This window comes from Microtus pennsylvanicus, chromosome 10 (genome assembly GCF_037038515.1).
Source record: "Microtus pennsylvanicus isolate mMicPen1 chromosome 10, mMicPen1.hap1, whole genome shotgun sequence".
Classification (NCBI taxonomy): Eukaryota; Metazoa; Chordata; class Mammalia; order Rodentia; family Cricetidae; genus Microtus; species Microtus pennsylvanicus.
In genome coordinates, this window is record NC_134588.1 from 34588545 (window position 1) to 34732723 (window position 144179).

General features: G+C 38.4%; 3 protein-coding genes across 6 annotated transcripts; all 3 read left to right on the top strand.

The window, feature by feature from the left end:
* Positions 1–12503: 12503 nt before the first annotated feature.
* Positions 12504–39989, top strand: Zbtb41 (zinc finger and BTB domain containing 41). 3 transcript variants are annotated; one of them, XM_075988146.1, is made up of 11 exons: positions 12504–12608; positions 13310–14544; positions 21193–21400; positions 22287–22356; positions 24582–24729; positions 30087–30216; positions 31250–31345; positions 32619–32725; positions 34064–34169; positions 35072–35160; positions 37571–39989. In XM_075988146.1, the coding sequence occupies exons 2-11, from the start codon at positions 13428–13430 to the stop codon at positions 38227–38229; spliced, it is 2730 nt and encodes a 909-aa protein (XP_075844261.1). In that variant the 5' UTR covers positions 12504–12608; positions 13310–13427; the 3' UTR covers positions 38230–39989. The 3 variants fall into 3 exon arrangements, with proteins under 3 accessions (XP_075844261.1, XP_075844263.1, XP_075844262.1); XM_075988148.1 differs by having other exon boundaries at positions 12537–12599; XM_075988147.1 differs by lacking the exon at positions 12504–12608 and adding an exon at positions 12622–12710.
* Positions 39990–44288: 4299 nt separating this feature from the next.
* On the top strand, positions 44289–90377 carry Aspm (assembly factor for spindle microtubules). Its single transcript, XM_075988145.1, has 27 exons — positions 44289–45762; positions 47265–47408; positions 47553–48990; positions 52209–52313; positions 52569–52715; positions 54287–54532; positions 55567–55634; positions 57582–57723; positions 58240–58370; positions 58898–59073; positions 60009–60154; positions 60242–60327; positions 61424–61645; positions 63532–63739; positions 63828–63970; positions 64216–64344; positions 67976–68170; positions 74542–78435; positions 79701–79867; positions 81181–81274; positions 83998–84147; positions 84927–85118; positions 85240–85432; positions 85565–85719; positions 87038–87214; positions 88300–88469; positions 90144–90377. The coding sequence occupies exons 1-27, from the start codon at positions 45490–45492 to the stop codon at positions 90244–90246; spliced, it is 9294 nt and encodes a 3097-aa protein (XP_075844260.1). The 5' UTR covers positions 44289–45489; the 3' UTR covers positions 90247–90377.
* A 15129-nt stretch (positions 90378–105506) lies between these two features.
* F13b (coagulation factor XIII B chain) lies at positions 105507–124997 on the top strand. Of its 2 annotated transcripts, XM_075987427.1 has the most exons (11): positions 105507–105703; positions 107795–107980; positions 108608–108784; positions 109122–109298; positions 111402–111581; positions 111802–111987; positions 113364–113546; positions 116333–116533; positions 117175–117357; positions 123616–123829; positions 124615–124997. In XM_075987427.1, exons 1-10 carry the CDS (start codon positions 105583–105585, stop codon positions 123825–123827), a joined length of 1806 nt encoding a protein of 601 aa, XP_075843542.1. In that variant the 5' UTR covers positions 105507–105582; the 3' UTR covers positions 123828–123829; positions 124615–124997. The 2 variants fall into 2 exon arrangements, with proteins under 2 accessions (XP_075843542.1, XP_075843543.1); XM_075987428.1 differs by lacking the exon at positions 108608–108784.
* Positions 124998–144179: the final 19182 nt, after the last annotated feature.

Sequence of the window (144179 nt, forward strand, 5' to 3'; positions counted from 1 at the left end):
CAGGCAGTGCTCTTAACCGCTGAGCCATCTCTCCAGCCCCCCTTCCTCAATCTTAAATCTTCTACCTCTTCCCGCCTAGAGCAATGGAGCCTTCCTATAATATATGGAGGTGATCCTAATGAAGTCTCCCAATAATGAGGGAGATGGAACCCCAACATGCTATCTCATGTCAACAAATGAATATTTTAGTACTGGGATGGCTTTTATCCAATTCAGTTGTTTACTGAAAGGGTCCCATGAAAATCCCCAAATAACCCAGGATATTGTCATAACAATAGGTTGCTCTCCACAAATGGACAGCAAGTTCCCATTGCTAAAGACAAACCCCACACAATTCATTGAACATGCAGAGGTCAAGCTGGTGCCTATGTAGAACATTCACCCCAATAATCTAGTGCCTATAACATACAAAGGTACTCTGTAGGCTACCAAAAGAGAAATGTAAACACCAACCTAACCAGAAAACCTTTCATTTACAGTGCTGCCCTGCCTGAAAAATATGCTAAGACAATGGTGGCACAGAGCTAGTGGAAGAATCCAGTCAATGTATGATTGCCCTAAGCCCCACTCCATGAGATGAAAACCATACCCGACACTGCTTGGGTGACCAAGAACCAGAGACCAGATGGCTCAGAATCCTAGGGTAAAACAAATGCTACTGGTCAAAAAAAAATAATAAAGTAACGCTTACAAGTATTCTGCTATACTCACAGACGTGTACCTTATTCAGTCATTGCAAAGATGCTTCCTCTGTAGCAGATGGAAACAGATACAGAAACCCACAGATAAACATTGCACAGGGAGAGATCTTTGAACACACAGTTATCTCCCCAGACTAAGAAAGACAAACATGGTATGTACTCAGTCATAATTGGATATTAGACATAAAACAAAAGATAACCAGCCTACAGTTCACAACCCCAGAGAAGCCAGGAAACAAGCAAGATCCTAAAAGAGACATACAAGGATCCCTTTGGGGAGGGGAAATAGACAAGCTCTGAGGAGCAGATTGGGAGTTGGGGGGAGGGGGAGGGGGAAAGGGGAGTTGGGAGGGGAGGAAGGGAGAGGGAAGAGTACAAGAGGGATTGGGGAAGGATTGAGAGGGAGAGAAAGGAAAGAGATATCTTGATAGAGGGAGCCATTATGGGGCTAGTGAGAAACATGGCACTGGAGAAATTCCCAGGAATTCACAAAGATGACTCCAGCTAAGACCCTAAGCAATAGTAGGGGGTACCTTAACTGTCCTTACCCTGTAATCAGATTGATGACTACCTTCATTGTCATCATAGAATCTTCATCCAGTAACTGATGGAAGCAGGCACAGAAATCCACAGCTAAGCTCTGGGACAAGCTACCAGATTCCAGTTGTAAAGAGGGAGGAGCAGTAATATGAGTAAAGGGGTGAAGACCATGATGGGGAAACCCAAATAAACAGCTGACCTGACCTGGTGGGAGCTCACTGACTCTAAACTGACAGCTTGGAAACCTGCATAGGCCTAAACTAGGCCTTCTGAATGTAGATGAAAGTTGTTTGGCTTGGGCAGTTTGTGGTGTTACCTGCTGTGGAATCAGTATTTATCCCTAGTGCATGAACTGGCTTTTTGAGGCCTAGTCCCCATGGAGTGATACCTTGCTCAGTCTAGATACAAGGAGGAGGTCCTGGCTGAAGTGACTGACAGACTTTGTTGACTCGGCCTCATCCACTCTAAGAAATGGATAGGGAGTGGGGTGGGGAGAAAGTGGGAGGAGTGGGGGAAAGTTGAGAGGAGTGGGAGGAGAGGAGGGAGTGGGAATTGGAATTGGTATGTAAAATAAAAAGATTGTTTTAATTAAGAAAGGAAAGAATATAAAATGGGTTATCTCCATCAAATCCCTTCCCTCAGAGATCAGGGAACTCCATGGAAGAGAAGGCAGAAAGAATGTAAGAGCCAGATAGGACAGAGTACGCCAGGAGAGCAAGGTACTCTAAATAGACTGGCCAAGGCTCTCATGAACTCATCAACAGTGAAGTAGAAAGCTCCATGGTTCTGCATCAGATCTCATGCATATATTAATGTAGTATGATTAATAAAAACCCAGAGACAGATACTGGGTTTCAACCTGAAGACCAGAAAAGAAAAGCAGCCATCCACTGGCTTTTGCCAATTTGTCCAAAATTGGTGATCCTACCTCTGGAAATCCCTAGAATGAGACTCAGAGTAGGTGGGGTGACCAGACTAGGAGAATTCTGGAAAGACAAAAGGCAGGAAATCAGTCACAAGCAAGACACAGAGAAAGCAAGATGAGAATGCCTTACTGAGGAAAGGTACCAAGTCACATGGTAAACACAGACAAGAATTATGGGTGAATTTAAGTCATAAGTACTAATTAGCAATAATAATAATCCTAAAGGATAGGCCAAATGGTTTATAGATAGTATAAGCTTTTTTGTGTTTAGTTGGGACTGAATGGCTGCAGGATTGGGTGGGATAGAAACTTTTTTTCTATAAATGGCATCCAGTGTTCAGCAACTACATCCACATAAAACCAGAGAGAGATTGGGAAGGGATTCTAGACACAAAAGAACAGAGTCAAGCTTGGCTTCTTGGTAGGAGCATTTTCTTGGGTGGGCTCTGTTTGCAGCTCTGATGGAGGAAGGTCATTGGTTAAATTAAAAGAAACTGCTTGGCTCTCATTGGTTAGGAGATAGGTGGGAGGAGTAAACAGATATGATATAGACATGAATAATTTGCATTAGTATAGATTTTGCTTTATTGGTAGAGATTTACGGTCAATTTTGTTATATGTATAAATGTTTCTGATGTAACTTTTACTTGATAACTGTTTTGTTATATGTAATTTTGCTATGTTAAAGTTAAAGCCTTTTATTTTTTTGTTTAAACTGAAAAAGGGGAAATGATGGAGGAAGGTCATTGGTTAAATTAAAAGAAGCTGCTTGGCTCTCATTGGTTAGGAGATAGGTGGGAGGAGTAAACAGAACAAAACGCTGGGAGGAAGAGGAAGTGAGGTCAGACTCGACAGCTCTCCGCTGGGGAGCAGACGCTTCAGAGAGAGACGCCATGCTACCTGCTCCAGGGAAGACGCACGCTATGAAGCTCCAACCCAGGATGGACTTAGGCTAGGATCTTCCCGGTAAGACCGGTGCTATACAGATGATAAGAAATGGGCTAGTCCAGGTGGGAGAATTAGCCTAGAAGATGCTAGGTAGAAATGAGCCAAGCAGTGTTTAAATGAATACAGTGTCCGTGTAATTATTTCGGGGCATAAGCTAGCCGAGCCGGGCAGGTGGCTGGGGTGTTGGGGATGCAGCCCCGCCACCGCCCTTATTACTACACAGCTCCTTTACGAGAGGCTTCCTTCTGGGCAGTGGTGGCAGAGGCCTTTAATCCCAGCACTTGGGAGGCAAAGGCAGGCAGATCTTCAAGAGTTCAAAGCTAGTCTGGTCTACAAGAGCTAGCTCCAGGACAAGCTCCAAAGCCACAGAGAAACCCTCTCTCCAAAAACCAAAAACCAAAACCAAGCAAGCAAGCAAAAACAAACAAAAACAAAAAATCCAAAACAAAACAAACAAACAAAGAAACCCAAAAGAGGCTTCCTTACTCAGTGTTAGTGGCAAAAACCACATTGCTCTTTTAAGCTTAAACAGTGTTTATGAGCAGCTGGCAGCATGCTCCTCGGTGGTGGCATGGACCTAGAAGCTCCAGAGAGTTGTGGCAATAAACATGGCTATTTTCAGTACCTCCACCATGAAACTAGACTCTCAGGAAGACAAGGAATGAGGTGGAGACAGCCTCCAAAGCTGCAGCTTTAATCCTAGCCACATCATTTAGCAGATTAAAGACTTACGTTCTCAGAAAAAGATAGATATATACAATAAAGACAGATTTAGACAGAAAAAAACTCTCAGTGGTTTACAATGTGTTTAAAAATATATGTAGGCTTGGAAGTGAAAAGAAAAAGAATAGAGGAAGTCCTTTAAAAAGAAATAGAGTAGCTGGGAGTGGTGGTATATGCCTTTAATCACAGCACTTGGGAGGCAGAGACAGGTAGATCTTTGTGAGTTGAAGGTTAGCCTGGTTTACAAAGTGAAGTTCAGGACATCCCAAGATACATAGAGAAACCCTGTTTCATAAAACCAAAAATTAAAATTAAAAATAAAAGAAATAGAGTTAAACAAAAAAGGCACATGAGGATGGAAAACACAGAAAATCTGGATACTGTATGTTTATTGTGTTGTCTTTGAATTGCTTCACTGCTGTGGAAGGAGCAACAGCTGCTAAAAGACATTTGATTATAAATGCTGCTGGATTAACCCAACCTATATATTTTGAAAATGACTTGACTTCAAAATATAAGTCAAAGACATGTTGTTTGGAGAAGAAGTTTTGATTTTGTTTCCACAGAAAATGAGAGGCTGTGGATTCATTCTGGGTTAAGAAAAATCAGGTTTGATTGAGGAAACCCCCCCTGAAAATCTCTGATAGGAGCAGATGGCTCAGATGATCCAAAATCTCTGAGTGCCTCTGTTGCAGTTTCCTCTGAGTTTACGTCCAGAATAGCTTCAAGGTAAATGGTTGAGGTGATCCAGCCTCATAGAATACTCCAGTCAGGATTTTATCATAATCCTAAATTTTCTCAGGGTCCTCCAAAGATCACCAGTACCCCCAATCAGCAAGAGGTAGCCTAAAAAACTAAGCCCATACTCCCAAAACATAGATTGTGGATGTTTGTTTTTGTTTAGCATGTTGATTACTAGTTGTTATGAATAATGGTCAAGAAAAATGTTAAACAAGGGAGATTAGATTTAGGGTTCTTGTTCTGAAAAGAAAAAAAGGAAAATGCTGTGGGATAATGTTCTTGTACACTGTAAATATTTGTCACTTGTATTGATTTAATAAAATGCTAACTGGCCAATACCAGGCAGGAAGTATAGGCAGGGAAAACAGACCAGGAGAATTCTGGGAAGAGGAAATGCAGAGTCAGCCATCAGCAAGACACAGAGGAAGCAAGATGAGAAGGCCCTACTGAGAAAAGGTACCAAGCCACGTGGCTAAATATAGACAAGAATTATGGGTGAATTTAAGTCATACGAGCTAGTTAGTAATAAGTCTGAGCAATACACCAAACAGTTTATAACTAATATAAGCCTCTGTGTGTTTATTTGGGACCGAATGACTGAGGGACTGGGTGGGTAAGAAACTTCTTTCTACATATTATAGCTTTCAGCTTAGTACTTTTTATGGGACTTCTGAGTATGTGAACAAGTGGGTCTCTGATTCTTGAATGTGCTTTTAAGGATCCTTTCCTTTAGCTGCCTTGCCTTGTACAGCCCTGACATGATGGATTTTTTTAAATCTTATTATGCTTGATTTTACCCAAAAAAAGAATAAATAAAAACACATTTAAATAGGAAAAGAAGTTCAAGTAGATTATTTATTTCAATTTACTTACTGATTGCTGACATCTAGAAATTCTACTAGTTATTAAAATAGAATAGTGTAAGAGATTAATACAGGTTTTCCTAAACAATTTTTGTCTGATAGGTGAGCTAGATAAGCAACCATACAATATCTTGTATTAGTTTATCTTTTGGTGCTATGCTATGATAAAATGCCTGGTTTAAGTGGCTTAGCGAGGAAAAGGTTTATATTGGTTTTATAGTTTCAAAAGGAGAACATCCATCATGGTTTCGAAAAGATGACAACAATTAGGAAGGCTTGGCATATGCAGCAGGAAGATTGTTGATAACATTGCATCCACACTCATAAAGCAGAGAGAACAGAAAGTGGAGTCAGGCAATAAAACCTTCAAGCCCTCCCTTAATGGTGTACATCCTCCAACAAGGCTTCATGTCCTAAAGGTATATACCATTTCCAAAACTAGAAATTATATGTATTCCCTGCTAAAATCTCTACCTGAATAATGAACAAATATTGTCTCATGATCTTTTTAAATCTTTTCTTTCCCCATACCAACTCAAACAGCATAATGACCATCTTTCAAACACTTATAATGTGATATTTGACCATATAGAAATAAATAGTGTTTGAAATTTACTTATTGAGACTCATTTATACATTTATCATTAGTCTCTTATTTTAATATTTTAATAGTAGTACTTACTATGTGAATATGTGATATACTTATTTATTCATCTGTTTTTGTACCCAATGAGTGTCTTCCTGTTTGTGGTTATTTAAAATAAAATGAAAATAAATTTTCATATATGAGGTTGTGAGGACATATTCTCTTGTTTCTTCTCCATTAGGTTGGAATAGTTATCTGGTACAAGATTTTTGATGTCTATGTGCTGTGGGACAGTGGTCTTATACCCTGTAAAGATTTGTCACTTGTATTGGTTTAATAAAATGCTCATTGGCCAGTAGTTGGGCAGGAAGTATAGATGGGATGACCAAAACAGGAGAATTCTGGGAAGAGGAAAGGCTCAGTCTGCAGTCATCACCCAGACACAGAGGAAGCAAGATGAGAATGCCTCACTGATAAAAGGTACCAAGCCACATGGCTAACACAGACAAGAATTATGGGTTACTTTAAGATGTAAGAGTTAATAAGAAGCCTGTGCTAAGAGGCCAACCAGTTTATAATTAATGCAGACCTCTGTGTGTTTCTTTTGGGACTGAATGGCTACGGGATTGGGCAGGACAGAAACCTCTGTCAACATTGATGTGCAGAAATTACTCAGCTATTATCCATAGCATTTATACTATTTTACATCCTCACAGAGAGTGTTTGGGATTCTTAGTTGACCCATATACTCACTTAGATGGTTTTATTGAGACTGCCCCCCATGGGTTCATATCTGAGAACCTGGTCCCTAGTAGATTGAACTATTTTGGAAAGGTTGGCAACTGTGGCCTTATTTGGAGGATGTGTGTGTTGCTGAGTGTGAACTTTGTTCCCTCTTCCTGTCTTCTTCTTTGGATCAACGTGTAAGCTCTCAGTTATTTCTCCTATCATGACTTTGCTTTGCCATCATGGACTGACCCTGGCCCTCAGAAACTGGAAGTCTAAATGAGACACTTTCTTTGATAACTTGCCTTGGTCATGGTGTCATACCACAACTGAAAATTAACTAATGCAGTCACTGTCTTAGTTAGGTTCCTGTTGCTGTGCTAAGATTCCAGAAGCAACTGAGCCCCATCCTAGCAACCTGTGGAGGAAATGATTTATTCCATTTTCACTTTCATGTCACAGTCTATCCTCAAAGAAGTCAGGGCAAGAACTCAAGACTGGAACCTGGAAGTAGAACTGAAGCAGATGCCATGGAGGAATGCTGCTTCCTGGTTTTATTCTTGTGATTTGTTCAACCTGATTTGCTATAGCACATGGTGGCACTGTCTACAATGAGTTGAACCCTATCACATTAACCAGTAATCATGAAAATGTCCTATGGGCTTGCCTGCAGACTGATTTTAGGAACACATTTTCTCAATTGAATGTCTGTCTTATAAAATGACTCTAATTTATCAATTTGACATAAAAAAACCAACCATCACACTTACCAACACTTGATATAGTATCTGTGTATATTCTATTATTATAATATAATGTCCGTGTATATTCTATTATTATAACAAAATTAAACAAAATGTAAAGATCTATGTGCTTATCTTCTAATGAAGTGCCGTTTCAAACGTCTTCTTACATATATTCTATGGTGCTACATATTTTATCATTTTATTAGCTTTTCTTAAAATATTCTAGACGTAGGTTCTATGTCAGTTACATTTTCATTAACTGCCCCCTCCTTTTGAAACCTTATGTGTTGTAATATGAGCAGCGGGGCTGCGTCCCCAGCACCCCGGCCGCCTGCTAGCTTATGCCCGAAATAACAACACACAAACTGTATTCATTTAAACACTGCTTGGCCCATTCTGCTTGGCCCATTAGCTCTAGCCCTTACAGGCTAATTCTGATATCCCGATCAACCCATCTCTAATAAACTGTGTAGCTCCGGTCTTACCGGGAAAGATTCAGCATGTCTGACCTGGCGGCTTGCTTCATCGTGTGTGTCTGCCTGGGAGAGCAGAGCATGGCATCTCTCAGCTCACTTCCTCTTCCTCTCAGCATTCTGTTCTGTTTACTCCTCCCACCTATGTTTTAACCTATCAGGGCCAAGCAGTTTCTTTATTATAATTAACCAATGACCTTCCTCCATCACTTATGTTGTCTTTTGGGAAAAAAGTTAAAACTACTGATGGTCTAGGATGGAAAACAGGCTAAGAGCACTTACTGTTCTTGCAGAAGAACATCCAGTTTGCACGTGGACCACTTCAAACTCTCTATACCTACAGCTCTGAAGCAATCCAGTGCCCTCTTCTGGTCTCCACATGCAGCAACATTCATAAGCACATATCCACACAGACACATAGGCACACCTATAAACAACAAAAGAATGTTGATGAACATCTAGGCTGTTTTCACATATTGATACTAATAATAGTTCTTTACATAACAGTGATGTGCAAGAGTCTATATGACATATTGATTTGGGTTCTTTGAGTAAATACTCTGGCATAAAATAGCTGAGGTATATGGTAGATCTAATTTTAGCATTTTGAGGAATCACCATACTGAATCCCAAACTGGTTGACTAGTTTACATTCCCAGCATCATTATATAAAGCTATCTAATATATAAAGGAACATGCCATCTGTAGGAAGGTGCATGAAAGTGGGTAATAAGTCAGGCTCAGACACATATTGTATGTCTTCTCTCATTTGTGGTCCCTAGATTGCAAATATGTTTATAAAGTCATCAATGTACACATGACACGAGAGTAGACAAAGGCAGTAATAGGAAGAGGGATGCATGGATTATACTCATTACTGATTAAGTCTGAGTCACCCATGCATCAGTGTCACATTAAGGAAAGATATGAGATCACTTCCCCTTGGAGTCATTTAACCAAGAGTGAGTCCAGATTTGAATTCTCAATCTCATGTTCTCTGTTCAGTGTGTGAGCCTGACTCTGGGGACTTTAGGCCCCCTTGTGACTGTTTGTCCTTTTGTGTCTGTCTTGTGTGTGTCTGTATGTGCTATGTGCCTGTCCCTAACAAGAGTTTTTGCTCTGTTTTTATTGAACAGCATAGGAAGCATCACATAAGGGAAGGAACAGGGTACGTTACAGAAACCTTTAACAGAGTTTTACAGGGGATTAACTCGCTGGTTTCAGTAGATCTCAAATGACTCAGAAAGCAAACATCATTGTTTATCAAGCAATATCCATAAATGATTGCTTTCATCCTTTCTGGTAAAGAGATGTTTCAGTTTCTGTATTTGCTGCTTTCAGCAATCGATGTACATGTATTATTCTGGGTCAGGGGCACAGAGGAGTAAGATTATGGCTATACATTAGCTTAGGTTGTAAAAGTTGATTACATGGGAAAGACAAGGCAAGTAAGGTTAGTTTTTACTTTGTTCTCTTAACAAAAGGTGTAACAAATAGTTTGAGTATTCAGTATGCTAGCAATTTTAAGTGAGTTCAAGATGTATTGACTCTGGCTGTGAGGGCCAGCAAAAGTTCCAGTCTCTTAGAATGTAAATTCTACTTTCAGAATATTGTACTGCCACAGGGGAAGGAAGGGGAGAGCACAGAAGTGCTAGACGGAGTGTGCTCCAAGTTCGTTATATATTTTATTAACATGTTTACCAGTACCATATACAATGTATATATACTAATGGGGAGGAGTAGTTCAATATGCAATCTAACTTACTTATGTATCTGAATCTATAGTAATTTGAAGACAGCTTTGCAATACTGATTCTTCATTTTGCGATTATGGTGAATGCCCCACCTTTTCTGCATGCACGAAAACTTAATCTCCAGAATAGAGACTGGCATGAGAGCTCTGCCTTCACGAATGAACATGACTTAAAAGGTTTGAGTGGAACTATTTTAGGACTTTTACAAAACCGTTCTGTCACTTATCACAAGAGATATCTCTTCCTCTGTGTAAGAATGGGGGATGGGAATGGGCCCTTACAGGACACTGAATGCCAACACTTCCATTTTGGTTTTTTCACACTCTAGAAATGTGAGAAATAAAATTATATAGTTAATAAATTATCCAGTATGGAGAGCCTCGTTATCCATAGCAGAGGGTCTAGGAGAGCAATCTTCAATTATTTGGTTATTTTTCTGAGTCTGTCTGAGATGTCAGAGAACAATTACTGTTGAGTAAAATCTAACCAATGTTTGGCCTTTGTGTAGTATGGTATAAAAGAATGTTTACATCTTAAGCTTTTAAAAATGCAGAAAAGGTGAAAATACAAATGATTAATAACTGGCCTTAGAAATTTTCTTAGCCTGATTGAAGAGAATTTGCATACAAGTTGACCATGATTGAAATTCATTTATATCTTCATGTTATTGAAAATTATGTTTATTAAAGTAGAAATGTCACATTCTGGTCGCAATACAATGTTCCATAGATATTTAATTGAATCAATGCATAAATCTCTTTTCATTTTTAGAAGCAAACCCATGAAACACTTTGCAAGGGTGTGAAGATCAGGACATATCAGCAACACAAAGTCACTGGGAATTTGGGGAAAGATCTTTCCTTCTCGGCTCTATTCTTATTGCCCCTTCTCAGTGGTATATGACTTAGAAAATTGTCAATATATTCTTCTTAACTTTTATCACTTGTGAGTTAGTCAGTGTTTTCCAGAGAAACACAAATGATAGGGTGGAGAAGTAAGTTTCATGACATTTAATTCCTGGAATTAGGCCATGGAGTTGTTGTTAGGTCTCAAATTAGGGACAGATGGTAAGTAACTGAGGCACCTGTTCTCAGCATCACAACCACCCAAGTCCAGTTATCTTCACTGACATATCCCTTCCCCCTACCCTAAATCTCTTCAGCTCCTGAGCTTCCCTTCCTTTCGCCTAGCTTCTCTGACGCCTATAGAACCAGATGTTTTGGCTACTTTAGCCGTTTGGTCGTCTGGCCTGCTCATGGCCTCTTGGTCTGCAGCTCCTCTCTTAGCTACCACTCCGGCACCCAGCCCCGTGCCCCCCATGGCCCTGTCTGCAGGCCTGTGTAGTGCACCACGTCCATCTGTGCTCTATGCGCAACCATACAGTTCGTGAACTGGGCAAGGGGCTGGAGGTTAAAACACACAAAGACTCACAGACAGAGACACAGGTCATCCTTGAAGTCCCCAAGAATGCCCCCCTTGTTGTGTCCATGGGCAGCTTAACTTATAGCCACGCCGCAGCCAAACCCACCAGAAACCACTCCCCTGCCATAAGAACTCTCGAGGGCCTCATGCTTAGAGCAGCTGCAAGCATTACAAGTTGTTTACCAGAAATTCTGAACTTGGGGGGTTCACAGCTCCCAACAGGCCTGGTTCAGTCTGGACACTTCCAGACACTTCTGGCTGTTCTTTCCTCTCACATCTAAAATAAACCTTATCCTCAACCGTCATGTCTTCATTTTTTTTTTCATTCAGTTGTGGGGACTGGCAAGTGTAAAATCCACAAGACAGTCAAATAAGCTTGAAATTTAGGCAAGAGGTGACGATCCAATTTTCACGTTGCATTGTTCTGGGGTGAAAACACAGGCGGGGCTTCCCTTTGAAACCTTAGGGAGGAACTGCTTATTTTGGATGATGCCAGTCTTTGGCAGCTGATAGGGCAGGGGGCAGTACACTACTAGGGAATTATCCACATCAGTCTGTTCAGCACATCCACAAGGCACCTCCATTGCAATGCCTACCCATACTAGGGGAAACAAAGTCGAGGCATTCTACTATGCGCTCTCCCTGGGTGTTTCCTCGCCTCGTGGCTTCTAATGAGAGGCTAGCCTTTTCCAGATGCCCAGTGACGTGTGAGTTATGAAGAGGGCGGTGTTACAGGTGGAGAGGGGATGTCCATTTCCTTTGGCCATGGCCTTTGTGCCATTCTTCTTAGGTCTGTACAAACAAGATCTAGAACCTTCATCGCCAGATGGGCAACATCCGTTCCCTGGGCATTCATTTTGTTGAAGAGGCAACACGTTAGTTAGGCACCGGGTCTGAGACTCTTTAGAGGTTTGGCTGTCCTTTTTATCAGCTTCATACCTCCATTTCCTGGTCACAGTAAGTTAATTAAAAACAAACTGCACAATTTCAGGTGCGCTTCCATTTTAGGTGTATTGTCAGTACGAAAGTCGCACAGCGACTTCTAGCCCGCACTTGGGGGTTTGCCCCCACGGACTGAGCAAGCTCCCGGCGGTGGCTCTTTGGTGACAAACTGGAAACAAACCGGTTGTCACCGTGCCAATTCCTTCTAACTCCTCATCAGAGGCAATCTTCGCTTCCCTTCCTGCAATTCAGTTTTTCTGGTTCAATCAACGAAGGACCCGAAGTCACCACTAACACTGGGTATAACGGACTTAGGACCTTGATAGGGCACCAAAGGCAGCAGAAGGAGCTGACGGAGCGCATGCGCGGGGGCTGGAAAGGCGCGCGCATGCGCTCTGGCGGCTGCCCGGGCTCGCCGGCCTCTCGCCGCGGCTAGGCGGCTGCGCGCGGCTGACGTGCCAGGCGGGCGGCGGCGGCGGGACTCCGCGAGGAGAAGGAGCGCCGCTGAGGTGGATGAGGTGGGGGGCCGGACCCGGAAGTGGGTGGGCGCGGGCGCGAGCGCGCGGGGATCGGAGCTGGCTGCCCCGAGCCGGCGCGGCGCGGGAGCCCGGGGTTTCCCGGTAATGGGCCTGTGGGGCGCTCGCCCGGACAGCCTGGGAGGGAAGGGTCACGGGTGAGCGCGGCGCCGCCGTCCCGGGCCTGGGCAGGCTGCGCTGCTTGCAGTGGTCGCCCGTGCCGACCCCGCTCCCGGCGCCCCTCCTAGGGCCGCACTGCTCTGCCCTGTGGCTTTCGGAAGGTCTGTCGCTGCGGAGCTGTGCCGCGCTCGCCCGGGGAAAGCATGCTAATGGAGAGTTGCTTTCCGTGGCCGCGCTGGTCTTATTGTCAGTGTCCCAGCACCCAGACCGGGACTGCAGCCCCGGCGTGTCTGCACGGTCCGCAGCCTCGGCCGGATCGGTCTCTCTGTGTTCTCTTCTTTCCACCGTAGTGGTGAATCAGGCCTGGAAGGTGTGCTGTGCCTTCACTTAACACTATTCTTTTGTTGGTTGTCTTCCCTAAACCCAGCCCTCCTCCTTCTCCGCCCTCAAAATCTTAGCTGCTGGTGAATGTGCCGTTGACTTTGTGATTAAGTTACAATTTAGAAAAGATTAATCGACAGCACCTTTGCTTATTTCAGATTGCTTTGCTGTGGAGTCCTTACGTGCTTCTCACTGTTTTGCAGACCATGAAACGGTGGGGCACGCCCCTTCAGAAGCTGTTGTTCAAGACAATCTAATTTTTGTTTCAAAAACCTCGTAAGTCACTTATGAAGTTTCCTGTTCAAAAATTGCAGTACTGCAATGAAGAAAAGGAGAAGGGTTACTTCAAATCTTGACGAGAAGATCCATCTGGGCTATCACAAAGATTCTTCAGAAGAAAATGCTGGTGTGGAGTGCGGCCAAGTGACCTATACTCAGTCGACAGACAGACCAACCCCAGAGGCTCTTCAGTGTTACCAAGACCTTCCTCCCTCTCCAGATCAGAGAAAGCTTTTGAGTTCTTTGCAGTATAATAAGAATTTGCTGAAGTATTTGAACGATGACAGGCAGAAGCAGCCGTCTTTCTGCGACTTACTTATCATAGTAGAAGGAAAAGAATTTAGTGCTCATAAAGTGGTCGTAGCAGTTGGTAGTAGTTATTTTCATGCGTGTTTGAGCAAAAACCCCAGCACTGATGTCGTCACCCTGGATCACGTAACACATTCGGTTTTTCAGCATTTGCTTGAGTTTCTTTACACGTCAGAATTTTTTGTGTACAAATATGAAATACCTCTTGTTTTAGAGGCCGCGAAATTTCTGGACATTATCGATGCAGTGAAGCTGCTGAATAACGAAAACGTTGCTACTTTTCAGGCAGAGCTAACTGAGAAGTCATCTCCCGACGAAACACTAAATGAATTAACTGGAAGACTATCAAGTAATCATCAGTGCAAATTTTGTAGTAGACATTTCTGCTATAAAAAGTCCTTAGAGAATCATTTAGCTAAAACTCACAGGTCCCTGTTATTGGGGAAAAAACATGGGTTAAAAATGCTGGAGAGAAGTTTTTCTTCCCGAAGGTCTAAAAGGAATAGGAAGTGTCCTGTTAAGTTTGAGGACACTAGTGACGATGAACAGGAAAGTGGGGGTGGGTCAGACAATTTGAATCAAGAAAGTTTTGACAAGGAGAAGTCAGATAGGAATGATTCTGAGGATCCTGGAAGTGAGTATAATGCTGAAGACGACGAGCTAGAGGAGGAAATGTCAGATGAGGACTCTGACACTGAGCAGAGTGATAAAGATAACGATGCGGAAGAGGAACCCGAGGCTGGCGATTCTGCAGGGAGCATCCACGAAGGGTTAGCTCCCGTCATCATTCAGAACAGTAATAAGAAAATCCTGCAGTGCCCCAAATGTGATAAGACATTTGACCGAATAGGTAAGGAGAGTCTGTTTTCTCGCTCTAATTAAACATATACTCTGTGACTGTTTTAGAGGTAATCATTAAAAACTAAACTTCGAAAGGGACTTGTACGAAGAGTTCTATAGTAGGGAAGACCTCTGATTTTCAGCACATCGTTTATCTTGTTAGTTTAAATTGGTCGTGCATCAGAAATCCGGTATTTACTCTTTCAATTTTTTGTCATGGTGTCTCTACAGGTTATAGGTTCTATATTTGGGAGAAAGACTCCAGAAAAGCAGCAGTTATTGTATATAGCTTTTGGCCACCAGTTTCATTTTAGAAGTGCTAGTTTTGAGTTACATGTACATTGATTATAAAATTGTTAGGTACATTCTGCACATAAAATGATTAAAGCAGTTTAAGTAATCTGATCTTGTAAAAGAAACTATGCAGTTCTTTCCATACATAACTGTTTTGTCCTAGGTTACGTATGCTGTTTGCATAGATCAAAATTTGGTTCATAAGGTATTTGTAATCATTTGCTATCAAAATAGGTTAGCATATACACTTGTTTTACAGTGGAAATTTTTCTTTTTTGCTTTTACAGTATTTTTTGAATGTATTTCTAAGGATACTCTTCTCAGTTTAGTTTTTAATGATTATTAATTTTACTCTGTTTCATACACAGAAGTAACTGAACAGCTTAGTCAGTTGGAAGAGCTTATGTGTACAAGAAACTTGTTAGTCCTGGCAGTAAATGTCACTGTAGCTCTATCAATGTGAGTATGTACAGAGAGCAGCTTTTTGGAGCTGAGGTACCTGGTAACATTTTATCTTAGAATATTTTATTTTTCCTACACATCTTAGACTTTGTACTCCCTGCTTATGGTATTCTACAAACTTTAATTAGCCTAATTTGACTTGGAAATCAGTGAGCAAGGGTCAGTTCACTACGGGCATTATAGGTCCAGCATGTGGGTCTCAAACTGTTCTCTTGAGTCTGTGAGGTACTTTGTTGAGGGAGGACTTTCAGTTCCACTAGGTTTGGGAATACACAGTCACTTTTAACTTGATGCAGTTCTGTAATAATACTAGAAAATATGTCTGTTAATTTTGCTTAGCCTAACTTTTCTTCAAGTTACTTTATAAATATGGTATCATATGAGTGCTCTTCTTAATGTCCCTAGGAAACTAGAGTTTTATGCACATGAACTCAGAAAACGGTGCCTAAGATTGAAGCTGAAAAACCAAGAAGTTTGCAAAATGTCTTTTAACAAAGTCATTCCATATATTATGAGAATCAGTAGATTACCGTGTACAGTTATTTCCAACATACTTTTCAGAATGAATTTTACATTACAGTCTTTCCCTTCTGTTGCTTGACTACCTTGGGCTTGCTTAGTGTTCACTCATTCTTCTATGGCCAAGTATCTCTGTCTCTACGTGTGTCTATCTAGTACTTGTTTAACTCTACATGCTGATTTAAAAGCTTAAGCTGGTGAAGGGTCATACTGCTAGGTTTTTAAATCTAGGCCTTGTGTGAGTTGTTTAACCTGTGGAGTTTTCCCCCTTCATAAGTGAAATGAGCTGATGCTGATGTGTTGTTATTATATGAATGGTTATGGTGAGAATTAAATGGGATGGTTCTGCAGAACCACTTAAGTACTGCACAGAATGCAGGTATACAAGAATATTAGCTGCTTCTGGTATTTATTAATTTAACACTGGATGCCTTTCAAGCCCTCTTAAACAGATAGGAAATGATTCTCTGTCCAAGTATTTGAGTACATGCAAAAATTATCATAGTATAATAAAGTTAATGTTATCAGGAGGATCAGGGAAATGATGAGTGAGTTCTCGGAACTAGTAATACTGAACCTGAAACTTACAGAATAGGGTGACATTTACAAGATAGAAGGGTCAGTGTGTAAAGGTATTGAGGTATGGTATGTTCTAGAAATTGCTAAGGTGTGGTTGTCTTTCAAGTAAGTAAAGAGGCATAGAAAAAATGACAGGCTCTAAGAGTAGGCAAGTAAAGGAGAGCCAGCTTTGGGATGGCTTCAGTGCTATACAGAGGAGTATGTTTTATCTGATGAACCTACTGGGGAGGGGAAGCTTAAAAAGAGAACAATAGCCAATGAGTTATAGCCAGATCATACTGTCTTCAGTGTGAAGAAGGAAATTGGGTAAGGAAAAGAGAAAACCAAAGAGGCAAGAAGGAGCATATAACACAGGGGCAGAAGCGTAATGCTGCTTGGATTGGGAAGTTGAGTGACACTGGCAGTGAACAGTGGGATGAGGATAGAGCGGTGTTTCTGGTGAATGTCTTCAGAGCAATTGGTGACAGCTAGGATGAAGAGTGTTAGAAGATACACTGTAAATGTTTTGTCTGCTAATGGCAAAGCAACTTTATAGCTGTATTCTGTCATTTTTCATCTCATGCTTATTCCTTTTACAGGATTTAAAAAAATCCTTCTCAAATTTTTGATTATCATTTTGCTAGTCTAACTAAATTGAAGCTGAAACTTATATTCTTTGTGCTTGCTTAGTGTGCTTTGCATATTTCAGGTCATTAACATTTGCCAGCAAGCACTTACAGGCTTGAAATAAGTTTAAAGGGTGTTATCTGGATTTCCATTGGCTTGGACAGACCCTGTTAGGTTTTTTTTATTATCTCCTTGTTTGGCTGCCTTAAAGAGGTAACACTCTGAGATTTCTGCTGGAACCATTAGCTGTATAATACATGACCAAAAAAAATCTATTCCATTATTTGGATCTTTTATTCTTTCTGGTGCTGCAAGTAACACTTGATCTAGTTAAGTCTTTCCAGAGACTACCAGCTGTCCGTTTCTCATCCAATTCTCATGTAAATAAGAGTCCTTTGACCTTGCTGCCCCTTATACCAAAAACCTACTGGGTAAAAAGCAAAATAAAGAGATGACAGATGGGGTAAGAGAGAAAATTTGGATAATTTATATTTTTTTGTTTCCACAGAACTAAAATCTTTGTTTGAAGTAAATCACAATCTCCTCTAGAGACAAAAAAACATTTTATGTCCCCTCTCCCTCTTTACACATGAGTTTATATGGTCTGTTGGGATAGGACCCTCCTTGGTTCTTAGTGCATTGTGACAATGGTGTAATTCTCTGCAGAATACTTTATGTGCTCTTTAAGGTGTGTTATATGAGTAAGTGCACTTGAGAGTAGCAGTATCCGATATGAAATATGGTAGGGCCATTCAGTGGTGCTTCTCACAAAAACTGCATGTGAAATTGAAAATAATAACCTGAGCCATCTGAAGGAGTAAATCTTGAAATACATCAAGACAAATTTATTCATGTGAAAATGTCTTTGGTTTGAGATTCTAACTTTGACATAATTCATATTGAGATTTGGTTCAGAAGATGACTGCACAGTTTTCCACTATATGCTGTTTTCTATTTTTTAAATAGACTGTTAAGTTTGAAAAGAACATGCTGATTTTATACATTGATATGGGAACCTCTTCACACAGAAATGAAGAAATGAATGTAGATTGTAGATATTGTTTCTACCGAGGAGTGTCCCTTTCATACCCCATACTCCTGCCAGTTGCTTTAAGCATGAGATTTATTGGGGGATTACATTTTGTTTTTCTTCATAAATCTCTGGAGACACACTTGGATCTTCTGAGCCAAGCTTTCCCTCAAGCTTGTCTGTTGTTCTTGTTTAGAATTTCAAGTTCCTGGAGACAATGGGCTATGCAATATGGATGTGCATAAACTTTTGAATTTGTAACTTAAGGTTTTTCATTTCTGTGATTCATTATGCTATAGGAATTTATCTCAGTATCTTGGCATTATTATATTTTATCTTTCCTTTGTAAGTTATTTAAATTTTGTTATAAAAATCTTGCAAATTAAAAAAATCACATTTACTATATATACTTTGAAAGATTTTTTTTTAAAAAAAACCTTTATGTTTGGGGATTGGGGAAGTAGCTCTACAGATCTGAAGCCCTGAGGACCTCAGTTGAGTCCCACATAAAACGTTGAGAATGGCTGCATGTGTCTATACGTCTCAGATTGAGAAGTGGAGACGGGTGGGTTCCTGGATTTGGCTGGCTAGAAGATAAGCTGATGGGCAAGCTTACTGTACATTGAGCCACCTGTCTCTAGACTACAAGGTGGAGGGCCTTGAGGAGAACACCCAGTCACCCAGTGCTTTGCTCTGGTCTCTGGCTCTATGTGCATGAGCAGCCCCCACCAACACACACACACACACACACACACACACACACACACACACACACACACACACGTACGCACGCGCTCACACATACATACTCATGCATGTATGCATGCATATATATAGGTATGTATGCATGCACACACAAGTGCTTTGAGCTATTTAAGTTTAATTTTTTTCTATTAATCTTTTTAAGACTACTGATCTAAGAAGGTGAGGTTTAATTTTTAAAAATTAACTGTCTATTCTATGATTTTAATATTCAGTATATATCTCAAATTTTATTCCTAGTAGAAAAAAGTCTTGATTGCAAATGTAATAAAAACGCTACTAAATACTAGTATAAGATCTTTATAACTGTAATATGTTTATAGAAAGTAAGCAACTGGTCCAAAATTTTTCTTATACCTTATATTTTTAGGTTCCATTTGGAACCAAAACTAAAATTCGTGCATTAGAGAGTTGATATGTTGTTTCCAGTTCTGAGACTCTGTACTAAAGCTGCTGATGGTAATAATGACTAACATTTATTAGTGTTTACTAGTGTAGTAATATGAGCGGGCGGCAGGGCTGCGTCCCCCAACACCCCCAGCCGCCTGGCTCGGCCCGGCTAGCTTATGCCCCAAATAATTACACGGACACTGTATTCTTTTAAACACTGCTCTGGCCCATTTCTAATCATCTGTGTAGCGCCCCTAGGTGCGCTTACCGGGAAGATTCTAGCCTAAGTCCATCCTGGGTCGGAGCTGGGGCATGGTGTGCGTCTTCTCTGGAGCAGGTAGCATGGCGTCTCTCTTGCGTCTGCTCCTCAGAGGAGAGCTGCGGAGTCTGACCAGGAGCCGGGAGCATGGCGGATGTCTGCTCCCAAGAGGAGAGCTGTGGAGTCTGACCTCACTTCCTCTTCCTCCCGGCATTCTGTTCTGTCTACTCCTCCCACCTATCTTCTAACCAATGAAATGGGCCGAGGCAGTTCCTTTATTGCTTAGCCAATGAAATCAACAGATTGATATATGACACTCCCACATCATACTAGGTACTCGAATGCTTTAAGTATCATTTATGTATTAATTCATTTATTATATACAAACCCATAAAGTTTTACTAACTCAGGTCCTGAGAGGCTAAATTTTTAGCTTGATTAGGACACAGCTAACTGAGGAGGTGGCGGATAACAGTCTTTGTTTTCTGGACAAATGTTTGTAAAAAGAGGATACAGACTGTTTTGCAGAAAATTTTATGCATATTTTGTTGTTTGGGTGAGGAAGAGTTGAAACTGTGAAGTTGTTTGTCCCAAGTCATACATTCTACAATTTAAGGAGACAGGATTTGTGTCTTGGTACAAAGATCCAACGTGACCTGGATTTACTTGTGATTTTTTTTTTTTGCCTCAGAAACATAGACATTTATATTTTACATAATGATATAAAGAACTTTATGCTAAATAAGAATGGAAATAAATTAAAGCACTTGTATGCATCTATTTGCTTTCTTTTTCACTGTCCTTTTCCTGTTTTCTTTTGTTGTTGTCTGTGTTACAGCTTCCTGGGTATTTCTATTAGGATACCTGTATTGTCCATTCTGAGTAGATGAAGATCTTAGGCACGTGTTCCACATGTATGACTGGTTGCCTTTTATGCCTGTTCATCTTTTCTTGCTTTCTCAGATTTTATCTGCATGTGCTGGATTTAGCATTTCATTCACACAGCCATACTTTATTTTCTTGTATCTTAAGGAGTTCTTATATAAACGGGTTGTATTGTTAATTATTTGTTAACCCTTCTAGCTTTGTTGCATTCTTTCCAGAATGCCTCCTGTGAAATGAAAAATAACAAAATAAGTAAACATTTTTTGTAATATTTGAATAAGATCTCCCAATTTTGAACACTGAGTTTGTGGGTGTACATAGGAAAAGTAAATTATGATATAATAAATGTTAAATGAGTAGATATTTTTCTAAATGTTAGTTTTGCATTTAAAAAGTACAATCAATATTCAGAAATTGTCAACACTTTTTCAGGAAAATTTCAGACATTAAGATCTATTTTATTATTTTTGTTTTTTCAAAACAGGATTTCTCTGTGTAGCTCTGGCTGCCCTGGAAATCACTTTATAGACTAGGCTGCCCTTGAATTCAGAGATTTGCCTGTCTTTGCCTCTTGAGTGCTGGGATTAAAGTCGTGCACCACCACAGCCTGGAGCATTAAGATTTTTAAAATACGTGAACAATTAAATGTTTTATTACTGAAGCTTTTGAGGGAAAATATACTTTAAGTAGTAAGCTTGAAGCACCAAATCTTGAGGTTCATTTGAGTTAGAAATTTAGGTAAATATTTTTCTTTTTAGTTTTCTATGTGAATTTGGGTGTATATATTATTAAACCGCGTGTTTTTATCCCACTCTGAAATTTCAGTCACAACATAGCAGATTTGTTAAACTTAATTTTCTTCTTCATTGTAGGGAAATACGAGAGTCATACCCGTGTGCACACAGGTGAGAAGCCTTTTGAGTGTGATATTTGTCACCAGCGTTATTCGACAAAGTCTAACTTAACTGTTCACAGAAAGAAGCACAGTAATGAAGTAGAGTTTCACAAGAAGGAGCACAAGTGCCCTTACTGTAATAAGCTTCATGCGAGCAAGAAGACACTAGCCAAGCACGTCAAGAGGCAAGTATTGTCTTGCTTCCATTGTGTCATTGTGCCTTCTAATGGAAACACAAGTACACTGGAAATGTCTGCAAGGTGCTTATTTCCAATGCTGTCACTGCTTTATGGTTTTGCAGAGTTTACAAATCAACAAAACAACAGCCAGGGATAGTTTGTTGATATAGTTCATAGTTTGTTCTATTGTTGAGTTGAAGCCTTTTGGTCACACAACAAGAATATGGCCTCTAATGTACAGTTTATGATGCAGTTTGAGTATCCTTTTTTTTTTAAATTTGGTTTTGACAAGTAAGTCTTCATAAATATGTGGTGTTGAAACTCTTAGGAAATTTATTTTTCACATTCACCTTTAGTGTGGAAAAGTTTGTAAATCATACAGTGTTGAATATTAACTCTAAAAACTGAAGTCTGCACACATGCAGATTTTGTTTAAGAATACATTTACATATACTTTTCTTAATTTCTTTGTAACTTAGATATATGCATAAAATCCTTAAAATGGTGAAACCTATGTTCTTACTAAATGTACCTATGATTCTAAGAAAAATTGAGACCTAAGGTGGGTCAGGTTGCTGATGACTGTAATCCCAGCACCTGTGGGGCTAAGGCCGATAGATTGCTCTAAGTTTAAGGCCAGTTTGGGCTATAGAATGAGACCCAAAAATGAACAAATCATGCCTCATTCTTTGTGTTTTGAAGCAGAGTTTTGATTTGTAGCCTAGGCTGGCCACCAGTACTAGCTCTGCCTGCTTCGGCTTCCTGAATGTAAGGTTCTAGGAGGCGTGTACCACACTGGGCTAGTATCTGATTCTTGAGATCACTGTTGACAAATTCATATGAATTATAGACTTAATTAGCATATTTTCCTAATATTTTCTCTTTTTCATAGATTTCATCCTGAAAATGCACAAGAGTTTATTTCCATCAAGAAGACTAAAAGTGAAAGTTGGAAGTGTGAAGTAAGAATTTGTAATTTCTCTTAGAAAATCAAAGCAAATGTAATGTTGTCTTTGGGGAAACAAAGGTAATTGGGTTTAAAGTAATGGAACTTATCTCACTTTTAGAATTTTTTAAATCAAGTTATTTGAATTTTTTTTTTAATTTCTCCTAAAAATGTAGTTTCCAGATAGTAAGTCTCAGAAATGGAGATTCTGTTTTGGTTTTTATTATTCCCTGATCTTGTCCCTGCATACAATCAGCAAAATCACTATGCTTTGTATTGAGAGTTCTGTATAATGATGTCTAACATTACTATGGCAGAATATAGACATTAAAATTAAACTCTCCATTTTTGGTTATCCTTTGCTGTATAATAAACCATGTTGAAGTTCAAGGGTTCTTAAACTGCTTTTTACTGTTTCTCATCTTTTTGTGGGTCAGGAATCCAAACTGAAGACAGGGCTTTGCTAGGTATTTCTTTGATTCTGTGCTATGTTAATCAAAGGGGTTGTTATAAAGTATTGGATGATTTTTTTTTTCCGGTTTTGGAGCCCTTTCACAGTGACTTACTAATATAGCGGTCAACTTGGTGATGCCTGATGACTGGGGTTAGTAAGGATGGATCAGGGAAAAAGAGATTCCCTTCTTGCTCTTCTTGAAGCTGCTTGGGCTTCCTCCACCCTTCTAGTAGAGTAGCTAGGTTGAGAGAGAGACAGACAGAGAAAGACAAGAGAGACAGGGAGCGGGCATACTGATAGAGACAGATGGGGGAGGTGTGTGTGTGTGCTTTTGTGTGTATGTGTGTGTATGTGTGCATACATGTGCATGCCAAGAAGCCTAGTCAAGGCCTCAGAGGTCCCAGATCATAACTTCTACCACATGCTATTGGTTAAATGGTCAGTTCTAGAACAAAGTGGATGGGAGAAGAATTCAGTGGGAGTAGTAGCAAAAGAAATCTGTTTAATCTGTCACGCCCCTAAGGATTTTTTTGTAGTATTTAGTTGTATATAGTTTAATGTTTAATATTGCTTATCATTTACATTGCTAATCTAAAGATTAACACATCTATCTGTCTGTCTGTCTGTCTGTCTGTCTAGATATATATATATATATATATATATATATATATATATATATATATATATCGCACACTTCCAGAGTTGTTCCTTCTCTGATTGCAGTTTCAAAACACTGGAGTTAATTTCTTTGACTCTACACAAGATAATGTCTTCTTTACTTTAAAGTTTTATCATCCTCAACTCTAAAAATGATATTGATAGTTATGTCTGCTCTGTAGCATTTTTTGAGCATTAAATAAAATATCTTGGAATTGTGCCTAGTTGATACTGCTATCTGTTGATACAGCAGCTTCACTCTTTTTAAATCCCCGACTTAGATAACTTTTTGTTTGTTTGTTTTTTAAGATGGGGATTCTTTGTGTAGACCTGGCTGCCCTGGAACTCACTCTGTAGACCAGACTGGCCTTACTCAGAGGACCTCCTGCCTCTGTCTCCCGAGTCCTGGGATTAAAGGTGTGCACCATCACCATTTGGCCATATATCATATTTTTATATACAGTGTTTTCTTATTTCTGAAAACTGAGATAAAAGTTGAGGGGTTTACTGTGATATAATTATTGATAATCCTAATTAACTATATGGTAATAATGATAAAGAAATCTTTTTATTTCTGATATAAATTTGGTTTTATTTTGTGGATTAAAAAAATTGATATCCATGGGTGGAGAGGTGGCTCACCTGTTTAAAGAACATTGGCTGTTCTTGCAAAGGACCCAGATTCTGTTCCCACTGAAAACCATCGGCTCCAGGGGACTCAGTGCCTTCTTCTGACATCCATGGGCATCAGACCTGCATGTGATGCACATACACATATGTGTTCAAACACTGACATGAATAAATTAAAAATAAATCTTTTTTTAAAAAAAGAAATTGCTATCTAGAATTAAGATACTAAGAGTATGTTATAGTCATGTTAACTATAGAATGATTCAAAGTTCATTTAACTTTAGGGTTAATTTAATAATTCTGAACTATAATTCTTCTAGTGTTTCTTATCCCCCACCCCCTTTTTAGCATAGTCAGAAGATTGATAATACTTTGGTAAGTTTTCTGTTGGAAGATGTTTATCTTTACTTGAACTTGTATGTTTTATCTTTATTATGAGCTTTGTATTTTAATTCAGGCTCAAATTAAGGTAACTACATTTTATATACACTCTCATCTAGATTTGTAAGAAATCTTTTACTCGAAGACCACACTTAGAGGAACACATGATTCTGCATTCACAAGATAAACCTTTTAAGTGTACCTATTGTGAAGAGCATTTCAAATCCCGATTTGCACGGTTAAAGCATCAGGAGAAGTTCCATCTGGGTGAGTTGTGTTTTCATAAAGCAATCATCGAGTTTCTGATTATCTGAATCTAGAAGAGCTTACCTCTGTTAAACTGTACTTTTTCCTCTAAAATCTCCATTGTTTGGAGATTGTAAAGAGAAGGGGGAAATGAAGTAATTATATTATGATCTTTAAAAAAAAGTCTCCTTTAAAAGAGTAGTTTTAAGTAAATGAAAAATTGAGAAGGTGCAGGTAGTTATTGTATTACCAACCTCTGTATATAAAGGGTGACCCCACATCAGCCTCTGTCCACACATAGCATCCCCACCACATGGTACCTTTTAAAAAGCAATGAATGTCCAAGTGTTGTTGATTGATTATAAAATGACTGCAGTTATCTGTTTATAAGTCTTGTTGTGTATATAAATTTTTAGTTTGCTTGGATAAAAACCTAAGAACATGAAGAAAAGGTCTATTGGATTTTTAGAATACATTGTTTGTTAGAAATTGCCATCTTTTAATAAGCTTAGCTGTTGAAATAGGAGCGGCAGGGCTGCGTCCCCAGCACCCGGCCGCCCCCACGGCTAGCTTTACCCGAAATAATTACACGGAAACTGTATTCTTTTAAACACCGCTTGGCCCATTTCTATCTAGCCTCTTCTAGGCTAGCTCTCGCACCTGGATTAGCCCATTTCTAATAATCTGCTGTAGCCCATGAGCTGGCTTACCAGGAATGATCTTAACCTGCATCTGCCTGGAGTGGGAGAACCATGGCGACTTCCTGACTCAGCTTCTTTCTCCCAGCATTCCGTTCTGTTTACTCCGCCTACCTAAGGGTTGGCCTATCAAATGGGTCTAGGCAGTTTCTTTATTAATAAGAAATCACTCCCACATCACTTAGCATGTCCTTAATTCAGTTTTCTTCAAATAAATTTGTTCATTAAAATTTCAAAAAAAAAAAGAAATTGCCATCTTGTCTTCCAAAATGATTATGCCAACTGCATTAAAACGCCTGTTACTTTAGCATTTAACATTTAGTATTGTCAGAATTTTGTGTTTCAGCCACTGTAATAATTGCTTACTATATCAGTAATTCATTTGCATTTTACTGGAGATGTGGTGTTGAACATCTGTTCATGTGTTTGTTATTTGTCTTTGATGATCTCTGTTAAGTCTTTTACTCTATGTTTTAGTGTGGCTGTTTTGTTTTTTATTGTTGAGTTTTAATTGTTTTTTTGATAAAACGGGTTTTTTTTTTTTTTTTTTTTTGGTTTTTCGAGACAGGGTTTTTCTGTGGTTTTGGAGCCTGTCCTGGAACTAGCTCTTGTAGACCAAGCTGGTCTCGAACTCACAGAGATCCGCCTACCTCTGTCTCCCGAGTGCTGGGATTAAAGGCGTGCGCCACCACCGCCCGGCCTAATAAAACAGGTTTTTAAAATTATGTCAGTTACAAAATGTTAAAGGACCTTGAACTATTGTACCTCATTAGAAAAGTCTGTCTGTTTTTATGATAACTTCAAGGCTATATTGTGTTTTAAGGCATATTTGATTTTTGTGTTTATAATATGAAAGCTGCTTATTGCTAGAAAATACAGTATTTTTTAGCTTATCCCTTTCCAAGTGGTTTTTGACTAAGCTCAATGTTTGCAATTCTAAAAAGCCAACATAGAAATAACTATTAAATATATTAAAAGTTCCAGTTAGAGACATCATGATTGCATGTTACATGTGAGAAAATTATTTTTATACTTTATTTCAGGAATAACAACTTTATGAATGTGTTTGTACATTTTAGACTGTGTGGTGTATGTACATGTGTGTTTGCAGGTGCACCGATTGTGCATGCAGAAGCCAGAAGAAGATGGCTTATGTCCCATATTATTATTCTCCACCTTGTTCCCTTTAGACAATATGTTTGACTGAGTCTGGACCTAGGCTGGTGACCGGCAAGCACCAGCAAGTCTTCTGTCTTTGCCTGTCTCACAGCTCTGGGGTTGCAGATGCTCTGTCCTCACTTGGCCTTTGACATAGGTTCTGTGGATTCAAATTTAGGTCTTCATTCTTACTCAGGACATGTTCTTACTCATCACCTCAGTATCTACCTACTTGTTATTGGACAATTAATGGTTTCTTTTTAAATTGAAAACTATAGTTGATTTTTAAAAAATAAATATCGTGACAAAGATTTTTATGACTAGTATATTGATTCTACTTCCATTTCTGTTTTTAGTTTTCTATTTCAACTTCTGTTAAACATATCATTTTGTAATCAGTGTTTGAAAAGTATCAGATAGAAGTTCTAAATTAAAAATCTAGTCTGTGTATTCTTTTTTTTTTTAGATTTATTTATTTATTATGTATACAACATTCTGCATTCTGCCTTGATGTATGCCCGCAGGCCAGAGGAGGGCGCCAGATCTCAGTACAGATGGTTGTGAGCCCCCATGTGGTTGCTGGGAATTGAACTCAGGACCTCTGGAAGAGCAGCCAGTGCTCGTAACCTCTGAGCCATCTCCCCAGCCCTCCACTGTGTATTCTTTTATAGCTTAAGAGTTAAAGTAACCAGTTTTATATCCTAGTTTTTTTCCTATCAGCATATGCTGAGCTGGCTAACTCTTAGAGCTCATGAAGAGGATCTTTCTAAAAATGGTATAACTGGAATTTTTGTTATTGTTGTTTATTGAAAGATTACTTGCTTTTTTTAAATTATATTTCACTATCTACTAAAAATGGTAGATAGTCAAGTTTAATTAATGTGTTAAGCTTTAGTTATAAAAATCAATGAAAAATTACTCTAGGAAAAGACACTGGACATTCAAAGTAGTACACACTTACCAAACAGATGCTAGCTTGGTAATGAGTTCTTCTTAGTGTCTAGGGAGATTGTGGCTCCATATTAAATTATAGTGCATAGTGTAATCTAGCAGGCCAGTAAATCACAGTTCTCTACACACATGCTTAGTTACTGTGCCTAATTTCTGTAAAAGATGACATTTACTAGGAAGACAATGTAGGTGTGATATCATGTAAATGAAGCATACAATCTATCCTCTCCTTCTCTCTCTCTCTCTCTCTCTCTCGCTCGCTCTCGCTCTCGCTCTTGCTCTCGCTCTCGCTCTCTCTCTCTCTCTCAAGTGGATTTATTAGAATGACTTAAAAGCTGTGGTCCAGCTAATCCAACAGTGACTGGCTGTGAATGGAAAGTTGAAGATTCCAGAAGTTGCTCAGTCCACATGGCTGGGTATCTCAGCTGATCTTTGACATATACTGAAATCTCAGAGAAATAGTCTTTAAGCCAGTGAAAGCATAGACTTGGTGATAGCAAGTTGAGAGCAAGCAGGCAAAGGCCAAAAGCTTCCTTCTTCCATGTCTTATCTAGGCTTCCAGCAGAAGGGTTGGCCCAGGTTAAAGGTGTGTCAAGATCTGGGTTAAAGGTGAATCTTCCTATTTCAAATTAAGTAAAAATCCCTCACAGCTGTGCCCTTCATTTTTGGATTTTAGTTAATCCCATTTATAGTCAAGTTGACAACCTAAACAGCAATCAAAAAGGTAACATGTAATAGGTTTTAAGTTTATATTCTCTTTCTCTGAATATATGTTATTTCCAGTATTATAGGTTATTTTCAAAAACTCTGAAAAATATTTCTGAAATAAAATAATGAGCTTACATTTCTCATATTTAAGAAAAAGAGCAAACATAATAAACCATGTAGGTGATTGGTTTGAGTTCTGGTCCCCTTCCCCCCTTTTATATAATGATGCTAACAAATGGTGAATGGTGACGTGGCTCAGTACCAGAGCGGATGTGTGACATGGGAAGGCACAGATCCATCCTTAGCACCGCCAAGTCAACGGATGGGCAACAAAGGGAATGTTTAATGACTTATGTAGTAGGCAGTGTTGAGCCTCACCTCTGTACTTTCATTGCTGTGAACTGCTGTAAACTTCAGATGAACAATTCACAAGAAGCAGTGCAAGTCCCATCACCTGAAGAGGTTGTTGAAGCAGCTCGATCATGCTCTAGGGTGTTTGCTTTTTCAGGTCTGCTCTACTTGTTTGGTGGTGCTAGTGATGCCAATGTTGCTATCACACTTAGAAGAACTCTTATTGTATTAAAAATACATTCGTCTACAGAGAAACCCTGTCTCGAAAAAAAAAAATCCATGTTGCCTATGTTAGGATTGTATGTTCTGTGAGTTAGAGAGAGATCTAAGTAATATGATTGGAAGAGTTAAAGAACTTTTAATATATCTGCATTTGTAAGTGAAATTTATAGTCAGATAAACTAACTTTTAAAAGTCAGATCTTCTTCTATCCTGTGTATAGTTATTTTGAAGTTCTGCTTAATGGTAAGATTTTAACTTAGCTTCATGAAATAGAGAGTTGAGAGAAGCTTGACGACGTGCAAAGCTGAATATCCAGTGTTAGAAAAAATGAAAAGTTGTCAAGGAACTGTAACAAGTAACCGAACATGCAGGTGGATGGATGCTCTGTTTCTTCCTGTCCCTGCTGGGTCCATCAAGTGTACAGAGAGTTAACAGGCTAGAAGATGTTAAGAATAGATGGTTGTGCTGCACTTAACTCACTCTTGTCATGACAGGTTCCTCTTGCTCTACAGCCCATCGGGTTATTTTCAACTTCGCAAGTACTGACTTTCTTTCAAATATTTGGAGACTTTTCTTTTCTCAGTGCAGGGATTGAGGAGGGAGTTTCAGTGGTACTTAAAATGAATCAACAAATATTTGTTGAATTAGTTAGTACGTGAGTAATAAATTAAAATTCCATTCTCAAAGAAATACAGATTTAAATATGTTAAGCATGCATGGTAGTGATACAACTTTTCAAGCCTTGCCTCATTTCTAATGTAGAAATTTCCTGTGTTTTTGGATCAGTTTTGCTTTAAATAGTCTCTGAGTCTATGTCCAAATTCTGTCTCTTTTTCTTGTGCTGTTATGATCGATTCCTCGTAATTCCTCCTTCAATTTATTTTTGCAAATTCTGAGACACCGTTTTACAAGTGGATGGTTTCGTTGAACTGCATCTGCTGTGCATCCATCACCATGTTTTTCTTTTAGCTTGATGTTCAGTAGAACTTAACTGTCTCAAGTTACTTACTTGGTAAAATGGTGGAAGTCAGAACTAGGAAAGGTCAGTATGTCACTGTGGCAAGTGTGGGTTTAATTTTGTAAGAGTGGGCAGAAATGTGCCATGTTTTATATATATATCCTTGTATTTGGGCCTAAGTGCTAGAAATGCCTTTTGGGAATAAACAGAATATTACAGATTTTGCATATGCTCCTGTTGGTGGTAGCAACAAATTTGTGCTAGCTCTATTGAATTTAGCGTAGTATCTATCTCTATCTTTAAACTCAAATACATGCTTTTATTTTTTTTAGGTCCCTTTCCATGTGATATATGTGGTCGTCAATTCAATGACACTGGAAATTTGAAACGTCATATAGAATGTACTCATGGTGGAAAGAGAAAATGGACTTGCTTCATTTGCGGGAAGTCAGTACGGGAAAGGTAAATTTATCTGCACACTCAGAAACGTTGAAGCACTTACATGTGTTATAAATTATTAATAAGTGTTATAGGAGGTAGATAACTCAGGACACAAAGTACTCTGATTATACTTTAGTTTAAAATGTAAATGACAGAGACATTACAGAAGCCAGGGTTTGCAGGTTCAGATAGTTGGTTTGCTACATCCTGTTTGTCACTTTTGCTGGTCTGTCAGGGTGGCCTTGTGAACTGTTGGAAAATCTGTAGATGGTGTCCATCCACAGACCCTGTTCGTACTGCCTTTTGTACGCTTTAGTGAGCTAACTGTAGTCCCAGTGTTGTTAGGACTGTGCTCACAACTCAGATTTTCAAAGGCATGTGCTATCTTGTATACTAGGGTGTGTGTATGAGAAGGAAGCAGAAAGCATGGTAAATATGAGTGGTTATTTCTGAGGAGAGAAAGGGGAATAGGATAAGTGAGGGACCTGACAGTATGGTAATGTTTCAGTTCCTGAGCATATGTTTAATGCTGATTTGAAAAACAGAACAAAATGAAGATAACACTTCCCTGTTTACGCTAATTGTTTTTATACATAAGTTTAGAAATATCTGTAGGGTTTTCCCCCACTTGTCAGGCTTGGTGGTTTTTGTAGATGAGCACCATCTGCTGGCAGAGCTTCAGCACATGTTCTGCCTTTCGAAGTCGTCTGATAGATTGACATGAAAACCAAACCAAGGCGGTTGGAAAAGCCACCAGAAGTCAGGGACACTTCCTTTTACTACTCTCTCCCTAAATAACTTTGTCCATCCTGATTCAGACCTTTAGGTGTGTAGAAAAACTTGAAAAGAACTACAAGTGTTCTAGCAAAGTGCTTGCTGAAGGAATGGCTAAACGGTAGTCCTCTGTTTTAATAAGGAGTTCGAACTCTGCATTTAGTATGTATATTGGCAAAAGGAATATAATTTGTTATCTATATCAGAAAATATGAGATTAAGAACTCTGGAATATATATATATATATTATATATATGTGGTTTTAAATTTTTAAACATAGGACGACCTTGAAAGAACATTTAAGAATACATAGTGGAGAAAAACCTCATCTTTGTAGTATATGTGGGCAAAGTTTTCGTCATGGAAGCTCATACAGGTAAGTTATCTTCCCTTGCATTAAATGAGATAAAATTACAGGTCTGTTTTAATTCTATTTTATTATAAGTGGTTTGTTCAATTAAATCCTTTCTTATACTCATTATATGCATCTGGGAAAAATTTTTACTGATTTCTCTTTAATTTCTATTCTCTGTGTAAAACATTGAATATTTCCTCATTATCAACTTTACCAGAGTCTTTACTAAATGTTCATTATTTAAATATTAAATTATTTTGTCTTTGGGTGAAAATAGTATTAAAACTCTGGTGTTCCAAGTTTTTTTTTTTAATTTATTTCTTCATCCTTCATTGTAGAAGAATATATTTAGTATGGAAATAACATTAAGGATTCTGGAATTCTCAGTTTTAGATGGCCTTCTGTGCATTGTTACTTGTTTGTCTTATGTCTGAATGACTGTAACTGAAGGTTCTGAATTTCTCCCTAAATAGGTATTTACTAAGAAATATGTATGATTGTAATTTTTCTTAGTTAATTCTAGAATTATAATCTTATGGCTTTAATAGTCATAGTTTCGTTTATTATCTCTTTAACTGTAAAGAGATTATTTTGTCTAGCCACTTGGCTGTTTTAGTTAATATAAAGTCAACACTTATTTTAGAAACTTGAGTTGAAAGACTGTTCCTTTCACTTTGGTATACACAAAACATTGTAGGAGTAAAAGTCATTCAAACTAGGTAAATTTCAATAATCTAAACCTTTTATTGTTTATCTTTGAATTTAAAGCACCATTTTTTAGTGTGAGGTAGTTAAAATATTATTTTTATAAGCCTAAGGTCTTTTAAAATATTATGATTTGTCAGCTATCAATTTGTATATAGTATCATTTTTCCAGAGTAATGTAATCATCAGTTGTTACTATCAATCAGTAGCTGTCATTATCTTGTAGTTATTTGTATACTTATCCATTTGAACAATTCTAATTCCTTAAATATATTCTTGAGACTCAGATCAATAACATCCACAAATATTTGGAAGAGTCTGTGAGGTAGATTTAATATCTAAGAACTTAGGAAGTATTTAGAATTATATGGGAAATGCATATTTCGAAGTGCCCTTTTGGGAGAAGTGAATAGGAACCTCAGGATCTTATTTAAAAGACAGAAGGACTCTTAAAGTCCTACGTGCAGAGCAAATGATACATGAGGGTGCTGAGCATCCAGCCTGTTTTCATTCTTTTTATCACTAAATCATTATCAAGCATTATCATTCCACGCCAGTTTTAGCAGTCTGTGTTCTTTTATCTTTATAGGCTGCACTTAAGAGTACATCATGATGATAAGAGATATGAGTGTGATGAGTGTGGAAAGACATTTATTCGCCATGACCACCTAACAAAGCACAAGAAAATACATTCAGGTAAGTTTTACTTTGTATTTCTCTTTCCAAAACTATTTAAAACCACTGTAGAGAACATAATAGCACTTTCTATTTTTGCTAGCTGTGGTTTTAATAGTTGACATTTGCTGATTACCCCTTTATAATGATGATTTTAAGACCTGTTTTGTAAAAGCATCTGGAAATAGGTAAATAATCATAGCATGTTTACTGAAATTTTAAAATTTAGTTTTGAATAAATTCTCAAAGTTTATAATTTGCATATTATGCTGATGTATGCAGCAATACTATTGGTACATCCCTGAAGAGAGAACAGTATTTCTCACTGTGATTATATTTGAGAAGTTAGTGAAAGTTTGGTTTTAAAGTGACTTTATTATAACTGAGTATTAAAGTTTATGTTGTAGTGGATTTTGAAGCCTTATATTTGGAAAAGAACACCTTTGTAGTCCTGACCAGTTTCTCAGATATTTTCATTATAATTTTTGTACTCTGGGGATTTCTTTCATGTTTTTGTCTCAGATTGATGTTCAGGAAATGCTAAGAGCCAACTCTGTGAGCACAATAATGGGAAAGAGCCATCTCTATGTGCACAGTAGAACAGGTGATTATCATCAGTATTATAGACAGTCCTGAAGTATGAAGTGTGACAGATGGCTTTCTTAATGATCATAGTCAGGCAAATTGCAGCTATCCTTATACTTCTAAGAGATTAAAGATCTGATGACATTTTAATTGAGATTGTGCATTTTCATTTCTAGTAAGGGCATTCTAAGTTTGTAATTCTAGAAGTCACATGTATTAATTGTGCATTGTTATTGAGACAGTGATCAGCCTTTGCATGGCAGTATAATACTAGGTAGTCAGTTGGACTTTTCATGGTATTTATATTTTGGCTCATTGCAAATGTTAGAAATCCCTGTAGATGAAAATATTTTAAAAATACAAAGATCTGAAAATGTTCAGGTCCTTTTTCTAAATAGTGAAATAGTTCATCTAAATTTAATGTATGTTTATTTGAGGTATTTCATATCTAGTTATGTATTTCTAATCAATATCCTGGATTTGAAGTTATTTATCTTGTTCTGCTACATTGAAAGGTAAGATTAGATGTCTACCATGTAAGGTTACTAATTTTTCCATGTGACCAAATATTCACTTTCATTAAATTAGGCTTGAGTTCTTTGGGAAAGATAATTGAATAAATGTTATAAAGGAAATAACCCAGATAAAAGGGTGGCTTTGCTTTCTTGGTGTCCCATTAAAAGAACTTACCGTTTGGTCATTATTTCGGAGAAAAAAAAGAAAAAACTTAAATGCCTGTTATGTTAAAAGAAATATGTGGGTCTTTGTTTTCAGGTGAGAAGGCTCATCAGTGTGAAGAGTGTGGGAAGTGCTTTGGTCGGAGGGACCATCTTACGGTTCACTACAAGAGCGTGCATCTAGGGGAGAAGGTGTGGCAAAAGTGAGTGGATGCAGCTTTCCTCTGTACTACTGCTGGCCGCATCATGGGTCGAGAACAACTCACACTTTTTGGTTATTCTGTTTAATTTGCAGTAGGTTAATTGTCTCTCTTTGGTTTCTATATTCCTCGAAAGTCTCAAAAGAAATACACACACACACACACACAGACGAGCAATGTTATTACTCAAAGGCTAGGGAGTGTTAGACATTGACTTACATTTAAATGCTACTCATTCTACAGATGTCATAGTCCTGACAATTAAAATTTGATTTTGACCTTAACAATATTTGTTAGACATTCCACTGTGCTGCTAACTATGTAACTTTTGGACTTATAGATTACTTGTATCTGTGTGTGATAAAAACAAAAGATTCACATTTTATTTCTTTAGGCTTAAACTAATGAGAGCCATGCTAACTTCAATGAATGCAGCTTTTGAGATTATTTCAGTTTCATTTAGTCAGGCTCAGTATCTATCTCTTCAATTAACTGACTTAAATTTACTTCAGGTGAAACTCTTTGTACAGTCTGGTAATCATCATTGCCATCACAATGTAGAATATTCTGTTACCACAAATTCTATGCTCTAAACCTCTTTCCCATTTTGTCCAGTATTGATGTCTTTTTTATTCTTTTCTCTGTATTCTGTCCTTTGTGTATTTAATAACTAATTAAAAGTTGGGCTAATTTAAGACATTTTGAAGTTTTATTCTTACAAGTGTCTTTATAAAAGTTCTGTTAAATATAAATGGAGAAAGACCTGTGAGGCTAGCTCTTGGTTTAAAAGTACCCTATTCCTCCAGGCCTGTATGCTTTATTGATGCGACATTTGTCTGTAGAGTTTTAGAGTTGTCAGTTACTTTTTATTATTACTTAAATAGATGAACCATTTGCTTTCTTAGATATAAAGCAACATTTCATCAGTGTGATGTTTGTAAGAAGATTTTTAAAGGAAAATCGAGTCTGGAAATGCATTTTCGGACACATTCAGGTAAAGTTAAGAGTAATCAATGCAGGTCTTTGTGTAGTTATTTAATAGTACAACATGTCCATATGTGTTATTCCTAACTGAAATATTTGCAAACAGTATTTTTATTAAAGTTCATGTCATGAATAAGCAGCATTTTTGCTTTCTTCTCAATCTGAAGAATTTGGGAAATTATTTTCTGTGGTGAATAGCCCAAGCTTTGGTATTCTTTTCTCCTTTTCTTTGCCCTGTGGTTCTCCTGTGTGAGCTTTGTCAGGATTCTTAGGCCTCTGTTGCTGGTATCTTCTTTTGAAAGAGTTTATGCATACATTTATGACTCACTCACATCAGGTTGTAATGTACAGGTTTCTTTCCTCAGAGAGCTGCTTGTGGCCCGCAGGCAGCTCTAGTAGTAGTCTTTGCTTTTGATGCATTCCACTAGCCCATGCAGAATGAAGTATGGGGTTCATTTTCCCTCCTATACTAAAATTGAAGGTTTATTTTTTTCTTAAATCAAGAAATATGTTTATGTACTTAAAACTTCTTTGCTTTATTCTCACTTTGTATATTTTATGCTGCTATTCTGAAAGAGACAAATTATCTCATGAATGTTAGAATGGAAGTAATTTAATTTGGGTAATTTTAAATATTAAATAGTTTCCAGTAAAGATTTATTACTTTTGCAGTGATGTTGCTAAAAGCAAAATTATATACTTCCAATGAACAAGTTTCAGGAGTGCATACCTAGGGGTATAAACTGAAGAAACTTCGTTAATGCTGTTTTTCACCTCGATTATAAGTAAAAAGCATATAGATCTCATGAAATAGGTGGTGAACCCACAGAAAATTAAATTGAGCTTATTGATAGTTTAATCCATAGCAGCTGAATTATTCTTTTTTTTGAAGTTCAACATATATTTTCTTATAAACTATTTTTGTTGAAGATAGCTCATAAAGTGCACAAATCTTAATGAAAAGCCCAGTATACTTTTTGTGATAAATTCATCAGTGTTGTCACTACTCAGATCAAATTATAGAACAGTAGTAGGCTGTTAAAAGTTTCCTTCATGACTGCTCTTAAGAGGTAACATTCTTGAAAGACATGGCTATTTTGGTTTACATTACCAGAAATTAATTTTTTCTGCTTCAATTTTATATAATGTAATCTTATTATGTTTATTCCCTTTTCATCTTTATTTTTGTGGTGAGTCTACCTTTTTTTCTTCTTTTATGGGTGGATTTTTTTCTAGATTAATGCCTGCTTTCTAGGAAAAATAGATAAGATCATAACTTTTCAGGGTGCTCAAGTGCCTTTTAATGTCCTTCTATTTCTTACATGTGTTGTATAGATTTTAATTTTATAGCAATTTTAATAGTACATGGGACATATAAGGGCTTTTAGGGGTGTGGAGGGGGCTCTTGAAACTGAATCCTGGGCCTCATACTTTTGATGCAAGTGCTCTGCCAGTGCTGCATCCCCAGCAGAAGCTTAAGCACTCCTAGCATTTGCTGTCCCCTTCCTGTGTTACTCCTGCTCTCTACCTTCTGCCTGGTAAACGCAGCTGACACTTGTGGCTTTCACCTTTCTTGGCCCCTTGTTCCCTTCCATTTTCGAAGTCAGCAATTTGGAGATGAGTTCTGTCATATCCGACTTACCTTTTATTAGTTATCAGCCACTTTTTAAGGTCTTCTGTACTTACTTGGCCCCCTTGATAATCTAATCAGTCTACCCATTTCAAAGTCTTAAGCACACTGCAAAGCCTATTTTCTGTGTAAAATAACATATTCATAGCTTCAGTGGATTAAAACACACATACCTTCGAGGTGTTATTATTCTGCCTAGCACTTTGGCTTTAATAGGATTTTTAAAAAAAAAAATAAAAAAGCAAAATAAGACTATAGTGTAAGAACCTGACTGCAGAAGAATTAAGAACTGATTTGATATTCTTAATTCTTTCCCCAATGAAAGTTAAAAGTTTTGATCGCATGGTAGAAACCAATGTTACTACTTTTTGTTCAGCTCCCCCCTCCTAAAACGTTAATTAGAGTTGCTCTTTTGTTTTTTACATAATTTGTAAATCAAATGTTTTGAGTTTAATCAACCTTTATTTTAATTTTCAGTAGTAATAAAGTAATAGTGAGCAACAAGATTTATTAAGCACTTAACAACATACTGAGAATAGGTACTTTTTGTTGTTCTACATTACAGGGAACCGGGCTTAAAAGTTTGGCTACTAAATGGTTTACCCAGGACTTAAGCCCAGATCATTTTGATGTTTAATTCATTATCTCTATGAGCTTGATAGGCTGTCTTCATTTATGATAGCATAAAATACTACTGTTTTTACAGGTATGCATGTGATAAATTTGCTATTTAAATTACCATCTTTATCAAAGGGTACATTATACATTAATTTTATTTTTGCTCATACAGGTGAAAAACCATACAAGTGTCAAATTTGCAATCAGTCTTTTAGAATTAAGAAAACTTTAACAAAACACCTGGTTATTCACTCTGATGCCCGACCTTTCAACTGTCAACACTGTAATGCAACATTTAAGCGGAAAGACAAGCTGAAATACCACATTGACCATGTTCATGGTATAAAGTCTCCTGAGGATTCTCTCAGTACTTCTGAGGAGAAACTTGTGTCTTTGCCAACAATAGAGTACTCGTCTGATGATAAGATCTTTCAAGCAGAAACAAAACAGTATCTGGACCAGCCCAAAGTTTATCAGCCAGAAGCCAAGACTATGCTGCAGAATGTGTCTGCGGAAGTATGTGTCCCCGTAACGTTGGTTCCAGTTCAGATGCCTGACACATCCAGCGACCTGGTGCCTCATACCACTACACTTCCCCCACCATCTCACGAAATGCTGCCACCACAGCCGCAGCCAACTGATTATCCACGGGCAGCAGATCTAGCTTTTCTGGAAAAATACACTCTTACTCCTCAGCCTGCAAACATAGTGCACCCAGTCCGACCTGACCAGATGCTGGATCCCAGAGAACCGTCTTACCTGGGAACATTATTGGGCCTTGATAGCACAACTACTGTCCAGAATATGTCCAGTAGTGAGCATCGCTCATGAGGAAACATTCCATAGACCTTTTGATGCTTATATGCTGACAGCCAGAAGCTACTCACTGGCTTTTCAATTAGTAGGGCTGCTATTTTTTTCCATTTTTTCCCCCTAATTTCTCAAGTCTTCAAAACAGCTTCAAATCAAGAAAAATTTATTTCTATTGACTGAATACTTGGACACATTTTGACATAATATTTGAAGTATGATTTTTTTAAAAGATTATTTAGTACTAATTTTGAATGGATTTTTAAATTTCAGATTATTAGCTGCTGACAATGGTGGAGGTATTTTTTTAAATCATCAATGGAATTTTTCTATTTCTTTCTCCCTTTTTTTTTGAGACAGGGTCTTAGACTGTAGCCCAGGGTGGCCTCAATTTGTGGCAATCTTTCTGCCTTAGCCAACCAGGTGTGAGCCCCAAGCCAAAGTTTACTTTTAGTTATCTCTTTTCTCCCATTACTATGGAGTTTCAAGAACCATGTAGCCTAGAGAAAGGAATGTAAGCATATGTCAACATTGCAAATTTTTAATTTTTAATTAAACATCATTTCATTCAGATTTTCAAGATTGAGATTTGAAATTTCTTACATATTTATGTAAGAAATTCTTAATACATCTATGCTGTCATGTATCCATTACTTTTGCCATCATATTTGGGGTTTTCACAAGCTGAAGCTAAAAGCTAACAAGTATAAGATTAGGATGCTAAATAAAATATAAGATCATTTTAATCCAGATAATTGGACCTATATTCAACTATGATGAATAATAAATACCAACAGATCTAGGCATTAAATTATCTCATTAAATATATTTTAATGAAAACCATGACAGTTTTACCTAGGTACCTTTAAGACATTTGTATTTGCTATTTATTCTACATTCATAGTATGTTTTAAGGGACAGCTGTAACTAAATGAAAGGGTAATTGAATAATGGATTTAGCATTTGGCTGGCTGGAACAGGGAAACGGAACCTAGATATTTCATATATAATTGTCAGAAAATGTGCCAAACCCATTCTCAAATTTGCTCAATTTAGCATAATTGGTATTTTAGCCAAGTACACTCCTATTTGTATATACTCAAGCCAAATCTTTAATTCTGCTTCCTTCTGAGATCTGTCTCTATTTTTTTTTTATTCTTGGGTTTGGATGAGACAATAGTGGACAGCTTGTTGAAAGGAAATAGCAATCACAGAAACACCTCATTAATTAAGTTTAATTGAAGAAAAAGCCTGCCGGAATTATAAAGATGTGCACTTTGCTTTTTTTTTTTTTTTTTCTTTTTTTCAGCTTGGTTTCCACTTAACCTAGGATGAGGTTTTCCTGGTGAGCTTGCTTGAAGGTTAGACTAGGCAGGGTTGGCTTGCTGTTAACATTCAATTTGTATGTAAACTACTGGGAAATTAGCAGCTTTTAAATTTTTCTATTTCAATTTGTTTACACTCCTAATTGCTTTTAGCACTTTTTTGTGTGTAAACTGTTAAGTCTTGCCTAACCCCTGTGGGTTTTGAAAACATATCACACATAAAGTAATGAACTTTAGTGAATAAAACATAATCAATAATGAGGAAATTGTTTAAGCACTTAAGAAATGAAGGTACTTTATAGGAACAGTTGCCATATTAATGTTCAAAGAGCATGTTGCAAATTGAGGCATTAACCAAAGTAGCTGATATAAATAATAAAGGTGACCCGAGTTTTGCCTCACTTATAAAAGTTTGGTTGTAATTGTCTTTGAACCAGTAAACTTAATTTTATATTATTTCTTACTGTTTAAGCATTCTTATTAGTGTGGAAATGTTTATGGGGACTAATGATGGAACTGGGCTCTGATGCACTATGAGTCCTAGACTTTCAAATCAAATGTCAAGAATATGGATTTATGATTTTTATCCTAAAGGAGATAAAGATTTTTAACTAATATCTTACTGAAATTAAAAGATCATACCTATAAATATACTTTGCCTTAGAGATAAGCTAATGTAGAAAAATTTGGGTTTATCAAAAAAGGCAAACGATATATATGTGTGTGTGTGTGTGTTACGTGCATGATATATTGTATATTTTGGCAGAAAAGGAGGATACAACATTTCACGGTGAAAATAATACCTTGGGTTTTGAAGGTATTTAAGGTTCTTTTAATAATGATGCTCTAATACTTTAAATATACGATTTAATTTTAGAACTTGGTTTACATAGGACTTTTCAAGAATATAGTTCTTATGTAAAGTGAAATACAGTTGTATAATTGTAGTTAGTTACTACTGCAGACAAGCTGGAATACTGTATTATCTAAAACATTTTTTCATTTGAACCTTATAAGCAGTTCTGAAATAGAAAGGGAATGATGTATTTCCATGTGAGAAAGAAAGGACTCATTTTAACTCTTGTGGCAGATGGTAGTTAATGGAAGGAGGAAACAGAGCATTAATGAATGCACACTATGTGTCAGGCACTACTTTCTCTTGTTCTTAATGTAGTCTGGAGATAGGCAGATAATACTTAGGAAGAACTAAATAAAATCACAATAATGGGAAAATTACCCTGCTTTCTGCAGTTTCCAAAACTGTAAGAACATGTTTTTGGGTAATTTCAAAGTTGGCACAAAAATTACAAGATGAGTCCCATCTTCTTAGTTCACCTTTCTATGGCTGTAAAATCATTTTGTAACTAAGCTTAAAAATCTGAATCTCACAACTAAGGTAGCCTCATTGTGAATATTTTATTTTGTGAGTATAATTTATTATTTTAAATTAAATTTTGATAGATAACAGTTAGCACTTAATCTGTAAATTGAATAAGTTATTGAGTACAGAAATTTATTAACTTACTGTCTCTGACTTAATGCACCAAAGATTTTGAGTAGGTATTGGATAGTTTAAAAGAATTTAAATTCTTTGTTGTTTGACTATATCTTTGTCCAAAGAAGCACAGTTGAAGTCCTTGGATAATAGATTAAAAGATAAATTGTTAGTTTGAATACTGAGAGTAAGTATTAAATGTTTGTGTTTATATGTATAAAGTCAATAGGGAAACTACTCTGGGAACAGTCAGTCACACTGACCAACCAGTTACAAGTTAGAATACTCATTCCTCTCAGTTTAGTTGGGTGCAGTTTTTTAATGAACACTATGGAATAATAAGCTTATATTTTACACTACGTTATAAAAATAATTTCTGCCTTAGATTTTTTTTTTTAAGATCAAGTTGAGGTTATTTTTATAAGAAACTCCTTTAGTTTTGGCAGCCTAAAATACCACTTAACCGTAGGGTTTGTTCCTTATGCCAGCAAGATACCTTCAAGCAACTATAAACGCAGTACAGTTTGCAGACCTTTAATTTAGATCTCTACTGCTGGGGAAAAGAGGAATAAAATAGCATTTTAAACTGGTGCTTTAATCAAGTGACTGCCTTTTAAGTGATGGTAGCATAAACGCAGTACACTCATTTCTCAACTTTAAAGCGTGTCAGAGACACCTTTCCAGAGTGACTCTAAGTGTTAAGGGCTAACAAATACCATCCATTGCTTTTCACTCAGTCACAGCCTAATTAAACACATTTACCCTGGTATATTTAAGAGCTTGACTGTTGTTCCTACCGTATCACTTTAACTTATTATTGACCGGAGACGTTTTGAGCATTCATTCTTTAGTGTGTTCTTTTAGACCATCTTTTCTGGATTGAATACTTTGTATTTTTTCAGAGATGTGTAGTTGTGTAGTGTTTTTTTGTTTTTTTGTTTTTTTGACTACCTATAGTGTACTGGTAAATAAATGGCTTGTTTGTTTTGTTTTACTTTTTTGGTTCTGAGTCTTATGTTTGTGTTGCCTGCTGGCTGGGCAACAGCCTTTTATTTTACATTGTTTTATGTTAACTTAGAAAAATTGGCATTAAGTGATAGTGTGAACGTTGGTTTTTATAATTTACTTTTTTTTTTTAAGTTTCTGCTATGGCCTTTATAGTTACTGGAGTCACTAATCTGACAGAAGGAATAGTATGTCTGCTCCTCATGCTGCTCTATATCTCTGATTGCTCTCTTAAGTAACTTGTTCCCATGAGCACATAGCTCTGCACTGAAGACTTAGTTCACCCTTCCTGAGCTCAGCATGATTGATGGTGTGAGAAGAGCTGCTCCTAGGGAGTGCCAGCATCCCAGTCAACAGACTTGAGTTGATGACTCAGGAAAAAGCACGCCCTTTCAACAGAGTCACGTTTGAACATTTTAAGATTTAGTGCCAAATTTAAAAAGACTGAAAATGCATTATTTAGTAAGGAGTAAGTAGTGTTTCTAAATCTTTAAGTAGAATTATGTTAAATCTTACCTGCTATTAGTGTGAATAATGGATGAAGATTATTTTCTCCACAGCATATAGGAACTAGACAGTTCGATATATGCTACTCATTTCTTTTGCACATTTCCCTTTAAGTACCCTGTGTGTGCTTCTTTTTTTGGTATCCTCCCATGCTTATAAAATTTCTGCTGACGATACTTTCCCCTTTGGTATCAGCATGCTTTCTGCTCTTCCTCTGAGGAAGTAGATCACTAATAATAAAAGCAATAGGATTAGATTGTGTGGAAGATGAGAGAAGGAATGATTTGGTAGGGGGCTGTGTTTATGTTTTAACTCGCTGTATATTTATCTAAAGTCTGTGTCCTTTGAAAGATCCAGAAGCAGTTAAGTCTCTGCAGCCATTTATTTAGAGAGAATTTAAGGATGTTATTTGGAGAATAGATGTTATTCAAAGATGAAAACCTTTATAAAAATGTTTCAAATTCTTAAGTAAAGCCAAGTGATTGCGATAGTTGTGCTACCGCTGGAGATTCTGAACTGTCTCTTGAATGAGGAAAGAGCATGTGCACATCTCACTGTCTCTATGCCTCTCTGCTGGATATTCCTGCTTGCGTACAGTTGAATAATGTCCTGTGGTGTAATTCTAGAATTCTTTATTCAACAATCAGACTTTTCTCCTTGTAAGTAAAGCTCTATCACAGTTGACGAGAGTGATTGCCAAACATTACACAAGCTGGGTATTTAGTTGCTCCATGTTGTGTCAAAACTGTTCTGTTTAAGGGAGGGATGATGTATATTAAAATGGAAATGGTTTTGTTTTCTGTTTCAAATCATTATTTTTGTTTTTTAATTAAGGACAGTTTTAAAAGCAATTACAAAGGAAAATCTAAAATATCAAAATTGATTATTTCCCATTGTATGTTAAATGTCGAGTTTAGTATCTACTTTGTCTCGTGTTTCTTAAGTATGTCTTTGTAGCAAAAATTCAGTTCCTTGTGACTAGTAGTTGTCATCTTGCATATTGAATTCATTCGTTGTGTTATTTTGATATTTAAAATAAACAAGAGTTCTTTGGCCCTAGTAAAGCATATCCAGATTCTTTTCAAATAATGTTTTCAGTGTATGGGAGCAGTGTTCTGCATTCCTCTATAAAACAAAAACCATGAGCAAGTAGAATACCAAGTATCTTGGGGACATTTTTAAAACCTATAATTCTAATAAATTACATAGCATTTAAAATATTATTTATATATGTATATTATTAAATATATTAATAGATCTCATATAAATTCAAGTAACAGTGGTGACTTGTTTGAAGCAGTCATATTGCTTTTAGATAAGTCTAAAACTGCAGCAAAACTACTATTAGTGAAATATGATACCCTATATAAAACTAAGAATGGGCACTCTTAACCTCTCTCCTGCTCATTCCTGCAATGGTTCATTGTTTTTTGGGAGAAATGCTTGCTGTAAAATGTTAATACCTGTACGGGCTACTACCAGAACCTTACAAATTTATCTCCATTTCTGTTACAGCCCTCAATAGGTTATCATTATTTGATCATGGTTATGGACCGAGGCCTTGTCTAAAAAACAAAACAACCCAACAACATGCTAACAGTTTTCTTTACATCTCTGTTCAGCCTAGTAAACTTAAAGCTGATTAATTCTGGGCAGGCCTATCATATAAGAAGTCATGGTTTAGCCGGGTAGTGGTGGCCCACACCTTTAATCCCAACACTCAGGAGGCAGAGGCAGGCGGATCCCTGTGAGTTCGAGGCCAGCCTGGTCTACAAGAGCTAGCTAGCTCCAGGACAGGCTCTAAAGCTTCAGAGAAAACCTGTCTCGACAAACCAAAAAAAAAAAAAAAAAAAAAGTCATGGTTTACGTAAAATTTCTCGGCTCACTTAACAGTTGTGTCTGGTTATGTGCGGCACACAAGAGTGTCAAACTTAATGATAGTGTGGCAAAATGCTGGTAAACCATACAAGTTATAAGAAAGCAAAATGCATATTAACTGCCCTGAGACAAAACTCTCACCTCAAAAGTGTCTCCTTTTGGTCCCGTTTTATCAGAGAGTTTATTCAGAAGTCAAATATGAGTGAACATGGCCTAGGGACACAGATTTAGGTTATCCCAAGTTTCATGTTCCAACGTGGTAAAACTATGATTAAGTTTTTACATTATTCAAAGACACTTTTCAAATAATAGGTGGAAGCATTTAATGTTAAGGCAAAAGAGAAACCCTTTATAGCCCCAGATGCTGGCAGTACTTGGAAAACCAATACTCTTTACATTACAGTTAATTTACACATGTCACAATACTAATAGGCCACTTAAAAGGTTGACAAGATATGGCTATTGAGGGCGAACGATGTTTCCCCAATAACTGTTAGACTTGACCTCCAGTTTCTAACCTCGCCACAATCACTGACTTTTTAATCAGTTTCTCAGCCTTGCTCGGTACGCGTTGAAGGTGCCTTTTCTTCCCGGGAACCTTTGCTCACAAGTTGCGCTCAGCGATTCTGGAGCATATGCAGCCGTGGGTTGGACACAGTGATGATTCTTTTCCGTCCTCGTAGCGTATTTAAAACAACAGAGGCAATTTCATTTCTGAGACAATCCATGGAATTTTGCTGCCTTTTCATCTCCTCTCCAGGCAGCCGTGACAGCCAAGCCATCATTTAAACAAAGCGCGGCGGTCCCATTGGCCAGGAGCGTTCGCTCAGTCATTGGCTCTTTAGTAGCTGTGGGCGGTGATCTACTCGCTGATTGGTGCGCTAGCAAGGCAGTTCTCGCTGCTGCCATTGGTGGAGGGCAGATATTTGAACCGAAGCAAAAGCGGCTCGTCTACTTTCCTCGGGCTGTGGTAGTCTCCGGCTTTCTGATCTTTGTCCTGAGCCCCGGATTCTGGGAAGGCGGAGGGACGCGGACAGCGGGCACCAGACCGCCCAGAGCGAGGCGGCTGCCATGGCTACGCGGCCGGCCGCTTACCACCTGGAGGAGAGCGGGCGGCGCGTGCACCGGGATCCGGCGGCCGGGGATTCGTCCCCGCCGGTGCTGTTGCTCAGCCACTTCTGCCCCTCTCCATTCCTCTGCTTTGGGGACGTCCGCGTGGGCGCGACACGGACACGGTCTCTGATCCTGCAAAACCCGCACGAGGAGCCTCTGCAGGTGGAGCTGTCCCTGCTGCGGGCCGCAGACCAGGGCTTCAGCGTGGTGCCGAGCCTCTGTGAGCTGCAGGTGGGTGTGAGGGCAAGTCCGCGGGGCGTGGCCCCCTTGGCCTACGGCGAGCAACTCGAAGAAAAACTCAGTCAGCTCCCACCCAGTCTTGACGGTGGGGGCTTCTGCAGATATGGGGCTGGGAATCCGACACTAGGTCAACTTCCTGTTTTGGTTCTGGGACTCTTCCATTTGCAGGGCTGGGATAGAATAGGACCCCAACACCAAGTCAGCTCCCTCTCTTGACTGTGGACGGGCTTTGGCACTGTATAATTTGTGTGAATACATGGCAAAAGTGGACAGTAATTTGCTCGGGATGATGAATCAAAGCGCGTATACCATCCTTAGAAGCGTTTCAGAAAGTTTCTCTTACACGGGTTTTTTTTTGTTTGTTTTTTGTTTCTGTTTTTGTTTTCTGTTACACGTTTTTAATAGACTTGGCAGCCATTGCAAAATATGTTTGAGGTTAGCGTTCTGTGTTATGAGATTGGAGCTGTTCACTGATGAACGTTTTTTAATTTCTTCCTTTTAGCCATTTTAATATGCATTTTATTTTTCATATGTATGTTTATATTGGGTGGGACTTCACTTCTGTTTCGATAATGAACTGTTTTGCTTAAATAGCCAGACAAAATCCTAAAAGCATCCTTACTTAGGATTATTCTCAGTGTGTATATGTGATGTGTGGGCACACCTTGGTATTTTACTTTTTGTTTTTTATTTTATTTGCTGCCAATGTAAGCGTTTCATTTGATTACGGTCCTTTTCATGGAATAGAACTTCAAAAGCTGTGAAAACAATTAGCTGAGGAGTTCTGCCCAAACTGACCAGTAACTGGAAGGAAAGCCTTCAGGGGAAGGCTAACCTGAGGTCCTTGGGTGGCATCATCAGGAGTTCCCGCACTTGGTCTCCTTAAACCATTGCTGCTCCCTTTGATGGACAGCTGCCTGGATTTCTGTCTATAGAAAGACTCTTCACTCTCCAATTCTTGTACTTACTCTGTTTTGTTATAAAATAGATGTAAAGTTCCTGGGTTTTTGTTTTTTTAAGGATAAATGCTGGCTTGTAGAGGAAAACTTGTTATTATTTTTAATCAGCTGGCTAAAAAAAAAAAACCCTATGATTTCTACCTTTCAAGGAAAGCTTATATTTTGCACTTAAGGTTCCTGTTAACGTGCGTGGCAACTTAGGTTGGTCTAAGCACACACTTTACCAGTGAGCTAGGTTCCTAGTCCCCACAACTGTGTTTTTAAAACAGCTCAATTAAAATGACTTGTAGATTGTCAGTTCTTTTACTTTTGTGCAATTAGCTTTTATTATAATTTTATAGTTTTTGTTATAGTTTTATTTTGTTGTGGACTTTTATTGCTAGTGGCTTTTTTCTTACAATGAGCTAGTATAGGAAAATATTTAACCCTATTAGGGTGTGGTAACTATCAGTTATTAAACTAAGTTATATACAGTGCATTTGATTATTATATAATTATAATATCATAATGATTTAAAATGTGTTCTTCTTTCAGCCTAAAGAAAAAATTACTGTTTCTGTCATCTGGACGCCAGTGAAGGAAGGACGAGTGAGGGAGATTGTGACATTTCTTGTCAATGATTTCCTGAAGCACCAGGCTATATTACTAGGAAATGCAGAAGAGCATAGGAAGAAAAAGGTAGTGTCTTACCCATTCTGTGATTTACTGGAAGGATGGATGGTTTTGAGGGAAGGGGTGAAGCGACATGTATAACATTGCTTGTTTAAAAGTGGTAGAGAACAGCTTCCAGCTTGTTTAGTGTTTTTCATTTATTTTTTACAGAGAAGTCTTTGGAATACCAATAAGAAGATTCCAGCCCATTCAAAACTTAATAAAGGGACTTCTAAAAGCCAATGTTTTAATGAAGCACTTAATATTTCCCAAAAAGATGACAGAATTAGGAGCCCATTGCAGGCCTGTGAAAATCTGGCTATGAGCGAGTGCTGTTCTCCAACAGAAAACAATCCTTTATCCCTTGAAGAAAACAAAATTCCCGACTCATCTACCAGCCCTGTTAAGGAATGCCAGAAAGAGGCTTGTTTGCCAGGGTTTCTCCGCAGGCCTACTGCCTATTCATCTCTTCACGGATCCAAAAACGCACGTTTAAAAGTAGAAGATTTTAAAAGTTCCAACAATTTTAATGAAGAAGTCACAGATGACACTTTACTTAATCCCACTAGGATTAGTGACCAAAGTGAAGGGATTAGTAAACTCCCTCCTGCCCCAAACTGTTCGTCACCTTTGAATATTACACAAAGCCACATCAATTTTCTAAGTCCAGATTCTTTTGTAATCAACAGCTATGAATCTAATAACGGCCTAGGGTTAGTGAGAAATGTATTATCAGAAACATTTATGAAAGAAAGCTCAGAATCTCTGTGTTTAGAATCCCAAACTGTACGTGAAGTTTACCAAACAATCTTAAGCCCAGAGTCTTTTCTAAATGACAATTACGGACTTCCAAAAGCTCTCAGATCAGATTCAGTCAACCCCATTTTATCTCCAACACAGTTTGTGAAAGATAACATGGTACACACAGGTCAGCAAACATGTAAGCTATCAGCATTATCAGATAAAACTTCCCAGGACCGGAGAACAAATGAAGGTTTGGCATACGACCTCGAGTGTCTGCATTCAGAAACTCTCAAGGTTAGTTTCAAAAAACAAAACCCTGTAGAAATAAAGTCCCATAATCGCGGTTTTACAAAATATCCCAGTGTTTCTGAGTTTAAAGATGCTTCCCTTAAGAACCAGGATAAGCGACCAAAGAGACGCCCAATTCTTTCTGCCACTGTTACCAAAAGGAAGCCCACCAATGCCAGAGAAAAGCTACCGGAGATTGATAAACCAAATGCAAAAAGATGTCTCACAGGAATGGTAGGTGAATGTGGAGGTGAAATGGATAACCTAAAGGAGAAAGCTTGTCATTCTTACCGTCCAGTTGTAGAGCCAGTAATAAGTGAATCTCAGCGCTTTACAAATGAAACAACACCCCTAAGTACAGTTTTAGTTTCCCGTAAAAGGAAGAGCAATGGAAATGTGGAAGGCACAGATGGAAAGCCAGCTATTACAGAACATTCAGGCCTGTGTGAAATCAAACGAATCCATTTTTCTCCTCCGGAATCTGTACAATCAACTATTGCAAGAACCAAAAAGAAAGAAACACTCACTTCAATACATTTTAGCAACCGGGAGAAATCAAGCTTGAAGAAGAAAACTGGTGAGTTGTCCCTCATGTCTTGAGTGTAAGTGCACTTGAAGAACATATTTTCTGTTCTAGTGAGTCTTCTGAATTAGTAAATCTGCTATTGATGGGCTTTTATTCATTTGTACTTTTAGCAGTTTGTTGATACTTGCAATGTGGTGCTTTGAAATAATTATAATCTTACTTCAGTTTAAATGCCATATTCTGTTCATGAATTTTCTGTATAAATTATAGATTCAAAAATGTTGCATACAAATGACCTTGGGTCTCCGTTTGTTATATCTGCTTTTCATATCTATTTCCAAAGTATTATTTCTCTTTTCTTCTTCAACAAACAAAAAATAGCTCAAAGCTCATCTTTCTGACTGTCACTCACGTTTCCTTGGTGCAGTGAGTAATTAATTATTCTCAAAGTGAACTTGGCACATGATACTCTCTCCAGTGACTAATCTGAAGAATTCTAACTCCTTGTGGAAGAGTCTTCTAGTAACCTGGCCTTTTAGTTGCGTCATCTGTGGGCTCTGCTTTCCTAAAAGCATCTCAAGTGTAGGTCGCCATCTCTGATTCCAGCATTTCTTCTTGAACCAGATCCCTCACTTTTGAACTTTTCCAACACCCACCACTCCTTACCCCTCTCGACATGTCTATCCTTCCCTTATTTAGCTTGAATTTCTTAATTCCTGAGAAGAACTTCACTTACTTGCTTTCCTTCCTGTCCTTCCCAGACAGATTCCAACCAACAACTCACCTGTCTAAGCTAATCTCACTTGTTTTAGTAGGTCTTCCTGATTTCTAACTACTAAATCCTTACCCTTTTTTTCCCTCCCTCCCTCCATCCCTCCCTCCCTCCCTCCCTCCCTCCTTCCTTTCTTTATGCCTGTATTTTTCTGGCTGGAAAAATTGGCATTCGAGCCGGGTGGTGGTGGCGCACGCCTTTAATCCCAACACTCGGGAGGCAGAGGCAAGCGGATCTCTGTGAGTTCGAGGTAAGCCTGGTCTAGTTCCAGCTAGTTCCAGGACAGGAACCAAAAGCTACGGAGAAACCCTGTCTCGAAAATCACAAAAAAAAAAAAAAAAATTGGCATTCGATTGTGTTATATTATTCCTCAGTTTTGTTTGGAGTCCTTTCCCCCTTCATGTCAGGTTGCAGTAGCTAACATTTATTGAGCACTTCTGTGTCGGACACAGTTGTCTGTGCTTCCCCATGTCCTCCATTAGTAGTTACAGTGTTCTTGTGAAGTCGGTGTCGGTTTTACCTGTAGTACAGTTCTGCAGATGGGAAATAGCTACATTGAAAAGTTATAGTTCCCAGAGTTAATAGAGTTAGTGGCAGAGCTGATGCTCCACCCGACACTGTGTTTCAGGCTTGTCTTCCGAACCTAATTTTCTTTAAGGAATGAGAAGTGCAGATGTTTTTCTCTTTACGATAGTGTATTAGTAACTTTTCCTTTGTGAGAAAATATCGTGACCAAGGCAACATAGAAGGAAGTTTTTATTTAGGCTTATGGTTCAGAGGGAGCGTCCATCATGGTCTGGAAGATGTGGCGGCGGCAGCAGGAAGCCGAGAGAGCACTTGTTTAACTGATGACATAAAGCAAAGAGAGTGCGTGCACACTAAGTGGGACAAGGACGTAAACTCCAGCGTGCCCCAAGGATGTGCTTACTCAGGGAAGGCTATACCTCTGAAAGATTTCTTAACCTCCCCAAATAATATAAACTGAACCAGGCCTTGAAGTATATGAGCCTATGGGGGTATTTTTTATCTCAGCCCCCACAGATGGAATATGTCCCCCCACACACCTATGATCATTGAACTTGACAAGTCTGTGGAGTGTCTGTAGAGTACTCAGAACTGATTGAGGTTCATCTGGTAGACAGAGGAGGAATTAGAAATTGCCACTATAAGTGCCTTCCAGAGCACACCTTTTAATGCAGGTACAACCCATATACAGAAAAATACACAGACAAGGACATAACTCAGGGAATGTTGGTTTTTCCAGGTTTTGCTTAAAAGAAGCAGGAGACTGAAGCACGGCCTACAGGGACATATGATTGATGACGTCCAAATTGTAAATACAGTAGTTGTCTCTTAAACCAACTTGATCATCTGTTAGCAACATTTATAACTTTGAACCTTTGCCTTCCTGGAATGCTTTTTCTTACATCACTACTGTACTTCCTACGATACTGGTGCCCCCTTTTATTCTTTTCTATTAGAAGTTATTGTGCCGTCCTGCGTCACAGTTCTGAGTGCTAGCTATGCACATGCATCCTCATGTATACAGTTTTCAGGATGGACTGCTAATGTGTAGACAATCACACAGTCAGTGTGGTGCTTCTGCTCGGCTCCCCAAGAGGCTCTTTCACTTGCTTTGTACAGTCACATCTTTCCTTTCTGCTCAATACAGGCCTCAGTGAATCATGCTGCTAAATTTTTCACTGCTTGGGACAAATACGTTGAAATTGTCCTTGGCCGTGGTCCTGTCCCACAGCTATGTATGTAAATTCCAGTGCAGGCCTCTCAGTTCTGCATTTCCCTGTATGTAGCATAGTCTGGGAGTATGCACACACTAGGCTCTGGTTGCATCAGGATGCTTGCTCCTACAGGTTTTTGGTTTATGGTCTGGGAACTTGCAGGTGTTATTTTTAATATCTGTGGGTGTTTTGCCTTTAATTTTTAATATCTGTGGATGATGTGCATGCTATTGCCCATAGAAGCCAGAGAGGAGGGCTGGAGAGATGGCTCAGTGGTTAAGAGCACCGTCTGCCCTTCCAGAGGTCCTGAGTTCAATTCCCAGCAACCACATGGCGGCTCCAAACCATCTGTAATGAGATCTGGTGCCCTCCTCTGGCGTGTGGGTATACATGGAGGCAGAAAGTTGTTAACATAATAAATAAATAAATCTTTAAAAAAACAAAAAAAAGAAGCCAGAGAGGGCAATGTATCTCCTGGAGCTGGACTTACAGGTGGTTGTAGATCCCTGTGGGTTCTGGGACTTGAGCTTAGGTCCTCTGGAAGAGCATCAAGATCTCCTAACTGGCACCATCTCTCCACCCCTAGGTTGGTTGGATTATTGAAGTTTATAACATTAGCACCTAGAACATAGTCATTATTAAGTATCTCTTTAATGAATATGATTCTGAAGAACTCAAATTAGATTTTGAAATTAGTTACCTTTTTTTCTAAAATTAATTTAATTTTTAATGCTGTTGTGTTTTCTGTTTTGTTTCAGATTCCTCAGTATTAAAAACGCCGCTTTCTAAAACAAAGAAAAGGACATGGCCCATTGTTGCTGTAGCGCAGTCTCATCTGACCTTTATAAAGCCAATAAAAGCAGGCAAGTGTTTGTATTTAACAAAGTGTTTTGTACTTAGCAGAGTGAAAAATAAGATACCAGGGAAACACCGCAGTTAGCCTTTGCTTTGATTATATATCACACTTCAGAAGTTTGCAACTCTCTGCAGCAAGAAGTGAAAGCAAATATCGTTTAGTCTTTAAAGATGGTTTTGCTAGTACAAAAATCCTTTTGATCTGCTTTAAAAAAAATAATTGAAAGGAAAATTTCTTATGTAGTAATTGAGTATATTCTTAGCTATTCCTAGACACCCAATGCCATTTGCTGCAAAGAACATGTTTTATGATGAACGCTGGAAGGAAAAGCAGGAACAGGGCTTTACTTGGTGGCTAAATTACATCTTGACGCCTGATGACTTCACTGTGAAAACGCATGTTTCTGAAGGTACGTGGTCTTGAATTACACATACTGTGGTATATTGTTCTTAATGATGTTTTGCTAGCTCATTGTTGTACTATTAGGATTGTACAGAAAAGTTATGTAGTTCTGAAGAACCTGGAAGCCAATTCATGAGGAATTTAAAAATATTCTAGTTCTTATTTTGCAAGGAGAAATGAAATGAGTGTGGACTGGGGAAGAGTTGGAGAAATCTCTTGTGAAAGAGACAGAAGCTGGATAGAGTTGGTTTCAGGCAGAGACAGTAACAGATCAGGCTACTGTAGGTTGCCTTGTGAAGTGGTTTCCTCACTGTGCTTGCAGACAGATGCTCTTTTAGCTCTCAGAGAGACTTCCCTAGGATCTCTCCATTAAAGGACTCTTTGAATTACATGCTTTCTGCCATGATGCTTCTTTTTCTTCCAAAGGAAGTAACGTCAAATTTCTAATGTTTGTTTTTCTTAAGATACAATGTGCTTTATAAAAGTTTCAGATATACATGGGAAGACAGCTCAATTGGCAAAGAGTTTGCTGTGCAAAGCATGAGAACCTGAGTTCAGTTCCTGGAAGCCACACAAAAGCAGCCCAGAGTGTGCTGGAGTAGTAGAGACAGGAAATCTATGGGCTTTACTTGTCCGTTAGCTTAGCCTACTCGGGCAGCTCCAGGCCAGTGGGGAACCATCTCTAAAATCCTTAAGAAGGTAGAGGACACCTGAGAAGTGGTATCCCATATTGTCTTCTTGTCTCCAACACGTGACAGGCACATGCATATAAGTTCACACACAAAATTCAAATTATGGGGGCTGGAGAGATGGCTCAGTGGTTAAGAGCATTGCTTGCTCTTCCAAAGGTCCTGAGTTCAATTCCCAGCAACCACATGGTGGCTCACAACCATCTGTAGTGAGGTCTGGTGCCCTCTTCTGGCCTTCAGACAGAACATTGTATGCATGATAAATAAATAAATATTAAAAAAAAAATTCAAATTATGTCATAATTCAGTTAACTCGTAGCCCTGAGAACTATGGCTTTTAACCTGTGGTCGTGATCTCTTTTGCTTGAAAGACCTTTCACAGGGGTCACATATCAGATATCCTGCCTATCAGAAATTTCCATTACAATTCATAAAGTAGCAAAATTACAGTTATGAAGTAGCAGAGAAAATAATTTTATGTTTGGTTTTCACAACAACATGAGGAACTGTATTAAGCTATATTAAAGGATCGTACGATTAGGAATGTTAAGAACCACTGCCTTCCAAGCTTATCTTTTATTCATTCATAAGGAGATAGAGACAGAAACTTGTTGGGAGGTCATCTTGCCTGTTTGGGTTACAAATGCTGATGTTTGAAGTTGTGCGTGAAGTTAATGTGAAGAGGTTGCCCTTGAAGGCACTCCATAGACATAGCACGGTCAAAGGTTCTTAGTGAGCACTAGGTGATTGTTAGAAACTCAGGAGAGGATTTGGAGGGTGAAGCAAATAGATCTTTTTGAGCATCTATCTTACCTTGCATCCAGTTGCTGGGTTTAGAAAGGCATAGAGATAATGCGTAACCAGAAGCATTGTCTTCGTGTTTATCTAGTAAATGCTGCCACCCTTGTTTTGGGAGTGGAGAACCAATACAAAATAAGTGTCCCGAAAGCACCTACCAAAGATGAAGTTTCTCTCAGAGCTTACACAGCCAGCCGCAGGATGAATAGATTACGGCGCTCAGCTTGCTCCTTGTTTACTTCTGAAAACATGGTTAAAGCTATCAAAAAGCTTGAAATTGAAATTGAAGTTGGACGGTTACTTGTACGGAAAGATAGACACCTCTGGAAAGATATTGGTAAGATTATAGACATCTCAAGATTCATTCTTTCAAAATATTGTAAAGATTTTTGCATTACTTTTATCAGATATGCTATATAGCAGATCTCCAAAATTTACTTTATGTAACAAAGCTTTGTAATTTTTTAGCCAGCATCTTCCTGTCTCTGTCAATCACTATTCTCTGTTTATGTGGGCGTGAAGATTTTAAAAGATATATACAAGTTGAGATTGTATGGAATTTGTGTTTCCCTGGCTTATTTAGTTAATGTCCTTCAGGTTCGGCCATGTCATTAGAAAATGGCAGGACTTATCTTCTTTAGAAGACTAATATGCCTGTGTGTGTGTCTGTGTATCAGTATGGTTAGGTCTGTATATGAATAAAGTGTGTTTCCGTTCATCTGCTATAGACACTAAAAGATTGCATTAGTTGTATAACATGAATATTGATGCAAAAACATGGGATTACCTCATCTAGATACTGATTTCAGTTCCTTCCCATACATCGCCAATAAGACACCGCATTTCTTTGCTTAAAATTTTTTTTCTTTTTTTTTTTTTTTTGTTTTTTCAAGATAGGGTTTCTCTGTGGCTTTGGAGCCTGTCCTGGAACTAGCCCTGTAGACCAGGCTGGTCTCGAGCTCACAGAGATCTGCCTGCTTCTGCCTCCCGAGTGCTGGGATTAAAGGCGTGCGCCACCACCGCCCGGCTCCTTTGCTTAAAATCTAACAGATATGAATGTGATCCTGTGTTTAGAAAATGTAACTCATTGTTTCTGTTTTGCACTCTGTTGTCTCTGAAGAGGTTTATAGGTTTATTTATTGTCTCTGTGTAGTAATATGCAGCTAATTTTCTTTTCTTTTTTTTGGGGAGGGGGATTTTTCGAGACAGGGTTTCTCTATAGCTTTTGGTTCCTGTCCTGGAACTAGCTCTGTAGACCAGGCTGGCCTCGAACTCACAGAGATCCGCCTGCCTCTGCCTCCCGAGTGCTGGGATTAAAGGCGTGCACCACCACCGCCCAGCCTGCTAATTTTCTTTTAACCTATGTTTCAGGACAACGCCAGAAAGTCCTGAATTGGCTGTTGTCTTATAATCCGTTGTGGCTTCGAATTGGCCTGGAGGTAAGTTTTCAGTTTTAGAAAACAATTATTTTAAAGATTACATGCTTTTAGTCTAATATGCTCTTATAAAGTGTATTTTTTGCTTAGAAAAGTTGAGTCATTTGGTTGACTTGATTCATCATTATTTCAGGTTTTTTTTTCCATTTTATGTTTTTGTTTTTTGTTTTTGAGACAGGGTTTCTCTGTGTAGCTTTGGAGCCTGCTCTATAACTCGCTTTGTAGACCAGGCTGTCCTCAAACTCAGAGATCCACTGCCTCTGCCTCGTGAGCGCTGGGATTAAAGGCATGCGCCACAACACAGCAGTCTTGAACAGAAAGCAGTAACTGCGAGCTAGTAATTAGGTTCCAAGAGAACTAATTCTAACAGATTGCACGATGGCGCCACCCCGTGATTGCAACATTGCATGACAACGACATTGCTAAAATGTTTTTATTCCAGTTGCTACCCTCTCCTTTCATTATTAAATAAATCACACATCAGCTGACTCTGCTTCATATGTCAAATAATAATTATGGAGTCTCATTTGAAGTAAATGATGTCCCCCTTCTCCAAATATGGAAGCTACACTTTTTTTTTATGGTGAAAGACATGAACAAAATTACTAGATAAAAACTTGCAATGCCTTTTTCAAATTGACGCGTTAAATTAACCTTATTTATTTTTAAACTTATCTTAGGCTATACATAAAATATAAAACTATTACATGGCGCTGTGTTGTTTTGATGTATGTATACATTATATATTGCCTCATTAATTTTTAATATCTATTTCTTCAAGCATTTATCATTTCTTTATGTTGAAACTTTCAAAATCCTTTGTGGAATTTGACTGAAATGTCATCATTGTTGCTGTTAATAACCTTCCTCACCCTGCTGTGCCACCGCAGCCCGGAACTTCTCACTCCAACCCAAGGACCTTGGAAAACAGCCTAGATGTACTTTGTGTCGCTTCCATCTATATTAAATTGATCCCAGAATAATATCTGTCCAAGCGCAGCCTGGCAGGAGTAACTGACCCAGCAACGGGAAGTGGGAATGTACAATCATTTCACAGGGAAAGGGTGTAGTGGTAATTGAACCCTAGTACATTTTATTTTACTTCTAGACCTTGGGATTCTGCAAATGGGCATGATATTTGATGATAGTACAAAAGCTTCAAATGCCAAAAATTAAAAAATATAAAGATAAATTTCTCTCTCTCTTTTTTTTTTTTTTTTTTTTGATTTTTCGAGACAGGGTTTCTTCGTAGCTTTTGGTTCCTGTCCTAGAACTAGCTCTTGTAGACCAGGCTGGCCTCGAACTCACAGAGATCCTCCTGCCTCTGCTTCCCAAGTGCTGGGATTAAAGGCGTGCGCCACCACTGCCCTGCTTAAATTTCTCTATTTTTGACTGTGATCAACATTACTACTTTTCTGTACTTTCATCTTTCCATATTTTTCCATGTAGGTTTACAAAATATAATTCAGTATATTTTTAGCTTTTTCTTATTGTCTTGAAAATCATCAGTCAGCATGTTAATGTTAAACTAATTTCACATTTGTAATTAGCTATGTGCATACCTTTATTTCTCAATTATTAGATTATTGGATAACTTTTCACATAATGATATAAACATTTAATTTTGTTTCTGTTTTATTTTAATGGCATGCTTCTTAAAACAGTTATTAAATTTGAGCAATGAGCCTATACTTTGTAAGTTTTCAGTTGAACGTTTAAGCTGTAAATGGCTTTCTCAGGTGATGAGGAAGTTTGTTTTGAAGTTTATCGAACACACTAGAAATACACACAGGTTTGGGCGCAGTTTAAGGACATGACTTAGCAGCCATGTCCCATGTCACCTCTACGCTCTTTCATATTCCTCAGAAGCAGTAATCTGCTCTCCCCCAGCTGTTGCCTCTTCCTTCTCAGGGTTGGTGTAACCCCGGCCTTGGCTTCTTCTCTTTGCAGACAGTTTATGGTGAACTGATCCCTCTGGCAGACAACAGTGATGTTACAGGGTTGGCTGTGTTCATTCTGAATCGCTTGCTTTGGAATCCCGATATAGCAGCTGAGTATAGACACCCCTCTGTTCCTCTCCTGTTTCGAGATGGTGAGTACCTCCGCACACTTTGCAAAATGCCTTGCTGTCGCCCCTCCCAGTTTACATTTTACTTTCTTCAATCAATTTTAATAGGTTTCTGTTTGACAGACTTCTCCTGTCTTACCCTCATTCCTTGCCTTTCCTCCATCACTGTTTATAACACTTGTCATCTCCACCCACTGTCTCTCCCCAGTGGGTTGTATGTACTTTGGGGACTGCATTGGTTTTAGTTTGCTGTTAACTAAGCACAGAGGATGACGCTTGCATGTAGTAGTAGGTGTTCGTTAAGTATCTGTTTGAGAAGACCAGTTAAATGTCTTTGCTGTCACTGTGTTGTCTCTTCCATGGGTTGGACATATTAAATAGTACTTGTCCATTTCAGTCATAGTGTTTGATAGACTCGTGCCTGTAAGTTACTAAGAGAAAGCCTGTGGAGATTTAGGTGTGCTTACTGCTATTCTTGCCGACATGTTTGTCATTGCCTTTCATGGATAAACTTAATTTTTTGTTTGCTTGTACTTTAAGGTCACGAAGCAGCTTTGTCTAAGTTCACATTGAAAAAATTACTGTTGTTGATCTGTTTCCTTGACTACGCTAAAATTTCCAGACTTATTGATCACGACCCTTGTCTCTTTTGTAAAGATGCTGAATTCAAGGTATAATTCTTTCGTTTTCCTTATAAAATGTTTTCTTGTTGCAGTGGTATGTTTTCTGTCATAAGAATGTTCATGTTCAGTGAACACATTCTGGAGTGGAATAGAAGTGAGAATCTGTGTATTCACTCTTTCTTTATTCCTTTTTCCGGCATAAGTTTATCCATATATACGTGTCTCATTGTTGTCTTCTTATAATGTACTTGTAGACCTGAAACCCCCAAACTTAAATTGCCAGATTTAGTTGAATGACAGTTTCCATTCATTTTTACTTTTAATTTTGGTTCGAAAATAAACTAGACTATGCTGATGCAGAATTAACTTTGGAGGAAATATCTTCAAGTTATAGGTTAATTGTGAAAAGTTTTTCATAAGGTCTTTAATTGGAAACATGAATTTGCATTTGGGTTGATCATAGGCAATCTCTTTATACTACTCATATTATTTCTATAAGCACAGAATGATTTGAAGATTTGTTATCATAAATACAATTACATTATTGAAGCGTAATATTTGCTCCCTGTTTATAGGCTAGTAAAGAACTTCTGCTAGCCTTTTCGCGAGATTTCCTAAGTGGTGAAGGTGACCTTTCTCGTCACCTTAGCTTATTGGGATTACCTGTGAGCCATGTTCAGACAGCACTTGATGAATTTGATTTTGCTGTTACGAATCTTGCTGTGGACCTGCAATGTGGGGTGCGCCTTGTGTAAGTATAAGTTACAAATTTACTTAATGCGCTAGGCTAATTTTGTTTCTTAAAATTTCATTTTCTGTCCTGATAGTCTATCATATAATAAATTCATGATTTAAAAAAATGCCTGAGATTTATCTTTGAGAAAAGTGATATATGAGTTATATTACACATTTTTGTTATCTTTGCTGTTATGGGACTAGGATCTGTGGATGGGAGCTACCAATGTCGAAGATTAGTAGTCGTGAAACTGACTTAACATTGCATACTTAAAAACATTTTGTGTCAGCAGTGCCTTCATGAGTTTATTATCTTTTCATACTGGTTTTAATTGTATTCATATTCCTATTTATGATAAAGTGAATAATAGAGATACTATCAGGAGTTAGATTTCACATTCTGATGTATCTCTTTTAGGTACTTAGATATTTTCATTTTACTTGGAAACTGATAATACATTTCGGCTTTCATCTTGCTTCTGTCATTACTTGCTAGCTATATGACTAAGTTTGCTTAACCTTCGTACCTTCTGTAAAGAAAAAGACTAAGAACAGTTAATGCTTAATTATGAGTTTTACTTGATGTAAAATAAGAGAAACAAGTACTTACTTGGTATGTGGAATACTCATATCTTAATACCTGCTGCACATTTTCCTCCTGAGCTCGTCCCCTCCTTCTGGCTTACAGTGTAGAACTCTATTGATTCATTTACATATGCATTTGACTTGTGTTTGTCTTTCTCACGTATTTGTAGACTACTAACCTCCAGACTTAAAATGAGAAATAATTCCACTTGTTAACTGAAACAATGAAAACTTGGAAGAGTTTCTGGGAGTCATTTTGTCCTTCATGTGTTTATGGTTTTGTGACTTATGTGGGCAGTAACTATATTAATGAACTTTTTCTGGACACTTATGTAGAAGCTTCATGGAAATTTTCTTTCCTGCCAGGCGAACCATGGAACTTCTCACACAGAACTGGAATCTGTCCAAGAGACTCAGGATTCCCGCCATAAGTCGCACTCAAAAGATGCACAATGTCGATATTGTCCTGCAGGTTCTCAAATCACGAGGGGTCCAACTCACTGACGAGCATGGTGAGAGTGAACAGGAAGAAAACTCAGTGCCCTTGCTGAACCTTGATGTGCGCACGCATTGTGCTAACCAACTCCTTTCTCTCGCAGGAAACACCATCTTGTCTAAAGATATCGTGGATAGGCACAGAGAGAAAACACTTGGGTTGCTTTGGAAAATAGCATTTGCTTTTCAGGTACTGTGTGTTTGGCATGCTTTTTTGAGATCAATTTTGAATGCTGACTACTAAAATTATTTTTGATCAAATGAAGAATAGCGCTAGTTACTGTCAGTTTTTGTACTTTCTGCTAGGAACTGTGATAACTGCTTTGTGTTTCCCAATTTTATCTTTTATACTATGGACAATGTAAATATTGCTTCTTCCCTCATAAAAGACCTGAAGCTGAAGTTTCCATCTTAGAAGAAATAGAGCTAAATGTACAACCCAGACTTATGTAGACCCAAATTCCATATTTGTTAGTTGTAAGTCTAACCTTTAATGGCTGAGCCGTCTCTTCAGCCCCAAATTCCATATTTTTAACCACTAAACATTTCTGTCATTTATGTGTGGAAACTACTTGCTGTTAAAAATATAGAGATTTTGTACTAAAATATGTATATTAGGTAGTTTTTGTTGGATTTAAGAGAAAATCCTCTGTGTGTGTGTGTGTGTGTGTGTGTGTGTGTGTGTGTGTGTTGTGTGTAAGTTTATGTGTGGAGAGGGAAGACAATGGTGGATGTTTTCCTCAGTTGCTTGTTTTATTTTCTGGTACAAGGTCATTTACTGAACGTACGGCTCACGGAGTTTTTGGCTAGACTGACTGTCCCTGCCCCCTAGCATGGGGTGACTTGTGTGCTGCCATCCCTGGCTTATCCATGGTGCTGCTGACCCAGGTGTAGGTCTCATGACTGCAGTGGGCCTTTCCCTTCTGAGCTGTCCCTTCAGCCACTTTTGTTAATATTTCTGATGAGGCTGTTTTTGTTGTTTGTTTCTTTGTTTGATTTTTTATCTTCTGCAGTTTCTTTATGTAGAGACAGTTATTTTAGTGGTTTTTTTTTTTTTTTTTTTGGTTTTTTGAGACAGGGTTTCTCTGTAGTTTTTGGAACACGTCCTGGAACTAGCTCTGTAGACCAGGCTGGTCTCGAACTCACAGAGATCCGCCTGCCTCTGCCTCCCGAATGCTGGGATTAAAGGCGTGCGCCACCACCGCCCGGCCAGTTATTTTAGTTTTTGAGGGTTAAAAATGAATTATGAAAAACATAAAAATGTATTAACCTTTTTGTACTTTCAGGTGGATATTTCCCTTAATTTAGATCAATTACGGGAGGAAATTGATTTTCTAAGACACACGTACAATATAAAAAGAGCAATGTCTGCCCTCTCGTGCCATTCTCCAGCTGCCACTGATAAGCAAAAGGACAGAAGAAACAGTGGCTCCTTTGAACACTGTGGTGACAGCATGAGGCTATTGATGGACTGGGTTAACGCCGTTTGTGCCTTCTATAATAAACAGGTTAGTCTTTTTGCTTTTGTTTTAATGTAATGTATTTCAAATCTTGGCTAAAGTCTAATGAATACATAATAAGTCTTTTTTTGTTTCTTAAATATTTAGTATGTATGCATACACACACATACTATGCACATTCATTATAAGAATGATTATCATCCTGTAGTCTATATAATCTGTTATACAATTATCAATTTAACAGTATGCAATAATCACAAGAAATATAAAAATCTTGCATATTTCCAAATATACGCAAATATAAAAATGTTACATTTTCTTCTATGCTAAATTTATATTTAATCCATATATATGACAATATATTTATATACACACATCCACATATATCTACACACATTTGAAACAAAATCAGAAGGGACTGTAGAATAGGTGGGACAGTGATAGTCGGCGGAGGAATGGCTGAATAGGCTACAATGATATGTTCGCAAAATTAAAGAAAAATTTGATGGAAGATACTCTATAGGAGTGGGGCATGGATATCCTGACCTTACTATACAGTAACATCCAAAGAAACATTATGCAGAAAGGAGTAACCAACCATGGTTGAGTTTTTATAATAATTTGTCAGGTTGATATTTTCTATATGATACATCCTTTTAAGTATAAATACTTGAAAAACTTTCCTGCATACATTCAAGCTCCTTGAAGAGGCATTTTAAACCATACAGTGCAGATTGCATGTTACTGGGAAGCTGTATGGGGGGCTATGATTTATCAAATCCTGTAGCATTAAAGATGTGACTAGTCATTTCTTATGCATTTAGTAAGTAGCTGATGCATATTTCTGTTTCTGAAATCAATAGTGGCAGTTTTTCTGGTTGCTCATTGCAAGTGCTGCAGCGCTCATTCTCAGCTGAGGTCAAACCATGACACTGCCTTCTTGCATGTCCTTTTCATGGTCTGGATGCTTTTGCAGTTTTTGATTTATCTTGTTTAAAATGGTCCTCAAATGTAGTGCTGAAGCACTGAGTAGCGTTCCTAAAGACTGTCGTATTTCTGATTGACCACTGAATCTATCAGCTTCGTGTTGGCATCCTTTTCAGTGCTGTGGGCCATGAGGATAATGTCACTTCATTCTGGAAACATATGATTGATGGAAATGTAGGAATTTAACCTGATTTCTCCATTAAGAGATTGTTTCACATTTTCCCAAATTTAGTGTTCATGAGTAATGAGGATTGACTATAATTTTGTGTGTGTGTGTGTGTGTGTGTGTGTGTGTGTGTGTGTGTGTGTTTTCGAGCCAGGGTTTCTCTAGCTGTCCTGGAACTAGCTCTTGTAGACCAGGCTGGCCTCAAACTCATGGAGATCTGCCTGCCGAGAGCTGGGATTAAAGGCATGCGCCATTAGACTATAATTCTTATAATTCCCAGTGCCTGACCTAATATATGACTGCACTGGGTGGCTTAACATACAGTTTATTTTTTCAACAGTTATAGAGGACAGAAGTCTAAAAGCAAAGTGTTGGCTTGGCCAGTCCATAGTCTCTGAAAGGCCGTTACCCGCTGCCTTTCTCTTTTGTCCTGGTACAAGGCAGCCTTTCTGTTTCTTCTTTGGTTTGAAGCTTTATTAGTTCAGTCCTTTCCTTTGCCTTTATACAGTGTTTGGTATTTCAAATAAAGCCATATTCTGAGGTTCTGGGAAGGGTCATGATATTTTGAGAGATACTGTCTAACAAAGGACAACAATACCTGTAATCAAACCCTACTTTTGAACTGTTAATTAAGAACTGTAAGTTTGATTATGACCAATGTTAATGCTTTCCACGTTATCAAATTAATATTCGTTTAGTTCCTATAAGTAACTGAAAGACTAGCATATATTTATCCTAATGTCTAATTAGAAGTGATTGCTTCTCTGGTATTTGCATGCAGGTGGAGAATTTTACAGTGTCTTTCTCCGATGGCCGTGTGCTGTGCTATCTGATCCACCACTACCACCCGTGCTACGTGCCTTTTGATGCTATATGCCAGCGCACTACTCAGTCCGTGGCCTGCACACAGACTGGTTCAGTGGTGTTGAATTCTTCATCTGAGTCTGACGGAGGTTGTCTGGACCTGTCTCTTGAAGCATTTGATCATGGTTGGTCCCTTTGGTTGGGTTCAGTATGCTCCTGCTTTGCCGGGTCTGTTAGCTACAGTCATCTCTTTGTCACTTGTCTATGTAATAGAAAACACTCCAGAACTATACAAAGAGCTTCTAGAAAATGAAAAGAAAAATTTCCATTTGGTGAGATCTGCAGCTCGAGATCTTGGAGGAATACCTGATATGATTCATCTTGCAGACATGTCAAATACAATTCCGGATGAAAAGGTCAGTGAGTGATTTCTTCATAATCACTTTTATTCTGTTTGACAGGGTTTCTTTGGGTAGTCCTGCAACTTGCTCTGTAGGCCATGATGGCCTCAAACTCAAGAGCTTGCTTCCATCTCCTGAAGGATGGGGTTAAAGGCATGCGCCACCACGCCCAACTGACAGTCTGTCTTAATGAGACTCAGAGTGGTAGTGAGCCATAGTTCCCTCCTGACCTCCGTTTTCCTCTTTTGTATTTTTCTTAGGTGGTTATTACCTATTTGTCATTTCTTTGTGCAAGGCTTTTGGATCTCCGTAAGGAAATAAGAGCTGCCCGACTTATACAAACAACATGGAGAAAATATAAACTAAAAAAAGACCTAAAACACCATCAGGTAATTGTGGAAAATGAGAACAGTGTTGCACAGAAGTCCAGTGAGTTTTACAAATATTTACGGTTGAGATAAGCTTATTAATTACATGTAGTTTTGGAAAGCAGAGATACAAATATCTTCCTCCGGCTCTCCTCATAATCCACTGTAGGTCATAGGTAACTTCTCTGATTGTAAGTTTGGGAAGAATAAACTTGGGGTACTTGCCTCATCGCTTCCCTTTTCCTACTGCAATCTACCCTGTCTCCAGAGTCGGAAACTGTCTCCCAGTGTCTAGGTTTTGCTTTGCATGCCTGTGTTCTGGTGCTGCCGGGCCTTGAGCGTCGGTCAGCTCTGCAGTGACCTTCACTCCAGTCATGTTCACAGCCAAGGCGAGCCATCAAAATGGCTAATTTTAAAAAAGCTCTTGCCACGGACCGGCTCAGGGGAGCCACTCAGACCATGGGAGAAGCAGGGTCTTGGTACACAGGAAGGCACAAGTTGGGCAAATGACAGACAGATACAACACACGAGAGAGAGGTTGGAATCTGCTGCAATTTTACTGAATTCATGTTTTCATTATATAGTATTCAAACAAAGAACAAATCAGAAGATCATGTATCATTGGTTGGCACAGTATGAAAGCTTCTTTTAGTCACATCAGTGATATTTAAGAAAAGTATATTATCAAGAACAGGTGTTAGATATAAAACATCCTTAGAAGAGGAACTCTTGTCCTTGGGAACGTAAACCTCAGACAAGTGGTTTCATCTTAAGAATAGAAAGTTTCTGTCTCATTATCGCTATCATGGCCCTTCCTCTTCCTAACCCTTTATTTCATCTAGTGACCAAATATGCCTAGTCAATTCTCTGCACCTGCTGAAATATACTTTTTAGTACCTTCTTATGCAGCAGACACCATGGGGGTTGAGATCTAGCAAGCCTATCCATAAAGTTCAGAGTATAATATAATACTCTTTGTCCATCAACATTAACCCATCTATTCCCTTGCTCATCATACACCCCGTGTATGACAAAGGTTCTGCTGTAGTCTTATACATTCCCATACTGTGCTTCCCTATCCCAGAGCTGTTCCTGAAGAGATAATTCTTGTCTTGTAGATGTATAGAATATCATTATTATAAAAGAGATTGTGCAAAGCCCATATCCCGCATAGCCAGCTAATTGAGAAACCCGTCTATGCCTCAGCAGTGGCTAATACTGGGCTGTCTGCCATTGACCTCCAGGGAGCCTAGTCCCATAGGACAACTAGCTCCTATCCAGCATAATGACATATGTCATGTCACACAGACGACACTGGAATTGGTGCGGCAAGTTCTACTAGTTCTGGTTATACTTTATTAGTTAATCTGATCACTTCTTACTTGCTTTCTCCTGCTGGTTGTATTCTCTTACAAGATGATTGTTATACTTGTGGATGGGGGAAGAGAGAGACGCCATCATGCGACAGTGCTTGCATAGTATTAGGGGCGGGGAATGGGAAGGGGTGGGAGAAGAAGCACAAAAGCTTGCCTGCTTCTTCAGAGGAGCAACTTGAAAGATGACGGATCAGGTGGAGCTTGTCTCCTAAAGGGGGATGAAGGGCACATGCACAGACTACTTAGTGAAGTAGCAACCAGAGAACCCTGGGCTGGCCAGGTACTGCCTGAGTGCATCCGCCCGGATCCCCAAGGGGCAGGCTAAAATACTGCCTGAATACCAACATTACAGTGGTGGTGACATCCATCTGTAGCTCTCTGTTGGGAGCATTGTGTAGCATCTTCTCTAGGTCCTCATAGGCATTTCCTGAACTGCTAGGCTGGTAAGGATTATCCTGAGATACCTTTTCAGTATTCAGAGTTTGCATTTGTGTTCTTATAATTAGTAGAAAGCCTCTATTGATAGTAGAGTCACTCAGTCTGTGTGCCAACAAACTGGCAGGTAGACAGTGTTTCCTGAGTCCCCTGAGAAGTTCAGCCTCTTGTTTTTTTTCTCTCTATAAGTAGACACAAACTCTTAAGTTAAATGAAATCATAGTATTTGGTCCTCATATGGGGAAGTGAAAGAAACTGGTAGCTGGATGCTGAAACAGCAGCAGGAATGGCATTAAAAATGATACTGTGCTTTAGAGAAGGGTCAGTAATTGCAGATGTGGACACGGTAGCCCTCAACTGAGGGGAGTTTTCTAGCCAATTCTTGTAGTGTTTTCCTTCCTCTGTCATCAGCTTATCTAATGACAGATAAAGTTGTGGGTTTTAATTGCTTGAAGTAAATTGATCTTGCATTTGAGTTAATTTTCATTTCACTTTAGTCTCGTTCATCCAAGTTGCCCTTGGTGTTTATAATCTTAATGCAAACATTCTATATTTCTGAGCTGTATCATGTCAAAAATCTGTTTTAAATTACCAATAGTATAGCAGTGTGCTTCTAGCTGAATTTATTTGCAGGTAAGTGCTTAGCAGAGGCACTGAAATACAGTGAGATGGTCTGATCACTTTAGTAGGCTTCATTCCTCTGTCCCAAGTTCACAATTGTCTAGTTGATAACTTTTGCCTCAGTGCTGGGGTCTAGTCCATGACCTTTCCTGTTTTTGTGTTAATCTATTGGTTGCTCTTTTCATATTTTAGAATGTTTAACAATTTTATCTGTTGCATAGTGTGTTCCCACACTGGCAGCTTCCATGCGGACAGCACTCACTGATGGTTATTGACTAGTGATTGGCATGTATAGCTAGCCTCTGTGGGGCCCACCATTTCATGTGGGATACTCTGGACAGTAACATAAAGGGCGTCAGTCATGCTTTATGTTGTTTCTTTCCACCAGAAACAGTTCTCACATTCTAGTTTCTAACTTAAGTTGGGTAAAGTGTACAGCGATTAAAGACACAGGCTTTCAAGCAGACAGCGTGGTCAGATCCTGGCTATCTATAGACGGGCAAGCCATTTGACTTTGTGCCTCCTTGAGCCCAGGTTATAGAGCTGCTTCTGTCCATTGTCCTAAGGCGTTTAAGTGATCATTATCAAGTGTTAGATAGGAACTTCTTGGTGGTCGTAGTAGTGACTTTCAGAAGTAATACAAGTGGAGATGGGGGGCGTGCTGGCTTCTGTTCCCAGGATGAGTCGCACGTGTCGCTGCCCCTCTCGGCACTCGTTCTCACAGGGCATACCATGTCCCCTCTTCCGCCTGAGCCTTGGCTTAATGCCCACGGGTTTGGTAATGAAGGGAGAGTTATATTGTCTCTCCTCTTTTGTGTATTGCTTTTTCAAGTTGTAACAAAGCAAATACTGCCTTATGCTGAAAAGCAGTTTCTGTTTCCTGCATGCAGCTCTTTTCCTTTGAGTTCATGGAATCCACATCAGAACAATTATATTACAGTTTGTCTTGTTCTCTGCAAATGATTTGTGATAGATCAAACATGTCTGTGAACTTTATATTAGCTTAATCCTTAGGAATCTTTGTTTCTCCCAAATACTTGTCTTTTCAACATGCTCCAGAAGCATCTGTACCCCCAGGATGAACATAGGAAGCCTAGAGTGAGGAAGGGTTTTTCCAGAATAAATTACCAATATGATTAATGTGTAGAAATTTATTAGTTTAGAAAGAATTAATTCTTAAAGTAATGGTTAACTCGAATTTATTATTTTTTTCATTAAAGGAAAGAGATAAAGCTGCTAGAATTATTCAGTCAGTTGTTCTCAATTTTCTGACCAGACGACGATTGCGGAAAAAGGCCAATGCAGCTCTGGTCATTCAGAAATGTTGGCGAAGAATCTCAGCACAAAGAAAGTTGCTAATGCTAAAACATGAAAAACTGGCCAAACTTCAGAGTAAATCGGCATCACTTATTCAGGTATGATATTCTGGAATTATGTTTAAACTGAAAACATCTTCATGTTTCTTTTTAAGATTTGAAGGAAATATGTGACAGAATTTTCAGTCAGTGACCATCTCTCGAGATTCATTTTCAAATACTGCTGTCCCTTGGTGTGTCGGGGTGGGATTGGTCCTGGAACCCTATGCAGATACCCACATCTGGAGATATTTTCATGTAACTTCTGCGCTTCCTTCCATAGAGTTCAAACCATCCAAAGCTTTTTTATAGGCCCTAGTACTATCCAAATGCTGTGTGGATCGCAGTTGTGTGGATTGCTCAGGGAACAGAGACAAGGAAAATTTCTGCACATTGGGCCCAGATACTTGCTCTTTTCCTCGGGTACTTTGCATCTGCCGTTAGTTTGAGTTCAAGAATGTGAAACTGGAGGATGTAGGGGCTGACTGCACAATTAACTAAGCACTTGACACCTTGCTGTCTGCTGAAAGCTGCTGTATCCGGCTGACACAGTTAAATCTCTGTGCCCCTCCCTGGCTGTCCTGGTTTTCTATCAGAGCCTGTAATCTGTGACTCCGTGGGATGCGCCAGCATGCCAGGCTAACCTGCTTTCCTTTCCTTTGCACCCTGGAAGCTTCTCTTTTCTGAGAAAAGTACACATTTTCCTCTGCAGGGCTACAACTGGTTAATAGAATGCCTATATTATTTTTCTTTTCTTATCTTTTTTTTTCTTCGAGACAGGGTTTCTCTATAGCTTTTGGTTCCTGTCCTGGAACTTAACGACAAAAATGTTCCATACATGGATATCCATTAATTTTTATAATGAGTTCTAACATTAGTGAGGTATGCTATTACCTTCATCCCTTTATAAATGCTATCGAAGTTTAACCTACAAATGTTATCTCTTTTAGAAATTTAAAAACTTTATTCCTGTCTACTCAAAATGCTAAATGAGTTTAATAAATTGTCTTTTTTGAATCTTTTTAAAAATGAAATACACGGAAGGTTGCACGGAATAACATTATGGACCCTGGTTTCTCACAAAGTAATACCCATGTTATTGCCTCCTTTACCAAGAGTTAGAATACGGACAGCTTCTTATAAGCTCCTTCACAGCCAGCAAGCTTCTCTACCCCAGCCCCAGCTGACCATTAACTGTTATACTAACCACACCTTTCTCATATGCATCTTTTTAAAACAATATAAATTAGTTGTGTCTTTTTAAAAACTCAAATGTATGTAAATTATCTCACTTACTACTATTGCATTTGTGAGAATTTTCCATGTTGGGTGTGCTGTGTCCTGGTTTTCAGTCTGTTGCAGTTGGACATTTGATATTCCAGATCTGAACTAACATAAGTCAAAGGCTGTTGATTGTGCCTCTTAGTGTGGACACGTCTTCGTCCTGCTCAGTGAATACCTGGAAGTACAACTGTGGAGGTGTTTTTTTTGGGGGGGGGCAGGGGTTGGGGTATGGGGAGCTTGTTGCATTTTAAGAGATATTGTCAGAGACTTGCTGAAGTGCTGTGAAGCTTAACACAACATGTAATTTCACACTAATGTAAATATTTGGAAAATTTCTTAGTAACTTTGATTGTATTAGCATACAGAACAGTTTTAATTTTATTGATAATTAATATGATGAGCATCTATTTTTGCACTTTTATGTAGTGTTCTTTCTAGTCTCATAGTTTTTCAGTTCGTCTCGTGCAGACTTGGAGGTTTCTGTATAGTCCAGCCTTAAGAACATTACTGGCTCTATGTTTTGCAACTGTTCTCCCTGACCTTGAGTTTGTTTCATTTTCCCCCCTGATGGAAGGCTTTTTATTTTCTTTTATGATTTGCATGTTTTGCTTGTACATTGGTTGAGGAATGTTTTTACCTTGAGTCCCTCTCTACAAGTTTCTGTCCAGTGCTCTCCATGTTCTTCCTTCCATGCAGTGTTGGCTGAAGTTTCTGCTGAAATGGCCACTGTTCTCCCTGGCTCCAGTGACCTTTGTATTGTTTTGCATTTTTCTGTGGCAGTTAGGATTGAGCTATTCTTAATGTGTTTTTTCTCTAGTATTTTTTTTTTCTGTTTCGTTGATCCCTTTTGTCTATTTAGACTTGCTCTATAGCTTCACTTGATTTCAGGACAGCTAGTAGCTAGAACTTCAAGGCTTTGTCAGTGACTGGCTGATAATTTCTTCCTATTGTTAGCTTGTCTTTATTTTCTTGCAGATACTTTGCAAAGCAAACATATTTTATCATGGGTCCAAATTTTAAATAGGAAATCATAGAGCATGTAGAATCCTTAGATAGGACAGTAAATGACAAGTCACAAAACAGAAAGATTCCTTTTTGATGTGTTCTTGAATTGTGCTTACAAGCGTGTCATTGAGAATTTTAGTCTCTGTTCATTGAGAAGACTGGCCTATAAATACATTGCTCTCAATGTGGGTTTATTTGGCTTGTGATCAAGAATCATAGGCAGAAGGAACTTGGCAGTGTCCTCTCTGTTTTATGGAATACTTGAACATTCCTGTTGAGTCTTTAACGTTCTGGTCACATCACACAGTGAACCCCTCTGAACTTGGATTGTTTTTACTTAAAAGATCCAACCCTGTCTCGAAAAACAAAAAAAAAAAAAAAAAAAATCTTTTTTAAAAAAAAATTTATTTTATGTGTAAAAGTATATGCTTTCATGTATGTTTCTATGCCATGTGTGTGCCTAGAGGCTGGAAGAGGACATCAGATCCCTTAGAACTGAACTATGGACAGTTGTGAGTCACCATGTGGGTGCTGGAGACCAAAACCAGGTCCTCTGTACCAGAAACAAGTGCTCTTAACTGCTGAGCTTTCTCTCTAGCCCTAAACTTGCTTTCAAATACTGATTCGATCTTGTTGCTTGTTATAGATCTGGTTAAATTGTTTTTCTGATATTTTAATTTTCATTGAGTCTAGATGTTCATGTTTTTCCAGGTTATTGGGAAACAGGTCTGTTTGTAATTATTTTCTCTCATCAGTACTTCCCTCTCACACCTCCTCAGGGTGCCCCCCATACCTCCCAACTTCCTTAATTCTTTTGAGGTCTGATTGTTGTGTGACTGTTCCTAACTAATGTCTACTCATCCCCGCTAGTGCACTGACAGCAGACCAAAACTATTCCAGCCTAGTCTAGTTTAAAGAACCATTGAGTTTATAGGAGGCTTATGGGTAATTCAATTGCTCCTTATATAACCTCAGAAGGGGCCTTGTGAGCTGGTAAATTTCAGGAGCTTCCTGAAACTTGTTAGTTTTGTTTACTTCCTGAGTCTTAATCAACCTTCCTTCCTGATAGGATGTTTTGGTTTGGAAGAAATACCTAAACAGGTATATAGTACCCATTCTTCATGTGTCAGTGTGTTCAGTCCCCAGGAGTTTGTATATATTCTGTTTCTCTTGCTTTTGATTTCTTGCTTTGTTCAATACTGGAGACATAGAATATAAGAAATTATTTCAGTTTTACTGTATTTGTGTTTTAGTATATGATGTATTTTCAAGAAAGCTCCATGGACTGTTGAGAAGAATATGGGCTCTGCATGCTTGGTTTAGAATGCTCTCTTTATGGTATGTCCATTGGTAGATATATTATCAGAATGACCTGTCTTTTGGTAAGATGTGATATTGAAGACATTCACTATTTCTGTGTTGGGATTAATTTATGTTGATATCCAGCGGAGTTTGTTCTGAGAAATTAGTGCAGCTGCACTTGCTGACTGTAAGTTTAGAATTATCTCATCCTTTGGAAGACTACCTTGTCAGAGAATGGAGAGAAGCCTGCTTGTTTACTGCTTTCATTTCCTTAAAATTACTTTGCTCATCCTTTTGCCCAAAGATAGTATCAGTCTTTAGTGGTGAGGTGCTATGTTTTAGAGGAAGGAAGGGGATCAATCCAGCCTCTTAATTTTCAGTTTTTGACAGGGGAATTAAGACCATTAACTTTCAGAGTTATTAATGGTTAATTAACTGTGTTAATTTCTGTCAGTTAAATGGCTTTCTAGTGTTTGGTCTATTCCTATTTCTCATTTGCTTATCGTATGTGCTAGCATGGTGTATTCTATCCTACAACTTCCTAGATAAATTGATCTTTCTCTCCTATCTGAAGAATTCCTGTATCTTTTCTTTAAATCACATTTTTTTTCATTTATTTTACATACTAAATAGTCCTGTCCCCCGGGTCCCTGTCCCGTGTGTGTGTGTTTGTGTGTATGTGTGTGTGTGTGTCCTGCGCATCCACTCCTCCTCTGTCTTCACTCAGAAAGGGGCAGGCCTCCCATGAGCTAGAACAAAGCATGGCCTATCAAGTTGAGGCAGGACCAAACTCCTCCCATTGCATCAAGGCTAGGCTTTTGGGAACCTGTTCCCTGTGCTGGATTACCTTGTCCTGTAGGTATCTTGTGTAGTAGTGATTTAGTGGTCCTAAATTCTTTCAGCTTCTATTTTTTTTTTGTTTTGTTTTGTTTCTTCAATCATGACAGTTTTGCTGGCTATAGTTATAGTAATCTGGGACAGCAGTCTCTGTCTACTAGTACATGGACTATATTGTTCTCATCTTCTCTCCCAGTGTTTCATTGTCCTTTAGCTAACTAACTTGAGTATTCTAAATCTCACACACATTTAAAACTTTCCATTTTCCTCACGATCCAGAATGTTGTTAAAGTTGCTTTCATGTATTTATTGGTCATTTGTTTTCTTTTGAGAACACCTGTTTAGTTTATTTGTTTGTGCACTTCTTGATTGGACAACCTGGAGTTTGGGTTTTTAGTCTAGATATTACTTCCTGATCAGTTCTGCACTCTTCTCTCAGTTTCTGTCCTTTGCTGTGAAGAAGCTCGTTCGGTTGATGTGATCCCACCGGGCAAGTCTCCCTCCTTGAGCAGCGTCAGTCAGATCTTACTCAGGGCTTTGCTTATTCGAATTGTTTCATATGAGATGAGAGGCAAAGGTCTCGATTTGCTTCTCTGCTTGTAGATTTCCAGTTCCCCCAGCACCATTCGCTAAAGTCTTTTCTTCAGTGTATGCTTCACCCTCACGGTTCACAATCTGCTGGCAACAGGCTCACAGGTTTCTGTTTCCCCTGTCCTGTTTTTGGCCTGTATGTCTGTTCTCTGCAGGATCCTGAGGTTTGGGAGTATAAGCTATTTTTAGTTGACACACACATGTTGATGAGATTTCCGTTGTGCTAATAAGCATGGCTCCTAGGACAGGACATTAACTTAACCTTTCTTAATATAATATCCGCTAGCATTTTAAGGACAGATTCTAACAGTGATGTCAAAGCTGCTACTCAGCTAGCTGTCCACACTCCTCAGTCTCTTTTGTCTGAGGAATTTACCAACAAATATCTGTCAGGGATGTCGATTAAAAGCTTGATATTTGCAACTCTGAGCAGTGTGGCTGCTTTATTTTGCTTTCTGAATAGCTAGTAACTTTTTAAAAAAGATTTATTTATTAATTATGTGCGTACACAGCATCTGCCTGCATGTATCCTTGCAGGCCAGAAGAGGGCACCAGATCTCATTATAGATGGTTGTGAGCCACCATGTGGTTGCGGGGAATTGAACTCAGGACCTCTGGAAGAGCAGTCAGAGCTCTTAACCTCTGAGCCACCTCTCAGCCCCATAGCTAGTAACTTTTAAAGTCATTTTCCACAAATAAGCTAGAGTGCCCCTAAATAGATATGATAATCACACATTCTTATCAAGAGAAACAAGGTAGTACACAGACTGTCTTGTCTTGAAAGGCGAAGCCCACATGATACAAGACAATAACGCTTACAGCAGAGGAGTCAACAGAAAGAGCATTTCTGTAGGGTGTGCCTTCACTAAGCGTGGGGCCTCACAAAGGACCGTAGTGGCCAGTAAATCTGTAGCCATTTACTTCTTTCACTTTATATACAGTCATCTGTATGTCTCATACACAGAGAATTTGTTCCAGGTCCCTAGCATTGCCAAAGCTCTGCGTATGGACAAGATTTTTATAAAGTAGCATGGTCTTTGCATTTTCACAGCAACCAGTGTACCTTGCATTTCTGGACCGCCTCCTACAATGACTACTCGTCAGCCTAAAGTTACTGGCTTTAATGTCTAGAGCATTTTCTCAAGAAATGAGAAAAAAAACTGTAGCCATTAAGCACATTTTCTTTTTTTTTTTCTTTCCTTTTGGGACATTGTAACATTTGGAAAATTGTGAGCTGCCTGCCATGGGTGCCGGATCCCAACTTGGGTTGTATGGACGTTGGTGTTCGAGCCATCTTTTCAGCATTTAGCATGGTTATTTTAAATCAGAATGCTAGAAAAATGAGCATTTTCGCATGGTAAGTTCAGAAGGCTACATATATTTTACTTCTTTTCTCTTCTTACCTTTCTCAGGCTTATTGGAGAAGATACTCCACCAGAAAACAGTTTTTGAAGTTGAAATACTATTCAGTCATCCTTCAGTCTAGGATAAGAATGAAAATTGCTCTTACATCTTACAAACGCTATCGTTGGGCCACAGTTACTATCCAGAGGCGTTGGCGTGCCTGTTTAAGAAGAAAACAAGATCAGCAAAGATTCAAAATGCTAAAATCCTCCTGTCTTGTCATCCAGTTTACGTTCAGAAAGTGGAAGCGGCGCAAGCTGCAGTTACAGACTAAAGCTGCGGTGACCCTGCAGCGAGCTTTCAGAGAATGGCATTTCAGGAAACAAGCGAGAGAAAGAGCCGCTGTTGTGATACAGTCGTGGTATAGAAGGCACCGGGAAATGCAGAAGTATATTCGTATTAGATCCTGTGTTGTAGTCATCCAGAGGAGATTTCGGTGCTTTCAAGCCCAAAAGTCACATAAGAGAAGGAAAGACGCTGTCCTGACTCTCCAGATGCACTTCAGGGCCTATCAGAAGGCGAAGATGGCACGCTCTGACTATCTGCAGAAGCGAGCCGCTGCCCTCCGACTGCAGGCTGCCTTCCGGAGGATGAAGGCTCGCCATTTACACAGGCAAATTCGAGCCGCCTGTGTTCTTCAGTCCTATTGGAGAATGAGACAGGAAAGATGTCGATTTTTAAACCTTAAAAAGATTGTTATCAGATTGCAAGCACACATAAGAAAACATCAGCAATTACAGAAATACAAGAAGATAAAGAGAGCAGCTATTGTAATTCAGACTCATTTCCGAGCTTCCGTTTCAGCCAGAAAGGCTCTAGCATCTTATCAGAAGACACGGTCTTCAGTCATCGTCCTGCAGTCGGCCTACAGAGGGATGCGAGCCAGGGAAACGTTCAGGCAGACTTTAGCATCTGTTATAAAGATTCAGTCATATTACCGGGCTTACGTATCAAGAAAGAACTTTCAGAACTCCAGAAAGGCTGCAATAAAGCTGCAGTCAGTTGTCAGAATGAAACAAACACGTAAGCGGTATTTACATTTAAGAGCAGCTGCACTGTTTATCCAGCGGTGGTACCGTTCCCAAAAGATGGCTGTGCAGAAGAGAAGAGAATACGCACAGATGCGTGTGTCCTGTATCAAACTGCAGGCGCATTTTAGAGGCCACCTGCTCCGAAAGCAGATGAGGCTGCAAAACAGAGCGGCCATTTCTCTCCAGTCTTACTTCAGAATGAGGAGAATGAGGCAGTGGTACCTGAAGATGTGCAAGGCCGCTGTTGTCATCCAGAATTTCTACCGTGCCTACAAAGCCCAAGTCAGACAAAGGGAGAAATTCTTGCAGGTCAGAGGAGCAGCTATTTGTCTGCAGGCAGCTTTCAGAGGCCACAAAGTCCGCCAGATAATCAAGCAGCAGTCTACAGCTGCCCTTACAATTCAGAGGGTTTTTAGGGGCTACAGTCAGAGGAGGAAGTTCCAAACTGTGCTTCAGTCTGCTGTGACAATTCAGAGACGGTACAGGGCACACAAGATCGCTTGTGACGTGAGAACCCAATTTCTCAAGACAAGAGTGGCTGTGGTCTCCCTCCAGTCTGCCTACCGTGGCTGGAGAGTCCGGCAGCAGCTCAGGAGGGAACGTGAGGCCGCAGTGAAGATCCAGTCCACTTTTAGAATGGTCTTGGCCCAGAAACAGTTTAAACTACAGAGAACAGCGGCAGTAGTCCTCCAACAGCGTGTTAGGGCATGGGCTGCAGGAAAGAGGCAGCGCTCGGAGTTCGCTGAACTCCGCCGCGCAGTCGTGGTGTTTCAGGCTGCCTGGAAAGGTAAGATGCTGAGAAGACAGATTGAGCGGCAGCACAGATGCGCTGCCCTCATACAGTCCTATTATAGAATGCATGTCCAGCGGAAGAAGTGGAAGACCATGAAAGCAGCTGCTCTTCAGATTCAGGTGTGGTACAGGGCTTACAGAGTTGGAAGAGAACAGCGCTGCTTATATTTAGAAATGAAAGCAGCTGTGATAATTTTACAGTCCTCTTACCGTGGTATGAAGGTGAGAAGAGAAATAAAAAAATGCAACAAGGCAGCAGTAACTCTACAGTCTAAGTTTAGAGCTTACAGAAGCCGAAAGAAGTACATGCGCTATAGAACTTCAGCTGTTGTAATTCAGAGGTGGTATCGGAGCAGTAAAATTACAGCCCAGCAACACCAGCAGTATCTTAACTTAAAGAAAACAGCACTTAAAGTTCAAGCTCTTTACAGAGGAGTGAGAGTGAGAAGGCACATTCATCACATGCACGTGGCAGCCACGCTTATTAAAGCCATGTTTAAGATGCATCAGTCGAGAGTAAGGTACCAGAGGATGAGAGCAGCAGCTGTTGTGATTCAGCAGAGATACAGAGCGTATTGTCTCGGGAAAATTCAGCGTGAGAAGTTCCTGACAACTCTGCAGGCCATTCGAGCTCTTCAGGCAGCTGTCAGAGGAGCAAGAGTGAGGCGGACTGTAAGGAGGATGCGGGCTGCGGCAACACTCATTCAGTCGCACTTTCGAAGATACAGACAGCAAACGTATTTCCACCGGTTACGAAAGGTCGTGAAAATGATGCAGCAGAGATTCCGAGCAGCGAAAGAAAGAAACATTCAGTCTCAGAGGTACCACAGACTGAGACATTCTGCAATAGTCATTCAGGCTGCCTTTAGGGGACAGAAAGCAAGGAGACATCTAAAAGCTATGCATTCAGCTGCCACTCTCATTCAGAGGAGATATAGAACGCTACTGGTGAGAAGGAAGTTCCTCTCTCTCAGGAAAACTGTTATTTGGATTCAGAGACAATACCGTGCAAATCTTCACAGCAAGTATCAGCAACAACTTCTGTGGGAAAAGGCAGTTATTAAGATCCAGTCATCATACAGAGGATGGGTGGTAAGGAAAAGGTTGCAAAAGATGCACAGGGCTGCTACTGTGATCCAGGCCACCTTCAGGATGCACAGAGCCTGCGTGAGGTACCAGTGTTTGAAACAGGCCGCAGCTGTGATCCAGAAGCAATACCAAGCACACAGAGCTGCAAAACTGCAGAGGCAGCTTTTCGTCCGACAGAGACATGCTGCTGTGATTCTACAGGCTGCCTTTAGGGGAATGAAAACCAGAAGTCAGTTGAAGACTATGCATTCTTCTGCAGTCCTTATTCAGAGTAAATTTAGAGCCCTAGTAGTAAGGAGGAGATTCGTTGCTCTCAGAAATGCTGCTATATTTGTTCAGAGGAAATATCGAGCCACCGTTTGCACCAAGCGTAAGTTGCACCAATTCTTGCATTTACGGAAGGCAGCCATTACAATACAGTCATCTTATCGAAGACTGGTGGTCAAAAGGAAGTTACAAGAAATGCGCAGGGCTGCAGTTCTGATCCAGGCTACTTTTAGAATGCACAGAACATATGTTAGGTTTCACACTTGGAAGCGTGCCTCGATCATAATCCAGCAGCATTATCGAAGATACAGAGCTTTGAAACTACAAAGAGAAGAACTTACCAGACCAATCGGACAGTGGGATTCTGCTGTGGCCATTCAAGCTGCACATAAAGGACTGAAAGTGAGCCAGCTTTTAAAAGAAAAGCATAATGCTGCTGTCATAATACAAAGCACATATAGGATGTATAGGAAGCACCGTTTGTACCAGCAGCTTCGGTGGGCGGCAAAAGTAATACAAGAAAAATATAGAGCAAATAAAAAGAGAAAGCAAGCTCTTCTGCTCAGTGCCAATAAGGAAGAAACAACTCTTACTCAGATGCATTTTCTGGATTTGAACACCACAAAACAAACTCAGCAGCAGCATGAGGCTGCCGTGGTTATACAGAAGCATTTCAGAGCCTTTAGAGCAAGGAGGCAAATGGAATCTGAAAGAGACTACCAGGTAAGTAATGTGTCACTGAAGCACCTGCCTACCACACTAGAGTCTCTCCGCCAAATGCATGTGCTAAGGCTGTTTATTGAGCAAAGAAACACACACATATAGTGGTGGTATGACATTATTATAGATCAGTTTTGAACGGAAACAAAATGCTAGCAGTTCTGCAGACATAACCTTCATGGCTACAGGAATCAGATGCTGAGGAGCTCAGTGTGGAGCACACAGGTATCCCAGCAGGATGTTTACTAAGGCAGCTCAGTGTTTCTGGGGGTCAGAAGAGTGGTGGGTGTTTTACTTTGATTTGTACATTTTTATCACATCCTGATCATTGAACCTGTGGAAGAATGTCTAGGAAGAAGAGAGCCTAAGGCTTCGATCTGGAGCGCATAAGAGTATTGAGCCAAGTCTACATGAGCCTAAGAAATAAGTCAGCTAAGAACTTGGTATCAAGAAGCCAAGGATTGGGGGAGAACAGGAAGTGTGCTCAAATTCCAGATGCTGTGAATCAGTAGGCTTTAGTTTCCAATTAAGGGTCGCATCAGCTACATGACAGAGAGCCAAACTAGTCTCACGAAAAGTCAACTGAATTTTATTTTATGTAAGTAGGCTTGGGAGATATTTCATTTAACAAGATATTTATAAATATTAGCTATAATAGTCCTTGTACCATTTGAATTGTAGATCAACAGTTATTTAACTTCTCTGGTCCATGATTTCTATATTTTGTTGCTATAAAGATTAATCATTTTGGAATTTTTAATTGAGTAAGTCATAAGAATTATTATGTTAGTGTTGCTGAAATGAGAAAATCTGACTATGCTTTCAAAATTCTGCTGCAGGATGAATGTGGAGCGGGAGCTGCTGTGCTTTCTCTCCAGAAAGTAGAGCTTATCTTATTTCTGTTCTTCCGGGTGTATTGAGGATAGTGTGTGTTTATCTGGTTTGAAACAAATCGTTCATAGCTTACAATTTTAAACTTCCGAGTAGACTACTGAAGTGGGCTGGCAGCCAGCCACACAGTGTTTATTATCAAGAGTATACTGCAATACACTGTTGCAGTAACCACTGCTGCCAGAAGGTTCAGTGTGTGTCTGTCTAGTAAAGAGGTGGAGTCCAACTTGATTTTTACAATTAACATTTTGTTTCCATTAATTGTATATTAATTGTTTTATATATGCAGTCAATATAACATTAACTGCATAAGATCTTTCTGGTTTGTAAGCTTAGACCATTACTGTATCCTTATTATATTTTTATGCTTGATATAGGCTGTATGGAGGAAGCATAAAGCTAGAAAAGACTTATCCAAAGTGGAAGCTGCCTGTAGGATTCAAGCTTGGTATAGGTGTTGGATAACACGCAAGAGATATATAGCTTTATTAAAAGCTGCTAAAATTATTCAAGGCTACTTCTGTGCCAAGTTGGAGAGAATGAGGTAAGGTATTACAACTCTATGGAAGTGTGTAGGATCCTAGGTAAAGTAATACCGCTTATTTCTTTTAAGTAGTTGATATGTTCATCTTATCAACTCTTAAAAATAGTGCGTTTGTACAAAATATATCCTTTTATCTTTTTATATAAAGTATAACGTGGATAGTATAATTAAGTAAAAAGTATTTATGTGATTAATTCAGTCCAAAGGGATGAATATAAGGACAACAGATTTGAAAGTGCATGAACTGGCTTAGTGTTGACGTCTGCTTTTTTGTTGATTTAGCCACTAGCAACAGTTGTTGACTTTTGCGTGTGTGATGTATGTATGAGTACAGGGAGAGACAGAGGTGATCTCTGTCCGCTTATTTTTCCAGATAGGGTCTTTGACTGAACTCACCCGTTGGCTAGAGTGAGTACCCAGCAAGCTCAGGACCTGCCTGTCTCCATACTGCAGTGCTAGGCTTACAACTGCTCAGCTATGGCTGGCTTTTACCTGGGCACCCATGGTCTGAATCCAGCAGACACTCTACTGATTGAGCAGTCCGGGTTTTGTTTTTGTTTTTGGGTGTGTTATTTTCCATCAACTTTATCCTTAATGATGAGTAGCCTGGTTATTAGCCTGTCCTCCTATTCCTATTTCATTTTAAAAATGTTCATAAAATTTTACTAGATATCCTTTTATTATTTTTTATGCCATAGTGTAAGAATTTTTCTATATCCAGAATTGATGAGCCACTGCATCAGATACTGCTTAAAAGTCACTAAAGGGGACGGCCAGAATTTGAGGAACTCCTTGACCAATACTGTTAGAGAAATGGGCTAATATGTAGGTGATGTTTACTGTCAGTATTAAGGTATATGCTTGTGTTTCCTGTACCAAAATGGGGAACTGTTTTCTCTGAAGCTCAGCCTTGTTTTCTGAGGATCATGGTGTTAAAAGCTCGTCATTGCTCTTTTGTTCTGTATCACGTTCGTGTGATACTGACCTTTCCTTCCCAGTAAGTGGTCCTTTCTCCTTCCAGGACTTTATTTCAGTTACCGCCTCCTTCATCCAGGAATTTTTCTAATTCCTAATAAGACTTTTGAAAAATGTACACAATTCTTTGTTCAGAGTTTATTTTTATGCAGTAGAAGTATGTTGTTGCGAACCTGGCTCTCGTTGTGTGTGAAATCTGAACTGCTGGATCTGAAGCGCGAGGTGCACTTCTGCATTTTGCATCATTGCTCTCCTTATATCTTCTTTCTCCTCAGTATTGTGGGGGCAACGCTGACCAGATTAAACCGATTTAAGTTACTTTCTAATCTACTTTTCAGGTTCTTGAAGATGAGAGCATCAGCAATTATAATTCAGAGGAAGTGGAGAGCTACACTCTCTGCAAGAGTAGCTCGTGAGAAGTTGATTTTAAAAGTAAGTGTAAATAAAAATCAACCCATTTTCCTAGACCCACATCAGGAAATAACGCAGGAAGGATGTTAAAGGCTGAACCGTGCATTTGTTTGGTACACATCTGTTTCAGTCCATTAAAATTATATTTACTTATAACAGTATGATTTTGCCAGGATGTTATGTGTGTGTATATATTATGTATATATATGTAATATATTTTCAAACTTAAAATTTTTGTGATTACAGTGAAAGTCAATTATGTTTGGAAAAAGCAAAAAAGGATATTTTGTCTAGTATAAGTCAAATATTTTATAACATGCTTCTTATAAGCCAGAGTTGATCTCTTTAAAGTTAGAGTAACTGTAATGGCCATGACCTGTTATTAAATATACCTTTTAAAAATTTCTATGTATCAAAGTTAGATTTTTCAGACATGATTTCTGTTCATATAATATTCATTCTAGCTATATAGCAACAATTGTTTTTACTCTGACTACCGGCACTTAAAATATGCCAGGCAGACACTGAATAAGAAACTTAGGTGGTAGTTGCTGTTGCTGTGACCATGTGAAAGTCTAGAAACCGTTTGGAGTGCTAACTTGCCAACGACTTGTTTTGTGGGTGTGTGGACATTTGTAAAGCCAGCTTAGCTTAAGTGGATTCTAATCATACACTTTTAATTATGTAAACTTGTTTCTGAAGACGTTTATAATTGAGCAATCTAAGGAAGTAATCTAAGTTGACATGCTATGGAGTTCTTTTTTAAAAATATTTACCAAATTTCTATGTATATGTGTGTGCCTGGTGTATATATTTGCACCACATGCATGCAGGAGTCGTATAAGTCACAGATACATGTTGGATCCCTTGAAACTGGAGTTGTAGAAGGTTGTGAACAACCACGTCAGTGCTGGGAGTCAAATCCAGGCCCTGTGTAAGAGCAGCAAGTGCTCTTAGCTACTGAGCCATCTCTGCTGTGTGCCTTGTAGTTCTTCAAGCTACAAACTGCTCTTTCTGTGGTTAATTTCTGATGACTACTGCACATTTCACACATTAGCTTGTGCTCTTATCCAGTGTGTTTGTCCTGTAATAATGTTTTCTTCCTCCACCCACGTAGAGTGGAAAGAATCAAGAAAGCTATTGACCCTAGCTTGTACCTTGCTTTTTGCTGTAGATCTGTATGGTTTTAGAAGTAATGTTTTTGCCACTTTCCCATGTCAATGATATAGGGCATTCTCAAACTACAAAAGTAAGGAATATTGAGTATAGCAACTCACTTAACAGTGAGAAATCCAAGATACTAACAGCTTGAAAGTCTTATTCCTACCTATTAACGTTCCTTGTGCCTCTTTCCTCATGAAGACATCGACCTTTTTGTTTGATACAAGCCCATTTTAGAGGATATAAGGAGAGCAATCCTTTCTACAGCAGAGATCCATTGATTTGATCATATAGAGTGAAGTATGAGCCAGGGTGACAGGGAAGTATGAAAGGATAGAATATATCAAATTTTAAAGGTCTAGTTATTTTACAAGCATTGGTACGTGGCTGGTTAGTAAGGAAAGGAGTAAGTATTGTAGGGTAAAATTAAAAGTATTTGATGTTAAACAGTGACAAATTTTGGATTTTGCAGAACACTGTCAAATTAATACAATCATTAACTCAATTCAGCTTGCACAGCCATCTAACAGGGTGGTTGGGTGTCACAGGGTTATTGTTGTTCTGTGATCCTGTTATCCGATTTCTTTGCACAGATGGTCACACCAAAGATACAAAATGTTTTCTTTTGTTTTGATTTTTAATGCAATAACACTTAGCGAAAGAACTGCCAAGAGTGTGGACTTTGTGAGGAGGAGGCTAATTTTCACACAAGCAAGCCTTTTGCCTCTCCAGCAACTCTAAGAACCGTTCCTGTGATAGCCACATCCTCACTAAGGATTCTTTTCCTTTAAGAAAGCCATGTCACTAGGGCTAAGGATATATGAACTCCTGCATAGAAAAAGATAATTAGATTTGAACTTTAAAGGGAGAAATCTTACATTCATTAAATCAGAATTAGAAATCCAAAATCAAGCCCAGCACTGAGGAGGGAGAGGCAGGCGCATCTCAGTGAGTTCAAGGCCAGCCTGGTCTACAGAGCGAGTTCCAGTAGAGGCTCCAAAGCTACAGAGAAATCCTGTCTCAATAACCCCCCCCCAAAAAAAAGGTAAAGAAAGAAATCTAAAGTGAAATGTCATAGTAGAAAGCTTTTACATGACCCCAGCCCCCCGACCTCATGCTGCAGTAACTAGTGCTGGAAAGATGGAATTTGTCGGCTTTCTCGTCTCTGAATCTTAACAGCTCTGCTTGCAATGCTGTAATCTTTACAAACCTTTTACCTGCCTCTCCCTGAGTACTACAGATCTACCTTAAAACAGTCTTCCAGTAAGCTTGTTAACCAAAAGCTGTTTTTCTTTAGTAAAGGGCTCAAAATTCTGCTTTTGTGTCTTGTTATATGAGTTATTATATCAGAACTATTGTATAGTGATGTGGGATTTGTGTGATTCTTTCAGGTCTAAGCAGCCAGGAGCAAACAAGCAGCATAGTAAAGAATTATAATTACTTTGAATTTAAATGAAAATAATTACTAGTTACAGCCAGTACATTTTGTTTATATAATGTTATATGCTGAGATAAAAATACTTTTTATATATTTTCTGCTTCAAATTATTTTAATGTATTTTGCCTATTTTTCTGTGCTGTAGGTTTCAGAAGAGAAAGCCAGAATTCGAGTTCTCCACTTTACAGCGGCCGCATACTGTCACATGTGTGCCCTTAGGATCCAGCGAGCCTATAGGACCCATGTGGCTGTGAGGAACGCTAAGGCGCATGTTAATTCAGTCATCTCTATTCAGGTTAGCTCGTCCTCTGCCCTCAGTTTTTGATGCACTGACGTAAGGTCACAGAATATTAGACCGTTAGATCACAGGATGCATTAAGGGCTAGAAACTGGGCGATGTTTTGTGGGCCAGTGTTGATCCACTGATGTAATTGTACTCATTCACTCTGTAGATGCTTGTTTCTCTATATCCTTGTCCAACAGTGGCCTCAGAAGACATTCGGAAATTGCCAATCAAATAAATGGGAATGGAAATATGTCTTTGTTTGGATTTAGTTGTTTACTGTCCTTTCTAGTTTTTTTCCCCAAATTTATTAGTGATTTAAATATATGAGTATAGTATATATTTCTTACTATTTAAAATATAGTATTTCTTACTATTTAAAATATTTTAAAGCACTTAGCCTATTTTTCTATTTGATATCTGTATTGTAATTTATAGGGGAAAATTTTCTTTTTGTATATACTGATATATATTTATATATAAAATATTTGGGTAGAAAACAAGTTACAAAATGCAGCAGAGTTTGATAGGATTCATATACATTGTAATCTGTGCCCACATATATCCAACAAGAACTAGAAGGATTTGCTCCAAGTGGAGTAGGGAAATGATGCCACAAAGTAGGGTCAAAAGGTATATCAATATTCTTTTCATTTTTTCATATAAATTTATATACATATATGTGTGCATACATGTATGCACAGACATGCACGGACATGCATGGACATGTGTATGTATATGTTTATTCACATATATTCTGAAATAAAAGTGAAAAACCATGTTTTGAATAGAGATGGTTTCGAAGAAGATTACAACAAAAGAGGTTAGTTGAACAGCATCATCAGATCCTAAAACCTGACCGTGAAGTTCAAGAATGTCAGGACCAGCAGAACAGGGCTGCATCAGTGATACAGAGGGCAGTACGCCACTTTCTCCTGCGCAGAAGACAGGAAAAATTCAATAGCAGCGCCACTAGAATTCAGGTAAATTCAAGTTTAGTTTTAGCCCAAGGTTATAATCTGAGTTACAGCTTCAGTTGATATATGTGTTCCATGCATTACTGGCTGTCATTCCTCAGTGACTCTGTCATGCCTGTTTGTTAAGGCTTTGTGGAGAGGCTATTCTTGGAGGAAGAAAAATGATCGGACAGATATTAAAGCTATACGACGGAGTCTTAGAGCCATCAGTAAGAACGTTGAGGAGGAGAACAAGCTCTACAGAAGAACTGAGCGTGCGCTGCATTTCCTGCTGACGTACAAGCACTTGTCTGCCATCCTGGAGGCCTTGAAGCACCTGGGTTAGTTTCCTGTCGCAATGCCATGCTGAAGAGTAGGATTACGTTTTCCCTAGGAATGCGGAGTAATACAGTGTCTCCTAAAACTCCGTTATGTTGCAGTGAATTTCTTGTTTATTCATTGTTTCCCCTCAGAGGTCGTTACCAGATTCTCTCCACTTTGCTGTGAGAGCATGGCCGAAAGTGGAGCCGCTTCTAAGATCTTCGATGTGATCCGGGGCTGTAATCGAAGTGTTCCCTGTATGGAAGTTGTTGGATATGCTGTCCAAGTGTTGCTGAATGTAGCAAAGGTAGCTTTCCATTTTAATAGTAAAATATCCATTGTCAAGAAGTATGGCCCTAGCCGGGCGGTGGTGGCACATGCCTTTAATCCCAGCACTCGGGAGGCAGAGGCAGGTGGATCTCTGTGAGTTCGAGACCAGCCTGGTCTACAAGAGCTAGTTCCAGGACAGGCTCCAAAGCCATAGAGAAACCCTGTCTCAAAAAAACAAAATAACAACAAAAAAAAAAAAAAGAAGTATGGCCCTGCAAGTTAAACTTTATGTTTACTCATTATTAGATCAGGCTTCTGTTTTTGAATTCAATTATGCACAAGAGTTTTTCTGGGAGAAAAAAAAAACATTTATTAACATAGCTGTATATGGAAAAGCTGTTTTCTATATGATTTCATTAATTTTGCTCATAGCATGTTTACCATTTCTATCTACGTGCTGGTAATTTCTTGAGTTATTTAATTTTGTCTAAGTCTCTAGTAGTTTCTGTAGCATTTTACCAAGGAGATATAGCAATAGGACGTACTAAGTTACACACAGTCCAGGCATTATGAGAAGAGATTCCCTACTGAACCACTCTCCCGCTGACGAGAGGTGATGGAAAAGAGCAGCCTCCATGCCAAAGTCTGGACTTTGGTCCCAGATCTCTGTGCTGTTGCAGCGTATGTCGCGTGTCTGTGCTTCATGCTGTTCACATGTAACATGAGTACAGTCCAGGACCGCCCTGGTGTTACTCAGGCCACCCGTCATCACACCAGAGGCATCTCCAGAGACCGCCGTGTTACCTAGTGATGCTTTGTTATTTTAGGATGGTGCACATTGAAGTGTGAATCTAATGACATTGTTGAACAAGTAGACCCAGTATTATAATTATCATTTTATTTTATAGCAATTTCATCTTCTCAAGAAACTAGTAACCAGATAGTTCACTAGGTCTTCTCTACGGTTATCCTATTGTAGTCACAGAAAGTCACTGTGAGAGTCTTACTACCATGATCTTTAAATCTCTAACCTTCTTTTTATCTACTTCAAGATTCCCTCTCTCTCTCTCTCTCTCTCTCTCTCTCTCTCTCTCTCTCTCTCTCTCTCTCTCTCTCTCTCTTTCTCTCTCAATTTAGGCTCTGGTTCACTTCAAAACTGTAAAAGTGGAAGGGGTAAAACGATTAAGGTCGGGATGTGTCTGTCACACAGGATCAGCAGTAATAAAATGTCATCATAAGATCTTTATCACTTGCTGCAGATGCTCCAAAGATTTGGCTCTGACCTTATTTTGTGGTTAAACGGTGTAAAGGCATGTATTCCTTGTAAGTTTTCATTTCCTTCTGGTCTATTTAAGTATGAGAAGACCACCTCAGCAGTTTATGAAGTTAAGAACTGTGTGGACACGCTGCTGCAGCTTTTGCAAGTGTACCAGCAGAAGCCTGGTGACAGAGTGGCCGAGAAGAGTGCGAGCATTTTCACAAGAACTTGCTGTTTACTGGCTGTGCTGTTTAAGACAGAGCATTGCGCTTCTGTGAGTCCTCATCTTTCTCCTGGATTTTTAATGTCTTTGCTTGTATGTTTTCTTTAGTTACCACACTAAAGTAGAGCTTTATATGTATTCAAACCTACTTTGTTCAATGCTAGAAATGAATTCACACGAACATTTGTCTAATGATAAAGAACCTGACTCTGGGACTGGAAAACTATTCATTAGTAGAGCACATGCCTGGCATGCACATGGCCCTGAAGCACAGTCTGTAAAAGGGGGAAAGTTAACTCTGAAAGTAGAATTTATTGCATCCATCTAAGCAGTTCCCTGGGGAGACTAGCACACCCCTGCATGTTAGAAGGCAGGTCTGTGTGACCGGCCTCACCCTGTCCGTGATCATCCTTACCCTGTCCTGCTGACCCTGTCCTGCTACTGTTACTATTACCAAGTGCTGAGGGCACTGAGCCTCTAGCTACAGCTGTTAACACAGAGTAACTGGAGCTTGTAACCTAGATTGTGGCTTTTTTTTTTTTTTTTTTGCGTAGATTGGGAAACAATTTAAGGTTTTATGCCAGAGGGGATTTTCAGTGAGGGTTTGTTGTTGTTTTGTTTTAATTTCGGTTTGGTTTTTGTTTTGTTTTGAGACAGAATCTTACTGTGTAGCTTTAGCTGGTCTAGAATGACTGTAGACAGGCTGTGTTACCATGCTCACCCTCCCGTTCAGCTTTATGCATTCTGTTAAAGAATGAATTTGGGAGAGGATGGATGGATAAAGAAACTTTAGGAAAGAGGCAAGTACAGATGTGCCAACATCATCTGGGATTTCGTCAGTGACAGGAAGAGGTTCTCTTTGGAAAAATGGACAAGTCTTGGTGTCTGGACATGATGGGTGGATTGACTAAAGTCTTTACTTTCTGTATTCCATGTGTAACCTTTTGAGTACATGTCTTTTTAATAACTAACTTGCAAATTAGTTAATAATTTAAATCAATCTACCTGCTGAATTTAGAGAGCATTGCTCCTTTCTTAAAAGCTAAAAAGCATAGTATTGGTCATTCATGATTTCCTGCAGAAAGAAATTTAATTCTTGCCAGTTTTTAACAACTGTAATTTTCTCTTTTTTCTAGGATGTACAAAGTAGAACAAAAGTTATTGATCGTATTTGTCACCTCTACAAATGTACAGTTCCTAAGCATAAAGTGAATACAGAAGGGTTATTTGATAAACAGAAGAAGAATCCCTGTATAGCCTTTCGTTTTATACCAGAAAGATCTGTAAAGACCAGAATAGTTTCAAGGTAAGTGGTTAAATGCGGTCTGCAATTCGTGCGTGATGGATTCATTTAATAGGTGTTTACATTTTGAACAGGAGGCAAACACTGGGTGAGTGGAGAAGATCTAAGTACATAATAAATCATCATTGCTATGGCTTTGGGCATTGCCTAGTTACTCAAAACATACCCTGTTTTAAGTAGCTAAAAAAGCATACTAGGATGCTGGTTATAATTATGTCACTTGTTTTCTATATTAAAGTAAAAATACATTATGTATCAACTGTCAAAAGTCCCTTTTGGCCAAAATGACAACCCCCCCTCTTTAAATAATTACCCATAATTACTTTCCAAATTTCTTCCTCTAGGTAAGATCTTTGTAAAGCTTTGTATTAGGTTTTGTGGAATGCTGTAACAAATTACCAGAAACCTGGGTTAGACTAATTATCGCTGGTATATAGTGTTCACACTGAGTTCCTGAAAAATGAAAACTAAAGTAAAAGTTGAAGAAGATATGACAGAATGGGAGGCATTCAAACCATGGGATTTGTTTGGGGCAAGCCTGAGAACCATTGCTCTCGAAGCGAAATGTCAACCAGCCATTAGAGAGCCAGCTCTGTGACTGAGCAGGAGAGCCAAGGCGGCGATAGGAACCAGTGTATTCTTATTTTAGGATCTTTGTAGCATTAAGGCCAGATGAAAGTGACTCCGAGTTAGAATCATGTTCCCTTTCATCACATTTGGTCTTCTTATCGGTGTCCAGATTCTCTAGTTACTATATAGGAAAGAACAGTAAGATAGGAATGCAGATAGGAGGAATTTCTTTGAGAGGATATGTGGCCCCTCTTCCCCATTTTCTCAGTGACTGATGTATGTGATTATAACCTCAAATGCAGAAGTGCCTGAGAGGGAGTAGAGACATCTTCAAAGAAGCAAGGACCAAAGTGGTCATCATTGTGGAGTGAAAGAAGCAATGGGCTAGGAAATAAAAGCAGAGGCCCCTCTTAAAACATGGGCTAGAACCAAGATGCAAGCCAGCGTCTAGTGTTTTATTACCAGCATTCATCTGTGTAGGAATGGAAAGCAGACACTTTTATACAGTTTTGGAACATGGTTGAATTTTCCAGATTCATGTTATAGGGGAGGAAAAAAGGTGATAGCATTTTCACAGAAGATTATTGACATTCCTATGCTGATATCCTTATTAACTGTAGTGTATGCTGAAGGTTGAATTGGAGACCTTGGTGAGGTGGAAAACTTTATTTACAGTCTTCAATAAGGCATGTGGCGTGCTGGAAATCAGAGGTGGGGCTTGCAGAATGGACGTCTAAATTGAGACTAAGGTTCAGTGGCCATGCAGTTTCTCTGCAGACAAAACCTCGTCTGTGCCTGTGAGAAAGTGTACAAGGGGTGGCAGGGTGCATAATATTGATCATTTATGGGTGCGGATGCTACGAAGAACGGTAGCAAAACCAGAAAAGACTTAGCCAGTTTCAACAAGAATATCACCTTGGGAGTTTGGTAGATGAACAAAAAAGGCATTGGTGGAGACAAATAGCATAAGCCACAGAGAGGCCAGCATCGGTTTTTAGAAACAGCATATAGATAGTAGTAAGCTATAATGAGAAGCTCTCCCATATCTTGAAGGTAACTCTTTTTTAACAGAAACTTCATTAATGCTGTTTTTTTTTTCTTAAACAGAGTTAATTCACAGAGGGTTTTGAAGCGTAATAATATGGAAGAAATCACAGATTCATTGCAAGCTATTCAACTGGTGATGGATACCCTTGGCATTCCTTATTAGTAAATGGAAACGTTTTTCAGTGTAGGACTATAAAAAAAAGTCATGCCAATCATGGATACATGGAGCAGCTTTTACTTTCAGTGTAAACTGTTATATATGACTTTGTATAAAATAAAGATATATATTCGTTATTTGTTTATTAAATTTTTCATTTTTACTTTTTTTATTTTTTTTATCTTTTTTTATTGAGAAAATGAAAAAAAAAAAAACAAGTTTCCACCTCCTCCCAGCCTCCCATTTCCCTCCCCCTCCTCCCACCCTTCTCCCCCTCCCCCCACTCCTTTCCCCCTCCCTTTCCAGTCCAAAGAGCTGTCAGGGTTCCCTGCCCTGTGGTAAGTCCTAGGTCCTCCCCCCTCCGTCCATATCTAGGAAGGTGAACATCCAAACTGGCTTGGCTCCCACAAAGCCAGCACATTACGTAGGATCAAAACCCCTTGCCATTGTCCTTGGCGTCTCATCAGCTCTCATTGTTCGCCATGTTCAGAGAGTCCAGTTTTATCCCATGCTTTTTCAGTCACAGTCCAGCTGGCCTTGGTGAGCTCCCAATACGTCAGCTCCGCTGTCTCAGTGGGTGGGTGCACCCCTCGTGGTCCCGACTTCTTTGCTCTTGTTCTCCCTCCTTCTGCTCCTCATTGGGACCTTGGGAGCTCAGTCCAGTGCTCCAGTGTGGGTCTCTGTCTCTATCTCCATCCATCACCAGATGAAGGTTCTATGATGATATGCAAGATATTCGTCAGTATTGCTATAGGCTAGGGTCATTTCAGGTTGCCTATCCCCAGCTGCCCAAGGAATTAACTGGGGACCTCGGCTTGGGCACCTGGGAGCCACTCTAGGTTCAAATCTCTTGCCAACCCTAAGGTGGCTCCCTTAACTAAGAATTGTGCTTCCGTGCTCCCCTATCCAACCTTCCTTTATCCCAATCCTCCTTTTTCTCCAAGTTCCCCCCTTCCTCCCCTTCTCCCTTTTCTCTCCCCATCTCCCCTTACCCCCATCCCACCCCACCCCCAAGATCTCAATTTTCTCTCCGGCAGCTTTGTCTACTTCCCATAGCCAAGAGGATAGCTATATGTTTTTCCATTGGTTCACCTTCTTACTTAGCTTCTTTAGGATCACCAATTGTAGGCTCCGTGTCCCTTATTTATGGCTAGAAACCAATTATGAGTGAGTACATCCTATTTTCATCTTTTTGGGTCTGGGTTACCTCACTCAGGATAGTGTTTTCTATTTCCATCCATTTGCATGCAAAATTCGAGAAGTCATTGTTTTTTACCGCAGCATAGTACTCTAATGTGTAGATATTCCACACTTTCTTCATCCATTCTTCCATGGAAGGGCATCTAGGTTGTTTCCAGGTTCTGGCTATTACAAATAATACTGCTATGAACATAGTTGAACAAATGCTCTTGTCATATGATAGGGCATCTCTTGGGTATATTCCCAGGAGTGGTATTGCTGGGTCCAGGGGTAGGTTGATCCCAAATTTCCTGAGAAACCGAAACACTGATTTCCAAAGTGGTTGCACAAGATTGCATTCCCACCAGCAATGGATGAGGGTACCCCGTCCTCCACAGCCTCTCCAGCAAAGGCTATCATTGGAGTTTTTGATTTTAGCCATTCTGACAGGTGTAAGATGGTATCTCAAAGTTGTTTTGATTTGCATTTCCCTGATCGCTAAGGAGGTTGAGCATGACCTTAAGTGTCTTTTGGCCATTTGAACTTCCTCTGCTGAGAATTCTCTGTTCAGATCAGTGCCCCATTTTTTAATTGGGTTAATTAGCATTTTAAAGTCTAGTTTCCTGAGTTCTCTATATATTTTGGAGATCAGACCTTTGTCTGCTGTGGGGTTGGTGAAGATCTTCTCCCAGTCAGTAGGTTGCCTTTTTGTCTTGGTGACAGTGTCCTTTGCTTTACAGAAGCTTCTCAGTTTTAGTAGGTCCCATTTATTCAATGTTGCCCTTAATGTCTGAGCTGTTGGGGTTACACATAGGAAGCGATCTCCTGTGCCCATCTGATGTAGGGTGCTTCCCACTTTCTCTTCTATCAGGTTCAATGTGTTCTGACTGATATTGAGGTCTTTAATCCATTTGGACTTGAGTTTTGTGCATGGTGATAGATATGGGTCTATTTTCATTCTTCTACAGGTTGACGTCCAGTTATGCCAGCACCATTTGTTGAAGATGTTTTCTTTCTTCCATTGTATACTTTTGCCTCCTTTATCAAAAATGAGGTGTTCATAGGTTTGTGGGTTAAAATTCGGGTCTTCTATACGATTCCATTGGTCGACTTCTCTGTTTTTATACCAGTACCACACTGTTTTCATCACTGTAGCTCTGTAATAGAGTTTGAAGTCAGGGATGGTAATGCCTCCAGACAATCCTTTATTGTATAGGATTGTTTTGGCTATCCTGGGTTTTTTGTTTTTCCATATAAAGTTGATTATTGTCCTCTCAAGATCTGTGAAGAATTTTGATGGGACCTTAATGGGGATTGCATTGAATCTTTAAATTGCCTTTGGTAGAATTGCCATTTTTACTATGTTGATCCTCCCAATCCAAGAGCAAGGTAGGTTCTTCCATTTTCTCAGTTTCTTTCTTCAATGCCTTAAAGTTCTTGTCAAATAGATCTTTCACTTCCTTGGTTAGAGTTACCCCAAGATATTTTATGCTGTTTGTGGCTATCATGAAAGGTGAAGCTTCTCTGATTTCCCTCTCTGCTTCCATATCCTTTGTGTATAAGAGTGCGACTGATTTTTTGGAGTTGATCTTGTATCCTGCCACATTACTAAAGCTGTTTATCAGCTGTAAAAGTTCTTTGGTGGAGTTTTGGGGGTCGCTTATGTACGCTATCATATCATCTGCAAATAAGGAAAGTTTAACTTCTTCCTTTCCAATTCGAATCCCCTTGATCCCCTTATGTTGTCTTATTGCTATTGCTAGAACTTCAAGCACTATATTGAAGAGGTATGGCGAGAGTGGACAGCCTTGTCGTGTTCCTGAGTTTAATGGGATGGCTTTGAGTTTCTCTCCATTTAATTTGATGTTAGCTGTCGGCTTGCTGTATATAGCTTTTATTATATTTAGGTATGACCCTTGTATCCCTAATCTCTCCAATACTTTTATCATAAAGGGATGTTGAATTTTGTCAAATGCTTTTTTAGCATCTAATGAGATGATCATATGGTCTTTTTCTTTCAGTTTATTTATATGCTGGATTACATTGATAGATTTTCGTATGTTGAACCAACCCTGCATCCCTGGGATGAAGCCTACTTGATCATAATGGATAATTTTTCTAATGTGTTCTTGGATTCGGTTTGCCAGTATTTTGTTGAGGATTTTTGCATCGATGTTCATGAGTGAGATTGGTCTATAATTCTCTTTCTTGGTTGAGTCTTTGTGCGGTTTTGGTATCAGAGTAACTGTAGCTTCATAAAAGGAATTTGGCAGTGCCTCTTCTGTTTCTATATTGTGAAATACATTAAGGAGTATAGGTATTAGGTCTTCTTGGAAGTTCGGGTAGAATTCCGCATTGAAACCATCTGGTCCTAGGCTTTTTTTGGTAGGGAGGTTTTTGATAACCTCTTCTAATTCTTCGCGACTAACAGGTCTATTTAGATTGTTCACCTGGTCCTGATTTAACTTTGGTAAATGATATTTATCTAAGAAAGTATCCATTTCCTTTACATTTTCCAGTTTTGTGGCATATAGGCTTTTGTAGTAAGATCTAATGATTCTCTGAATTTCCTCTGTGTCTGTGGTTATGTCCCCCTTTTCATTTCTGATCTTATTAATTTGCATATTCTCTCTCTGCCGTTTGATTAGTTTGGATAGGGGTTTGTCAATCTTGTTGATTTTCTCCAGGAACCAGCTTTTTGTTTCATTGATTCTTTGGATTGTTCTCTGTGTTTCTATTTTATTGATTTCAGCCCTCAGTTTGATTATTTCCAGTCTCCTACTCCTCCTAGGTGAGTCTGCTTCTTTTTTTTCTAGAGCTTTCAGGTGGGCTGTTAAGTCTCCAATGTGAGCTTTCTCTGTTTTCTTTAAGTGGGCACTTAGTGCTATGAACTTTCCTCTTAGGACTGCTTTCATAGTGTCCCATAAGTTTGAGTATGTTGTTTCTTTATTTTCATTGAATTCCAGGAAGACTTTAATTTCTTTCTTTATTTCTTCCTTAATCCAGGTATGGTTCAGTAGTTGGCTGTTCAGTTTCCATGACTTTGTAGGCTTTCCAGGGGTAGCATTGTTGTTGAATTCTAACTTTAATCCATGGTGATCTGATAAGACACAGGTGGTTAGTAATATTTTTTTGTAACTGTGGATGTTTGCTTTGTTACCGACTATGTGGTCGATTTTCGAGTAGGTTCCATGAGCTGCAGAGAAGAAGGTGTATTCTTTCCTATTTGGGTGGAATGTTCTATAGATGTCTGTTAAGTCCATTTGCTTAATTACCTCCTTTAATTCTCTTATTTCTCTGTTAGGTTTCTGTCTGATTGACCTGTCCATTGGTGAGAGAGGAGTGTTGAAGTCTCCTACTATTAGTGTGTGCGGTTTGATGGCTGCCTTGAATTTTAGCAATGTTTCTTTTATGTATGTGGGTGTTTTTATATTAGGGGCATAGATGTTCAGGATTTAGACTTCATCCTGATGAACTGTTCCTGTTATGAATATAAAATGCCCCTCTCCATCTCTTCTGATTGATTTAAGTTTGAAGTCAACTTTGTTAGAGATTAGTATGGCCACACCTGCTTGTTTCTTAGGTCCATTTGCTTGATAGGCCTTTTCCCAACCCTTTACTCTGAGTAGGTGCCTGTCTTTGTGGTTGAGGTGTGTTTCTTGTAAACAGCAGAATGTTGGATCCTGTTTTCTTATCCATTCTCTTAGCCTGTGCCTTTTTATAGGTGAGTTGAGTCCATTGACATTAAGTGATATTAATGACCAGTGGTTGTTAACTCCGGTCATTTTTTTTTTAGTCGTAGAGTTTGTGTGTTTCCCTTCTTTGGTTTGTGTTGATGAAGGGTCTCTAGATGTCTGAGTTATTGTGGTCATTGTTGGACTCCTTGGTTATTGATTTTCCTTCTATTACTTTCTGTAAGGCTGGATTTGTGGCTGCATGTTGTTTGAATTTGTTTTTATCCTGGAAAATTTTATTTTCTCCATTTATAGTGAACGAAAGTTTGGCTGGGTATAGTAATCTGGGCTTGCATCCATGGTCTCTCAGTTTCTGCAGTACATCTATCCAGGACCTTCTGGCTTTCATGGTTTCCATGGAAAAGTCAGGTGTAAGTCTGATAGGTTTACCTTTGTAAGTAATTTGGCCTTTTTCCTTTGCCGCTCTTAATATTTTTTTCCTTATTCTGTATGCTTTGTGTTTTGATAAGTATATGGCGAGGGGATGGTTTTTTTTTTTGATCCAGCCTATTCGGTGTTCTGTATGCTTCTTGCACCTTCATAGGTATATCTTTCTTTAGGTTGGGAAAGTTTTCTTCTATAATTTTATTAAATATATTTTCTGGACCATTAAGCTGCACTTCTTCTCCTTCTTCTACTCCTATTATTCTTAGGTTTGGTCTTTTTATTGTGTCCCATATTTCCTGAATGTTTTGTGATGAGAGTTTGTTGGACTTGCTGTTTTCTTTGATCATAGTGTTTATTTTCTCTATGGTATCTTCAGAATCTGAGAGTCTTTCTTCTATCTCTTGTATTCTGCTGGTTATGCTTGTTTCTGTAGTCTCTATTCGTTTACCTAGATTTTCCATGTCCAGCCAGCCGTCTGTTTGTGTTTTCTTCTTTGCCTCCATTTCAGTTTTCAAGTCTTGAACTGTTTCCATTATCTGTTTGATTGTTTTTCCTTGGTTTTCTAGGGTATCATTCACTGATTTATTCAATTCTTCAAACTTTCTGTTATATTTCTCATCCATTTCTATAAGGGCGTTTTTTACATGCTGTTTAAGGGCGTCAATCACTTTCATGAAGTCAATCTTTTCTCCTTCTTGATTAAGGTGTTCATGTCCTTCCATTGTGAGGTCGCTGGTTTCTGGTGGCTTCATGTTGCTTTTCAGTTTGTTGGGCGAATTCTTGCCTTGGCGTCTGCCCATCTCTTCTTCCAAATGCTCCCTTATGGATCTTCTTTTACCGGATCAGGTCTCCTTGCCTACCCAACGCGGCCTCCCCAATGTTGGCTCTCCTGGCACCAAGGGATCAGGTCTCCATGCCCAACACTGGCTCGTCCCAACGCTGGTTCTCCTGGGGCCGAGAGATCAGGCCTCCGTGCTGGTTGGGCAGCTCGCAAACAAAGCGCCTACCCTGCTTGGTGCAGGCAGGCCACAGAAACAAAGGAACTGCAGCCAGCCCGGATGCCCCGAGGACTGGGACCCAGCGCCCAATTCCACGCGCCGAGAGAGGGCGGTGGGGCCGAAGTGGGGAGGGCTCTGGACGGAAGCTGGGTGGGCCGGGAAGAAAGAGGCAGTACCCAGGGAATAGAGGCCCTGCAGAGAGCCCAAGAAGGACAGGAGGCCAAGGAACCCCCGAGCTCCCCGTTCCCGGCTGGTGCCGCAGGCCAGAAACTCACCCCAACGCTGGTTCTCCTGGGACCGAGAGATCAGGCCTCCGTGCTGGTTGGGCTTGCAGATCAAGACTGTAGTCTATCACGGTGTGGAAGTTGCCACAGCAGGAATGGATACAGTTGGTCATGTTTTATCCACTGTCAAGAAACATAGATCAGTGATAAATGTTTGTGCTTATTCTCCTTTTTATGTAGTCTAAGATCTCAGCCTAGCAAATGGTGCTATCTGCAGTGGGTAGGTCTTCTCGGTTGCTGCAATTAACAATACCTAATAGGAATGCCCAGAGGTATGTTTCTCAGGTAATTCTAGGTCTTACCAAGTTGACAATTGAGATTAACTATTACAATCTGGAAGGTGCTCTCATTTGCATCTTTCTATGTGTTGCTTTTATTGGTTGAATAAAGAAAACTGCCTGGGCCTTTTGATAGGGCAGCCCTTAGGTGGGTGGAGTAGACAGAACAGAATTCTGGGAAGAAGAAGGCAGGCAGAGAGCCGCCCGCCGTGAAGCTGCCAGGTCAGATATGCTGAATCTTTCCCAGTAAGCCACGGCCTGTGGTGACATACAGATTATAAAAAATGGGTTAAATCAAGATGTGAGAGTTAGCCAATAAAAGGCTAGAGCTAATGGGCCAGGCAGCAATTTAATTAATACAGATCTTTGTGTGGTTATTTCAGATATAAGCTAGCCGGGCAGGACAGAGCAAAGGGCCCTGTGCTCATATTACTACATTTAACTACCTCTAAACCCCTTATACCATTCATGCCCCAACCCTACATGTATTCTAACATCCTATTCCCTCTAAGGTAAAGCTTTGGGATGTCTTCATAGCAAACCACTAGCTTCTAGCAACCTAGAAGCTAAAACTCCATCAAAAACATCTTGTGTTCACAGCTGAGTTTTGCTGTAAACTAACTCCCTATAGTCCCACCAATGTACTGTGCAAATGCTTTCATTTATGATTTTCTTTTGCTGTATAACTATAAATCTTATTAATCCTCCTCTGTGTTGGAACATGTTATGTTCTGTTACAACCAGAATCCTTTGTCAGCCTTGCTCATCCATATTTGTCTTCTGGTCTGTCCTGAAGTCACAGAATGACTATCTTAGGTAGTTCTGTTTACTAGGTATATCAACCACAGCTACTACCCTGCCAGAATTCCTCTTCTGAATGGAAAGGACATAATGTAAGCTTGGAAGATAGGAATTCAGGGGATGCTCTACTTAAGACATTTTACCTAAGCCCAAGGAAGCTGGGGATAAAGGAACACACCATGCCGTGAAGCAATGCAGCGAGCCCATTATGATACTACTCACAAATCTGAAGTCACTATGCAGAAAACTGCAGCCTTTGCTGGATAGGAAAAAGATAAGTGGCCATGCAGATGAGTGATAAGTATACACTTGAAAAAGCACTAGAATGACTCATCCCTTATGAATCTTATTCTGGCTTCCTCTTAAAGATTACGAATAAGTTCTTACTTAAAGTAGCCCAACTGTACCTGTCATTTGCAGCATGAAAAATAACATTTTTAGACATTTCTTCACAAGTACTACTAAAAACAGATGAAATGACTTATTGATATAGAAGCATTCTTTACAAAATCTCATATATGCTATTTTGTAATGGCAATTTTGTTATTAGAGTCTTATTATTTAATTATCGTGGGCCACGTAGACCTGGCAATAACCTATGTTTAAGGGTACCTTAGATTTCAGTGACCAATAACTCAGGGTTATATTCCATGCCTAGCACTGAGATTTCATTTAATGTCCCATGTCCTAGAGAGCCGTATTGTGTACCCACACAGGTACTCCATTAACACACAAACACAATTAGCCTACAAACTAATGGATTTCAATGAGGTGTCGCCATGTACCCTTTAAGTTGTAGCTAATCCACTGTGTACCATCTATCTCCAACCACCTGCTCTCCACTTAAACCTTTACTTCTAGTATTTTCTCCTTTTCCTTTCATGTGACTTGTGTCCTACTATTTGCTTTGAGTATTCCTTGAGTTGGATCACCATAGACTTCTGTCTAACTTTTGTGTGCCCTTCATTTGGCTAAGTCTGCCAATACCTCATTTCCACACCCTGCAAACATCTCTATGCTTGAAGCTCTCTGCCCCCCTGTACTGCCTCTCTCTGCTTTTATTTTACCTCCCCTGGCCTCAGAAACCCCCTCCATTCCCACAGTGGCCCATTTCTGGATTTCAACATACAAAAGATTCAAAGCTAGGACCTAATATGAGAGAGCAGGTGGAGTTTGTCCACTCTGCATCCCATAACCTCAGTATGATTTTTTTAGTTTCATCCATTACAATAGCAATTTATGTCTTTCAATTATTTTAAATGTAAATAGGCAAAAACCTTTTATTTAAAAAACAATAGAGTAGGGACTGGAGAAGATGGCTTAATAGCTAAGAGCATTTGCTGCCCTTGCTCAGAACCTGACTTTGTTTTACCAGGTCCATTCATGGCCATCTCTAGAGTTCCAGGGACCTTCTGGACTTTGTGGACATAAAGCATGCGTGTGTATGGTGTACATATAGGGACTAGGTAGGGAAACATACATAAAAATCTTAAAAATAATAAAAGAAGGAAATGCATTTTATAAAACCACAACTATCCTGCCTGTTATCTAGGAGAGACTCAGAGTGATTCAAAGATACAAACAGACTGACAATGAAGGGAACAGAGACACTGAGTGCAAATGCTAACCAGTGGGAGGAAGTGTGACTGTAGTAGTCAAATAGAATTTAAATATAACAGTCATACGCTGATAACGAGCAACATGCCTTCAGGCTTTCAGAACTGAACTAAATAAATGCTTATTTTTTTAGTAGATACCCATCAATACTGAATCAGAAAAAATTAGAACAATTTAAAACAGACTTAAACTGAATTAGAAATTGAGAACAGATACATGAGTGGTTTCTACCAAATGTTCTTGGCTGAACTAAACCAATTTCACTTAAATTGTACCAGGCCACCTAGAAGGAAGCAAAGAAGTTTCCAAACTGCTGTAAAGTCAACATCAAAGGATACCAAAGCCTGATAAGAATATCCATGATGAACACACGAGCACAAACGGGGAGCTAGTAAATGAGGAAGTGTATTGAATGGAGTGGACATCACTGTCTTGCCCTTGAGACACAGATATGTTAACTAAGGAACCTAATCAGTGTACCACACCAATGACAGAAGGATGGAAGAACAGCACAATAGTGGGCACTGCTGTGCGTTCAGTATGTCTTCCAAATGATTGTGTAGGACCCTTAATATTCGCAGCACAGTTGTTTTCAGATGTGAGGTCTAGTGGGGAGCATCTAAGCTGTGGAGACAAGGACATCAAGACATGCCCATAGTGGCCATTCAAAAGTTTTCCATACATGAGTGATGCTGCAATGGTACCCATCTGCCCACTCCCACAGAGCTCATCACTCTGCATGTTGTGCCTTACTGTTTCTGATAACTTCCTGTCATAGTTTGAGACAAAACCATTTATGTCTTTGGAAACTGCAGTCCAGATAATGCATTTTCACATCAGGGCTCCATTACCTCACGATCCTAAGTTCATCTTTGCTCTGTCAAAGCTGGTAAACAGCTGTGGGCAGGTAGACTTTGCCCTAGGAATATACAGTTGGGAATCTGAGTTAAAATGTACCCCTCTTTATTTGTACTGTATGCATTATTATGCTATTATCATTGTTGCCTCTGCTGCTTAGTATGCTTCTGTTGAACCCAGGATGAAAAATATTGTCAGCTAGTACAAGTACATTAGTTTGAATTGTTTGAGAATGTGTTAAGCAAAATGTTAGCTTGTTCCAAAGGTACTTAGACAGACGTTGTAATTATTAACTTGTTTTGTCAGAAGTATTGTGTACTCAGTGATGAGATCATGGGTGCTCTAGGATTTTAAAAATCTTCATGAGAAAAGCAGCTGAAGATGAGGTTGAGATACTTGCTATTTATATTATTCATCTTAAGAGACGTCTATGCAGAAGGTAAAGTTAATTCCTTTAGTATTCCTTTTTCTCTAAAATGTAGATAGAAAACTGAGAGTCTGTCATATTAATTGAATTTTAACCTGATATTTTACTTCAACATACCAATTTTGTAACACATGCTTTAAATAAATGTCACAATGTTTTAAAATTTTGATAATTTTTTTGAACAAAACTTGTGTGATTTTTTATAGTAGTATAACCTGGACAATCAAAGTAAACTTTATTTCTCTAGATTTGTGGGCATAAGGAGGCAGGATCTAATGACTTTAAAGGGTTTTCTGGTTAATATACAGCAGTTTGGAAAGCATATGTTTGCCTTAATTGTAGTTTTAGGTAAGAATCCATGCATAATACTAATATTTGCATAGTTTATTTCTTTCCACTTATAGTGAGAGTTTAATTGGGAAATTTGAAGAAGAACAAAGTCAACAGCAATATTTCTATGCATGGTGTTCATTGTCTGGAGCTATGAAATAGTAATTAATTTGAGGGCAATATAGTTGATTATAGAAACAGGAGCACTGAGGAAGAGAAAGGTTACAGAGGTGATTCTGTCACAACAGTGTTATAAATCAAATTGTCCAGAGATATCAATACTAGAGTGTAAACCAGATTTGGGTGTAAGGTGGGCAGTGTACCAGTGAGAATTACTAGTGATGTAGTCAGTGTCATAAGATGGTAAGGTTAGGTTAGGCGGATGAGTCAGTGACCAGCGAGAGCTTCTCTAAATTAACATTTATAATTGTGTTTTAGTTGACTAGTTTACACAAATTTCTTACCAACAATATTATTCAGGTGAAACTATGTTACTCATATTTCATACAAGTAAAAAAAGTAATCTACTTGCATACAGGAGCAATATCCCTGTGCTAGTCACAAGGCCAGTTGAGAACCCCATGGGTAAGGAGTGAATTAATTCTACCCTTGATCTCTCTCAAATTCCATTTTTCCCAGGACCTACTCTAGAGTTTGGGCATGTTCTTACATATGAAAATGGCTTAGTAAAATATGTATGTTTGAAATGACTTTTGCTATTGTTTGATGTTGGGTCATAGGTGCCACAGTAGAGAGAGAAGCTCACCAACAAATTGCTAAGCCTTCATTTTCCAAAGGAACAGAGGGGTACAGCCTTCTTGGGAAAGACTGACACTCGGCTAGCTCACTCCAGTTACTTTATTCAAACACATGCAAGGTTAATTAGGACTAGGAAAGGTCCCAACTACCAAAGTCATCTTGCTCTTGCTGCCTTTGAGAGCAGACAGCCTATGTATATTAAAGATTATAGATTGCCGTAACCAGTTAAGTTACATTTAGTAGTCTACAAAAGACTCCTCAAAATCCAGCTGTCAAAAGGCATAAAGCAAGATAATTAAAATAAAAAATAGGAAATCACAAATATATTAACATCCCAAAAATACTGTAATAAATGTGAAGAAACAACAGAACTCCAGGTTTGTCAGAAGTGCCTTAGGATCAAAGTGGGTGAAGCTGCAAGTACAGATTCTCCAGAGAAACGTTTCTTCAAGGTTTAAACCATCTCAAAACAATTTTTCAGCCTCTACTGATTAACCCAAGCATAGCAAAGGCTTTGCTGAAATATTTCTCTCAAAGCCAGACACAAAGGCTTTACTATACATATCACTATAGTTTGTCCTCATAATAATGAAACCTTGTTGTAGACTTTTATCTTCTAAATGTTTTATTTTATGAGATACTATTATTTCCACATTGTTTTCAACTGTTGTAGAATTTCGTGTTTTATTTATCTGCTGTTCTAGTGATGGGCATGTAGTTATTCTAATTCCAACTCACCCATGAATAGCTCTGAAATCAGTATGGCTGTGTGATCAATCACTTCATCTCTCTTACTTGTGCTGGACTTCTATGGTACTTAACAACAGAACACTTTGTAAAACAGTATATTATCTCTGCTTCAGAGCTTATAATCTCCCAAAAGTTAATGTGATGTTCTTGCCTCTTATCATTTTCATGAATACTTCAAATTAACCTATGTGGGGGCATGTTGCTGTCTAGTGAGATTATCTCAGTGTTGCTTCTTCCTAGTCCTTGCTTCTTAGTAAATTTTCACGTTTATTCCTATAATTTTTTGAATGTTAAGACTTTCGCAATTTCCTATATTTTTCTAATTACCTTGCTTTGTGACTTTTGATAGCTGACTTTTCGGGAGCCTTTTGTAGATGATTAAATGTAACTTCTTGGTGGTTTTTGATCTCTCAAATCCCTTGTCAAACTTTGTGTATTTTTCATGGACAGTGATTTTATCCAGAGTAATTTCTGACTTTGATATTATAAAATACATTATTTATCTCACAGTTTCTGTTTTCTTCATGAACCTCTGAAGCCCAGAATGTGGTTGATGTCCCTGGAATTATATAATATGGGAACTATATTGTCATGAAGAAAATGTAAATGTCTACATTTATTGTGTTTATTAGTTCTTTCCCTAAAAATATTCTGCTATTTTATATATTTGAGAGGTTTTTTTTTCTGTTGTATATTTTCATGTTCATTGGAGCCACTTGCCTCTTCTTCTGCAACTCTATTTTTTTCTGGTCTGTATTGCCAGTGTCTTTCTTATATGTTTAGGATACTGGTCATGCAGTTGTGAAGTTCTGTGCTTATTTACAAAGCATGTTTCATCTAATATTGATTTTGTAGTCTGTTGACTCTTTTATCATGATGACTTCCTGACTCTCTTCTGTTGAGTTTCCATTCACCAAGGCATGTTTGTTACCTCTACTGGTGTTGGAAGAGCATGTCCAGAACAGGGGACATGAGGCATAACCCATGGCAGTCTACCCATTGTCTCTGTCCATAACAGTGGCCCTTGGGATCATCACTGTTGTCTATAATACAGCTATTTTGGATCTTTCCATTGTAAACTCCTGGTGCTTAGGAATGGAAAATGCTAGAATTCTCGGGGACTCTACTGTGTGTGTATCATTAGATGCTGGTAGTACTACAGTGCCTATGATTTTTGTCCTGTTTTTCTCAGCCCTGGATGGCACTGCCATCATTTTCTGCCTAAGGCAGCAAACCACAGAGTTAATGACTTCTTTACTATGGCTTCCTTTGCCTTTTTAATAAATCACATGATTTATATGCAACTACGATCTTTCATTCACTGTTATGCTTTCGAGGATGATATGAAAATTGTGGGTTTCTATCTAGTTCACTGTGTGGTGTCATTGTCTAAATCCATGGTTCTCAACCAAAGTGTCACATATCCGATATCCTGTATATCATATTTACATTATGATTCTTAACACTAGCAAAATTATAATTATTAAGTAGTAAGAAAATAAATTTCTGGTTGGGATAGCTACAGCATGAAGAACTGTAAATATTGAAGGGTTACGGTAATAGGAAGCTTGAGAACCACTAGTCTAAACTGTACCATTATCTTTTCTGCCATTAAAGGGAACTTAGACTTTTTTTGCAGTCTGATGCTGTTGTGAACAATGATCACATCAAAGTGCTGTCTCTGTGAACTCACTCTGTGCCTTTCTATGAAGTGTCTCATATGGGTTTTGCTTTCCTAGATATCTCCAGTGCTTTCTTGTGTGTCAGAGGTCCTGTGTCTCCAGTCACTGTGAGAACTGGCCTGTTCCTTTCAGTCATTTTAGTGGTATTGCAGTAATGTAATGGCGGTCTGATGTGAATATTCCAATCACAAATCAAGCTAAATGTTTGCCCCCTGGCCACTTAGACATTCTGGTTTTCAAAGCTTTAATTCACTGTATGCTCCTTTTCTAAAAGAAAGGCCACTTATTTCACAGTTGTGTGAGTTTCTGTATCTCAGAGACCTCATTTGTTCTGATGAAGCAGACGCTAGTCACAAAGCTTGGCAGCCTGCATCTCTGGGTCCCCATTTGTTGGTTCATTCAGATAGAAATCTTCAGATAGAAATTAGTTAGGAGAAAGTTGCAGGAAGGTCTCAAAAACAAAAAATTGAATTTGAATTTACATTCATAAAATGATGGGCAGGCAATGTACTAAATAGTCTAAGCATCTAGACATCATTCAAACTATATGGATGGAGGTGTGTAGAGTTTATGCAAATTTTAATTACTTAATTAAGAGATTGGAGCATCTGTGGGTCTTGACATCTCCAGGGGACCTTTGAAATCAACTTCCTGCCTGTAAAGTGTCAATTTTACTGAGCATGGAAACATAGCTGAATGAAGGAGAGCTGTTCTGTGAGTGAAATGCCTGCTGGACTGAAAGAGTAAGAACAAAGAATAGAAAATATTTTAATACCTCAGATTAAATAAAAACTATGACTAAAACAAACCAAGCTTTTATTTTTAGTTTTACTTCTACTAATGTAACTTTCAGAAAGGTTAAAATTGCATATTGCATATGGGATGTCATGATGTGTCTATGAGAGTGTTGTTCTACAAAGCCAGAACAGGTTTCCAGGATGAAATCGCCTGTTAGTTATTCTGAGTGACACAGCTATTCAGAATTGCCAACAGATATAAAGAGGGGAGGAAATGACATTAGATATTTAGATCATCACAGTATCACTTCTAAACTTAGGTTATGAAAATAAGTGCAAAGTGAAGAATCTGTAAAAAAAATATTTAGGGATGTTGTTTGATCATAGGTTTCATGGGTTTACATGTTTTTCCATTTTCAGCTTGAGTTTTCCTCATTTCAGAGAAGCAGTGTGATCTTCCTGCCGTGGAAAATGGAAGGATTGCCCAATATTATTATACATTTAAAAGCTTTTACTTTCCAATGAGTATAAACAAAACACTATCATTCTTTTGCCTGGCTGGCTATGCAACCGAAAGTGGGAAGCAAGAAGAGAAAGTCAGGTGTACAGCAGAAGGCTGGTCTCCAAAGCCAAGGTGCTTCAGTAAGTCAGTGCATGCTGTCAGCACAATGCTTAGAAACTATCTCCTGGGAAAAGAATGCTTATCTATAATAAATGTAAACGGTGATTACGCTTTGTATATATAATAATAAAATTACCATTATAAAATACCACATATGAAATTCCGTAAATGATGTGTTTATATCAATAAGTCTCTTCATTTGTTTTTTTAAATAACACTTCTGAAGAATTATCTAAAACTGTTACTTTTCGTGCTGCAAATGACAGGTACATTTGGGCTACTTTAAGTAAGGAGAGCTTATCATATCCATAATACTAAACAGAAAATCCGAATAAGATATCAGACTGGTTTTCATAAGGAATGAGTCATTCTTGTGCTTTTGCATGTGTATACCTGTCACTCATCTGCATGCCCACTTTTCCTTTTCCTAACAAGTGAAAGCTGCAGTTTTCTGCATAGCGACTTCAGATTTGGGAGTAGTATCGTAAAGGGCTCATTGCATTGCTTCATGGCATGATGTGCCCCCTTATCCCTGGCTTCCCTGGGCTTAGGTAAAATGTCCTAAGTCAAGAGTCCCCTGAATTCCTGTCTTCCAAAGTAAGGAATTACATTATGTCTTTTCCATTCAGAAGAGGAGTTTTGGTATGGTAGAAGCTGTGGTTGATAAACCTACTAAACAGAACTACATAAGATAGTCATTCTGTGACTTCAGGACAGACCAAAATTTAATTTAACATTTTTCTATTAACATAGAACACAGATCTATAACATAAATCTCACTATAACGTCATAGAGGGAAGTCACATAACTTTGAAGTTGCTCTCTTAAGAAATAGAACTTTGCAGAGATTGGCTTGACAACATAATGGTCAAAAGAGAATCTCTACAGTCAACTGACTGCATGTGATTTTAGCACCACCCCTATGAAAGTGATTTGAATATTCTCAGCCTGATTTTTATGCAAAAAATTGAGTTAATACTGATTCAGTAGAAAGTTTCATGTAGAGTGTTTGCCACACAGCTAGTACTAAAAGTGCTTTTGCTAATATTAACCTTGAGCAAGTTTCCTAACCTTTCTAGATTATTTTGTCATACATGTCCAATAATATGACATAAAAATGATAGCAATTGCGGTGGAAATTTTTACTGTGTTGTACCTTACTGTTGCACATATTTACAAAGGACTTGATTGTAGACTCATAGGTTTTCGGGATCATATGCATGACTTAGTCAGTTTATATACCCTGACTCCTGGATTCTGTGCAGTGAGGTGATCCAGAAATATTTTTTTGAAAGTATGAATGAATTATAGCAAGATACTTTAGAGCTATTTAATTGTCCATTAAGTATTTTTTATTTTATAAAATATCAAATAGATCAGGAAGAGATTAAGTTTACTTATGATTACTGGCAATTAGTGAAAAGTTATTGGTGCATTTTCTAAAAGAAGATGCGGTACAACTAGGAGTGGCTATAAAAATTAAAATTCGTAAAAACAAAAACAGTTAATTGTACATGAAATTGTCCACAGCCATTCAGTCCCAAAGAAATACACAGAGGTTTATATTAAGAATAAACTGTTTGGCCTATTTGCTCATACTTATTAAATAGCTCTCACAACTTAAATTAATACATGTCTTGTCTTTGTTAGCCACGTTCCTTGATACCTTTTATCGGTGAGGCATTCTTACCTTGCTTGCTCTGTGTCTTGCTTGTTCCCGTGTCTCTCTTTTCCTCACCACAAAATGCTCCTACTCTAATTACCTGGCCTATACTTCCTCCCTGGCTAATGGTCAATCAGCATTTTATCAGATAAATACAAGTGACAAATTCTTACAGTGTACAAGAGCATTATCCCACGGCAGCTAATGTCAAACTGAATACATTTCCAAAGGAATTTTATGCAGGGCATATAAGATATTTCCAAAATTAAACTATATCAGGGAAGTATGAAGTGAAAACTATTTTACTTCTCAAAATTCCAACTAAGAGTAACATTATATATTTGTGTTATTTTTCAATTTAGAAAAGCATAATCTGAATTTTTCTATTAGGCAAATTGCTACTGTAATTTCTTCATGACACTAAAGCATCTTTACTTTTACAACACAGAAAAATGCCTGAAGCCTGTCCTAAGGAATGGTTATGTCTCCGATGGGAAAGTCCTATACAAAATTCAAGAGTCCATGCGTTATGGTTGTACTTCAGGATATAAAACCACTGGAGGAAAGAATGAGGAGGTGGTCCAGTGTCTTCCTGAAGGATGGTCTTCTCCACCGTCCTGCAGGAAGGAGCAAGGTGAGCATACAATAATGTTATTTCCTGAAGTAAGTATAAGATCCTATGAGGTTATGCTTAGCTCAAGGGACAGTTTAATCCATACAATTGATTTTCACTATGTCTCTTCTATGTGAGAAGGTGACAGTATTTTGCTTTTCTCACATACTTGGTGTTTTCTTAATCCACGTGTTCTCAACTGTAGCAAGTCTCCTGTCTCATCAGATCTTACTTTGGACTAATAAGATAGAGCTGAGATGCTCAAAGTGAAAGAACCCTACTAGGTTTTCTGTATAATTCAATGCAAATATTTTTAATTCTAGATAATTTGACAGCATAAGTTGTTTAAATTATGCAGATTCACAGAAAACATTTAATCAAAATATTTCTTCACAAGACTTCATCTACAATGAGGCCTTTGGTCAAGTACAATGGATCACTATATCAGAGTAGGAGACTGGTAAGATGGTTTACACAAATATGAGAAGAGAATCACAGAAGCAATGGCAAAGTGATGTTTTCAATTTTGCAACAGTTGGCTTTGCCACATATTATTACTATTCATGTGATGCCATTTGGGACTTTTTAATATTCTAGGGCATTGATGGAGTTTACCAAAGATCACAAGATAAATGTTTAACATTTCAGAGACGTGCTTGGCCCCTGAGTTGTATCATGGGAATTATTCCACGATGCAGAGAATATTCCAAGTGAAGGACAAAGTGCAGTATACCTGTGCTGCTGGCTACTACACCACGACGGGGAAGCAGGCTGAGGAAGCAGAGTGCCACGCACACGGGTGGTCCTTCCCACCACAGTGCAACAGTAGGTTCCCACTTTGCTAATAACTTCTTGGCTGCAGAGGTTCATCTCATATAAGTTGTCCTGCCAGTAACATTCCATGCATCTTAGCTTTGTTTTCTGCTGTAATTTAGTTAATAGTAGACTTGTTCACTTCAAGTTCTCAAACAGGAAAACCTCGCTTTAGCTATTGTAATTCAATTCATTTAAACCTGCTGATATTTAACAAGATAAAATATGTTAATAAGCTTATAGAATAGAATATAGCTAGTGTTTTAATATGGATTGTAAATAGTAGTAAAATTCTATTACGAAAAATAAACATGTTTTGTTATTTTTAATCTATTCTTTCATTTTTTAGAATTAATGTGCTCTTCTTTGAGATTAATAGAAAATGGCTATTTTCATCCTGTAAAGCAAACCTATGAAGAAGGAGATGTAGTTCAATTTTTCTGTCATGAAAATTATTATTTAAGTGGATCTGATTTAATTCAGTGTTATAACTTTGGCTGGTATCCAGAGTCTCCCATATGTGAAGGTAATTTTTAAAAATTTCATCCTTAAAAAATAGCTTTAATTTCTATGATCTCTGAATGATCACATCTAATTCTAGTTACAGAACAATTTTTAGAATAATCATTTCATAGCAAGTCAATGAATTATTCTATCTAAAAAACTAAGCTTTGTATGCATTTGTGTAGTAAGTATTATCTGTTGTATTTAACATGCATATGTGTGTGTGTAGTGTGTGCATCTGTCTGTGTGGGTGCATGTGTGCTTGTGTGCACGTGGAAGCTAGCAGTTTACGCCAGGTGTCTCTTTTGGCCCCTCTCCTCCTTAGTTTTTGAAGACAGTCCTCCCATTGTACCTGATTTTATTAAATTGGTTGGTTTGCTTAGGTAATGAGCATTAGGTTGCTTCCATCTCTGCCTCCCTAGTGATGAATGATGGGCACCTGTCACTGTGCCTAGCTTTTACACATATGCAAGGAGTCATACATAGGACCCTTTCTGTGCCCCCATTTATAAGACAAGCAACTTAAATCAGTATCACTATATCCCCAGCCCTATGTGTAATATTTTAAAGCCTCTGTCATACATGTTCAATCTGTAGTTGGTTGAGACACTATCTTAATTGGCCACATATTTCTTGATCTGAACAGTCCATGTCCAAAATAATAAAATAAGAAGCACGAAGAGCAGAAGAATCCTAACCTTAAGGGAAAATGGAAAATGAGGTCGATCATTTAGTTAGAGCAGTCCAGACATGTAATAGCTAAGGTTTGATTTATGTCACTGGTTGTGTTCAAAGGAGTGCTATGATTATCTTCAGATGATACCAATTCATAGCCATAGAGGGGCCTCATGTGGCAGAAGAAACTAAAGTCCAAGTGTTTGAGTAAGCATTCAAGATTTTGATTAGTACTCTGTGAAAGAATTCTCTTGTCTATATTTGTAGAAGTGACAAATAATATTTGAACTGGGTCTGAAAAAGAAATAGAAATCTGAGGATTTGGTGAGGTATGAGTGGCAAAATGTACGATGGACATCATTTCTGCTTTATTATAGGAAATAATGTTATTGTTGACAGGCAGGTCCACGACCTACCTGGGAATAAAACAGGAAAGTGTGATTGAACTAGGTGACAGCAGTGAAGGAAAGGGGTGTCTAGACAGGACATGGATGGCAGTGCCTGTACCTATCATAACTCTGCAGTGCAGTGAGCAATTGCTTTGAAGTTTTAGCAACTTTCTAGTTGAGCCCAACAGCCTTCGTATAACAGTATGGGAGTTGTTAGCAAGTTGTCTGTAGCATATTGTCTCAAAAAATGGATGACAGATTCATTGCCTGTTCTGCACCCCAATCCAAGTTAGCATGGCACCATGTCTGTAGTTTTATAAATAATTGTTATTGTGTGTAGAAGAATAATATATTGAGCTATATACTTCCCAACCATAGATATCCTCATCCTAATCACAGAGCCAGCACAGTAAACTTACGTGGCAAAGAAGTACAGGGGTTGACTAAAGATCTTGAGGTGTGGATATTATCTGAAGTTATTTATTGGTCCCTAAATACAATGACAGGTGTCCTTGTAAAGGTGTCTGGAAGGGTACTTGACAATAGAAGAAGAAGTTGGATATGGAAATGACATGGCTTTACTGGCTGATGAGCTGTATGTACTAGTGCCAACCTGAAGGTTTGGCTTGACAGTAGTAGTTGAAATTCACCGTGGGTGTTGGTCAGTTTTGCGCTTTACAGGCTGGTGAGCCAGTCTTGCTGACCGTTGGCTGAAGTAGCCCTCTATCCCTTGCCTTCTGGCTTCCTTTCTTTGGACTCTGATAGTGCAGCAGAATGGTTCATTAAAGTCAGTAGGGAGAGGGTCTTTCAGGAAGAACGGCATAGTGAATTCATGTTGGCCATGCAACATAACCACATACTAATTCACCATCTTTCTTTAAGAGACAATTGACAGGTCCCACTCATGGAGAGGAGTGCCATGTCAGAGAGCAGTCAGAAAAGGGTTTTCCTGCTGCCTGTCTACCATGTTTTCTGTGGTTCTTTGCACCATAAATATTACCAATAAATCTTTATAATTTTTTGTAATCCCATGACTAAATAGGCTGCTATTTTTACATCAGGAAGAAGAAATCGATGTCCTCCTCCACCCGTGCCTCTACATTCCAAAATTCAACCACATTCAACAACTTACCGCCATGGGGAAAGAGTGCGCATAGAATGCGAACTTAATTTTGTGATTCAGGGTTCAGGAGAACTACTCTGTGAGAATGGAAAGTGGACAGAACCTCCCAAATGCATTGGTTGGTAACGTTTTTTTAAAGTTAGTTTGCATTAATATTTTAATTTGTGTGTTTAATAATGGATTTTATTGGGACATTCTCATGTGTATGTATCATTGTCACTTGCTCTTATTCCCAGCCTGCCCTGTGCTACTCTCCTGACTTGGTAAAATCCTGACCCAGGGTCTCTTAAAATGCTTATGTAGCTCAGTGGTCTCTTCCTTTCATTGTACCTCTACAGAAGAGAAAGAGAAGGTAGCCTGTGAGCAACCACCCTCCATTGAACATGGCGCTGCACAAACACACTCCGAGATTTACTTCAGTGGAGATAAAGTGACATACAGGTGTGAAGGGGGCTACTATCTCCGGGGATCAAGTACAATAACTTGTAGTCGTGGCCAGTGGACGCTGCCACCTGAGTGTGTTGGTATGTGTGTTTCTTCTAATATTTATCCCTATGGTGCTCTTTTCATCTGTTCAGTCTCTCTGTGCAAGGCCAGATGTTTGCAAAATTTAGAGACACATAGCTATTAAATCTACTGTGTGAATTTTTGAGTATGTAGATGTATCTGGGGAATTTGGACCAAATTAATAATTCAGAACAGAAACATCACTTAAAGTACATTATTACTAGGCTGTTGTAGAGTTAGCTCCACAATCTTGCACATTAATTGACCACACATGTGTGAGGTGTGTTTTATTAAAGAAATAACAGGTGTGTAGTACTCCATTGTGTAAATGTACTACATGGCAGAAAAACACAATGACATCTTGAATTTTGTAGGAAAATGGATGGAGCTAGAAAACATCATTTTGAGTGGGGTAACCCAGACACAGAAAGACAATTGTTACTTGTACTCACTCATAAGTGGTTTTTAAACATAAAGCAAAGAAAACCAGCCTACAAATCACAATAGCAGAGAACTTAGACAACAATGAGGACACTAAGAAAGACTTACATAGATCTAATCTACATGGAAAGTAGAAAAAGACAAGATCTCCTGAGTAGACTGGGAGCATGGGGACCTTGGGGGAGGGATGAAGGGGAGGGGAAAGGCAGGGAGGGGAGCAAAGAAAAATGTGGAGCTCAATAAAAATCAATAAATTGCTGAAAAAGTAAATAAGTAACAGACGGATGTAGGGTAAATGCTTGGCCACGAGTATGACTGCTTCCCCTCCGCATGCGTGTACTTTCTCCTTCTCTGTAGGTAAACCCTGCTGATTGGAATTTTGCATCTTTTAAACCTTGCAACTTCTAAGAAGCACACCCTTGATTTTGATATTACTCAAGGATATCTATCACAAGGCTAAAATCACTCCCTTCCTATTCTCATGTTTTATTAGATATTGAAAAAAGTTCCCCAAACATACTTACTTATTTATTACATAAGAAAATATGTTATAAAAGAGGCTAAAAACAGTAACCAAAAAAGAGAAACTGGGAGAGAGTATATCTTTCATTCATGTGTTAATTGAGAATAGGATTGAGAAGGAGGAGGAAGAATATAGGAGTGGATAATGCCCGGTGCAGTTTTAGAGTGGACCATGACCCTTAGGATCTTCCTAAGCATTTAAGAACATCCTTATCACAGCTGCTTTACCATCAACAAAAGAAGAAACATACTTGGATTTGTTCTTGCTATTTGCTCTTAATTAATACATTTTAAAAAATACTTAAGCTAAATCCTTTGGAATTTCTGATTAACTTAGAAACAGTTGTAAAAGTGATAATACAAATATTGAGATCATGTTTTGGATAACTGCCACTGTATTGTTATGGGTTTATTCAATTCCTTTTCTTAGAAAATAATGAGAACTGTAAGCCTCCACCTGAAATAGCGAATGGTGCTGTTGTTGATGGGTTACTGGCAAGTTACACAACAGGATCCTCCGTGGAGTACAGATGCAACGAATATTACTTATTGAGGGGATCAAAAACATCACGCTGTGAACAAGGAAAGTGGTCATCTCCACCAGTTTGTTTGGGTAAGCAAGAGTACACATAAATGAATTTATTTTGACAGTATTCTTTAAAATAATGTTTTGAAAAACCAAAAAAAATAATGTTTTCAGCAAGAAAATGCTTTCTTATACGTTTTCCCTGCTTCATTTAAGCGGGAGATTTGTTACATCCTAGTATGGGCCTACATAAGTGTCTTGCTTATTAATTTTATTGTGAAAATGTGCATAGCATATAATTGGTCATTTTTGACAGAGTTCTTGTGCAATCCAGTGGCAATATTTGAACTTTGTGCCCAGTTCCTTTGTGTGTAGTGTTCTGCCTAGCTGCAGATTCCCCTCTGTGGACCTCACTGTCTTTACATGTAGTGCCACCAGATTGCCATTGGGAGAGAGGGGCACTACATTTTTTTTTTTTTTGGCACTACGTTTTTGGTAGAGCTCATTGCTGATGACTTTAATCTACTCACTTGTTTCCTCACTCAAATGGTCACCTTTGTTACTCTCATAATCTTGTTTGAGCTAACTGATGTTTATGACTTAGATCATATACACAACAATGACATACGCAAACATGAATACAATGCGAACATGCTTTATTCTGTGTATGGGACATGCTTTCTCCACTTAAAATGTAGTATAAATTTAATTTGGTCTTTTTATGTCTGCATAGTATTCTATAGGATCTGTTCACCATAAATAATTCAAATAATCACTTCAGTGACATATATTTTTTGTTTAACATTTTTACTTAACAATAAATTTTGCAGCAAGATATTTTTGTACTTCAAATGCTTATATTTTTCTTTAAAAAGTTACTTACATTTAGTTTTTCCTTCTTTTATTTTCTTACATATTTTTTTAGATTTTTCTGACCAAACATCTGAAATTTTTTCTTAATTGTAGGATCATCATTCAGATATTTATTTCTGGTTTATAACTTTCCCATTAAGGAATTGAAGTTTTCTTTTCCTGATTCATTTGTCATCACTTAGCTTTCCTTTCCTACTTTCATGTATACCATAGCAACATAATTTATATTAACCAATGAGAATCACATACATTGGAAATATTTTTCTTGATTCTATTATTATTTATAATGTTTTCAAACATAGATTCCTTCAGTTTTAGCGGTTGTCACTTTTACCCTTCAAGTCATTCTGAGAATGCTGTGCCCATTAAATCCAATATACACCTGCAACTACAAATTTCTGTTACTATTATATTGTCATAAGTGCTTTGATATTGAGGTTTTAGCGATGTAATTGATATTTTGTTAAACTGAAATGCAGTCTCTCTGTGGACAGAGACTAAAGTAAGATGGCAATGAAACAACTTCATTAGGAATAACAAGATTTCAAAAAATTCCCTCCTGCTCCTGGAACAATTGCCGTAAGACATTCCGGCCTCACACTACTGAATCAAGGCATACACTGAGCAAGGGGTCACCTTTGTGAGCAGGAGCAGGGTATGAGGAGAGAGTATTATCATCTCGTTATCTGTTAGAACTGGCAGTTCTTCTATTGCAGGCTCAAACAGTTGCATAAGGGGTGCAGTTTTCCATCCGGGTTAGTATTTAGTATGAGTCTCCCTAACATCTTACCCATTTCCTCGTTCTCCCAATGCTCCACCAATACTGCTTTCTTTATCTTTGCCATAGATTCCTTTTGGCCTCTTTATATTGATTTCTCCCTCCCGTCTGAAAACGACAAGATTCAATCCTTAAAATCCTTGATCAAGTATACTTCTCATTTAAGATTGCTTAGGAAGGCACACCCCTTTCCTTCAGCCTTTTGATAACACTTCCTATACATCCCCCTTAACTTACAGTGCAGCTGTCAAGTGATTACCAGCCACAGCAATTTATGTATTCATTATATTTGCGACTCATTGTGGGGGTTTCTGTTTCAGTATGAGCTCCTTGAGTTTTTATTGATGGGTATGTACTGAATGGCAGTTTCTCTTTAAATATGTATAAATTAAATGCACTTCCTGTTTCAAGGTCAGTAGTTAATTTAAAAATATGTTCAACATTGCTGTTAGTGACCTAAAATAATGTTTTGACTTTGAAAAACTAGTTGGTTTAAATCTATAACCTCATGAAAATAAGGAATATATAACTAATTAATTTGGCAGTCATAAAGAATGCATTTTATTATTGATATTATCATGTCATGGGCCTGTGGTTTAAGACTAGTAACTTATGGCCTGAGCCTTGAGACAACAAACTACCAGGACCTTGTTGTGGTGAGAAAGCAAGCCCACTCCCCTCTCGTCCACCAAGGAGAACCACCATGACTCTCTTGTGGCTTAGTCTCTGACTCCTACAGCTGGAGAAAGGGCACATAAAATGTTTCTTATTCTGCCCCTCCAGGCACCTCTGTTGCCCTAATTTCAAACCAGCTCTGAGTTGTTTTCAGGTTTCCTATTCAAAGGCTCCCAGCTAAGTGTTTCCAAGGCCGAACTCCCCAGTAGTAAACCTATCTATTACCCAAGAACACCCACACCCTAGGGGAAAGTTATAAAAATAAGTCACTTCATTTTGCCCCATGTACTCCTGGACTTGCCTGTGTGCTGAAACCTGGAGCCAAGTGAGCCCTCAGTGTAGTGGCTATTGTGGAAATACCCTTCATTTCCTGTCTTCGTCTCCACACGTTACTTCTTCATCTAACATGGATATATGAGCTATAATAATGTTGAATATCAGATGCATAATATTACTTCAGATTCCTATTGTAGTTTTTATTTTAAAATATATTATTCACACACTTGTCAGATGACTGCTCGTTTTAAAAGAGCGTTTTGTTTTTCAGAGCCATGTACTATTGACGTGGATCACATGAACAGAAACAACATACAGATGAAGTGGAAATACGAGGGCAAGGTTTTACACGGAGACCTAATAGATTTTGTGTGTAAACAGGGATATGACTTGTCTCCGACAACCCCGCTGTCTGAGGTGTCTGTGCAATGCAATAGAGGAGATGTGAAATACCCCGTGTGTGTTAGAAGAGGTGAGGAGTAACACTGGGCATGTTGCTCGATCAGCATCTTCAGCCTTATCTTCTAGCCACAGTTGGACATGACCCTGATTTCTGCTTCTAGTCTGCATACACACTCACAAGGGATGTCTATGCCAACAGATTTCCACTGAATGAGTATTTGTGCAGGGAGAATGGAGAGGTTTCATAAATAACCCACGTTGTCTGAGGGTTGATCTTCCTCATGCAGAAGCCCTGTAAAGTTTCAGTCTGCTCAGGATTTACTGGGGACCTTTGTCTGCTTAGGGCAGACTATAAGGGATTTTATTTATTCCCTGGATGTAGGACCTATTTTCTTTTAGTAGGAGGAATTTAAGGTAAAATATATGGAAAATATATGCTTTAGGCTTGACTAAAAGGGAAAATATTAAATCATATTGTTAATATTTTGCTAGTTGTAAATATGTATTCTAGCTTTACAACATGAAATTCTAATTTCATATTATGTCATGTAGCATGGTATTTGTTGTAGAATTATCTTCAATATTAGAAAGTATTGGTAATTGCTTTAGTAATACTTTTATTTCGGTGAAATATTACAATTTGTTTTTGTAGCAATCATCAAGCACTGAAAGCTCATTGTAGCAATTGTAATCTGTAAAATAATTTTTCAGAATCTAAAGGGAGGTGTGCATCTCCTCCAGTGATAAGAAATGGAGACATTGTTAGTTCAGCAGCCAGCACCTATGAAAACGGCTCCTCAGTAGAATACCGGTGTTCTGAGAACCATTTCCTGCAAGGGTCCAGGGAGGCCTATTGTGTAGATGGAGTGTGGACGACACCACCGTTGTGTTTAGGTATGTACTGCTAAACACCCCTCTGTTTCACTCTGCTGTTGATAGGTAATGTGACAGAGACATATCATTTCATTTTCTTTACTCGTTTATTGATTTTCATATACAACCATTAGCTTCTGACTTTCCTCTGTATTATGAATAACTATAGTCCATTTACTCTTACCGATGCTTATTTAGTGTAAACAGCAATTTACATACTATTCTGTTGTTATGTTTTAAGATGATTAAGCCATAGTGTCATAGAGAAATTATTATTCAGTGTGATTGATACTATAATACAAAATAGAAAAGAGTATTCAGAATACATTATATACATGTATGAAATTGTCAAATAGCTAAATTAATTATTAAGAAATGAAAAAAGGGTTCTCAGACAAAGATAATGCTAATAATATCTCCAGGCCTTAAATCATGTGTGGACTTAGGGGACACAGAATACTAACATGTTATGTGGTGGAGAAAGCAATGTGCAAGTCTCCATAGGAATGGCCTAAAGAAAAAAAAGGATGAATTATAATAAATCACAGAAACTAAGGTTTCATGGTATGTGTCTTGTTGTCAGGTAGCCAAAGAAATGCTTCGAATTCTTTGTATATTCAAATTATTTCTCATTTTACATCTTTCAGTTTTTCTTTTGTATAGTGATGCTGTTTTCTTTGATTCACAAAACCCAAAGCAGCTAAAATATTGCTGGTGTCCTATGTAATTTTAAGACAGTACTCCTTTATCCATAAAAATACTTGCCCTTTAAACTCTTGTGGTCAATTTTCCTACCTTATAGAGCGAACTTTCGAAATTTATTTTTATTCTTTTTCATTTAATATATTTTGGTCATATCCATTCTTCTTTTCCCCCACTTCTACCAGCTCCCCCCATCTCCCCCTACTAACTTTTGTTTTCACTTAGCTCATGCTTGTAGTTTTTTGGGAAGGAAAGGAGAGAGAAACTTAGAGGGAGATACAGAGACAGAGAGAAGTGTATTCACTTATGCAGTAAAAATTTCTCTGTATTTTGATTTTTGAACCATCTGGATTTGTATTTTAAGTGTATTTCCTACATATAATATAGAGTTGGTTTATTTCAAAACATACAATCTGATAATATTTTTTGTCATAAAATATTTAAATCACTGGCATATAAAACTATACTTACTGACACATTTGCGTTATAAAGTTGTTTACCACAAATCATAGATACTCTACCTGTTTTATAGCATTTTTCTCTTAATTTAAGACTAAAATTAATCTTTTTGTTTTATGATCCTATGAGTTTGCTTATGCTATTCTCTAGTTCTCCCTTACCTGCTCTCAGAGATTATATCATGACACTCTGATTTCTGAGATCTGATGCAAATCATTCGTTTATTTCTTCTTTAAGACTTTAGGACACTATCCATTTGTTTACTCCTTTTACACGCTGTGTAAAAGTGCTGTGCCTTCCAATTCTGCATGCAGTTTAAGTCCTGGAGACACTGTTACCAATGTTTTTATCTGACAATCTTGTTTCATTTTTTTGTGATTTAGTTATTTGCCAGTTTCACACCTTTTATGCTGTATTCTGATTATGTTGCCCCTCCCTCTTTCTTACCTTCCTCCCAGCCCTATTAACCCCCTCATCTCTGAAAGTCCCTTTGCAGATTCATGACATTTGGTTTTGTAACTCATTTAGTTTAATCAAGGTCATCTGTTGACTTTTATATTGGACTATCTACTGGAGTCTGCTGGGGTCATTATTGGGTGTACAACGAAAGACAAGGATTCCCCCTTTCTCTGAATCTATCAGTAGCAAATAGTCCAGCAGTGAGGGGTAGAGTCACAGAGGCTCTCCCCCATCCAGCCTGACTGTTAATGGGCTCATCCTTGTGCACTCAGCTCACACATCTGGAGCTTCTATAATTGCCATGGCTGTGACTACCCATGAGATGACATTTTGAAGCACTTCTCTCTATTTCTTTCTACACTATCTTCTTGACTGTTGCCTAGGTCCTAGAGGGTGTGGTATAAATGACTTATTTAATATTGAATTCTCATCCATCTATTTTCAGCACCTCATAGGTATTGGTGTCTGCATGTACCAACATTCACTGGAAAGAAAGGATCCATTGATTTGTGCTGAGAGCAGCATATATTTTTGAGTATAAACATAAATGTAATGTTTAGCTGAGTGGTGGTGTCAAAAAAGTTGATGTCTATCCAGGTGGTGGTGGCATGCCTTTAATTCCAGCACTCAGGGTGGCGGAGGCAGGTGGATTTCTGTGAGTTTGAGGCTGCCTCATCTACAGAGTGAGTTCCAGGACAGCCAGAGCTACACAAAGAAACTCTGTCTTAAAAAACTAACTAAGTAAATAACTAACTAAATAAATATAAAAACAACTTGATGTCTGTTGAGAAACTCAAATCTAACAAAGATTTAAAATGGACATTGTAGAAATGGAAATGTAGTAGCTAAAGTTTTCATAGTGCCTGAAGGTGCTATGCTGGCTTCCTGGGGAGGAGGGACACATCAACAGGTTTATCAATCACTCAACTCTGCATATAGAATATAAGTGCGCTGATTTATTAGTGTCATGACTGTTTGGGGGTTAATAGCTGCTTTGTGATTGGATTTGAATCCTGATTCATGGCTAGTATTGTAATTCGAGCTGAAAGAAAGCCTATGGTTGGGGAGGTGACAGGCCAAGTAAGGAACAAAGAAAGCCAGAAAAGGACAGGACACAGATACTTCTGAACAACTTTTGTTTGCCTACCAGAACAAGAGGAGACCTAATTGCTGAAAGCATCACATACGTCAGATGCATGATACAGCAAAAGCAAGCTAGCACTGAACTTGGAACTTCCTCCCTACTGGACAGCTTTTATAGTAACAGAAGATACAATACAGGCTACTGGGAGGGACATGAATGGTCTCATCCAGCTGTGAATTCTGTGATCTATGACACCAACTTCTTTTTTTTTCACAAAAGTTATTATTATATTTTGAAATTTTTTAGAATTTAAGTATACTCTGCAGCAATGTCTACTACAGGTTCTCTTTCTTTTTTTTGCTTTTCTTTTTCTTTTTTTTATTAAAAATTTCCACCTCCTCCCCGCCTCCCTATTCCCTCCCCTTCCCCACTCCCCATTCTTCTCCTCCTCTCTCTCCAGTCCAAAGAGCAGTCAGGGTTCCCTGCCCTGTGGGCAGTCCAATGTCCTCCCACCTCCATCCAGGTCTAGGAAGGTGAACATCCAAACAGGCTAGGCTCCCACAAAGCCAGTACATGCAGTAGGATCTAAACTCAGTGCCATTGTCCTTGGCTTTTCAGCAGCCCTCATTGTCCACCATATCCTGAGAGTCTGGATTTAGCCCATGCATTTTCAGTCCCAGTCCAGCTGGCCTTGGTGAGCTCCCAATAGATCAGCCTCACCGTCTCATTGGGTGGGTGCCCCCCTCACGGTCTTGACTTCCTTGCTCATGTTCTCCCTCCGTCTGTTCCTCATTTGGACCTTGGGAGCTCAGTCCATTGCTCCAATGTGACACCAACTTCTTAAATAAGATGTGCCAACTTGTAAAAAAAAAAGTGGCGTTGCTGTTATGGGGTAGCTAACTGCACTCTGATTAAGTTATAGTTAATTAATGCTTAATATAAATTAAACATTATATATAATAAAAATTATTTAGATGTGTATAATATAAATATAATGTATTTATATATTACATGAATATAATACATGTTATATATTACATATATAATATTATAATTATATATATATATATATATATATAATCTCAGTGTAGCTGTGAAGCCTATCCTTGATTCACTCTGTAGACCAGGCTAGCCTTGACCTCATAGAGATCCACCACCACCTGGCTAGTCATCAACTTTATTGACCATAATTATCACACATTCTTGAAGTCCCTATCCACAAAGACACAAATCTATTTCCTAGTGTAATTTACCATTATTTATATGATAATCGACTGGATAGCAAACATTATATGTGAGCAATTTAGGAGTTTAGGACTCCATGATCTTATTCCATGGAACACTTGTTCAGTTCTCTGGCTAAATGTTAGGATTGAGGTAGCTGGGCTTGGTCCAGTTGGAATTGGATGTTTGTTTTTTATAGTTCTATGCGGAGACTTTTGTTTCTGTGCCTCCCTCTAGACTGACAATAGTATCTGTGAAGAATGCAACTGTGCCGTGTAGTAGTCAGCCTAAGCACTCACTCACCTGCAGCAGCTACAAATGGAAGAATACTTCCAAGGGGAAAAAAGAGCTTAGAGGATCAAGCTCAGTTAGCTACAGTCTGAACCCCTAAGTCACCAACTCCAGACCCATTCATGCTTCTTTCTGCCCTCCGCCCTGTGAGATTGTCAAAAACTTTGTCATATGCCTGTTATTGGTCATTTTACACATCGTCTTTCAGCTGAATTGAGAATCAAAAACACACCAAATATTTTTTTCCTAGTATCTTCAAATCATTGGCTGCCTATGTGGTTCTCAGGTGCCTTGGCATACTTGTTTTAAAATGCTTTAGTTTTTGGTATATTTTGGTCTTATATAGGGTTCTTGGTCATAGTGAAAGCAGAAAGTCTAAGAATCAATTTTAAATCAAACCTCAGGGTTTCTAAAACAGTGCTGTTTGGGGATTGTCTCTGGAATGAACTCGCTGATACCAGTGAGAGTGGAAGAGAGATGTACTCACGAGTGGACAGAAGCCAGGATATAGCCTGAAAGACTTCAATTCCACGTCTAGTTTGCATTCTCTTCTTATATTCTAAACTTCAAGGCAGGGCAAGCAGGCAAGCCAACAGGACTGTCCAGAAGCATAAGCAGCTGCAAGCTTGGAGGCTTTTGCTTTCAAAGACAGGTTACAGCTGACAGGTGTAAGCTTTTGTGATCAGGCGACTAAGGGCAATGACCTATTGTATTTCATCTAGTTTTCCAGGTTTTCCTGTTCTAGGTAGCAAGGTGAAGTCATGTTTGGCAATAAACAATACAAACAAATCACTAAATATATCAGTACATTAGTATCTAACAATTGGTATTTTCTACTTTATTCTACTTCAATACTAATTTACATTGCAATTAAATTTGCCCTCATTAAAATAATATTTAATGGAGAGCCTGAGATTCTATTGACCCTTTACAATCAATTTTTACTTAGCATATTGCTTGTAGTACGTCTCACATAACATTTGACCTATGGATATTCAATGCAATCTTTACAAGTGTTTGCATAAATTAATTTGTTATATATTAACAATTTATGGTTGATGTATTACATTATCAACTCTGGACATCTTTAATCTACTTCCAAAGGTTTCCCTTGGTTTTAAGTCATTTAGAAGGCAAATGAGATGCAAAAAACCCTATTTTGAAAATTTTCAAAATACTATTTTTATCATGGGGAAAATCAGAGATGCTTGCCTATTTATATGTGTTCAAATTTTGTCCTGCTTTATGTTAATATACAGTTGAGGAAAACCTGAAAACTTTCATTGATTAGTTTTTAAAATAGAATCTAGTCTCTATATTCCTCAACTTGAAATTTAAAAGAGAGAAAACTGTCCGCTGCTTTGGATGGAAATATGTCAGAACATTTGGATTAGTGTTGAGAATCTAGCTTGTCTCTACATTGCCATCTTATTAGTAATTAATGTTTTATCTTGAAAATATTATATATGTATTATTTAATGGAATATCACATATGATGTAAATTATTTCATGGTATCAGACTTCTGACATTTTGAAAATACAATAAAAATGGAAATTGTGTTTATAACTGACTATGCATTTTGAAAACTAACCAATGGTAAAATATATAGCCTACTTACTACAGACAAAAAACTAATTCAAGGAACCTATAATGACAATGTGAATATGTATATGTATATATATATGTGTGTGTATGTATACACACACATATATGGGCTTGCTGGGGTTTGAACACAGGACAGGCTTTTTCCCATGTTAGGTAGCCCTTTATCACCGAGTGACCTCTCAGACACATTTAAACTTTCGGAAGAAGCAAAGGAAAGGGACTGTAAAAGAATTTTTTATAACTATCGAAGTATTCTTTTGACCACAGGAGGGAATGTCACATAGGTTCCTTTGACCAGGAGTGAACATATTTTCAGACTCCAACAATAATTCTGACTAACTTTCTTATCTCTCTATGGAGTGTAAGGTCATCCCATATAGGCAACACTGAACGTAGTGTTTGTACAAGATGTTATTAATATAGTTTTCGTTCTTAATTTTTTGTGTTTGTTCAGAACCTTGCCCATTGTCGTTTGTTGAAATGGATAAGAATTATTTACAGCTGAAATGGAATTTTGACAATAGACCACTCATTCTCCATGGCGAGTATATTGAATTTATGTGTAAGAGAGATGCATACATAACTGAGACATCTATTAGTGGGTCTGAACTTCGAGTGCAGTGTGACAGAGGAAAGCTGAGATATCCAAAGTGTACTCCAAGATAAAGGTAAGAAAATGTCCTTAGGATATTTTTGTCAAATTTTATTCAAGAGATCCACTGTTTTATAAATTCTATAAATATCGTGCTCTACAGTACTTTGTCTTTATATCTATTAGAAAGGAAAATAATACTTTATTCAAATCTTAAACCCATAAATGCTGGAACCTTTTGAGTTTTCTGGAGTCAAATTGCTGTTAACCATTTAATATCTGTGATATTTTGACAGTTGGAAAAGAAATCCATTTTTATGTACAATATTTAAATGTTCAAAATTATTTGAGTCTTATATTTTGAAATAAGATAAAGAGCATATTTATCAAACTTTTTACTGGTCATAAGGTCACGTGCAACAAAATTTTGGAAATATGTGTAAATTGCAGATAATGAGACAATCCTGGGAACTACACAATAATGATATTTAAAGTGTATCTATGTGCTTTATACACATGCTTAGTGTGCTTGCCTAGAAATACTTCTTATGTTTAATTATGTTAAAATTGGAGTAGAAGATTTTTTTGTTTGATATTAGAAGTTTTGGTAACTGGGATCACCCTTTGATCCCAGTTACCAAATTATTTGAAGAAATTATAAACTTGGTGCTAATATGATCAGCAACATTAACAAACAGCATAAAGGTTTTCAAACGGAATCAGAAGGATGCTTTACTAAGCATGGTTACCCGCTCTAGGTGGGTCCTACTTAAGGCATTGCTCATATGAATTGTAATAGGCACTGAATAATGACTAACATTCTTTTACATTTTCTTCTCTTTATCTCCCTTTCTCATCAAGGAGTCTGCCTTTTCAAGAAGCTGCACAGACATAAAAGCAAATGGAAGGAAGATAAAGTGTATTTCAACGTATCATGAATCCTGCACATAAAACAGTTTTAGGAAGACTGTGCTGAGTTCGGTGTCCTGACATTTTATTTCTGCATAAAAATGTGCTCGATATTTTCCTTATTGATGAATCAAAGCAACAATACATTTCATATTAGCTTGATTTTGCATTTAACCTGAATTTCATTGTTCTTTTCACCTGTTAAGTTTGATTTAGTCAGCAAATCCTTCCTGTTTCCAGATCATTGCCAAACTACATTGTTTTCTTTAGTTTCTATGGAAAATACATTTGTCTTTACTATTTTCATTAAAATTAAGGTTTTCTGTTTTTTTAAATTCAATATTTATATTAATAGCAGAGATAAACACACTGGAAAATAAGGCAGCTCCCATGATAAAGTGGAAGAGTTACTTTATAAAATGAGGAAGAGACTACTTTTCAAAATGTAAAGAACTTTTAAAGTTAAACCCTAATGTATGCTACAAGGATAATAATCAAATTATAGTGTAGCGTACTACCTACTTGTTCAAATAATGACTTTTGTTGTTTTAATAGTTCATACTTTGTGCACAACAGCTTAAGGTCAGAGAGTTGTTGGAGTCATGCAGATTATATATTATAAAAACAGAAGTTCTGCAGGGAAAGCGATCATGTCAGTTACCTAGTTCAGTGGGTCACCTGCAATAGCAACACTACTACCTTCTTTTTCAAATAAGGGCTATATTTTCATTTGTGACTTCTGTTCATTCGCAGGTATGTAGCATTATTATCAGGATCATGGTATCCCCATCAGGACTGGCTGGTAGTCCAAGAAGAGTTATCCTATTCTCTTACCTTCAGGTGTAGTTTCTTATTTACAAGGCATTACTTAATCCCCAAGTTACGATTACATATCTTTAGAATTGTTATTGCAAAGCCTATTGATTTAATTCCAGTTTCTGAATTAATGAGAGAGTAAAATAACTGAGAATGGATTCACATGAAGTGATGGCACAAAGGCAGGAATGCACTGTCTTGGGGACAGAGTGGAGAACGAAAATGGGGATGCGAAGAGAATGGCTGGATTGGCTCCGTGAAGACCAGCAGAGACGAAACTAAAAATACTGTTTATGGTCTGGATTCCCCCCCAGGAAACAGGATTGTATGGACTTTAGCTGTAGTGGGTTGGAGAATAAATAGAAGGCACAATAAAGGAAGACATAAGTGTGAGTTTGTCAATAAGTGGGGTCATGAATCAGGGCAGAGAGGTGAGAATAGAGGAGTACCTACTGAGACAGAAATAAATACGGACACATTAAAATTAAGTAGAAGTAATAGAGAAAGACAATGTAGAAAATTCTGAGTAGCACTTGGGAGGCAGAGGCAGGCAGAACCCTATGAGTTCAAGGCCAGTCTGGTCTATAGAGTGAGTTCCAGGACAGTCAAGGCTACACAGAGAAACTCTGTCTCAAAAAACCAAAAAACAAAACAAAACAAACAAAAAAGAAAATTCTGAGGGCAAATATCACATAATATCTGTAGAGAGTTTCTGGCAAAGCAAGAACTGACACACGAAAAGCACAAGGGCAGGACCTTTGTTGGGAGGGACACTGGAAGTATGGTTGGACGAGGACTGTTACATCCTATGTTTCTTATAGCTTCTGTTTCTTCTGTAAAAAAAAAAATGGGAGGGGGCAATTTATTTGCTATGCATGGGGCAGGACCATAGATGAGGAGAGAAATTTTGAAAAGCCTGATCTAAAGTCAGGTAGCCTGGCACATTGAAATAGTATCTGTCAAAATCATGATGGGGAAACCTACAGAGACAGCCGACCCAAGTTAGTGGGAGCTCACTGGCTAGTGAGAGCTCACTGGCTAGCGGGAGCTCACTGACTGAACTGATACCTGGGGAACCTGTATAGGACAGAAGTAGGCCCTCTGAATGTGCTTGACTGTTCTATAGCTTGAGCAGTGTGTGTGGCCACTGGCAGTGGGACCAGGATTTACCCCCAGTTCATGAACTGGCTCTGCACCTTCCCTATGAAGGGATACCTTGCTCAGACTAGAGACGGGGAGAAGGGACTCGGGTCCTGCCTCAACTTGATATGCCAGACTTTTTAGACTCCCCATGGGAGGACTTACCCTTTCTGAGTGTTTGGGTGGCAGGAAGGTAAGGGTGGGTATTAGGAGGGGAGGGAGGGGGAACTTTAGTGGGTATATAGGATGAAAAAGAGCTTTTAAATAAAAATTAAAAAAATCAATAGAAGACACATTTGGGAATAAAAAGAAAGAGAAATGATCACAGATTGGTAATTGTTGAAAATAATGTTACAATAGTCATCATTTGCCTTTTGTTTTAAGTTCCATCAAGAAGAATATGAAAAAGTTAACTTTGCTAAGCAATTTACTATCTTTGTAGTACAAGGATTAAAGATCAAGGAACCACTGGCATGATGACTACCCAGGAGTGTTACAAAGTGTATAAAGGTCTTGCTCAGTTCTTCACAGAGAAACTTGAAATTTTCAAGAGAAAATTAAGAATTCATAAATATCTACCCCTTTCTTCATAAAAAGAAAGATCAAAACACTAAAGAACATTATATATTAAAACTTGAGCTCAGGGAGCTCAGCTTGAGTCTTTTGAGGAAAAGCGGATAAAATGTGGCTCTAAGTCTAACCAAGTGGCTGGAGGGTTGGCTCAGTGGATAAGTTAATCTGGTTAATCTTCCAGAGACTAAAGTTCCCAGCATCTGTGAGTACTCACAGCTGTCTGTAACTACAATTCCAGAGGATCTGATGCTGTCCTCTGGTCTCTGCAGGTTCTGCAAGCATGTGGTTCACATAATATACTTATGTATAGACACACTCAGGTAAAAATAAATAATTTTTTTTAAAAAAAAGATCGGCGGAAAATTAAAAAGTTATCTCCCTATAGATCCCCAACAGTCATCCTTTTTGCTTCCACAGATGTATACAAACAATCTTTCTACTTTGTCTCTCCTGCATACTGTGCTTCCTGTATTAATGATGACTATTTTCATGTAATTATTTGTGTGTCATTTTGTATCCAAGAAAGAATGAGGAAAACTCAGTTCTCTCGTAAATTTTCTAGTTTCTAAAACAACTGAACAACAGAATTGCAACCACTCTGAAGCACTATTTATACAAACCCAGAAAAAAATATTGGGGTTTAGCCTGAAGACCAGAAAAACAAATCATCCAGCCACTGTTTACATCTACCTTGGTTCAAAATGGCAATCCTGCCTCCAAGAATCTCAAAATGAAACTGAGACTGAGAGCTGTCTCTTCCAGTTTTATAATCATATTTAATTCTGAGATTAAGGGCATGCACCACTACCACCTGGTTTCTATGGCAAGCTGGTGTGGACCGGGATTAAAGGTGGTTGTCATTGCTGCCTAGTCTGTAAGGCTGGGCAGTGTGACTGTTTTACTTTTTCTTTTCTGATAATAAATTTTATTTATTAAAATACAAATAAAATGCTGGTACATTTCCCCTTTTTGTCTAAAATAAAAAAGAAGGCTGTAGCTAATATAAGGAAAACTATATACAATAAGTGCAATAAGTATATACAATATATACAGGCAATAAACACATCAGCAATGTCTAGTCCATTTGCATTTGACAAGTTCAGAGAAAATACTCTATAACTATCCTATCTTGATTTTTCCAAAGTCTTGAACCTAATTTACTTTCTATCATAACTTGCTTTCTGTGTCAAGTAAACAAAGAAAACTGTCACTATAACTATCTAGTCTTCAACTCCCTCAGAGACCCAAGAAGGAAATGATATTAACTGAGTAAGCAGGAAGTACAAGCAAGTGACTTCCAAATGCTGTGTGTAATGACAGAAATAGCTGGCTGCCAAGACAGTTACCCAAAGTTCCCCTTCAACATTGGGTATCCATCTTTGGCCGACAGGACTAGCATATCTGACAGACTTTTCTTTGAAGCAAGATATTTTGAAGGGCTGCCCCTCCTTGTCTTGACAATGTTTGGCCATTACTTTCTTTTGTGTCCTGCTTGTTTAATTAGGACAGCATACTGTCCCCAGTTAAGGCAGGGGCATTTTCTTGCCCAGTGGCTTATTTTTGCCACAAAGAAAGTAAACTCCATTTAGAGTTTCTTCAATGCCTGTTATCTTCTCTGAAGTAGATTGGTGCTGGCAGGAGAAGACATGTCTCATTGTCATAAAAAAAGAGGAACCTAGGTTATTAAAAACATCTTAAATGCCATATTCTGTAGATCATTGAAGTGTTTGAAGATGACCTGACTACTTAAATATATCTAAGTTTGACCTTGAAAACATACCTAATGTGACTAAAAGTTTGATTGCACTATGTGATTAACTACTAACCTATATTTTCTTATCCTAAACAGTTGGTAATAATAATTTTCAAGAACTAGAGATTTGCATTACATTGTTAAATGAGCTGTATAAGTAAAATACCTTGAACAAGATTAGAAATGTACAGTACATTTTAACAAAATTAATCTCAAATTTATATCATTATACAAAATTTGTATACAATATACAAAAGTCCAATCCAACAAAAACATTTAAAACTAATAGTTTCTTTTTAAAAGTAGATTCAATAATCTACCTTTTTATCTTTTCATATCTATACCCTTCCTTTTTCTTTTCAGAGTAGATTCATTAATCTACCCTTTTATCCTGTCATATATATAATATCCATAATCCATTAAATAACCAAAAACCACTTCACTTCATGAGAATGTGAGTATTATATTCCTAGATTTACTTCCTGCTGAATGGGAGTGATGGTTTATTTAGGGAATTCTCAAAAAAATTGGGTTAATTGTCAAGTCCTGGGAGAAGTATCTGAATCAATTTTTGTACAGTCTATGTGCAATGGGAAAGTACAGGGCTTGTCTCAAATCCTGGCTAGAGTAGTCTGTTTAACCCATACATGTTTCTTAGTTAACCATTAAAGTTGGGCCACTTGGATGTCTGAGAGTTCACCAGCTGTTCTTTTTGTACAGCCTGAATAGTCAGTGTCTATTTTTATAGTATCTTATGATATCCTTTCTAGAAACATGAATTGGTCTATGGTCTGTTTCTGAGACTGCAGGAATGTTTTTCTCTGTATTCCATTGTGGTAACATATCACAGCCACATAGATTCATTGCTATATTAGCCATATATAACCTTAGCCTTCCTCTCTGTCCTTCTGGTTATACGCATTCAACTCATCTCGTACTTTGTTTTTACCTGAGATAGGCTTCCAATTCTTAAGAATTGAACATCTGCCTCCTGAGTGACCAATTCAAATGCAAACATTCTGGGGTAATAATAGTCACATCTACATCTGTGGCTGATAAGCTTTATATTTATAATGTTATTTATCCATACTATCAGCTTTGGTATTTTATCATTTATAGAAGTCTGCCAAAATATATATTTTCTATTTTCTGTTTGAATTTTTGATTCATCCTCCATGGTTATTTATCATTCAGAGCAGTATGGTTTTTTATAACAGGCACTGGATTTTCTAATTTTCCTGGGGAGGTGTGTTCTCCACAGTGACTGGGAATGACTGGACCACTTTTGACTTGGGGGCCTGTGAGAGGACCCTCAAGGAGTTTCTCAATGATAACAGGTTGTCTTGTTTATCTCTCTTTGCTCTACTCTCATTTGTTCAGTGTCAGCCTTTGCCACATCTTCTGCATAACACAAATGGTTAGGGCCTTCTATTTAGGTGGTTGCCAGAAGAAATACTATTTCTTGAAATGCCCTGTCTACAGTCCCTTCTCAGATGTCCTATTCTACCACAGTTTAAGCATTTGGTATTTTGATGTCTCTTCATACCTTTGGGAATCACTTGTCCTTCCCAAGCATCGGTGTTATAGTCAAAGGACTCAACATTGGCTGTACGTAGGATCCATTTGTCCATTGGTCCTGATCTGACCTTTAAGGGCAAACGTGTCTTTTTGCATTCTAAATTAGCATTTTTAAAAGTCAGAGATTCAATGAATACCTATCTAGCTTATGAATCTGCTACCCCTATTTGTACAGCTTAAGTTAATCTTTGCAAAAAGTAATTAAAGAGTTCTCTTGGGTTTTATAAAACCTTAATATACAATTGATATCTTTTTCCTTTTTCTTCAATCTTTCCCCAAACATTCAAGGCTTCTGTAGGGACAATATATGTTCATGTTATATAGCTTGAGTATTTGGATCAGGATAAGGGCCCTCACCGAGAATGTTATCTTGAGAGGTCTCAAAATCTCTGACTCTACCTTGATGTTCAAGGGCCTTAGCTTCTTCTCTCTAGTAACTCTTTCACTGAAGCTGTGGACCGTCAACTAATACAGCTGAAGCCAATCATGTGGGGTAACTTTATTTCTTGAAGCTCATGTCTTTACCAACTGCCTCATATATGGTGAAGACATGCCATAAGAAACTACTGCTTGCTTAATATCTTTTAGATCTTTCATTTGTATAAATTCCCAATTGCACTATGTATATCCTTTGGGTATGTAATATTTGCTGTTTTTTTTTCAGAAGTAGTAAGTAGCTAAAACTCTTGGGAAGTCACCTCTGACTCTGAGAGGTACTGATGATACTAAATCTTTACTATTGTCTCTTGCTTGTACCTCCTCTCATGCTTATCAGTTCTGACAAGTTCTTCAATTGATTCAAATCTTTTTGTCTTTTGTAAAGTCTGAATCTCTTGACCTGTGAATATTTCTAATTAATTCATCAAATCAATACATTTCTGTTTCTCATCATGTACATATGATTCCAAGTTTTTCTTTTTTCCATAATGATATCTTCTCATCTTTAGAGATTATTTGGGTGGTATGTAGATTGCTTTCCAGGAGTGGTGTTCTTTCTGCTATCTGCTAGTGAAAATCATGAAAATATTGGTGACTGTAATTAGTGAGGTCTGAGAAGGAGGAATTATGTTCCCTTCTGTTCCACAGATGGACAGCCAATGGGCTTTTAAAGAAAATAGGTAATTGCTGGCACTGGGGTACTACAATCCAGCTAATCCTTTGACACAGCAAGTAAGTATAGAAATTTTTTTTACAGAACTACTTCTTCACTTCTTATTTGTCTTACAATGGGATACTTCGAATATCTCCAGAAAAGGTAAGGAGTGGATGTTTCTACCATTGCACCTCCAATCCGGAATAGAAAAGGCAAGATATCACCAGTGAGGTAGAGAATAAAGAGATTGATTGTGTGAGCTGCACTGCTTCCCGCAAACTAAATATTTCTCACTCATGATGAAAAGAAAATGGCAACAAAATGCCCACTTCCGTGCAAACTGGGGAAAATGTAGTGGAATCATAATAGGTAACCTGAATTCAACGTTTCATATACATTTTCTTCTAAATCCCATACAAAAAAAGCAACGTAAAGGGAGGACACAGTCACTAAAGTTACAAATTCTGACACAATTCTAACTCCTTTACTATCTGAAGTGTAGAGAACTTGATAAGTCTACACTCAAAACCATCCTAATTCCTCGTCACAGGTTTTCCTTATCTCCAGCATTGTTTCGCAATCGCACTGTAGAGCCAGACAGGCGGCCCACTTAAAATCACCACAGCAGCTCCCAGCGTCACTTGGAGCCATACATAGGACTCACGCTCTGTACCAAAACTCGGCGTTGATGCTTTCTACTTATGCTTCTAAAAGACCAGGAGGGATGGGAGAGTGGAAATAAAGATTAAGTTCCGGCATCCAGCCGGGCGCTGGGTGAAGTCATCATCGGATCTGTGACCTCAGGCGGCAGGACCTAAATCCTTGTGAATCTGACTGCTGCTGCCCAGCAGGGGGCGGCAAGAGACCGTTATGAATGCTAGCATTTACCTCTGGAGCTGGTTTCGGAAGGCAGGGCTGGCCAAGACTTTACCCTTGTTGGGGCCAGCATCCTCTGTACCAAGGAACAGGTTAGGTTTTTGATCGCACGTTTCCTCTTAGATTGTTTTATAGATTATTAATTTCATTAGCATTTTTTTCTGTTTGGTTTAGTACTTGTAAGAATAATTGTTTCTCTTTGGGAATTTAAATTACCAATAATCGGTTTACCTAATAAGTGAAACTACCTGCGATCTCACTGCCACCTGAATGTTCTTTGGTCTACATTTCTCACGCATTTTCTTCTTGCGAACACCATAGCATGCTTAAGTACCTATGAAAGCGATGCCATTGAGAAAAAATGTGGCCGAGCTATTGGAGAGTTTGGGGAATAGGAAGACCAAAGGTAGAGAGTGAAAGGTGAGGCGCAAACAAGAAAATGATTAATAATGTCCCGACGGAAGGAGAAACTGAAATAAACAATGAATTGGCAAATCGAATGTCTTTGTTTTATGCTGAGGCCACCCCAACGAAGAAAATCATGAGTGATGTAACAACAAAACTTGTATCAGAGAATAAAAATTTATCAATAGAAAACACCACGAATTGTTTAAGCCCTATGTCAAGTATATGCAGAGTCATGCTGGAGACACCAGAATACAGAAACAGATTTACCGATGAAGCGACGGTATCGTTCTGCTTGAGGGTAATGGTGGGTGTCATAGTACTCTATGACTACATCCATCCAGGGGGAGCATTTGCCAAAACTGCCAAAGTTGATATGAAAGGTCGTTTCAAAGTTCCTAAGGACCAATCTTCTAATGGTGTAGAAGGTCTTCTCAGTGCTCCCTCCATGGAAATTAGGTCCCTGCTGCAGTAAGAGCTGTGCAGTAAGTCCCATCTGCAGATGGAGCAGGGTTCCTCTATTGTGAGCCTGCTGCTCCCAAGCAGTGTCAATTTCTACCTCGATGTGCCCACGGTTTAGCGTTAGCAGTATACATTCTACTAGATGGTGTCTTCTTTCTCATGGGCTAAATGTTCTTTCCCATGGGCATAGCCCCCAAAGATACTAGAGCAGGCAAGTTTAAACTCAAATGACTTATGAGTCAAAACTGACTCCAGATGAAAACCGAGAGACAAAGTGGGCTCCCACAACTAGTTAGTCATTGATGCCACACAATGCACACATCTTTAATCCCAGCCCTCGGGAGTCACATGCCTTTAATCTCAGCATTCAGCAGCTGGAGAAAGTCAAGGATATGGTTTGGTGGAGAGAGAAATATAAGGTGGGATGAGACATCAGCTCAGGACAATGTAAGGATTCGTAAAGACATATGCAGTCTGAGGATTCAGTTTGAGATGCAGTCTGAGGATTCGTACAGACAAGATCACCCATTTGACTTGAACATTGACAGAGGTAAGAACTCGCGTGGCTGGCCGCTGTGCTTCTCTGATCCTTCAGTTCTCACCCACCAATATCTGACTCTGGGATTTTATTACTAAGAACAATTAGAATTTGTGCTAAAATGAATCATTAATTTTATCTTCTTCTTGTGTTTGATGATCATTTATCCCTTCATTTACCTAAATGGATAAAGTATAAGTGTCTTCTGGTGTATCACTTAATTGGCAAATAAGAGACTTTTAAACATCTTATGAATAAATATGAAAATGTCACAAGGAAATCCACTATTGTACATAGTTAACATACACTCATCAAGTATGTGAATATCTCAGAATGCTATTAATAAATATGAAGCTTATATTTTGGATTGTGTGATTTATAATGTTTTTGGTAACATTTAAAAGATGACAAAGAGGACCTTTTAAAAACTGACATATGGTGTTACCACAGAAACTTGAGTTAAGAGTAAGCAATTACTGAATGAGAGGGCATTGCTTAGCCATCAATTCCCTTCCTTTCCTGTTTTTCTCACTGATGCCCCATTGATACATCTACCAAATTCTCTCTGGTGTATGTGTAACTAAGTAGTTAGCATATTTACTAGTACTAGTTTGTATATCTACTTGTACTAGTAGTAGTGTGGCATATAGTAACATAATTTTTATTTTGTTAGGTAATTCAATAAATGTAGTTTCACTAAACATAACAGGGCACAAAGAATCAGAAAGACCAGTAGAATGAATATAAAGCTGTAGCTTAATGCTAATAACATTATGTTTATAAACACAATGCCCTAGCATAATGTGGATAATTGTATGTATGATCTATCAAATAATTATATACACACATTAAAACAATGGACTGAAAAAGCATGGGATAAATCCGGACTAGCTGAACATAGCGGACAATGAGGAATATTGAGAACTCAAGAACAATGGCAGTGGGTTTCTGATCCTACTGTACGTACTGGCTTTGGGGGAGCCTAGGCAGTTTGGATGCTCACCTTGCTAGACCTGGATAGAGGTGGGCGGTCCTTGGACTTCCCACAGGTTAGGGAACCCTGATTGCTCTTCGAGCAGATGAGGGAGGGAGACTTGATCGGGGGAGGGGGAGGGAAGTGGGAGGCGGTGGCGGGGAGGAGGCAGAAATCCTTAATAAATAAATAAATTTAGAAAAAAACAATGGACTGTAAATTCTTATATGTTTTATTGAATTATAAAGGTTTTTACATGTATTACTAGACTTATGATATGGAAACTTGTACCACATGAAATATTAATAGAACATATACATTATATACTGCTCCTACATGCACACTACACAGCTTCCTTCACTATCAATTTACTATTTTCCCTAACTACATAGTGTATATGGGTATTTTCATGATGTTTTGTAGTAATATCCTTACATACAGTGAAACCTTTCCTTTTTATTTATTTTTAACTACTCCCCATTGTTGCATGATATTTAAAATTATGGATTTCTGTGTTATTTTGTGATATCTGAAGCTGCTAACTCTTTTATATTTGATGTTAGTTCATTTTGACACTATTGGGGTTAAAAGCTCCATATATCTTGCTAATATTGTGTTTCAGATATCCATTGGTTGTCCCACTTTTCAGGACTTTATTTGCTTATGTTCCTTTCATTTCTGAATGGCATTGCTCCTATCATCCAATTATATTTCAGTCTCCTCCAAAATCCTTTCTAAATCATCCCCTTAATACTGAGTACGTACATCAGTGATGATGCTGGCTATGAACAGTTACCTCCTTTATAAGTCTTTCATTACTCAGTTACTCTTTACAAAAATGTGAAATGATTATTATCATCTATAGGTCCTGGTAGAAACTTACAAATATATTTAACAAAAATATATACAAACACGTGCGTGCACACACACACAAACATCCCCCCATGCACACATATTCATAAATATACTCTGCTTGCAAACTATTTACCTGTTTGTTTTTAAAACCATCTTACCCTGTCTTGGCAAGATTTGACAGTCCTGTGTATCCATTTCCGGATGCTATGTATCTTGTCAGTGGTTGAAGTATGGGCATTTCTTTGCCCAAAAGGCAAGTTTTTGCCAAGAAGAAAATAAGCTCCAAGTGTAGTGTCTTCGGTACTCAGCATTCTCTCGGCAATAGATTGGTGCTGTCAGGAGCAATTGTATCTCACTTCAACAGAACTCTAAGTTATTTAAATGCCATTTTCTACAGCTCTTTGAAGTGGTTGAAGATTAGCTATCTATGCAGAATATAATCTCTATGTATCTAAAGAACCTGATTAGTCTAACTATAGTATGACAAACATAGATGACTATTGTTCTTAATACCTATATAACTTAAAGAGTAAGACAATAAACAACCGTGCAATAAATGAGGACAATGACCTCCAAATTTAAACAATTTTATAAGTATCTAGATCAGATTTAGAAATGTACATTGCAATATAATAAATTTATATCAATATATAAGAATTTTTTAAGCAGAAGTAGAAGCATACAAGCATACAATAGTCAGTATAATTTAACTTTGTATCAATAAACAAGAATCTATACCAATGTAATTGCCTATAAATAATTCACAAATATTCACTCTATTATCCATTATTATAATTAGTGTGAGTAAGCTCATACCAATCTATTATCCCATCCAATTTCATCCCCCCTTTTTTTTCAAAGAGATCCTGAGCCTATAAAATTTTTCCCCCAACCCCCTATACCAATTACAGTCAACTCCTAAATGATGTCCCTAACCCTGAGGACAAACTTTTTTGGGAGAAGGGACATTGTCTTCTAGAATTACTTCCAGCTGTCATGGGCGACATTCTTTCTATGGGATCCTGTGAAAGTAAAATGATGATTAAGTTCCAAGATCAATGTCTGGCAGGATTTCAAATAGTTTCTGGGTATTTGGTGGAGGTCTGGCCAGAATGTTGTAAAAATGTGCATCATTCAGCTAACCAAGTGCAGCTGGTACCCCAAACAGGTCTTGTAGTAGTGCTATCAGCATCATGACGTCGTATCAACCAGGTGGAGTTGTTGTTGTGGGGCCCCATCTTCTTCCTGGAAACTGTAAAGATTACTGCAGGAAAATTCATTGTTCATTGTGGAAATCTTAAGCATTATTTAATATATATATATATTTTTTTTCAATGAAAGATACGATAAAGACAGGAAATGTGCTGCACTGGGGAGGGGTTTTGCTCTTGTTTCCACAGGAGAAGAAAAATTATGGATACCATCAAAATAAGGATTCCAAGGGTTCTCTCAGAGGGAGTCCAGATGGCTTCCTTAAATTAGCTGCCCTAGAGCATCAATGTTGGACATCTTGAATGCCTAAAATAATGTTTTGTTGTCTGCCTGCCTGTCATTTTGTTTATCTTCCTCTTGCTTGCTACATATTCTTTTCTTTGACTTACTATACTCCATAAACTCACTCACTCATTTTACGTAATTCACCAGATTGCACAGAATTCTAGATATCCAGTGTTTACAAGTAATATTGCATGGACTGAGCAGGCTCTATTTAGGAATATGCATGCATATACAAATAGATATAGCCATTTAATACCAAAAAGAGTTAGTAAAAAGAGACACCATGAGTTACAGAACAAGAGAGGGCATATGGGACATTTTAAAAGGAGAAACAGAAACAGGTAATGCTATAATTATTATCTCAAAAAGTTTTAAAAGTTTTAAAAAATAATTGAAAGCAAACAAATGACATCCGTCATTTGGCAGGACGGATTTTTCTTTTATTATGTGTCTGCTTTCCCATGATTCCCACTCAAAGTGAAATGTTATAGAATAATAATGAGTTTAAATCTCTGAAATATTGCTACAATATTTGTTACAAAATTTGAAAGGGTGAAGGCTAAAACAAAAGTAAATGTTTGCTCCTATCTTTTTCACTTATGTGAGGACTGAAGGCCTATCTAAATAACCCTTAATTATATGTAAACATTAGCAAATAACAAGTAGCAAAATAAAGACTTTATGAAACTTGAATCAAGCACAGTGACTTAATTCCGAAATCCTACTCCTTATTTAAGGTATTGCTTGTGACTTGGAAGTAATGGAGTTATAAAACTCTGACACAGAGCTGTTATATCCTCTTTAGACACAATGCTAATACAGAGGTACTATAATCTTATTTTACATTCATTGCAGAGATCAGAAAATAATAAATTGTTGGCATTTTGGTGACTTAAATACAAAATGACAATATTCTTCATTGTCTTCTAAAAGGCAATTCTGTTTACTTAATGATAATTTTATTGAAGTGGGAAAAGTTACTTATTTTAATGACTATGAAAGTTAAAACCCTCCAGTCTGTGAAAAAGAAATCAACCCCACATAGGTTCAGAAATGTTTAGGTCTGTTGGGAGCTTTATCCTGGTCAATGGCTTTGCGTAATTTAAATTGAATTTCATTGAAATTTTATCTTGTTACATTTACTCCTTATGCATTTTAAAGAAGAATTTCTCTTTTTCTCTCTCCAAATTTTGTTTATAGGCTATTAAGTTTTGATGTTTAGAAAACAGAAAACCCATTATATTCATATTTTCCTTTTAGTAGTTTATTAAAAATAACTTCCATAAATAGATTGGTTTTTATCACTGAAAATGTTTTCTACTTTTTCACTAAAAACATTCTTGTATTTTATTGTTGATTTCCAATGCTTTTAGATAAAATTTATAATATTCTCATACACACAACAGATAAATACATTTGACTAGAAGGTGCATGTTTCAAAATGTTTCTACTTACTTTGATTTTTGGCAGTGAAAGCCATGAGGTTAGGAAAACTTTGGCTAAGAGCTACATGCCACACAACCCTGATCTTATAAACCTAAAGCACTCCAGCAGTGATGGTGCTTCTGGGAATCCTGTCATTAACAGTGCTGTGTATGGCTTTGAATTTCAATGCATTACTGGAAGCTAGTTTGGTAAACATCAAAGTTCACAGAGGGAGGATCAAAATAAACCAACAATGTCCAATCAGTTTTTCATGTTAATACTCTGAGCCTATCATTTTACACTCATTAAGCAATATAACATTTGTTTTCTTTGTGCCAATTTCCTAGTCAATAGAATGAAAGTATTTGGAAAGATGAGAGATTAAGTTTCTTTTTGCCTTCTTATAGGCATCATAGTTGGATATGAGCATAGACTGCTTCTCTTCTTTGGAGGCTTGTATGACAACTTCTGGTACCATGAGTGCTAGTCCTCAGAGAAGAGGTTTTGGAGACAGTTCCAGCTCACAAATGTTTGCACCCTGTGTGGAAGTACAGGGTGTCTTCAGTAATAATTCCATACTTTCCACCTCTTGGAGGCAATGAACTGCAATAAAAGTAGTCTGTTATGCCTTGGTTTGATAAGACAATCATGAGGAATAACTCTGAAGGGTTTTCCTCTTGCCTAGTATTGCTGTCTTTGTTAGATGGTCTTTGGTTTGTGGAGAAAGCACTATTAGCCTATAATAGAAAATTGTATTTTAACTATATATGTTTATTCATACATGGACTTACATGAATTACAGTTATAGATGGGTGGATCGTTATTGGTATGTTTTCTTAAGACTTTTCCTTACAACCCTACTATTATTTTACCATTCTTCCTCTTCTTTCTGCATTTATCTCCTCTCCCCCTAATTATAGTCTTCTTTTTTTCCTCCTTTTCCCTACCCAATCATTTTTACCCTGGTATTCACATTTCTTACCCACCCTACTACTCTGGGAATGGTCTGTGTTTACTCTCCTGGTTTTTGCAGTTACTCCAGGATATAGACTTTCATGTGAAGATTTGGAGGTAGGAGTCTCCATTGTGAGAGAACATGTGACATTAATTTTTATGTGTCTAGATTACCTCACTCAATATCATCTTTTCTAATTCTCTCAATTACCTGAAAAGTTTATAATTTCATTTTTTTAAAGCTGAATGGTATTTCACAGTGTATGCCAGGCATCTTCATGATCTATTCATCAGCTGAAGGATATTTTGCTTGTTTTCATTCACTAGCTGTTGAGAACAGGGAAAAGCAATGAACATGTATGGGTTAAGATGTCAAGCCATTGAGAATATGCCAAGGCATAGTATTGCTATGCCATGAGATAGATATATTTAGATGTATTGAGAATTCTGCATATTGATATCCATGTGTCTGCACTAGTTTATAATACTGATAACACTGAGTGAGGATTCCCTCTTTCTATTTATAACTCTCCAGCGGGTCTTGCAGTATTTTTCATTGTTATTTATCTTTGCCATTCTGATGGAATAAAATGAAATCTAAAAGTTGTTTTTCCTTACATTTCCTTACTTGCTAGAGTTCATGAAACTTTTTTGAGATATTTCTTAGCCATTTTATTTTCCTGTTTAGGACTCTCTATGCAGAGCTAGGGCCCATTTCTTGAATGGGTCATTAGTTTTCATTTTGTTGATTCTTTGTTTTTTTTTTTTTTGGTTTTTTTTTTTGCCCTTTTATTGAAAATAGATTCTTTCTCATACAAAGATGCGAATTCAAGTTTCCCCTCCATCTATTCCTCCCAGTTTCTCCTCACTTTCCCTCCCCTCCTGATCCACTCCCTTTCTTTCTCCCATTACAAAAGAACAGGCTTCTAAGAGAATAAACAAACATGACAACCTAAGAGCAGGAAAAGTCCCAAGAGCAGGTACAAGAGTAAGAGAACCACTCATTCTTACACTTGGATTTACCAGAAAAGTATTAAACTCAAAGCTGTCATATACACATACAGTGCCTGGTGTGGAATTATACAGGCACTATGGTTACTGCTTCACTGTCTGTGAGTTCATATGTGTCTTACTGAGTTGATTCAGAGGGCCTTGTTTTCCAGGTGTCCTCCGTTCCTTCTGATTCTTATATTCCTTCTGCCTCCTCTTCCACAGGTTTTCTCAGTTGTGAGGGGAGGCATTTGATGGGGACATCTCATTTAGAACTGTATTCCAAAGACTCAGTTCCACATACCGTCTGTAAAGGGGTTAAATCAGCTCCCTTTAGAGGGCGGGGTTTGCCTCAGGCGAATCCCTGCCTATAAAGAGTGCGCGGAGAGGCGGCTCGGTCTTTTTGTTCCTCGCTACCTGTGCTACGCTGGAACTTTGGTTCAGTAAGTTTAACAATAAACTGGTAAATATTCTTTGATATCTGCATTGCCTTTATTTTGTGCCGGTACATCTGGCGCCTCCCCCGTGGGGCTTTGCCGAGAACCGGCCCCGAATTGGAGTCTCTTGCACCCCGAGCCGCTGCAGCGGTCTCTCTGGGCGCACGCTGAAACGGCTGAGATTCTGAGCGGCCAGATTTCCCGTGCGCAACCGCCCGCCGGCGCGCGCGCTGCCTGTGTCTGCTCCCCCTCCCACCCCCACCGCCGCCAGCGCTCAGGTCACGTGACAGCGGCCTGAGAGCCCCGGCAAAAAATACTTATCAGCTTGGTGTCTGTTTCAATTTTGTTTTTGAGTCCTTTTATTTCAGATTTAGGACACGTGGGTTCAACTGGGCTCTTTCGCCACCACTGGCAGGAACCAGTTATTACAGGTAAGAGAACTTTTTCTTTTCTAAATAATGTCTGACAACGTGACCTCAGCCTATTTCAATAGTTCTTTTGAATGCACCATTTGGGAGATCTTACAAGAGGTGTCTACCACACCACATATATGGATATTCCTGGGATTCTTAATTTTCCTTAGCACTATTTGGTTTGATAATAGGAAAATGATCAAATCTCTTAAGGCAGAGGTTGAACGTTTAAAAACTATTGAGAATGACAACAATCTTCTCAAGAATCAGTTTGAAGTTCTCCAGGAAGAAAACAAATCTTTGTTTAACATGACTCGGTTAACTGAGCAAAATCTAAAAAAAGTACAGGTTGATGTTAAGGAGAAATTCATTACTATGGAAGAAGGAACAGCTGAATTGGATCGTAAGTTTCAGCAGTCCCTTTCTGATGTTAAGGAGAAATTCATTACTATGGAAGAAGGAACAGCTGAATTAGATCGTAAGTTTCAGCAGTCCCTTTCTGTAGGAACTGAAACGTTAACTGAGAGAATCAAAACTGCTGAATGTGACAATCGAATTTTGTCTAAAGCGTATGACAGATTGGCGGAAAGATTGTCAATACAAGAAGGCACGGTTTATGCCATAAAAATTATGTCCAAAGATGACAAGTTATCTCTACTGGACAAATTTCATACTCTAGAATCCTCAATGAAGGCTTTAGAACATAATTCTGGGCAGGAGATTCAGACATTACAAAAAGCAATGGTGAATAGAATTGAAAAGATTGAGGAATTTCTAAATTCTGAAGAAGAAGAGCAAAGGGTAGAAAGGCAAATTTTAACTACATCTGTGGATAAATCCCTCCGGGACAATTTTCACAAAGCTCTACCTACAGCTCTACATGCCTTTCCTGTAATAACAACAGAAAAGGTGGTTGGTTCCAGAAACCCTAGGGTCATCAAGGAAGATACATGGGAGCCTGTCCGTATGAATGATCTCAAAGAAATTAAACAGGCCATCATGTCTTTTGGGATGCACTCCCCTTTTGTTAAAGAGATGCTAAAATCTTGGGCCACAACAAGCAAAGCAACCCCCTTGGACTGGCTCCAGCTGAGCTCCGCGGTCCTTGAGAGTGGACCGCACTTAAAATGGAAATGCTTATTCAGGCAAGAGGCTAGACTTTTAGAACAGCAGGAAAAGGCGAAGGGAATTGACGTTTCCCTAGATAAAATTCTAGGTGAAGGGCTCTTTTCAGACCCTCAGGAACAAGCTAATTTGGATGAAAACATACTTTCTATGTGTACTACAGCAGCCTTAAGAGCTTGGGACAGAGTACAAGACCCAGGACAGAGAATGGAATCATTTGTCACAGTTAAACAGGGTCAGAGAGAACCCTTCAGTGACTTTTTACAAAGATTAACTAAGGCTGTACAAATGGGGATACCTGACCCAGAAGCAAGACGTATAATAATTGAGTCTTTGGCTTACGAAAATGCTAATGTGGAATGCAAAAGGATCTTGAGGCCTTTAATGTTCAGATCAGCGTCCTTGGAAGAATGGGTCTTGCATACACTAGATGTTGACACATTTGACTATGGCACTGAAGCATGGGTAGAAGAAGCAATTTCCAATGGTAAAAGGAGACACCAGAATACCAAATGTTTTAATTGTGGCAAAATGGGTCATATGAAAAGGAATTGTAAACAACGGGTTTTCAGAAATAATAATAATGCGTCTTCTAGAAATAACAGGAATAGAAGGAATCAGCCTTCAGGTTTATGTAGAAGATGTGGGAAGGGCAGACATTGGACGAATGAATGCAGATCTACAAGAGATAGACAAGGCAACCTGATACAGACGGGAAACGTGAGAGGGGGGGCCTCTCAGGCCCCCATGGCAAACATGGTTCAGACATTCCCAGTTTCTGCAGAGAACATGCCTCGTCAGGACAATTAGAAAGCCACATGCCTACTGTTACAAGCAATAGTAATCAGAAAGATGAGTTACGTGTGTTTTGGCAAACTTCTATAAATGATCAAAGACCTAAGCTGAGAGTGTGTGTAAATGGCATTTTTATTACTGGCCTACTGGACACAGGTGCTGATGTAAGTATCATTACCCCAGAATCTTGGCATCCATATTGGCCTCTTCAGAATGTAAATGTTCAGCTCCTGGGAATTGGAACCCTATCTCGAGTAAGGCAGAGCACGAGATGGGTTGAATGTATAGGGCCTGAGGGACAAATAGGAAAATTAAGGCCTTATGTAGCCAATATTGCAATGAATTTATGGGGTCGTGACCTATTACAACAATGGAATACTCAAATTAACATTCCTGCTACTTCTAGAGCCCATATTTCTGAAAGGAATATTAAAAGTTATTACAAAAGGACAAAACCGGCCATTAGGGCTGTGCAGGAACAAGCAATTGATGTCCCTTCAGAAATACCAACAGCCTTGCCTCTAAAATGGTTGACTGAGAAACCAATATGGACAAAGCAATGGCCTTTAGCTGAGGAAAAGCTACAGGCTTTAGAACAGCTGGTACAAGAGCAACTAGATGCTGGACATATAGAAGAATCTACCAGCCCTTGGAATTCTCCTGTATTTGTGGTTAAGAAAAAATCAGGTAAATGGAGAATGGTGACAGATCTCAGGGCCATCAACAAGGTTATTCAACCTATGGGCCCTCTGCAATCTGGAATTCCGTTGCCCTCTTTATTACCAAAAGGATGGCCTCTCATAGTTATTGATTTGAAGG

What these genes read in the sequence shown, in the direction of transcription:
- Zbtb41 (XM_075988146.1), top strand. Translation starts at nt 13,428, where the DNA reads ATGAAGAAAAGGAGAAGGGTTACTTCAAATCTTGACGAGAAGATCCAT. An exon ending in GGGAAGTCAGTACGGGAAAG is followed by an intron (nt 30,217 to 31,249) that starts GTAAATTTATCT and finishes TTTTAAACATAG; the next exon opens with GACGACCTTGAAAGAACATT. An exon ending in GCACAAGAAAATACATTCAG is followed by an intron (nt 32,726 to 34,063) that starts GTAAGTTTTACT and finishes CTTTGTTTTCAG; the next exon opens with GTGAGAAGGCTCATCAGTGT.
- Aspm (XM_075988145.1), top strand. Translation starts at nt 45,490, where the DNA reads ATGGCTACGCGGCCGGCCGCTTACCACCTGGAGGAGAGCGGGCGGCGC. An exon ending in ACACCTCTGGAAAGATATTG is followed by an intron (nt 54,533 to 55,566) that starts GTAAGATTATAG and finishes CCTATGTTTCAG; the next exon opens with GACAACGCCAGAAAGTCCTG. An exon ending in AAGACCAGAATAGTTTCAAG is followed by an intron (nt 88,470 to 90,143) that starts GTAAGTGGTTAA and finishes TTTCTTAAACAG; the next exon opens with AGTTAATTCACAGAGGGTTT.
- F13b (XM_075987427.1), top strand. Translation starts at nt 105,583, where the DNA reads ATGAGTATAAACAAAACACTATCATTCTTTTGCCTGGCTGGCTATGCA. An exon ending in TCCAAAGCCAAGGTGCTTCA is followed by an intron (nt 105,704 to 107,794) that starts GTAAGTCAGTGC and finishes TTTACAACACAG; the next exon opens with AAAAATGCCTGAAGCCTGTC. An exon ending in GCTGCCACCTGAGTGTGTTG is followed by an intron (nt 111,988 to 113,363) that starts GTATGTGTGTTT and finishes TCCTTTTCTTAG; the next exon opens with AAAATAATGAGAACTGTAAG.